We start from the raw sequence: 144,179 nt of genomic DNA, 5'->3' as shown, positions 1-144,179 counted from the left end.
TGAATGTGATGGCTGACATTTTCTAAACCATCTGTCAGATTCAAAGCAGTTGATGCCCTAAACGTGATTTTCCCAGGTAGTCTTAATGTTCACATATGTTGCTGTCATTTTAAAGCAACTTTATATATGTCAGTAGGACAGATGCACGGTTTTATTAAAGCCAGTAAGAAAGCACACGTTTAAGAAGCAAATAGCTATGACTTGTGCTCAGCCCTGGCACACCTATATTATTGAAATAAATGAACAGAAGCATGAACATATACAGGCAGAGTGAGATCTCATTAGACTCCTAAAGAGGGCAAAATGACGTAGTGAGCCAAAATAATATGGCTGACTTATTCTGTGATGTGCAAGTCACAAGTTCAAATTAGGGTAAGGCCTATTCAGTCTTCTGAAGTTTTGAAATTAATTAGCATTACATTGGGTAATAGGAACACCTGGTATTTATAGAGGCTGTATATGGCAGAAGCATGATTTGGAAAGCTATTACAAAAAAGCTCTTAGTATTATCCATGCATGAAGATGCCTTGGGAGTTTAGGGCATTTTCCTCCAACTCAACTTGGGATATGTTAAGGCCAATTGGTGTTTTTTACTGCACCCTTTTTTCTTATAAATTGGCTACAAAACAAATGTATTATGTGCAATTCTGCAGGAGAACTAAAGATTGATTTGGCTGTCTAGGATATTTTGTACTTGAGAGACAGAGGTGATTCGAAAGGAAGAAAGCAGGGACAGGCAGCCTCATCTTCACTTAAAAACTGGTGAACACTTTGCTCGATGTGGTGTGAATGCAGCACCCTCAGCTCAGATGAACATGTTTAAATTTTACTTTAATTGCATAAACTGCAGTTTCCTGTGTAATAAAGGGAGCATTAAAAGATTGTCTGAGAAAACCACTCAGCGTTTAGTTAGTCAGCATTAACACAGATTCGCCCGTGTTCAAACCATACAAAGAGTCCATATGGTCTCCCGATATCCCTTGCAGAATGGAAATTCAAAATAAGAAAACTGCAAATAATATGCTCATATCTAAGAAGGTGCACCGTGAAGAAGGCTCATTTTGTCTTTTGATAATCCTATCTTTCAAAAATGTCTTAAAACCTAGGCAAGCATTGGCATAAGCCTTGGCTTTTTATAACTGAAAGGGCCTCTATCACTCTTCCTTACACTCATTCAGCCATTCATCACCTCCAGCGGCTCATTTTGGCATTCACCCACTCACTCATCCATATTAAAATACAGTCAAACTCAAATGGCATATACAAGATAGGTGGAAAAAAAGAAAAAAAGAAAAAATATGAAAATGCTGCCACCTAAACATGGCAAGCTTATAAAAAATAAGTAAAAAACTTAAAATAGCATGGGCTGCCATCTTGGCTTGGCATTGTGTATAAACGCTGTGCAATAATTATCCAGCCTTAAAGGACTATTGACTTTAAGATATTCTTTTCGCCATAAATATATCAGACCGACTGTCTTTGCTGTAACTTTCTATGAAATCCAAGGCACCTGATATAACCTTTTCCAATTAAGGTCTTTAGCGTTTATTGTTGGCTTATTGGCATAACCAGCTCTGGCCTAAGGCATTGAGCATAAGAATACCCACATGGCAGCCGGCAGGCGTCCAGTCATAAAACTGCAAATATATAAAGAATTACATTTGACAAAGAGGGCAGCAAATCCCAAAACTGTGGTTTACTACAGTAATCTGTGAGGTTACATGCAACAAATTACCTGTGTACACATGTTAACACACTGTAATAACAATCCAACATGAAAGGCCTATTGGGTGCAACTTTCATTTTGTTTCTCAATGTTTAAGTCACACCTATTGCCTTACCTGTAACATTTTATTATGAACAGATCTGCCTTAAGCATTAGCGTATCACTATAAGCAACACAGGACTACTGTATTAAGAATTAAGATTAAGCCTTCACACAATGTAAAAGGTGCAATACATTAACTTGTTTACTGTAGAAACAAGAAACTTTGGTTCAATTTAAAGCTAGCAGAGCGTAATATCAATGGGGGTGTGAAGGTTAATCTCCTGCTGCTAATGATTACACAAGGGCTGGTGACAGGTTATCGGTCGAGTTACATTTAAACAAGAGCACCCTATCTCAATCCTTCTTAGGTGTAGCTCAGCAGATTTCAAATGCAGGTTTCAGATACATGCGAAAAGTCCATTTTAAAAAAAAAAGATTACTAAAAATCATCCTCATTAGGAAACACCCGAACCTGCCACAGGAAGTGACAACTCACATTACTCAACTGTCCATAAAACCTTATTTAATTGCCTCCACACATCCTTTGGGCTGAAACCATGTGATTAGCTTCATCTCACAAGTTAATGAAGGTCTTGGGCACAATGCCTAAATTAAATACCTAGAGTATTGTTGGTATGAAGCTGATATCTACACATGCTAACATTATATATCTCACTAATGTAATCTGTATTTGACCGTCTAAATGTTAGAAAATGTATGTATTGCACCACTTTCATTTTAATACCTACAACAGAAATGTAACTATGTTTTGTTGTTCATTTTTTTTATTTTTTATTTCATTGTACTCAATTCTGCTACATTGTCTTCTACCTTCTCATATGTCCTAATCTTCATGATTAACACCTCCCTAAGTGCTGATTCTTGAATATTCTCCAATGAGCTTGTTAATGTTTTCTGGGGTCTAATTGGTGCATTTTTTTTTCACAAGAGAGAAGACCCCACTAAGTTCCAGGGAACAGGGTACTGTAGACACTTAAAGTCAAGAAAGGATCCCTGGACTACACATGCTTTCCTTCACACTCTAGAATACCATATACACCCACCTATTTGGCACAGCAGACTTTCTGTAAATGTATCACTCCAACACAAATATATGACGTTTACAATCTTATTCTTTTATTTATAGTTGGTTACTGTTGTTAAAATTCAGAACTGTACTGAAGGACATTATTTAAAAACATACATTGTATACAAGCAATTGTTAACATTAAATTCATAAAACATCTCAATTTAAAAAAAAACACACAAATTATAAAAGCATAACAGATTATTCACACCTAAGGTATCAAAACTCCACAAATCATAATAAATCGCAACCTATGACCCCTCTTAACCTGTAGGATCAGAAATTCCTACTACCTTGATTAACTGACCCAATAGCCTCATATATCTAGACCGAAATCACAGTATCCAAACTTATGGTAAATCTGTTATTTCGTAGGGCTTTCATTGGATTCTATTGTTCCATGCGTCGACGCGTTTCGGTGTCATTTCATTGATATAGTAACACCTTCTTCAGGACAGCCACAGTTTCATGGGGTCACTATTTCTATGTTTCTGTATATGTAAAACAACAATATATCAAAATTAATGGGGCACTCCTCGCAGTTTATCTTTTTACATCACACGTTACACTTCAGTTTACATCATTGATCTAAGAAGCAAAACCATTCAACTATTTGTGTTGGCCTTATTCAAACTATCACCATGGGAAGTTTCCCATGTACACAACTTCTATCCCCTCCGTTATATTTTAGTGTTGGGCTTAACTTCATATGTGCTCAAATCATTCGTTACCATCAATCACTCTGGTCCCTATACTTGCCTTCGTTTCAAGAAAGACTGTTGAATGCTGTTATTCATCCCCAGGAAGAGATTCTATTCCATAAAGGATTTCTTCTCTTTTTCTATTCTTCAGGGTATCAGACTATAATAACATGTATCGCCCTGTGGGATCAATAGATGATATTCAAATGATATTTCGGTTTTTTATATTTTTATCCCGTTTCCTAGTTCCAAGATCCTGTGCAATAAGGAGGAATTACCTTTCTTTTTTAAAGTCGATGGGGAATTCAGTGGTATAGGTCAAATTTCTGCACCACCCCTTTTCCTCAGTCTCGTCGTATATGAGTTTATTTACCTAAGGAATTGGAGACATTGTATTGGTGCAGTCAGTGTATAGACATTGGTTGTTTAGCTAATATTTCAAACATTGGAAACTTGTGGATGATTTTCCTATTTTACGTCTTAGCTGGAAAACATTTTAGCTGTCTACTGGCAGATCTATTTTTTTTCCAGTGCATAACATATACTTAAAACGGTATGTTGGTCTATTTCTTGCTCATGAATGAAAGGCGTTGCTATCTATATCAGATGCCTGTTCTTGATTCAATGGCGTTTGTGCCTATTGTTGTGTTTGTTCCACCCAGGAGCATTTCAGTCACACAGTGTTCTTTTTTGATAAGCTGTATCCACATACTACAAACTTGATGGGACTCTAATTTTGTATTCACCACCTTATGAAAATGCATGTATTTCTTTGATCTTTCTCCTTACTTTTTCCCTGCGTGTATTCCTTGCTCTCTTTCGCTGCCTAATGCCCTAGCGTGTTCTCTTTTCACTCCTTTTCTCCCCAACCCCATGATGCACTACACCACACTCTTTGCTCCATTCCCCAACCCACTCCCCAATAAATTACTTTTCATTTTTTTTATTTGTTATGCTTTTTACAAATGCCTCGAAACTATAACGTGCTGCTGACTTGCTCTCATTTGAATTTACAGTTCTAAGATTGCTGTCATCTACACTCAAACAGTAAATAAAAACAGATGTCAGTGTGCATCATGATGCATGCTCATGCAACGCAGATTAGCATGGTATCTTCATACAAAGAGACCACATATGTGGTTGCTTCAATTGGCATGCCCAATCCCGTTAGGTCAGCTACTCCCTAAATCTGCTATTTCACATCCACAGCCAAATAAATAGTAGAGATGATAGCATGCATCCTTTTGATGTTCCTCACCTCGCCTCCAGCAGTCAAGCAGCATGTTCTGCATTTTCACCATTGACATGGTTTCCAAAAGCTCAGACCAAATCTCCATATATTGTACTACTAACATCATATATTTCTGCACAATTTGGGGGCCTCATTTATGAAAAGTGACGCATCACTGTGTGAAAACAGTGATGCGTCACTTTTCATTGCGCCTTCCTTGCGGAATACTGTATGCGTCATATTTACAGCATGACGCATCATGTCGCAAGGGGTTACAGATACGCCAGTATTTCTGACGTATCTGTAGGTGCAAAAATGATGCAGTGCTGGAGTGTGTCACAAAAGTGGCGCAACACCATCAATGTGAAGGTATTGACGCAATGGCGTCCTAAAAATGACACAATGAAATCTCATAGATTTCACTGCTACGAGGCTTAAATGCTTGGGAACGCCCCCCTGCATACATCATTCCTGATGCAGGTATAATGTAGCGCAGGGGTATACAAAGTGACGGATCTGCTTAGGTGCATCACTTTGTAAATAGGACGCAACAGGGGGCATGTTTTACGCCCCCGTTGCATCACAAAACATGATGCAACAGCAGCGCAAACCTGACGCAAGGCCTCATAAATAAGGACCTGGGTCTTTTTCTTTCTTCAGATCTGTTGTGGCCCATGTCAAATCAGCCTGAGAAAAAAGGACTTCTTGCTTTTCATTCTGGTATTTTAGTTTGAATATCGCACAGTAAATGGGTTACTTTCAGTGGTGATTGCTCTCACAGCTTTCTACCTATGTATTTCACTGCTAAGGATGTGTCCTCTGCTGGCTAGCTTGGTTTGCCACAAACTAATCCCGTCTGCTATACATACTGGTACCTGCAGATTAATGTGAGAACAGCCTTTCACCTGGGTGTTGCACCCTTTGTACAGCTGCATGCGCTGCACTCTTAGGGGCTTATTTATAAGCTCCTTGTGCAACCAGTGCATCACTTTTTGTGATTCTACAGTGGCGCAGGAGCCTGCTCCATATATACCAGGCAGCACTAGGCCACTTTTTTGGGCTTAAAACTGCCTTGTAAATATTGTTCCCTTTAACGCAGTTTTCTGAATCAAAGTGATGTGCAATGGTTGTTGCTGGGGATGTTTTGACGCTGCCCCAGAGTTCCGAGAAATTGTAACTCTGACGCAGCACCAAAAATGTACACCTTCCCAGGGGAGGCGTAAGGGAGGCACAACAAGGAGAAATATCTCTAGTTCTCCTCATTTTTCCATTTTGCAGCACACAGAAAAAAAGGAAAAAGCCTCATGCAATTGTTTTTGTGCAGGAAGGTTTTCCTGCACAAAAATAATCATCCCGCAATGCAGGCCCCTTTGATCCATTGTGCAAAGGTGCCTGCATTGGCCCACGGCAGCCCATTGTGCGCCAACACAGATGAAAAGGACAGGAATGCACCATATCTGATAGATATGGGGCATTCCTTCCCTTTTCTTTTGGTAAAGGAAGGCCTGTGACGCTGCCCTTTGGCAAAAACTCATAAATGAGGCCCCTAAAGAGTCTAAATGTGTCTTCATCCTGTGCCAAGTTTGCAGTTGTTGGGGGTGTCTAATTTTCCAATTCATGTCTCTGACTCAGAGCATAGCTGTTCTGAGTATATATATATATATACTTTCACAAAAAAATCTTCACGCTATTTAACAACCCATATATGTGGCCATCGCCCTTACAGGTATGAGACAGTTTAGTGCATCAGAAACAGAATTTCAAGTACCATCTAGATGGTGCATCCCCTGGCATATATCTAGTACACAGCTGAAAATGTCTGTCTATATTCATCTCATACTATGTTATGTACCATCCACTGTATTTACAATTTGTGTTGCTAAATTTAGTTCTTCCAGAAACCCTTCTCAGTTCTTGGGGTGCTGCAAGAAGGATAGCACCATATATTGTATCATGTAGTCATGTGAGCCTCTTTCAATCTGTACTAGAATGGGTGGTATTTCCCTTTTTTGTACCAGCATTCTAATCTACATTCTAATCTACAAAGTAATTTACCTGCATCACTGGTTTTGGTCTCTTTCTACAACTTTCCATACTTCTTTCTTTCACTTGTTCTTATGCAGTACCTATAAAAACAATCAATTCTTCCCAGAGAGCAATCTTTTCAAAATCAATTATTTTGCTCCATCCACCAATAATGCTTGGATTCCCCCCTACTGTTGCCAACCGAGTTCCTCATCGCTCCTAGTTTCATACTATGAAACATCCGTTTAATAATTGACAAACCCACTCCATAGTTATCAATCTCTCATCTAGTGTCTTCAATGAGCAAGAGGCTTCTCTTCATAGCTGAGGTGTTTCACACCAGCTTGATAATACCCAGTTGCAAACTGCAATGATGCAGTTGCCCTCCTCATCAACTCTAAACTGTGGTCAGTTTTTCCTATGTCACCTAACAACAGCTCATAATAGCAGCACCACAGATGTCAGTGCTAAGTTATGTGATCAGAATGGTAATCCTGACTTAAGGAGATACAAAGAGTCATCTACATGTTTCAGCTTTGAGGGTTTGTTTCACTCTCCACAAAGTTCTTCATCAGGTGCTCCTATTGCGTGGGGCCTGGCGAAGCCGTAGACTCTAATGTTCTGTATTTCTGAAACTTCACCCTGTGTATTCTATTTCATGTGCCATGGCCCTTTCCTGCCTGTTCCTAGTGCCTTTCCAGGACCGATGTAATCGTAGATGTTGCAGATCAAGCATTAATAGTGTGTGCCCTGCCTCCTCTTTCAATGCTTACCATTACAGATCGAGACTCACGATCCCTGTCACACCATGGCCTGAGCAATGGGCCTTCCGCCCCATCCCTTTTGTATCCCTTTTTCTCCCTCTGCCGCACAGAGGTTTTTGCAGACTAGCATTCCCGTCACCCCTCCTCTCGGGTACCCAAGGCCCACTGCCTCTACCTTAGCTGTTGACAGGGGAAATGTCCGCTGTTCACTATCTGGCACCAATTGTATGGGGTCCTGTGCCTAGGAACGAGTTGTCTAGTTAAATGTACTGTTTTTGCTGATGTCATGTTCTTCTCCATTGCTGCACACACCTTTCCTTTCCCCCTACGTCCCCCCGACCCTTGTCATCCCCCGTCCATGTATCGATTATGTTGTGCATCAAATCCTTTGCTACATTGTTCTCATGTTACACAACTGTGTCTTGATAACCAATAAAAAATGACGACCAAAAATAATTAATGTTCGTTCCTACTTTGTTTGATCCTCATCATTGCTTTTCACGGCCCCCATTCCGGTCCCATACACACTCATGGTGTTCTAAAAAGTTTAATTTGCCATCATGAATAAACCTTAAAAATGCCTGAAACATCAGCATGTATTCTACATGTAGACTTTTGTGACTGCTTTGAATGAATTGTGCAATTTCTGGACCTGCTAGATATAATATGGAATATTAAAATTGTCTGTCCTTTAAAAAAGTTTGGGCCTAACACTCCAAGGGCCTTATTTTTGAGAAAGTGATTTAATGTGGTGGCACAAGCCATTTTTCTGTGCAGCACAGCCACTTTCAAAGCACAGAGATATGTCATGTCAAAATTATATGACGGATCCTTGTGCACCCGCTTGCACATTGCGTGGAGATTGTTTTTGTGCATGAAAGGAGACCCTCCTGCACAAAAACAAGATGTGTTTTCCATTTTCTATGAGTGCTGCAGAATGCAGCATGCATAGAAAGAGGAAAAATGAGGAGAAATGAAAACAATTCTCTTCCTTGACCCTCCCTAGGCCTCCTGTGGGCGGGCATAGCATTTGGATGCATTCTCAGGTGTCGGGTTCCATTTCTCTTTCTATGTGTGCTGAAGAAATGCAGCACGCATTGAAAGAGAAAAAATGATGAGAAATGAAAATATTTCCCTTTGTTGTGCCTCCCTACGCCTCCCCTGGGGAGGTACAGCATACTGACGCATTCTCCGGTGCCAGGTTCCATGGGTGTTGAATGGTAACACCCACAGCAACACCCATGGAATGCACCTTTCACACACATGGTGGCTTTACATGTCCTTGTAATTAAGGGCGTCACACTGCGCCGCAGCATCACAAAAAGTGACATATCGGAGCGCAAAGGGCTTGAAAGTAAGGCCCCTAGGTTGGAGATAAATCATATCCAAATCTCAAAAGTTGAACAGTCTAGCAATAAAAATCCTAGGTGGTGCACCCTCCTTCATAGGCCACCAGGGGTCTTTTTCCCTTTAAACCCCAATAAAAAGCTTGGACACTAATTTGGGTGTAGGCATTCTTTAGTATAGTTCGGCAGAAAGAATCCAGCTGGCTCGCCCGCTGATTATAAATTGAAACCAGGTCCTTGTGTATAACTCTATTGCAATCTTGCTTCAGCATCCTTCTAGAACAAGCGTGCCTCCTTCACTGATTTCACTGTTGCTTGCAATACATTTACAGCCTTTGTGAATTGTTCCGCTGTGTCTTCTGCTTCATGAACATTCTATTAATTTTTTCTCTGGTATGTGTGTCAAATATACCTGGGTCAAATGTTCAAAATTTACATTTTCAATGCCACATATGTATTTTGAATTGACTAGAGCAGCTCGATTGTGAAGATTCAGTCATGTTACTCTGCATAAACATCCAGGAGTAACCACTGCTGACTTGGTATGTCTCATTACCAAAGCATACAGGTCACATTCGTAATTTATCTAACAAAATAAAAAACTTATAGCATATTGACTCCTCAAATTAAATGTGTATTTATATATGGAAACAATTTAAATATAATAATCTAATGTATCTATATATTTTAAAAAATAATGTTAAAAATAACTACGTTTTTCATTGGTATTTGATTTGGTATAAATGGGGTCCGAAATTATTTATTTCATTAATTTAAATACTTTTTAATACTAGTACTATAGTGCTAAAATAAAGTAAATTATAGATTTTTTAAATCTAATAATACATTTATTGTTAAACTCAGTGGTTCTTAACCTTCGGACCAGGCCCGGACTGGCCATTGCGGGCACCGGGCAATCCCCCGGCGCGCCGCAAGGGTGGGGGCCAGTTTTGGGCCCTGGGGGCCGTTTTTGTTACAGGGCCGTTTTTGCAGCATAGCTGCAAAATCGGCCCTGTAATAAAATCGGTCGAAAACCGGCCCCAGCAAAGAGCTTGGTCGCACCCCCAGGGGGCCGGCCGAGCACTTTGCCAGGGCCGGTTTTGGTTCTCAGTCCGGCCCTGCTTCTGACTTCTGCAGTTCCCACCATAATCATTACTGGAGTAAAGGGACACCTACTATCAAATCACATGATAGGGTCAGGCAGGCCTTCACGCAGTACGCCATGTGCACTGCAGTTCTTCCTGTTAATTTTAATTGAGCCGGAGCAGCGCAACAGAATGGTAGTGGAGCCACAGCAGAACAAGCAGGCAGGACATCGATTTGGCTGGAGGAAGGCAAGTCTCCTGGCCAGCAGGCCTTGCTATGTTGGAGGGGGGTGGGGGGTTTAGCAGCAGAGGAGGGCGAATGGGAGGGGGGTGGGGGTTTAATAAGGGCATCGGGTTTAGCAGGAAGGTTGCGGGATGACGGGGGGCAATGAGTGACTCCGCCAACCACAGAACTGTTTTCTAGTAACTCCTTGAAATTCCGCGGAGTGCTACTATGCAAACTCCACCCAACCTTAGTCAAAATGTACACACCTACATGGACACATATGGAAAAATATTCCCTGCTGTAAGAAACACTGCCGCTGGGCCAGCTGGAACATCGTAGTATTGCAGACGAGAGACCACTGACTGGGCAGTGCACCTGGAATCAGTATGGGGGTAGGACGCCAAACTCGCAATAAGGCCCTTAATCTTTAGCCTCCAATTTCAAATTCCTTCACATTTACAGAATGTTTTCAAATGTTGCATTTTGCCTCTTTAATGATATACACTTTATTAGTTTGTTATTATTAACATATTGAAGCACGGTGGACCCCCAGAGAAGGTGTTCCGGACTCCTAGTAGTCCCCAAACCCAAGCTTAGGACCACTAATCTAACTTATTTTTTCTTTTACTAATGGAAAAGTATTTTAATTAATTAAATATATAACTTCAGACCATGTTTATAACAAGTGAAAAATAAATAAAAAAGTTCTTTTCTAAATTATTTTTAAAATATACATAGAAATTAATATATTTAAATTATTTTATACAAATTTACTTTGAGGAGCTAATGTGCTGTAACTTTTTATTTTGTTAGATTGAGGGTACCATTAATTATTTTAAAAGATTTTACATTTATTTTTACAAATAAACCCATTTTGAATTTACATTAACTCCTATCGTATGTTGGTTTAATTCCCTGCCTCTGCTGCCTCTCATGTTTTCTATGGGTGTGTGTTGCTGAACCAGTGGTTGACTATGTGTGGTGCTTGACATACACCAAGCTGGGATGGAGTACATTCAAGACCAAAACTCTAATTTCAATCGAAATTCAAACTTTACTACTTTTCGATATTCACAAAGGTAAGTTACAACTAGTAACTTTACTACTAGTAAAATTACTACTTGTAACTTTACTACTAGTAACTTTACTATTAGTAGAGTTAGTAGTAGTTACTTACCTTTCTGACTACCGTAAAGTGCTAAAGTTAAACTTTCGGTCTAAGGTAGACTTTTGATCTAACTTTACCTTTGTGAATCGGGCCTTTCAAGTCTAAAGTTAGACTTAAGTCTAAACTTAGACTTCAGGTCTAAACTCATACTTCAGGTGTAAAGTTAGACTTTAGGTCTAAAATTAGACATCAGGTCTAAAGTTAGACTTCAGGTCTACGTTTACCTTTGTGTGAATCGGGCCCATAGTGTCTATGTCCGCTCTCCACCTTTAGTTTCTGGGTTCTTTCAGGAATCCTGCCTTGTTGATTGAGGAGGCCTTTGGCGATCTAGTGATCTATGTACCACCCCCTCCCCCCCTGAGACTGGAAGGGAGCAGACGCTCAAAGGATTTGATTGATAAAATAGGACTAAAATGTGTGTCCCATAAATCAAAACCACAAATGAAAATAAAGGTCATGTTACTTAATTGTCATTCCCTGAACAGGCATGCTGAGGACATTGCACTACTTTTAAGGACAGAGAAATTAGATTCATTATGCCTTACTGAAACTTGCCTGAAGGAAAGGTCAGGTTAGGATCTCCATGCTGCAATCCCCAGAGGGTTTGAGGTGATCCAATGAGGTAAAAAATGGGGCCAGGGCAATGCTGGTGATCTTTTGGTCACATTTGCATTGTGCAAAAGGGACATTAATCAATTATATCCAGGCTGAAAACCTGTTTTTTACAATTAAACTCTTAGATTAAGCAACTGTCACCTGTCTTTTATTATAGTGGCCTCCTACTTACTGCACCACTTTCGAAGCTAGTTTAGTATATATTATTACCCTATATCTATTAAAATCTTTTGTTTGTGATGGAGTATATAGCCAATGACGGTGACACTAAAGACTTGCTTTATTCTATGATGCCATTGACTCGTGAGCATCAAGCACTTTCCCCCACACATGAGAAATGTCACTAGATCTTTTTTTTTTTTAATGTCAGTGCCTCTATGGTAGTTAGAACATCCATTCAGTTTTTATGGTCAGATCACTATAGGGAACCTTTCCAACTGGATAGTAAGTTACAACACAAACCAGGAGATCTGAGAGGAGGCAAGATGGCGGCTGGTGCTTCGGCTGTGTGAGCTGCCTGTTCCTCTACTCCCTGGTCGGAAGAAGGGGGGAAAGCGCCGGCGGTACTCACCTCAGGATTTTTATGCCGTTTGCTGAGTGATCCTAACCCCTGAACCTTGGAGCCTGTTTCAGGTGGAAACTAATCTCGGAGCTGCTTCGTTTTGCACCTTATGGTCTCCCTATTGCTTCTTCCCGGCATTTGGCGTTTGCCAGTTTGGCGCAATCTTCACCTTACATCGGGACTTTGCCCGGTCAGCGCAGTTACTATCAAGACGGACATGCCGCCGAAACCTCCAGCTAAACCCCCAGGTACTCGGAGCGGCAAGACCAAGATGCCCGCCCAGTCCGATGCTATAGAGTCTACAGACGCTGTTCAGGAGGCGGGTGAGTCGAGAGAGCCGACTGAAATGACTAACTTGTTAACCCAGCCGCAGACTCTAGCGAGAAAGGGGGGGAGCGCGACAATAAGTCCCGTAACAATAATCTGGCATTACAAACAGTACCTGCTATGTTTGAAAAACAGCTCACCAAAAAAATTCAGATTTCGTGTACTGACAGCAGATTTAAATGGGGTACAGATGACTAATGTTAGGGAGGAGGATCTCCCGAGTACTGCTGTTCAAAATGAGTCCACTGAAGAAACTTTAACTCATATCCAGGAAAGATTGCCATTACCGAATTCTGATGTTAGACCCGAAGGGAGTGAGCCATCTAAATGCATTCTTGGACTTGGAGTTTGTTCGGCTTTTCAAATAGTCACCGAAAGTCCTAGTGGTTCGACTTGTTTAACTGAGGCTGCTACAGAATCAGTATCGACTGAAAATCTATGTCATGATCCTACTGGCTCTCAAGAAGTTCTGGAAAACAAATTTGTTTGTCAGATCATACGTCTGATGAGAGCATTGACAAAGATTGGGCTGACTATCCTGGTGGTAGCAGCTTTGATGAAGACGATTTGAGAGCTAGCGAAATATCGCCAGGATCTGCTATTACTGTAAAAAAACACAAGGTGAGAAAGACACAAAGCACTAGAAATAAATCTCTTGACACCGGTGAGGCATTATTTGAAACTGCGTCTCAGTCTGGTTGTTTGGAAGAGGGGCAGGTATGCTATGAGCAGTCACATGATCAGGAAGTGACATTAACAATGTCATATCAAACCCTGATGATACACAAGTCGGAAACGAAGACCGAGATTGCCCGCACACAAGCCACGTGCCGCAAAGTGCAGAATGCGGTGCGACGAGTTACGAAAATCTGCACGGATATTTCTTCTAGGGTTTCTGAGGCTGAGACTAGAATTTTTGTGCTGGAGGATGAAGTAGGAACCCAAAGGAGATAGGTCTATGAAAACGTGGTTAAGGCTAGACCCTTATTAATGCATACAACATGAAAATTGCCTCAACCACTGAAATGGTGGTTGAGGCAATTTTTATGTTGTATGCATTAAGGAGGATGTAGTAGCGGCGCAAAAAATTTAACTTAGCTCTGTTAAGGCACAGCAAGATGACATGGGTTTCAAACTTACTGAATTGGAAAACCAATTGTGCAGAAATAATTTGCATATTTTGGGGTTTCCTGAGACTCTGGGGGGGCGTCATATGGGTAAATTGTATGTGAGCTATTTTCCAAAGCATTTCCGGAACTGACACTCTGGGACTGGCCACTTGTTATTGAACGGGCACATCGCTTTCCCTTTACAGTGAACAAGGCCAGACAAATTGAGGCTGATCGTCCAATTTTTTAGCCAGAGAAGATATTTTTGGTTTAGCTAGGCTGGATAAGAACGGAGCTGCTAAAGGGTGTAATTTTTTTGTCCGGACGGATTTTTGTCAAGCCACTGTCTCCAAACGCTGTCATTTACGTCAATTAATTGCTGGCTTTCAGGAAAAGGGGACAGTGGTATATCTGCAAAATCCAGCTAAGTTAAAAGTCACAGTGAAGGGTGAAACAAAGTTCTTTTTTCTGAAATCATGGCAAAAGAATATTTGATGACATTATGATATTATTGCATCACTGTATTTCATTCTGTTTATTTGCTCCAAGGAGAGGGGGGAGGGGCGGTGGGAAGAAAGGGGTGAATATCAAAGCCTAGTTGAAATGATTGTATTTGAATGACGCTATTTTTTCTTCTGACCAAGGAAAGGGTGGGGGGGCGCTCTGTGTTCTCAGGGACTGACAGTCCTTGTGCCTCAGATGAGGGGTTGGGTGGGGTTTTGGTTAAGAAGGTGGGTGGGGGTGGTGGTGGTGTGGGGTTGGTGGTGGGGGGTGTAAGTCAGCAGCAGTTATCACTGAGTTGCAACAAGGGCAGATTTTATTTATGTTGTTCTCAAGGGCAAGATTTTGCCGGTCTAAATTACAAAAGAAAGGTATGTTCGTTTTATCTCTGATGAATAGGAAAGGATAGGAAGTTGAAGGTCTGCTTGGTGAATATTAATGGTCTTAACAACTTTAAGAAAAGGGGGTTTCTATGTAAAAGGGTGCAGTTATTACAAATTGATATTCTGTGTTTACAGGAAACGCATATTCCTTGGGCCAAGAGAGATTGGTTAAAAAATCTTGGTTTAGACTTAATAGTATGTTCCAAGCAGACAGGAATCAAGAACGGGGTTGCTATTCTTATGAAACGTGGCTTAGGTATAAGTCTCAGAACTCTGGCAGACAAATGGGGGAGATGGGGGTTGGCTGAATTAAAGATAGATGAAAATAGGTTCACTAATTGTTCATTGTATGGCCCTAATACAGATGAAGCTGAATTAATGAATTTTGTTAACTTAGAACTTGCCTCATGGATTCAACCTATAATTCTTTGTGGGGATTTTAAGGTTCATATCGATGCAGGGTTTGATATTAGGCAAACCAGGAAATATTCGGGAATGAGCGGAATGAGCGCCTTGCGAATGCAAGTTCGCACAAGTTCGCGAGAGAAATCGCGTGCGAACTTACTTACGCGCACGTGATCGGGCCGCCATCTTGTTTTTCATTCATTCCTATGTGTCTGGGCATGGTGTTTCTATCCTCTATATCTCTGCCATCCTTTGCTTGTTTTAATATTTTTTTTGATCTATTTAACTTTTTTTCTATCCCTCTAGTTTTCTAGGTCTATAATTTTGTGTTTTAGGCTACTTTTGTTTACTTTTCAACTACTTTTTTAAACTTTTATTTTCTTCTTCCCTAGTCTTATTCTTTTTCATTTTGTCTCCTTGTTCCTAACACCTGCCCAGACCATGGTGAAGACAGCTGTGAAGCTGCCCAAGATGGGCCCCGCAGCCCGTGCCCGGCTCCCCTGTGGCCGTTTGAGGGCGGAAATGGTGGTGCCCAGGGAGATCTTCAGCCCTGAGAAGGTGGGCGCACTCGTTTTCTATGTACAGCGCCGCCTCCCCAGGACCATCGCGGCAGGCGGCAGGATCGCTGGTGGCTACACCAACCGCCAGGAGCAACGGAAGCGGTGGGAGCAGGTGTGCCGGGCCCTGTTTGACATCTCGGGGGTCCAGCGCACCTACAACCAGGTGACCCACCGCTGGACCGATATCCTGGACCGGGAGCGCGACCTGCTCGACCTGCTGGGAGTGGAGGTCCCCGGGCTTGGTGAGTAGTAGTAGCAATTTTTTCATCACTCACTACTCTGTTTTTTCTCCTGCTCTGTGTGTTATATTGCAAATGTTTGCTTTAACTTTTTTACAAAGAGCAATAATGCTGCCGATTACATTGATAGGAGAGGTAAATTAATATTTCAAAATCTTCTGTGCATTTCAGGTGCACTGCTCTCCTTCTCTGTGGCGGTGCCACTGCTTATTTGTTTTCTATTTTGTGTTCATTTAATTGGGCTGAGTAATGTATGAGTGTACTTTACAGAACTGCGTAATGCTAGACACAAAGGGGCAGATTTACAAGCCCCTTGCGCCACGTTTACGCTGCCTTACCTGACGCACAGCGACGTAAACGTGGCGCATCCCTGCGAGTCATGTACAACGTGATGCATCTAGGGAGATGCACCACGTTAAGGCCTGGGCCTGCGCCACCATGGGTGCGTTCCCACGCAGGGGGGGTGGGTGGGTGGTGGCGGTCAGGCAGCTGTGCGCCTCGCAAAAGTGCCTGCGTGAAATCTACAAGATTTAACGCAGGCACTTCCGCGACGCTGCTACGTCAATTCTTTATGCCTGCTTGCTTGAAGCAGGCGTAAGGACTGATGCGGTATGTTGAGTATTGGGCAGCCCTGAGCATTGCTAGAGTTGCATCGCGCCTGCGACGCGACTCTAGAGATGCGCCCCTCTTTCGTCACGAGGTGCGTCACGCATCTGCCTACCCTTGCGCCAGGGTTTGCCACATTGTAATTGCGGCGCATCTGCCGTGATGCAAGGTTAGTTTTGCGTTAAGCATTTGTTCTGGTGCACCTCTGGAGGTGTGCAGCCCAGAACTCGTAAGTATGCCCCTAAGTGTTAGATTAGCAATTACCTGCGCATCCCTGCACAGTGTGCGGCACGCCAGCACCACCCATGGTGCGCCGTATTTACAATGCGGCACACCATGGTCCCAAAACGTCACCGAAGCGTTACGCATCGGTGCCGTAAAGGCGGCTCATTGATGGAGTTGCATTGCAACGATGGCGCAGCTCCAGCAATGCTGCGTCAAGCCGTACGTCTGCTTCATGCAGGCGCAGGGTTTCAGTGACGCATCATTGTCCTAAATGACTGATTGAAATTTTATATATTCCCCATAGCCACTTTTAGCATGCGTTCCTGCGCAGGAACGCCCTCCCTTGCGCTGGAACGCTCCCTTATGGCGCAGGGCTTTAGAATGGGATGCATCTCCCATATGCGTCACGTTGTTATTATACGCCACACCATGGCGCCTCTCTTGTTGTGGCGCTGCGTCACAAAAGTGACGCAAGAACGGAGCAAAAGAGCTGCAAGGGGCTTGTAAATCTGCCCCTAGAGTAGAGGCTCAGGTGCAGTCCTTCTTTTGTAGCCCTCTTTTTGGCTGAAATAGTTGGTTCTTGTTCTTTCTAAATGTTTGATTTGGTTGACAAGGACATCGACAAACAGCAATCATCAATGTTTTCTGTTCTTTCTTTCATGTTGTACGTCAGGTCCGCCCAGGGGCAAGCGGACGGAAAAGGAGGATGCTGTGGCTCCAAAGGAGGAGGATGCAGGCCAGGGCGGCGAGTGCTCCTTTGCTGGCCCCAGTAAGTTTTCATTTAAATATAGAGGACCTATTGTTGTCCAAGCGTTCCTAATTTAATTTTTTCGAAATAGTGTTTAGATAGGAGCAAAATCCATAATACTACTGTTGCAGGGACAATTCTCCACAAACCGAACTATGGACACCAAAGACCAGAGTAATAATATTTCAGAGTGCCGTGTTTGGCACACTGTATAAACCTGGTAGTGTCAGCGGCACGGACTCCTCCTTGCAAAAATTGCAAAACCTTTCGCTCAGTCACTCTAGTCTGGAGAACCAAAAACCACAGAGTCTATTCAAGTTTAAAAGCTTTATTAAAAGTTAAAGTAAACACATATATTAAAATAAAGTTAGCTGGAAATGGAAAAGTGCTTGGTGCTGAGTTGATGAGTAATGGAACACATTTCTTGTGGTCGAGCCGAGCTTTCACCTGGTTTGAAGTTGATGTTGCTCTTGTGCTTAGAAGTCCAGTTTCTGTCTGTTCAGAGAAAAATGGTGTGTGTTAAAATTAAGCAAGCATTCATCAATTGTGACAAAAAAGTGCAGCAAGACAACAGCCTTCCCTGGAAGGAGGGACATTTTTACTTCGGACTAGAGTAGACAGTCAATTACTTTTTCTGTTGTTTTCACATTCTTCATTCCTAGACCAAATACTAGTGAGTGGTGTAATCTAACATTCTTAAATCTACTTTGTAGGTGGAACATCTGGTGGCGGGGCCAGCTCGGATGTGGTGGTGGTGATCGACTCCGAGTCCGAGGACCACTCTGGGGAGGAGGCGGCGCAAGAGGAACAAGAACAGACTGTGAGGAAGCAGACAGTGGTGGTGGCGGGTACAGGTAAGCTGGATCATGGTACTATCTGACTCTTAGATAGCATATGATGTGTATCTACAGAGAGTAGACGGTCACTGGATGAACTACGAACATACTATGAAATGTTTCCAGGGGGGGGTGCAACATCATCACCATCTCCTGAGTCCTACTCCTGACATGATTGAGCACAAGTATTAAATACATTTTTTTTAAATCTAACACGACATAGAGCTTAAATAAACAAAGAACCCCATAGGGGGAAGAGAAAAATCTTGTGCGGCACCACAGCAGACGACCTGGCAACTACATTAAAACAGAGGGAAAAATAAAAAAATTGCCAGAAAAAAACAATTTAATCTAAATCAGGAGGATGTGGTTATAGAGCATGGGTCCTCACAAACTTTCTCTCGGGGCCAAATTGACAGTGTGGTTTGTGGCCAAGGGCCGCACCGAAGGGGGCAGGGTCAGTGGGGGAGGGGGGTGGATCTAGAGCAACAAAAAAAACTATGACCATGAGGATAAACTCATGTCCCTCCCTGTGGACGCCCATGATACTGGCTTGAATAGTTTTGTACTGCGCTGGCTAGTTGCTAGTTGTACTGTGACACAACTTCCTGCTGAATCATTTTGTGTTAATCATATTCTTAAAGAGCATTGGTTACAGATTATGTCTTTCTTTCTTCATATAGTTGGTCATACTAGAACATCAAAACCTACAAGGAGTATGCAGGCTGTACTGGCCCAGCAACGGAGGCTGGATGCTACTGTTGCCCAATATCGGCGGCTGGTGGAACTGGAGGGGGACGACACGCAGTCCAGTACATCGAATGGGACATCTGCATCCTTCTCCGTGACCCCACGTTCTGCCGGTCATCGCAGTGCTCCGGCGAAACGGAGCCGTGCTGTCAGACGCCACCGCCGAGCAGCAAAGGCTGCCCCTCATAGTACTGTAAAGGCTCGCTTGCGCCATGCAATCCACCGAGTGTGCGACCTGGAGGCGGAGGTCCGGAAATTGAAAGAGTACCAAAATTTGTTGGAGGGCCTCCGTTTAGATCACGCCACCCTCCGGGAGCAGTATGATGCCCTGGCCCAAAGGCATGATGCCCTGGAGGCCAAAGTCAACACCATGCATCCCTAGAGTGTCCCTTGCCCCTTTTGTAGTGACTTTTGGGGGGTGGGAATTGGGAGTTGGGGTTTTTGGGGACTTAATGAAGGACTATTTATTTGTTGGGGTTAGGGAGGGTCTTGCGGGAGTTTATTTTGTTAGGGATATAAAAATGTACTTTTTCAAACTTTATCTGAGCATACTTGTTTTTTACTACTTTTGAGCCTGGTGGGTGGTGGGTTTGCAGTAAGTTCGTTTTACTGAACACTGTCATCGTGTTGGTTCACGTGTAATTGGCCAAATGTTTTCCAAAGTAAATGCCTTTCACAGAGTTTGTTAATTCAAGAGTCCTAGGACTTTACTACTAGTACCACTGTCACTCTCTCGCCTCTCCTAATACTCCATTATACTACCTCCCATCCAAACGCTTATCTTACCTGTAATTTGTGTTTGAGGGCTGGCTCCACCTGGAATTCACATTGTCCTAAAGCGTTCTGCAGCAGGGCCCCAACTGGAGTTTCCCGGCGTGGATTTTCTGCAAAACAAAAGCAATCAACATTATAAATGTGGCAGCGGTGCTCACAGACCCAAAAAACCTAGAAGCCCCACAGACAGCACCCCTAAGACAGGCAAGCGAGCAATAATAACGCCTAAACGTTCATGAGTAAATGACCAAATGTTTTCCAAAGTAAATGCCTAACCAATTTCATCCCTTAATAGACCTTGCCAGCAATGGCCCAGCCAAGACCCGTAAACCCAAGCGCAAACAAGTTTGACACCCCCCAAACAGCCAAAAAGCAAATCGGGGAAAAAAATTCACACTTAGCAAAATGTATTTAAATGAGGACTCACTACTTCCAGTCCCTCGTCAACGTAAGTTTCTTCATTGTGCAGAATCCAGGCATCAGCATTACGGGAAACAAATGGATAGGGTGAGTCTGGAGGAGGAGGATAGACGACCAGGACTGAGTTGTCAACTAACTGTTGTGAACCTGAGGAATGCTGCGGCATCAAAATCAAGACAGTTCTGCTGATGGGCTTGTTGTTTGATTGGGTGATTACAGTTTTGTTGTGAATGTGATGAAGCACTTGCTAAACAAAGAAAGACAGACACACAGGAATAAAAGTGAATAAGGACGAAAAATAAAATGAATGAATCATTGACTCATTTTCAGAACTCGCTGTCAGGGAAGCAGAGCTCGTCCTCAAACTCTGCAAATTGAGTCGGTAGTACTTCTGGTAACTGATGAAAACTTCCCTCAGGTAGGTCGGTGTCCTCTTCTTCCTGCGTGCATTCTCGTACTTTGTAATCTGGTGGTATGAAGTGCTGGTTCATCTTTATCATGGTGAGCCGCTCCACATTTGCGGGCAAGAGGCGGGACCTTTTGCAAGTCACAATGCCACCAGCAGAACTAAAAACACGTTCTGAAGACACGCTTGCGAGTGGGCAAGACAAGTAATTGATAGCCAGGTTGGTGAGCTCTCGCCATATGTTTCTTTTCCCATGCCAATACGCCAATGGGTCCTCAGTAATATTGACCGCTGTTGAGTCATCCAGATAGGCCTGCACCATTGAAACAATGTTCTCCCGGATTCCTGTACTTTGCACTTCTGTGTCCTTTCTGGGACAAGGAAACCCTAGCTCACTTAGCCAATCCACTTCAGACATATCGCCTGTGACTGGTGCAGATGATACGGTTGCTGGTGTGGTTAACGGCTCAGAGGAAAAGTCACTCACTTCTGCCACAGGCACAGATGCAGAAGTGTTTTTTTGGGACGCCTGATGGCCTGCTGATTCACTAGTAGTACTGTCTTCAAGTTCTCCTACAGTTTCCTTCCGCTCTCTTTCAAAACGAATGGCTGACTGAGCTAGCCAACCTTTGTACTCTGTAACATCTGATGTTTCAAAAGAAATTATTACTTTGCCAAACAATGGCTTTTTGTAACGTGGATCCAGAATAGTAGCACAAATGTAGTGCTGTTGTTTCTTGATATTTACAAGCCGTTTATTGCTAACTAGGCGTTGTAATAATCTCTGCGCCAACTCATATGCTTCATTCTTTCCAGCATCTTTTAATTCTGAAGACACCACATTGACTTGGTGCTCGAGCTTCAGCAACAATGGGATAGCTTTGCTCAAAGAACAGTCCTCCCTGCTGACGTCACGCGTGAAGACCTCAAAAGGACGAAGCATGTCTGTCAGGCTTTTAACTAGCTGCCATTGCTCCACCGCTAGCATCATTTCTGTCGTATCACCACCCAGGTTGTAGAAATACTCATTGACTACTGGAAACATCTCATGCAGACGCTCAAGCATGTAGAAGGTTGAGTTCCAACGTGTTGCCACCTCCTGGATAAGTGCTTTCTCTGGCATTCTACGTACATTTTGCTGGCGCCTCAGCTCCTTCCGGGCCTTAAAAGAATGGTTGAAATGTGTGCATATTCTTCTGCAGATGGTCAGTATTTTGTCGACTGCAAGTTCTTTTTTCAAGAACTTTTGCATGACAAGGTTCATACAGTGCGCCAAACACGCCACTCTGAAATAGTAACCGTTCTCCATGGCCTTAACTACATTGCTGCCATTATCAGTAGAAACATAACCAACCTTGCAATTTCTTGGGGGCAGCCATTGCGAGACCTTTTTGTTAAAGTCATCCAAAATGTTGGCTGCAGTATGAGTTTTCTCCATGCCAAACATGGCTAATGTTGCATGTTTACGAGCACCCTTAAAAATCTCGACCAAGTCACCACCTGCATTTATCTGTTTTGCAACCCCTGAAAAAGAGACCCAGTGTGCAGTGATGCACATGTAATCAAGGGCTTGGCAACTGGTCCACATGTCTGTTGTCAGGTGTATAGTGTGAACAGCACTCTTCTGCAAAGCTGCCCCAACCAACTCAAGCACCTCTTTATGTAATGCTGGAACATCAACCCTGGCAAAATAGAACCGGCTAGGAACCTTCCATTTAGGGGCCAGTGTTGCCACGAGTTCAAGAAAACACACATTTTCGACAAACGAAAAAGGGAGAAGGTCCACCGCTAGCATTTTAGCCAGCTTAGTGTTATACAGGCGTACAATTGGGTGGTTGCGTTGAAATTGCGCATCTGAGGAGAACATTTTTGTAATGGTGCGCTGGACAAATTTACTGGATGATGCTGATGCCTTCTTCGACCCACTTCTGCTCAGTGTTGACATTTTCCGCATTGGTGAGTCTCCCAGACTCTCTGTGTGCCTCCTATGTGTTCCGGAGGGTGTGGTGCTGCCAGGGGTACTGGGTGCAACCGGACAAATGTCTGACGCTTCTTCTACCTCCCCGTCATCTTCAGATGAAACACCTAGTATGGGTATATTTTGGCCACTTGCCCTTTGGGATTGCTTTCCCTTGATGTTTGCTAGGTGCGCAAACCATTCGACAGCGTGCCTTCTTTTAAGATGACCTATCTGGCCTCCGGTTCCATAGTTGGTACCAGTCTTACCACGGCTAACTATAGTCTTACAAATGCAACAAACGGCTATGTTATCATACTTTGCATGGACACTAAAAAAGTTCCAAACTGGGGACTGGAAACTTCTGGTTTTGCCGCACGAGATGATACTGCCAATGCCAGATGAAGCAGGGGTGGATGAGCCTTGCAGACATCTACTGGGTTGTGCAATTATTGCAGCAACCCTACTTGAGGGAGTCGAGCTGGATGGAGTCCCCCTCTGGGGAGAAAATATGGGAGCTGTAGGTTTTGTTGAACTTGTTGTACTACTTGACTGCGTTGGTGGTGCTACCAGTGCCACGTCGCCAGGGTTATGCTCAGCATGACGTCGGGATAGGGTTTAAATGTCTGTCTGCTGCATGGCCGGTGTGGCTGGAATGACGTGTGTGATGACTAGGTCATTGCTGTCATCCTGTTCATCAACATCAGAATGCACCACTTCATCAAGTCCGGCGTTCGGATCCATAAGTATGAGCTTTCCGGGGCCCTTCCTTTTAACATTTGATACCTTTCGCAGCGAATGGTGTGCCTCCCTCTCAGACGTCGGAGATGGTTGCCAATCTAGATCCAGATCATCTGATGAGGCGGGGCTTGAAGAGGAACTTCTACACACACTCCTTGATCTTTTCCTTGCTGGGGAGCTGGGAGAAAATGAATCATCAGGAGGAGTGCCTTCGTCTTCCTGACATGATACCCCGGCTCCAAAGTCAATTTCCTCCTGTGCCCCTACTCCTGGAAGAAGAACCATTGTGGGCACTTGCACCGCTCCATGCGCCGCTACATGGGCCTCTTCACTGACCTCTACTTGCAACTCTCCATGGACCTCTCCTTCTCGACCTTCTCCTTCTCGGCCTTCTCCTTCTCGGCCTTCTCCTTCTCGGCCTTCTCCTTCTCGACCTTCTCCTTCTCGACCTTCTCCTTCTCGACCTTCTCCTTCTCGACCTTCTCCTTCTCGGACAGCTCCTTCTCGGACGGCTCCTTCTCGGACAGCTCCTTCTCGGCCAGCTCCTTGCGCATGTACTTGTGCTTGTACTAGTAGCCCATGCAGTTGTTGTTGCGGCTTTGGTTGTTGAATAGTACTTGTGAGATGAGTTACAACCTGTGTTGATGGTGTGCTGCTACTTTCTTGCGATGAGCCAACATCACTGGTCGTTGGTGATTGAACCACTGAACAGGCTACCTGTGCAGCACTCATGGTGGGCCTTTGTTTTTTCCACAAAAATTTAGTGGTCGAGCCACCAGTCTCCTTGGTAAGTGGTGCCACTTGCTTCTTCTTCTCCTTAGTAGAGACATCTTTCTTGCAAGAGGAGCTACGGGCACCTCTTTTTGGAGCCATCTTCTTCAGATGTCGGAACAGCAGGCCGCAGCAGGACTTCTTCCTGGCACTGATGCTCAACGATGATGCGGAGATATTGACTTTGTGCACCTAAAAGCAAACGAAGACAGAGGAACATCAGTAAATATATGTTGCATATGTAGCGCTTCAATAAATAGTTTGCAAGTAGGCATTTATGAATACACACGTGCACACCACACAATATGGAAATTTCAAAATTAAGAATTGCTAAATTTTTGGGAAACAGGAATTTAACATTGATCCAAGATAGCACACACACAAAGGGTTATAGTTTCATGTACCACTGTCTCCCCCTGGGCACAATGGGTGAAAGCAAGGCAAAATGGGTGCAGGCCTATGGCACAAAGCTCACTGCCTGCCTTCAAAATGGCCGCTTGACCCCCATCCACATGGCCAGGACCATGCCTCAAAATGGCCCCCACCAACATAGCCAGCCCCCAACCCATACTCCAAAAAGTCAAAAAACACAACACCAATCAAATCACCACAATCCAATGCCATCCATCAAGTTTCAGAAGGTTTATGCTGCCTGCTTGTGGTTTTCTGGTGCAGAATTGCAATTTTTGCAATTTCGCGAGTGCGAGGTTGTTGCTTCACGACGCGAACGTGGCGAAAAACCAGCAAAATCCGCGAACAGACCGATTCTGGGCCCCCTGGGCATGATAAAATCACAGCACACTGGGTGCAGGCCTATGGCCTAAAGCACACAAACTGGCTTAAAAATGGCCCCTAGACCCCCACCCACACGGGACCAGGCAATAAAATGGCCCCCACCCACATAGCAAGCCCCCAACACCACGCCAAAAAGTCATAAAACATACAAATATCACCACAATCCAATGCCATCCATGCCCTGGCCAGAATCATGTTAAAATTCAACAAAACAGTTGTATCATGCATGCACCCATAACTAAGCCTGGTAGTTTTCAACTCATGTGCAGAATTGTAATTTTTACAATTTCGCAAGTGCGAGATTGTTGCTGCGCGGGACGCGAGCAGTGCGAACACAGGCAATTTTTTTTTTTTTAAATCCGATTTTCGCCTGGGCATAATGAAAAAAATAAGAGCAGACTGGGTAGCCCTAGGGCACAAAGCACACTGCCTGACTTCAAAATGGCCGCTTGACCCCATCCACATGGCCAGGACCTGCAGGACCATGCCTCAAAATGGCCTCCCACCAACATAGCCAGCCCCCAACCCCACCCCAAAAAGTCGAAAAACACACACAAAAATCACCACAAACAAACAACATCAACTTATCAACTTACTTGTGAAATCAAATTTCGAATCCAAAAGTAATCCAAAAGGCCTCAAAGCCAAATCTCCAGCAGCATCCACAAAAAGTAATCCTTCCCAGTCAAGATCGAATTCAAAGTGGCCATGAAATGGACTAAGCAATGGGAGGAGCTTGCTGGACAGGAACAGGAAGTTGGAGACTGGGCCACTTCCTTCACCCCTCCCCAATTGTAATTTTTGTAATTTCGCGAGTGCGAGATTGTTGATGCCCGCGCCGCGGACCGCGAGCAGTGCGAACACAAGCAAAAAATACGCAGCGCGCGGATTTGCGTATTTTCGCTACATCCGCGAGAGTTCGCGGATTGCGGAATTACCGAAAATCCGAAAAATCCGCGAGCGGAGCGGATTTTACGCCCACGCTTAATTAAGACAGAAGGCAGCATTTGATGATATCTTAAAAATTAACGATTTAAACTGAATTTTGCAGCAATCAAAAATAGAGGTGCTTAAAGCATTTCGTGGTTTTTATCAACCTCTGTATGATGAGTCCTGTGATGGTATAGATGCAGGAAGGAATGAGCTATCGTATCTTGAAAATCTCGATAGTGCTGGACTTGTTGAAGCACATAAGATTTTATTAGCCACCCCTATCTCATGGGAAGAAATTGAATCAGCTATTTTGGGTTTAGCTCTCGGAAAGGCAATGGGGCCTGACAATATACCCCTTGAATTTTAATGCACATTTCGTGGATTGTTAAAAAATGAGTTACTAAAAGTTTTTCATAACGCCTTGTTAGGTTACCCTCCCGAATCATGGTCTTTTGCCACTATAGTAATTTTTTTTTAAAAAGGAAAGGAGTCTACTGAGCTAGGGTGATACAGACCCATCTCACTTATCACTGCTGATAGTAAGATTTTTTATAAAATCCTAGCAAATAGGCTGAACGACTTAATGCCCACTCTTGTCTCCATAAGACAGCATGGATTTATTCGAAACAGAGATACGAAGGACCATGTAAAGAGGGTGATCCCACTTCTGGATTGGGCTCAGGCCACAGGGTCTCCGGTTGCGGTAGCCCTGTTGGATGCTGAAAAAGCATTTGACAGGGTTGCCTGGATGTTTTTGTGGTCTGTATTGATGTGGAAGGGATTTCACAGGGAATTCATAAAGGCAATCAGGCATTATATAACCACCCTAGGGCCACAATTCGAATAGCTGGTGGCGTTTCCGATGATGTCGTAATAACAAAAGGGACGAGACCAGGTTGTCCTTGTTCCCCCTTGTTGTTTGCATTGTATATTGAACCCTTCCTGAAAAGATTGGAAAATGAAGTGAAAGTATGTCCGGTCAGGATTCATCAAATTGATTATAAGGTGTTCGCATACGCAGACGATATCGCTATTACCACTACTAATATTAAGCGATCTTTACCTAAAATTATCGAATTAGCTCACGAGTTTGGGGGGTATTCGGGATATAAACTGAATATCTCTAAAACGCAATCGATTCATTCTGAGAAGGGTCGCCCAAACGATATGGTCTTCACTTCAAATGCTCGGTATTACAATTAGTGATAAAATAGATGATATACCACGTCTCAATATAGATCCTGCATTAAACTCAGCTAATAGAACCCTTGAAAGATTGAATAATCTCCATTTCTCATTATATGGACGTACTAACATATTGAAGATGCTAATTTTTCCAAAATTCCTTTATCTGTTCCGTACAATACCTTTGTTGTTTCAATTGTTCTTTATTAGTAAGATTGAAAAAATGTCTTCCAGGTTTTTATGGAGCTACCGGCGAACTAGAAGAGCTTTGAAGTGGTGCTTTCTCCCCAGAATTAAGGGGGGTTGGAGGGTCCCAAATTTCCAGCTGTATTATTGGGCTACCCTATTAAGACATATGGGCATCCTAATTTTTCATTATATTAGGTTAAGAGATTCGGTTAGACCCTCAATTTATGAAATGCTGTTAGGGATGGAGGCTAGGCAATGCTTAGTAAGAATAATCGAGCCAAGCGCCTACAAAAAAACAAAATTTAAAATTATGATAGCTTCTTTTGAGATATGGAAACATATAAAAAAAAAATTGGTCTTTGTTCTGATTTAAATTATTATACGCCCTTGATAAATAATCCAATGTTACCTGAGATCTTCAGGGACCAAGTTATGAAAAAATGGCATTCTGCAGGTGTTTATGTGTTAGGAGATCTTTACCAGGGTGATCAGATTGCTACATTTTCCACTTTACAACATAGATTTAATCTTCCGAGAACTGATTTTTTCAAATATCTCCAATTACGAAGTTTTCTGGATTCCAAGGGATTGCTAGATCATCCCTCTATGAACAAGATTGATATTCTCAAAGTAATCAGAAAGGGAAATAAAATAGGCATGGTGTATCAGATAATGACTAATCTAAAGCGGCCACTAACTTGCATGACTGCACGACTTTAGTGATGAAATGGATGTGCACCAATACATTGAGTCTTGAGTGGTGACAAGAAGAAGCTGCTGCTGTGTTTTGGCCAACTAACAATCACCCATTTATTGAATTGGTGGCCCTCCGAATTACACAACAAAAATCTTACCATGGATGAGCACACAAATAGGATCTCAGCTTCTTGTTATTTATATTTAAGGATGCTGTTTAAAGTGTTTCCATTGTTACTCAAACAAGCTCACAAGGTTGTCCAAGCCACTCTTGTATCATGGTTAGATTGCTGCAATACTCTAAATTTGTGGCTACCAATAAAGGTTATTGCACGAAGAGAGTCCAAAATTAGGCTGCAAGACTCCTGTGAGGTGCAAAGTGATATGTGTCTGGCATATCAATACTTAAAACTCTGCACTGGCTACCTCTTAACAAAAGAGTAAGAGAACAGTGATCAAAATGACCTCAATGTCACTCTGAGCCTATAACAAGTAGGGTCCTTTAATTCTATCAGAGAAATGTCAGACCTATCTCCCATGCCACCCTGCTAATGCTTTTAAATGTACTGTTCTCAGAATACGCCTTGCTTGAAAAGGCATCAGGACTTTTTCTTTCTACGCTCCACAACTGTGGAATGCTCTCCCCCTTCAGCTAAGGGATGAAACTAACCAGCTAATCATCTAAAGCAGTGATGCTCAGAGTACATGTGATGATGAATAAAAAGAATGCAAAGTGAAATAAAACAAGGTCTTAGGATTATTCACTTAAGTTTTACATTGTGCAGTTCGATGTCATTCCAACTCAATAGCCGAGTTGCTTCCTTTTTGCACTTTGCTCTCCCAAAGACAGCATTAGCAGGATGAGAATTCTTACCCCAAGATGCTTTAGAGAGATAGCTGGTTAGATACAGCATAACACAATATTGTGAAATCTATGACTCTTCCAGAGACTTGGGTCTTAATTAAGAAGACAGCATGGAATTAAACCGTCAAAATCACTTCATCACTCGCTGACCACAAAATGTGAATGCTTCGCTTCCCCTATGCCTATTTTACCCCATCCCACAAAGATCCTCTCCCACACTGCTGGCATCAATGCAGCCCTTGAGCATACCACAGACCACACATTATGGCCTCTGGGAAGATGTTTTTGCAAGAACCCATGATCTAAAGTTTTGTAAAGGCTTGAAGACATGGTTGTTTCAGTATACAGTGTGTGCGAATCAGTCTTGTAGTGCCAGGAGACACTTGATAGGGTAGCAGTTGTGCTTTATAAATGTATCTCATCATCATCATCATCTTTGTACCACTAATAGGGGTATCTCACCACTACCAATAAATATTGAAATTGCCCTAATAATTCAGATGAATGGATCTTGTTAGTTTATGTAGTATAAACAATATAGTTTTTCTCCATATTAATGTTTTGCCATTCAGCTATGCTTGGCCTTACACAAAATATATTTCTTGAACCATGTGTTGGGATGGGTGAATATGATGTCAATGAGTGTCATGATATGTGCATCCACCACTAAGCAGCCATTTCAGTTCACTTACTCACCAGGCAATAGCACCCAACTGCACACCTGACTCCTCACTGGGGGCTGGGCATTCAGCTCTGTTCTCCTCTCCCGCAAAACGATTCTGAAACCTTCTGAGGATGACCCATTGTATCACACCTCGCCAGAAGTGATAGATCCAGAACATCCAGGATCCAGGAGAGAGGGTAGCAGTGGGAGGTAGATGATCTCCACAGGTAAGCTTCTACCCCATGTCTGAGGTACGGGGTGGGCATGTCTACCGTGCCCAGCTGGCCAAAATGACACTCACGTGCCCCAGGAGGCAGGACCCAAAGAAATAGATGGCATGATCACAGCCATGGCTGCGTTCAAGCCACAGGGTTCATTGAACAGGGTCGCAGCGATGGATCCTCAAAGCATGAAAAAGAGCCCAGCTCACAGGCCCCGTTGCCTTGGAAAGTCCCACCAAGTTCATCTACGCCACCTCCATCAGGCCAGACACCTAAAGTCCCAATGGGACTCTTGTCTTGTGCCAAGAAAAGGTCGCTAGCAAACATAGTCCCAGCCATTTGTCCCTCTGCAGATCCCCAACTAGGGTCCACACACGACCTTCCAACCACCTCCAGTATCCTTGTTAGTAGTGGCAATGCCCAAGGAGAAGGAACAGTCCACCAGGACCCACAGAAAAGAGCCCACAGGTTCTCAACTCTTACAGAAGAAGGACAGGACTTGGCTATGTGGCCAGATTAGAGAAACCTTGTTCCATGACATGTGCAAAGACCTAAGTGGCACGCACGCGTCAACAAAGACTTGAAACCTATGAATTAGACATTCTCCTCTCCTCACAATTGCACACAGCCCAGGTAGGTCAAAAGGACACCTCAGAACCTGTTAAAACTACACAGAAAATAATGTCCCTGATGTAGCAAGAAGAGGGGGGAAACCCATAATACGAATCGCATCAATATTTGCTTAAACATCCCAAGTCAGCCCCAAAATTCTAACGCTCACTGAAATTAGTTTAAAAACCTCACCAATACCATTTTAAAGTCTATCACCTCCATAGTACGATCCTGATAGGAAAACTCGCTCCCGAGTAAAACCATATAGCCCCCAGCAAAAGCATATAGCAGGATCATTTTACCGATTGAAACCAGAATGTTCCACTAAATTGCCTAACTAGTTTATTTTTTCCAAGTTAACCTTTGACCCACCGCTCTTACCCTGCAGGTCAGTGATCGAACTGTAAGTGCACCAACATTGCCGCAGCCCGCCATTCCTTTAGACAGGACTCAAAAAAGACTTTCAAGAGACCAGTCACTCAATCAATTCAGAGTTTAATTGACTTTGTACCTTTGTTTTTATGAGAACTTTTTCCTGCACTGCACCAAGACAAAAAACACCCCTGGACAATAAGACAACAGACACCCGACACCAGACAACCCACAACGAACAACAAAAGACAGGCCTGGATGACAGATATCCTCCAAAGGATGATTCTCCATTCTAGAAATGCTTCCTAAGTTATGTTCCCTTATATATTTTTACACGATCTCCTGCTTCGCAGCCCCTCTGGAACCAAAAAAGTACACGATTTTGTAATCTCTGCTTCTACATTCTTGCAACGCATGCACAGAGACCTCCCTCACCTCACATACACCTACACTGAACCAAATGTTAGTATCCCTCACGCACTACACAATGCACTCCTACACAACACCTTGTCCCCAACATATGTCCGAGGTAGTGAAGAAACCAAAATCTTCATTCTCAGGGAATACTCACTAATATAACAAAGAACTTTGCACAGAAGCTGAAATATGAAAAGACATCTTTATTAAATTTAATTAAGTGAGGCTATGTCACCCAGCTGCCTTAGCAACTGACTGAGGCAGTCTCTCTAGTACAGAGAACAGAGGCCTTTTATATGCTCTCAGGGTTACAAACTTCAGCATACAAGTAAGGGGCAGTCCTAGCTTTTGCAAGCATGCAAAAAATCCAACATTCCTTCCTTACAGTTTGACCACTCACATGTTTCCACGACAAAAGCAGGATCATGATGACAAGCCCATTTTTCAGTTTGTCCAGCCCAAAATCAATCATTGGTTAAACTTAACATTTTTCATCAGACAGGTCGATCGGATCCATAATAAAAACGGGCACATCCCCATCGTAAATAGGCCATAAAGAAGGAACAGAGACAGATGAGAGGCGAGCTACAAGGTGTGTGCATGTACCATAAACTCATCAATTTCCTGCTCTTTGATCTCTATCTCTATCAGCTAAAGGGCAAGAACTGGTTTGGCAGGGTCAGCTTCAGGCAGCAGGATCAGTTCACTCAGGTCATCTAGGAGTCAGCTAAAGTCATCAGCCTATGTGAGGGCAACCACAAAATGGCTGCCATGCACAAAATGGAACCCAAGGGTTCAGAACAAAATCTTCAAATACACAGTGAATCCATCGGTGTAACATGTCAAAAACACTCATACTTGCTGAGCTCGCTGTTTATGGTTCGCTGTTACCAAAATCGTAACAGAACCACAACCTTTATGGCCCAGGTTCAGAATTCACGGAACCTCAGACCGTCCTTTTGCCCTTACATAGGCAATAACCTAAACTCCCGTCAATCTGAATCCAGGTCTATATTCATCAGATCATCAAGATGTTGCTGGAGCATAATCCTATTACTTAGCAACTCTCTCGGGACAGGTCTCCTTACACACGTAGTAGCACAAAGGCCATATATGGCAGGACCAAATAGGGAATACCTCTATCTGTAGTATGTGGCATAAGACCACACCCAACAATTAGTGATGTTCACTACTAACTGATGTTGATGTAGAAACTATACAAAAGGAATTATCAGTAAACTCTGACCTCCTAACTAGTCCATGTTCAGATAAAATATGGAAAGAATGCAAAGAAGTAGTAGTAGGAAGAGTCATAGGTTGGGAGGTGGGTACAGATGTCAATTGAGTAGAAAAAAACAATCCCACCCATAAAAGACAACGTCATGTTTAAAAAAACACTAGAAAACACGTTATTAAGAACTTATAGACAACAGGAGAAAGTAGTGACCACTATTACAAACGAAATTATCATTTTTCACAACCTTAAGCAAAAAAAAGGCAAATCCTAAAATTATCTAGTAAAATGTTTAGGGTTTCCTATGCATTTCAGTAATTTATTGTATGTTCAAGTGAAACAGTGGGGACCCTCATTAATGCTCTGAGGTGAAAAGGGGATACTCTTCCACAGAGAATGGACTTTATTCTGCTTTTACTAAACAGAATAGTACTTTAAAACAATGCCAGCAAAACAATCAAAAACTCGTCTCCTAACACCTATTATATGCAATTGTACGGAAACCACTTGTGAACCCAACTATGCCCAGAGTCCGTTCAAAAAGCCTCTCTGGCAGGCTTCTATTGTCCATCAAACCTTCTTTTTGTTGTTGCATGGGCCTCTTCATCCAGGCCTTTCATGATCCGTTGGAGTGCCCTCCTGGCAAACACTCATAGCTCATTCAAAAATCTCAATGTCTCAGTGCAGTGCACCAGTATCTCTCCTCTGCGGCAGACACTACAGATATTGTGCTCTTTATTGGTCATGGGCACAGATCATCTCGTGCAGACCCGGGACCATTCTCAGGCTCCAACACTCATCATTCAGTGTCAGAGGACGCTCAGGCTGCTCTTTCATGGGCACCAGAATGTAGTGCCTTTTGCCAATCTTGGATACTCCGGTGCACTGCACTTCCGTTGGAGCAAAAGGGAAAAAAAAATGTGCGTGGTCATAACTCAGGCCAAGGGGGTCAAGGGACTGCACACTGTCAGAGGTTAACCAGCACATGACAGGCGATCGGTGCGTGGCCAAAACTCAGGCCAAGGGGCTCAAGGGACTGCACACTGTCAGAGGTTAACCAGCACGTGACAGGCGCTCTTTTGCACTGAAATTCTGGTTCTGTGGCAAATCCAGCTCCTCATTCTTTTCTGATGTTGAACGCCTTCTGATGAAGCAAGTGCGATGCTTTAAACAGTTCATTGTATAACAAAAGGACTGAAAACAGGTGGCCTGCCATCTTCAAAGGAGTGGCCATACGCCATGGGACAATTTTGGTCTAGAATACACTGTCATTCTCAAAAAGCAATACAAATATAAAGGCAGTAGGCAAAACAGTGCCTCTAGGCTTTTCAATTGGGTTTCCGTGTGAGAGCATATCCTCCATCATCTAAAGGTAGATAGCGACATGGGAATTCTATCTGAATGGATGTCCTCACACATAGTGGCATCGTCTAATGGAGCAAACACATTTTATCTCAATGATTACATATAGGTGTTCCTAAATTCCTCATATAGAACATCTCAAAAGAAAAATCGTGTAATGCAGATTATCGGGGAAAACAGTCTGGTTATGCAAAAGGGAATTGTACATAAGATGGGGGTCCATGGTACATTACTGCAATCTGAAAGTGTGAACCTGAGCAATACAGTAATAATAATAAAAGCTGACTGGTGAAAGGAATACGGAAAAGAGACATGCGACTAGGACACAGCTAAAATCCCCAATGACTAGGCACGATGCGCTTGGGTGATAGTCCGGCATGTGACACAATACCAAGAGTATGGGTGATACACAAAAAAATCACAATAGTATACAAATTTATCTCTACCGCTGGCCGCTACACCATATACGGTAATCTCATCTAATGTTCCAGTTCCTTCTTTAGGGAAAAATGAAACCTGGTTTCCTTTACGGAACAAAGCCATATACTACTTAGGAAGCAGAATAAAACTGACTAATGTAATATAGAAATTAGGTCACCATGTACAAGAGTCACGAATCTATAATTTATCCTTACGTCCAATCAGGATACATAATTTTAGGGCTGTCTGTTCCTTACAGGAAAGGGGGCAGTAATGTGACTGTAGGTGAAACCTTGTTTCCTGTATATCTTTTTATTTTCCTTCAAATACCATTAAAGCCAAATTTGACATACACTGATGAAGTGTTGTCTGTCTTTCTGTGAAATTTAGTGTGAAAGCAAATCTACCCAACTGTTTGCAGGATACACATGTATATCCCTTGACAACACTGGTAAACTTGTAATAGTATCATAAGCAGCAACATAAAACATAAAACATGCTAAAACGCACAAAACGGACATGTCTAAAATCCTTACCCTCCTTTTTGACAGTAGATCACCAATTAGTGGATATCTGCTGTCAAATACAACTTTCAGACACACAGAACCAGCAAGATAGAACCAAATACACAAACATGAAAAACGCATGGACATTTCTTTCCAAAGGAGTTGCGCAAAGAAAAATCTTATTTCAACCAACCAAACTCACGTGTCTTGTTAGACTTAAAATCCCCCAGAGCAATCCATGAATGATCTGTGAGCAGAAGCGAAAAGAAAAAAAATACACAGCACACAAAAGAGAGACATTTCTCATAATAAACAGACATCAATTATAACTTTTAAGCAGAAGACAAAACATGATACACATTAACAAATACAAAAATAAATTTCCATTACTTAACTGTTACCATCTTGTCAGTCACCTTGCAACATGAAGCCCTTTTAACTTTCCAAAAGTACAATTGTTTCACTGACACTCCATGTTAGCTTTGTGCCACAATTTTCACATTGAAAAATACTTCTCAATTGGCAAATCGTTCTTACTTATTCATGTAGGCTTCAAAATTTTAGTAAAAGGCTGCATCTTATTTTTTGTCTAAGACTTAATGCAACACTTTGTTTTCTGTCAAATAAAAGCGACTAGCAGACATTATTTTTTTTTGGGCAGAAATACAAATGTCATGATGTTGGGACTTTTAAAGAAACCTTTTTTATATTTCCCTTTGGAATTAAGTTCTTTAATTTTATTGATGTTCTTATGGAGAAACCAGAAATCCCACCTTTCAGAGGCTGTTTAGCAAGGTCATTCTGCATTTCAGAGAGACAAGGCTCGAATTTAAAAGGTCACACATGTCAACATGACAGCCTCCTCCATTGTTTACAGGAAAACTAAAGATAGCATCTTAGCGCAACTTGAGCAACCTGTTCTCCTAGCACACAGTTTCTGTTCATTCTGAGGTTGACAAAGACAGAAGGCCTACTGCATTTATTGTGAATGATTCACAGAACCTAATAACACACATACCAGTTTTTAGAACAAATGCTTTTGCAATGGTACTCATTTCAGCAACTTTAATTGGATCTCACAGGGCCATTTAAAAGTAAACCCAAATGGGGACAACCTGCAAATTTGTATTATACCTAAATGTATGCATTTACTGAAGCCTAAAGCACTTTAAAGCTATTGTAAATGGCAAGAATGCTGTTTTAAATGGTCTATTTTACCCAAATTCGACTTTAATATTAGGGGCACTTAAAAATAAATATCCTATAATTGTTTTACATATTAATCATCCTCAGAATGTTCTTTACACATTACAGAGATTAGACATTAGTCATATCTCATGTAAATCCTTAGAAAAAAAAAAGTGAAATTCAATATGCTAATGTTCCCATTATGCGGTATAGCACAACTTAAATTAAATTTTAATGCTAGGATGTGATAGTATGAGCATTAAGCTTCATGAATAGTAAAAAACGAATTTTGTAGCACTTATTTTTAATTATTATTTTTCATAATTGATAAAAAAAAATAATAAACCCAATTTTATTTTGATAATTCCGCATATAAAAGCGAGCTGCATCCCTTGCCTATCATTTTAGACGCATTCATTTATAAGCTTAAGCACAGAAGCCTAACTTGAAACATGACAAAATGTTTGGCCACTTTTTATCTTTTTTTTAAAAAAAGGTCAATTTTATTTAGCAACAGACCCCAGAACATGCTTACAAAAATCCTTAAAGAGAAAAAACCCTTAATTGGAATGCCTTAACCTTAGTTTTGGAACCTTTTGATTCTGAAATGCAAGTATTCACCTGTGTCTAAGTAAATACTCCTGTTTATTTAGCTTGTCTCTCAGCATTGTAACATGAGCACAAATGGCAGTCTTTTTCAAGCGAAAACACATGAATGTATGTTCTATAATATACTTCTGAGTTCAGCAAGACTTTACTTCAGATGAAGAGTGTTTGCTGGTTAATATCTGATGCAATATTTGTAAGCAAAAAATACTATAAGGTTGTTTTCCTACAAAACACACCATTTTCGTTTTTGATGCTTCTTTTATTCCTAGTGTATGTGAATTTTTAATTTTATTATTTTAAACATTTAGACATTTGCGCGCAATGCATTTCGTGAATAGCGCCATCGCTATTCACTTACAAAAGTTGCACTAATGAGAAAACCACATAGACATTTAAACACACATTTAACCCACATATCAATACTTAGGACAAAAACAAAGGACAGCCCACAGACTGTACTTAAACCAAACCATTTGCAAATACTAGTTGTAAGTCATATTTACAAGAAACGCTTCTCAATTGTGTTTCAAAAGACTAAAAAAACAGCCCAACAGACTGATGTATGTCCAAGAAGCGAAAATACACTAAATTCACTAGCTTTGGCTAGCAGAACACCAAAAAATCGTTCTGCATATCTTCATTCACAAAACTGCGCAGAACAAAGGATCCTAGTTTTGTATTATGTCATATTTTAATTCCCTGGGGATACAAAATCACCAAGGAAGAAATATGTTTTTAAATCTAAACCTATTTAGATATTCCCTTTAGGGGAAACCGGCTAATCCAAACGTATACAAAGTTGGCCAACACAAAGCTCCAAATTTGCTAAGATCAGGCATCTTATAGCTCACTAATCTAGCTTCAAACTTAAAGGGGCTATCTCTATCGATACACTCGTAAATATACAAGACCCTCGGTTTTTGAAAATTGCAATCTTCAAATAAAAACTAAGGACAAATCAAACTAAGAACCAGACTAAGGAACCAAAGAACAAAGGACTGGGAGCGACCCACTTGTACTTAACTCTTACTTTTACTAATCAAAAGGTTATCCAAATTCTAACTGTCAAGTTCTACATGACCTAACGGTCTTTTTAGAATACTCACGCCAAAAAGGTTCTCAGTCAGGAGTGACATCATGTGGAGGATCAAAATCAGGAAGATCAGAAATATACTGGGCTGCAGAATCAAAGAATCTCCAGAATCCCTGTGCACAGAGTACCTTCTTAGTAGAATCCTGTTCTGTCCTCCTCAGTAGATTTCAGTCTCCTGACAAGATCCCTCCCATAGAAAACCACTTCTCTGATGAGCCCCACGTTGGGCGCCATTTGAAGAAACCAAAATCTTCATTCTCAGGGAATACTCACTAATATAACAAAGAACTTGCACAGAAGCTGAAATATGAAAAGACATCTTTATTAAACTTAATTAAGTGAGGCTACGTCACCCAGCTGCCTTAGCAACTGAATGAGGCAGTCTCTCTAGTACAGAGAACAGAGGCCTTTTATATGCTCTCAGGGTTACAAACTTCAGCATACAAGTAAGGGGCAGTCCTAGCTTTTGCAAGCATGCAAAAAATCCAACATTCCTTCCTTACAGTTTGACCACTCACATGTTTCCACGACAAAAGCAGGATCATGATGAAAGCCCATTTTTCAGTTTGCCCAGCCCAAAATCAGTCATTGGTTAAACTTAACATTTTTCATCAGTAGGCACACAAATTGCAAACAGATCATGTCATATCTGTTCATTGATACTTCACTCCATAGGCATAGGCAGACTTTATTTAGCACACAAGATAGCCCATGAAAGAGAAAAATGCCTTATGTTCTCTCATGACCATACACACCCCATCCCTGGTCATTCCTCGAACAAATCTGTCAGCGTTCTCTCAACATCAGTACAGTAGAAAACAACTCTATTGCATCAGGCTCGAGGAGAATAACTGATGATTATTTTGGCTGGGCACAGTACAAAGACATTCCAGAAGAATTCAGACTGTTCACAGAAACTCAAGTAAGCACCAGAGGGTCAACACCCTTCTTCACCAGGTAAGCAAAAGCAAATCCTCGCTGGATACTAATAATCCGATGGGAGCTGATGCAAATGATAAACAATACTGAGCTCGGTGTAAACGCTAGTTAGGATGTACTGCAAGCTATTTGCCTTATGGTGATGAAACATCAGTAAGTGTTGGACTTGATGATCATGATGGAGATTGGGGTGTGCACCAAGATTGGTGCTTCACGATGTACTTTTATCCCCGGAAACAATATTAACAATAGGACATTTGTCCGTGCCGTCCAGGATCAGCATAATCTACAAGCCAATATGAAGAAGGAGGGAGGTACCCCAGAGCAGTACTGCAGAGAGCAGTATCTTTTTGTGGATCCTCTTATGTGTGTCCTAGCTACTCACATCCATGATGCCTATTCTCATTGAATTACATCTGTTTTGTGGTTTCCTACAAGTGGGTGTTTCTGGCTGTAAAGAAGCAGACCTCAAATTGGGTAGTAGGCACTCAGCTAGGGAACAAGCAATCAACACTAAACACACACACTTTAAAATAACATACCTGCCATGACATTCTAGGAGGATAGAGTAGTTGATGATTTAACTAGAGGGGGAAATGCTGGGATGGGTGAATGCGATGTTAACGAATGTTATGATGTGTGCAGGCCCGACAACAGCAACATCAGTAAATGCAGTAGGAACTTATGCCACAGCTTTTGCCCACATAACCTTGTCAATGCTCGTAAATGCAATATCAGTGTATACTGTAAGTTGTACCCGCACAACAGCGCTGACACCAGCAGTAATTATACCAATGTTTGTCATAATCCTTGCTTGTAAGATGAAATTATTGTTGCTGATGTAAACAATATCAATGCACGCTCAAACCAAAGCTAACATATCCTTGACAACATCAGTAGGAATGATATCAATATGCAATATGCAAGATGACAACTGTATGTACAATGTTGGTAATGTTGATAAAAATAATACCAGTGGCTGCCGTATTATTATTAGGAATTCCAATTAACTCACATCATTGCTGTTGGATTCACCCCAGGTGACCTCCCCATAAAATCCGAGTCAGAGATACGTGGTTAGGCAGGTCCTTCGAACCATGCCCATGCTAATTGAGCAACAGGTCAAAGGTGGGGTCCACCATAAGCTACAGGCAAACACGCACCTGAGGAAAACTCTGATCGATTCCACAGATAGATAGTTGCACCTCAAACAAGTCTGAGGTAATTGGCCCTAATAAAACTAGTTTTGGTCTAAGGCTTGCATTCCCCAGAAAAATCACAAAGCTAGATACCTCATGTAGATAGGTATGCTCAACCAATCAGGACATGGCATGCACACCACACCTAACGTAGTGATCACACGTTCCTCACACCGGACATCTGGATACACACACACTTACCCACATTAGCGCTCCACGAGAACGAAAACCATCTGTGTTCTCATAAGATACATACATGTGATTGATTTACAGATAATATGCACTTTTGGAATTTAGAGAACACTTTATTGTACCTCACGAACAGTATAAATGGATGGCCAAAATGTGCACATCAAGAGATTTTGAGCAGACGCATTATGTCCAGGCTCTCCCGGCAGCAGAGTTTAATTGAACCAAAATGCTTCTTGTCTTTTCAATTATTTAAGGTAAATTCATATCCAAGCAACACATGCTAATTAGGGTTTGTGTTTTGCCAAAGCAGCATCCCTGTTTTAGACAAATGCTATATTTTATAAAATTTTATTACACTCGTTTGGAACTGAGAATTATTTATTTTACAACTCATTTATTGACATCTTTCTCCAGTCACCACTGAAATAGATCACAAAGTGGATGTAAGCCTGGTGCTGTGCTCTCGTAGCACCATTTTCTATGTCCTGTGTTCCAACGGATAACTGCATACTGACAGCAATATTTCGAGCAAACTTATTTTCGCAATAACGTTTCCAAGTTAACAGCAGCAGAGCATTTGGACTTTATTAAAGGTTACAGTCCAATCCTAAAGGCAATAACCTAGTTCAGATGTTCACAGAATAAGAGATTTGGCAGGAAATTTGGAGGCATTAGAAATCTGTAAATGTTTGCCTGACCTCTAAGCTCAAAGTTTCAACGAACCTAAATGAAGAAACAATACGGCAAGAAGTTGTTTTGTTCCTTTAAGTAATATGACCAGTGAAGAGGCTTGTGGGATTTGACTAATACTGAGTACACAACTTGTTCTTTTCTCTTTTTATACAGAGTGTTTGACAATACGTTTAGCTGCCATCAATTTAAGTTCAACATTTCTATGAAAGGAGTTGGACACATAAACTGCAAAGTAATATCTGTGTACAACTAACAATTTCAGCCTCTTCACTCAGAGAGCAAGTTAGTTAGATCGACAGACATTTCTCCAAAGGCCACGTTTCCCCACGACCATGAAAGCTCTATTTTATGTGCAAAGTAAAAAATTGGACACAATTGCTTTCTTGCGAGCAGTTTTCCACTTTGCTCATGTTACAAAATGAGCTTTAGTAGCGTTCACTTCCAGGCTTTGAACGTGAAACTGCCCCATCCTATCTGGAATGAATTTCAATGGCTAGGCAGTGGAGAAATCATAAGACAATGAGCAAACTATGGGGCAGATGTATCAACCGTTTTGCGGCTCGCAAAGGCCGAAATTCGCAGAATTTCGGCCTTTGCGACTCGCAAATGGTTGTTTTGCATGTTTTTGAATGTATCAAAAAATTACAAATTAAGAAATCGCAAAGATTTGCGATTCCTTAATTTGCCATAGCATTTAAGGAATCGCAAATTTTGCGATTCCTTAAATGCTATGTATGAGGCATTTTTCTTTTGCGAATTTTTGTTAAGGAATCGCAAATTACCACCAACTTGTAGTTGATGGTAATTTGCGAAGTCCTCAACAAATGCACACATTTGCATTTTTTAAGGTGGCATGTGACGCACACACATGCCCATGGGGCATGTATGTGCGCCATATGCACACACATGTACATTTCAGGGGTGCAGCAGGGTGTCTTTCAGACACCCCTGCACCCTTGAAATAATTCTCAAATTGCAATTAGCAAATTGCAAATTCGCAATTTGAGAATTAGTTCAAAATCATTCCTATGGGCCTCCTGGCCCATAGGAATGCATGGGGAATTATTCCTTATTTGCGAATTCGCAAAATGCGAATTCGCAAATAAGGAAGTGTAAGTAATCGCAAAAGAATAGCGATTTTTTTCATACATTCCATTTTGCGATTTCTAAATATCGCTATTTAGGAATCGCAAAATTGAATCTTGATACATCTGCCACAAGGTTTCTTAATTTTTTTTTTATTGTTCTAAATTTAAAACTATGAACGGGCCCAAACCACAATACAATATAATATGCAAATGGCATTTCACCCAAGCACAGGAGACAGGTTCAGGGAGAAAACATCAAACTCGGAGTGAGGGATGAAGCATCGGCACATTTTCATACAGCTTTATATGCAGAAATAATCAACTTACCCAATAAAGCTCTGTCTTGGAATACATATCACTAATGAAGGAAATGCTATCTAAATTGCCTTCCTGTAATCTTTTTTACCCCAATTCTTCTTTCCTTGTCCCAGCACTTACTTTTTGAGTGATTGCCCCTTACATCATCACTCCCTTCCTAAGGTCTTTTGCATATCTATGAAAGAACGTGGGCATTTAAGGAATCGCAATATGCGATTCCTTAAATACAATGCTAGAAGCACTTTTAAATAGCAATTTTGCTAATTCGGACCGCAAATTACAGGCAAATCAAACTTGTCTGTAATTTGCAAAAACTTTGAAAAATGCACTAAAATGCATTTTTTTAAGTTTTAGGTTACACACACACGTGCCCTTAGGGCATGTGTGTGAGCAACATGGGTACACAGCTCAATTTCAGGGATGCAACAGGCTGTCCTTTTGACACCCTTGCACCCTTGCAAATTGCATGCGCAATTTGCGAGTACCTATTGGTACTCGCAAATTGCGCATGCAATCGCCCATTTATTCCTATGGGCCTGTAGGCCCATAGGAATGAATGGGAAGGCATTCCTTAATTGAGAGTCGCAATTTGTGATTCGCAATTAAGGAATGTTTAGGAATCGCTATTTTTATAGCGATTCCTACATGCATAGGCTTTTGCGATTCCTTAATTGCGATTTCTTAATAATTGCAATTAAGGAATCACAAAAGCCTACCTTGATGCATGTGCCAGTAAATGCTCACCAAATGGCGGAATTATCTTTTCTCTTTTTACTGTAAAAACATCAGAAAGAAAATGTCCATACCATATCAAGAAAGAAAACTTTATTTTGAATAGTCAGATATTTATTTTTCCTTTATTATAGAAACTGTAAATCTCCGTAAAGAAACGTCCTCATCTCTTTTTTACAAGCAAAGGAACAGGACAGACTACTTCCTCTTCTTCGTTTTCTAAGACACCTCATATGCATTTAATGAGCTTCATTTTTGTCAGAGGAAAGGTGGAATACAATTACCTAAGGCCATGTTACTCAGAATGGCCCCTAGCAGGGGTTTGACATGGAAAGGGAAGTTGGCCTGTGCACAACCCACACCATGTACAGCCAGCTGAATATTTGAAAATACTGCATTCTCTGAGTTAATGGGGTGGTCTTTAGGCACCATGCCACATATGAGTCACCCAGAAAGAGTGGACTTTTGAATCATTATCCTCTTGGAAGATCTGATGTCAACACTGCTACTATTAGAGTGGGCCCTGTAATCACTCTTGATAAGACAGAAAGAGCACTTTCTAACTACAAAAAAGAACAGTCAGTCACACCCCTTGGACACAAAAAATTGACGTTTGTACTACCTGACATGAAAGAAAAGGAATGGGCCCTCACATTACTCAGGTTTGTCTCATGTAAGTAAATTTAAGGAAAGGAAAAAACAAAAATGCCCAAAATATTTTTTTGTGCTCAAAGGAGCCCAACTAGGATTAGCACAAAACTAAAAACAGGAAGGGGAAGAGTGGGAAAGAGCTCATAAGGGGTGGATTATATAGGTTGAGTTTGAATAGGGAAAAAAGCATGGGAAGTTGGGATGATATAAGTGGGTGGGATCATTCACCTAAACAAAAAGGAATGCCACACTTTAGTAGATGAGAATGAGGTGTTTCTTCACCGTTCATTCTAAAAGAATGACTTCTTGTAGTACCTGGACCACACAAGTATGTGCTTTTCCTAATTTGTCTTAAATTTTAAACAGAATGTTTAGGATTTTGTTTCTCCTCCATGGAACTCATTTTCTCCTCTGTGCAGCACTGCTACAGATATCAGCCTGGGCTCTGAAGACATCATCTTTTAGGATTTTGAGCGGCCAGTACTGAAGACAGCGATTTGAAAATCATGACATTTTTTGCCTTATTTCACATATTACCAGCTGTTCTAGTTAGCGTGACCCATGTTTGGTTTGATGCATTTGAAGTTGTGATGTCCTGCAGACCCCACAAAAGTTCCACAGAAAGCTAGGAAGGCCCTGGGAAGCTTTGTAAAGCTCTGTAATACTAATGATACCAGTTGAATTTTTACCATCTGGGTTCTTTAGTAGGGCATTTAATTGGCCTTTGATAAGTCATACCAGATACTCTTTCTGTACTATTATTGGTGTACAGATGAGTGATTAACCTAAATATCAGGGTTGTATGGTGGCTTAACATTTTTCCTCTGGTCCTTTTTAGGCCCTTGGGTGACTGCTCCTCTAGTTTGTTGCAATTGCTCTCATTTTTTCTTTCATTTTTGCCCTGTCTAAATCTTCTCTATGCCTCTCTTTACATTTTACCTTGTTTTCTCTCCTTTGCATTGTGTTTCAACCAACGGATTGCTATTATTTGGCAGTTCTCATAGACAGCAAGGAGAGAGGAGAATATGCATGGAGCGCTGAGCACTTAATTGACTGACAGTGACTTCTTCAGCATTTTAGTCCATTTCTCTCTAGCCATTGACTTAGTGAAGTGCATGGCATTGGTATTATTATTTCAAACTGTCATCAAGAAAAAACTATTTCTAAAGTCATTTCTGAGGTAGCTGTGCAAAAAGCCAACTTCAATATCCAAGAATTGAATACATTTCTTTACAACCTTTTCCATCATTATTTATCATGCAGAACGGTTGGCAAGGATACACACTTTATAAGTAAGTTATTGCTTGGATGTGATAATGCTATTAAGTTCTCTTACTTGAGGATGCCATCTGTCAATACATGTTATCTTGTCTTAGATGGATTCTTCTGTTGACAAAATAGTGGCAATGCCGCAGTTATAGTCCAATAAGAGATGGTCAATTTTAGGCATCTGATCAAACAGCAAGATGACATTTCATCATGTAGATGCAGAAATTAATTAAGTTGTCTATGTTCTCCTTGGCACAACAATGGATGCTTGCCTCCCCGAGAAAGTGAGGCCAGCAAGTGTTGATATTGCTGCTGTTGATGATATGGTTCTGACAGTTAATGCAACTGTTTGGGAATTGCTAACCTTAGCAGAACCCAAGAAGGCAATTCACCGAAATGTGTCTAATCAAGGCCTGATCACCCTGTGCCAGCTCAAGTTACAGTTTGGTGTTATCATGAACCTTAATGATAAGACACTTAAATGTTATTTAATGCTCACAGTGCATAATCGAGTTAAAGAACCTGATCCTCTGCCTATGGTACTCCCTTTGCATCAGGGGATACATGTAATGTGCCCTATGCTCCCCTGCTTAAATCACTGTGAAATGCAATCTGTATAACCCCTGGAGATGATTATTAAAGACTTGAGAGTGGAAAGAGTGAAGAACTCTGGGTGCTTTCACAGGAACATTCAAGTCTGAATCTGGGCCACTCCTGAAGAAAAGATTAAAAAAAAACATTCTTCTGTAGCTAAAATCAAAGGTGTTTACAAGCTACTCATGCTAATTTAGAAATGTATTAAAGGTTCCCCTTCAAATTACCTATTAGAAACCCTGAGTAGGTCTTTACAATTCATGGCTGTTGGTCCTGGCTATGTCTGCAGGGTCACCCCTAAACCTTTTGCCTTTTACTCTACACTTTTTGCTGAATTCATTTTGTTGGCCTTAGGACTCTGTGCACTTTATTGATAGCCAGTGCTAAGGTGCTTGTGCTCACTTCCCTAAAACATTATTAAATTGGTTTATACCAAATTGTCATATTTAATGTAATTATAAGTACCTCGTAGAGAGGTACACCATATACCCAGGACCTGTAACTTAAATGCTAGTGGGCAGCACTTATTGTGGTACCCACTTACGAAGCACCTTAAAACCTGTCCCAGAACCTGCCGCTATAGACCGAATGCAGTTTTAAACAGCCATGTTGGCTTATCATACACAACCCTCTGGTCAAGTCTAAACTCCCCTTTTATTACATAAACGTCACCCCAAAGGTATGCTCTAGGTGGCACATAAGGCAGGGTGCAGTGTAATTAAAAGGTTGGACATCTACCTTTAGGATTAACTTGTCCTGCTAGTAAAGAAAACTCAATCTGTTTTTCACTACTGTGAGGCCAACCCTTCCCATAGGCTAACTCTGTGGATAGCTTATTATATTTAATATGCTGTAATTTCTAATTGCGAGCAGGTAGCTATGTCATGTTCTGTATCTATGGCATTGCAATGATAATAGCAAAGTGTAGTAGCTCATGCTCTTTTCCGTTAAGAGTGTTCATCGGTGCTGAATCTCACTGCATGAGTGTTCAGTACTGATCGTTGGGGCTTTGACAGTTGGTGGTTGTCAAAGCTGCGGCTGCTTTGCCTGTGATGGTCCAGTCCTGAAATAAAACGTTCAATTCCACTTACCTGCTTCCAGCACCTTCATTACAACATTTGTCCTGGTGACGAGTGCTGGGCCATCAACACGGACTTGCATACCTGTGACTGTCGAGACGTGTTCCAGGCCGATTTATATTCCTGTGTGGTTTGGTGACAGGAGTGAGTCTTTTGTCTCTTTGTGGATCCCGGGGTGGAGAGGAGTGACATCGGACTTTACTACACAAAGGTTAATGGTAATGCTGAATTTTCAATCCAATTTTGAAAATGCCACTTTTAGTTAGCTGTCATTTTCCTGCCCTTTGAGCCAACAGCCTGTCTTGAGTCACATGACTGGTTGTAGCTGACAGTGAAATTTTATGAATTCTTCCCAGACAGTTACACAATAGAGGCATTAGGTTTGCCTCAATGGGCCATCTGCAGGCTGTATGGGGGCAGACCGAAGCACAGCCCTACTTACAACTGAATAACTCTGGAAGGACTCTCAGAGGACTGCCTGCCGCTGTAACCTTCTCTGCGCTCTACAAGACTGATTTGGTGTAACTGGAAGGATGTTTTGCTGCCTGGAACCTGCCTTGAACCCTGAAAGGCCAGCCCTGCTGTTGAGCCTTGCATCTTCACCTGAATCCAAGACTACCAGAAGTGTCTCCAAGAGCTAGTTTGCTGTTAAGAGCCACAGGGACACAAAAGGCTCCTACCATCGTGAACCTGCATCAGGACCCAGCCTGAGTGAGTCCTAAACCCCAGGAGGTGTTTTGCCAGTCCTGGAGCATTAGTTGTTGTACTGAAGGTATCCAGATGGCCACCTCTCAAAACTGCTCTGAGAACCAGGAAGAGACAGAGACCAATCTGCTCACCTATCTGCTCATGGTGCATCGATGATCAAATTAACTTTGCAGCTTCTCTCACTACGTTCTTTTTCACAGAAGCAAATCCTTTTATCATTTTCAGTGGTCCTTTACCAAAGGGGTATTTGACCTTGTGGAACTGTCTTCGGCTACAGCTCTCTGCCCCACCTCGCTGAAGAATTTCAACTTCCATTTCAGTGACTAAGTCCAAAGGTAGAGATCTTCACAGCGGATTTGACCTAGGGTCTTCCGACAATGACACTTCCTCCTCAGATACCTCCTGCATCCTTGCCATGCTGAACTGTACCTTCTCATAACATTTTTCTCAAGAGGCCTGAAGGTAAGCGCTGATGACTTCTTATAAACAAACTTCACTCCATCGCGGTAGGCCATGTTTTTCGACTTCGGTCTTGAGAGACTAAATGTATGAGGTTGGCACATTGTTCTTTTAGGAGCTAGTTTGGTGTGAAATAATTTATAAAAATGTTTTTAAATCAATTTGGGATTTTTCTAGAGTTTACTATGTGGGTCACAAATACTTGACACATTGCCAATAAGGTTAATCCTGAATGCTTTTTGTGCCAAACTACCCAAGGTTAAGCTCAAGTTAATTTCGTGACTTTTTGTGGTTCATCCTGCCAAGGACTGTGGCTGTTGCTTTATAAGGGCTCTCAGTATCGTCAACTAACAAACACATTTCTCACAACGCCTTCAAACAACCACTGCAAAAACCTCATAGCTGCATCAAAAATATGATTCATTTGTCAGATACTTTAAACTGTAACTCTCTTCCTACAGAAAAGTTCTATCCCTGAAATCTCATAAGTCAAACCTGTTTATAAGAAATAATCTTCTACAAGAAAATAATACATTAACTTAACTCTTCACTATTTTGTTCATGTGGTTGTGTAAAAATAATAAATGTGTGTATTGTCATATACTATTCCATATTCACCATCCTTCTTACTCCACCACCTTTTCTTCATACCCACTCAAAACTGCAAACGTCATATACACTGAAATATTGTTACCATAATAGATTTGTTGAGTGGGGATAACAGATGACTCAGAAGCAGTGAGCGAATTTTTTTAAATAGAGGCAAATCCTCTGGTGGGATTTCTAGCATCGTAAATGTAAATTCATAGTAATCTTTCTGAATTTAACAAATGAGTTTCAAAAAGAGTTTCATCTTTGCTATGTTATTTTAAACAATAATCAATCAATTCTACCTGTACCCTATGTCCTGCGTACCCTACGTCCTGGCCTTTGTGATTTCTTGTTCCAATTTTATCATATACTATATTAGTCCACATTTAAAAAATGGGCTTTTTTATGGCTTTGTGCCTGGTATGTATTGTACTTCTACTGACGCATTTTTAAATATTTAAATATTTGACTGTTATTATATTAATTGTGTGTGCTTTAAGTTATGCATGTATTTTACGATCTTCTGAGAAATTATTGAATAAAGATTATTTGAATTTGAGTTTTATTTCGGTGAGACACTATCATTTACCTTGTGGAGGTTAGTTCTTTCATGATTGCTGCATACGCCTTTCACAGAAATGGTAAACTTTCCCAAGAAAGGAAGTCAGGACAGTTAAAAGAGGTTTATGTGAAATCACTACATCCAAAGAGAAAGTTGTACATGTATTGAAGATTTTCAAGCATGATTCTGCATCTCCATCTAGTCCCAGAAAAAAAAGGTTCTAAGACAGAAGGCATATTATGGAACCGTTTTTTGCCATGGGTTAATTAAGGTTGCATTCCAATGAAATACTTTCAAACAGAATCACCTTTTGGTTTATCCAAGCTGATTCTACACTAACTATGGCTTTGAAAAAATTAGTGATGAAGAGAACTAGATCAAGCAGATGACCGTCTAATCAAGTAAGGACATAAATGAATGATTGAATCAGGTTTGCAGCAGTTTGGGGGGTGAGATCATGGGCCAAAATGTTAAAATCACCAAGTAATAGAACATAGCTAGGCTGCAAACAGATAGTACAGAAGCTGTTGAATGAATAGTTAGTGAAGTGAGTATAGGCGTCGGGGGTAGATAGACCAGTGTGAACATAATATTGCATCTAGAACTGACCTGTATGTTAAAAGTCAGGAGTTAAGTTGGAAATTTAGAAACATTTGTAAAGGCAAAACTTGGAATGGTATCTTTGTTAATGCTTGCGCCTCAAGGCTTCTCTAGTCTGTCATTATTTAAAAATGTGTAGCCAGCAAGGACAGTGGAAGAGAGATTCAGTCCAATTCAACTTAAAACCAGCAAACCAGCAAATTAAAATAAATGGATTTTTTAAAATCTAAAATGAAGGCATGGGCTTCGATGCTTTGTCTGACTAAGGAGTTTGTAGTGGAACATCTTATACTGTGTGATATACAATATGGGTTGCATAGTTTGCATAGGGGCATTAGGACTTTAAACAGTGTGTAAAGTTGAACTTACTGAATAATAAATGTACAGAGGCCAAAGGAGGCTGCATTTTGTTTGGCTTTTATGGACCTGTCAATCACTTTTGATTGCATTTTTCTTTTTTTATATTGAGAATTTTCTGGTACAACAGTAACTATAAAATGTTCAATTTCTTACATGATTCCATATGAAGACATTAAAAGAGAATACAATAAATAGACACTCAAATAATCACATATTATTCCACAATCAGGGGGATGATAAAACCACTGTACACTGGAATAAAACTACCTATACATATACTAGCTTCTATTTTGTATATGCCTGTCTCTCCAAATTTTTTATGGTGCCCAGATATTTAATCCTAGCTCGGGCATTTTCTTGCCCCTATGTTCATATAAGGCAGCCTCTATGTTATGTATACCCAAGAGTCTCGTCACCCCCATCTGGAATGAAGCGGGAGCTGTATCCTTCCACCCTGCTGATATAAGAATACGCAACACTGCAACCGAGATGAAAACGAAGTTCTCAATCTCTTTCTTTAGCCCTTGCTTACTCTCACTTCCTAAGATCAGTAGGGTAGAGGATAGACTGATCTTGACGCCTAGCAGCCCCTCCCAGAATGTCCGAATCTCGCCCTTGATTATATCCACCTTTTCACACTGATAGAACATATGTAATAGATCAGCAGGTCCTTTCGAACATCTAGGGCATCTGTTATCTTCCCTTTTACCCAAATCAAATAATTTTGCAGTCTCTCTCCCAGTAGAGAACAGTCAATTCACAAAGTTTATTTGGAGCATATCCATAAGTAAACTTTAATCAATATTATTATATACACAATTTGATTATCACAAAAAAGTAACATTAAGGCAAAAATACACATCCCCACAATAGGTTCATTCAAACACTCAAAAAGCAACACATATTCCACATTCACACAGTCTCATTCGTCCTGATCCTAGGGTATCCAGTCACTCAAGCTTAAATAAAAACATTTTCATACTAAAGGCGACAAACCACATTACTCAATGAACGGCCACAAAAACAAGATGGCGTTCCTGAGACGTAAATAGTTTGGTCCAAAGATTTTCACAAAAGAATGTCATAAGGGTTATTCAATAATGTCAATACATTCACAATTCTCAGATAAAGGATTAAAGGAATAAGTGGGCCAAGACAATCAATTGTAAGGAGTAGCCGTATGTGGTTAACTTCGCCGGGTTCTTTCAGTTGTGGTGCCGACGTACGTTTCGGAGTCTGACCTATTACAGGTCTCACCTTCCTCAGGGCACGAGTCTCCGTAGAGAACAAAGTGGGGAGTATCTGAGAGAACAGATACTGGTTAAGGTCAGAAGGAATATACTGGACACGAAATCCCGATAGCACAAGAATATCTTGAAGGAAAACTAGGCGCGAAAAGCTGCACACTGGAAGGATTTCTAAAGTGGCCAGCAAGTCCTAGGATGCCAGGTGTAAACAGTAATTAGGGGTTTCTCAAGGAGGTAACGAAAGCAAAGGAACCTCTTCAACCAAGTGGTTGGTCACAGGGATCAAGGGTGGATCCAAAATCGACAAAAGGCAGAGTGAAAGGGTCCCACAGGTGAAGCAATGGGATTATCAGGCGATCAGAGGCTCAAGCGGAATCCTCCGGTCGCGGGTGCTCAAGGCATCCAATCGATGATTGCGGTTTCCACGGCACACAGCGTCCCAGCGTGGGCGTAAGGCAATCAAATTGTGTATATAATATTATTGATTAAAGTTTACATATGGATATGCTCCAAATACATTTTGTGCATTGATTGTTCTCTACTGGGAGGGAGACTGTATCCTTGGTGACCTTATCAGCACCCCATTGATTTATTTTGGGTGGAGACATTTTTGTGTATTGTATTGCCTTGCTCCCCTGCGTCTCCACCTTTATACTATTTCATTGGCCCCCTTGTTTTACTGGGTACAACATATCTTTGTTGGATAGCCCCAAAACTCATCATAGTATTCCCCTCTACAACATCACCCACTGTTTGAATTCCCTGCTGCTCCCAACATTTCCACATCCCAGCGAAACTTAGATTTGGGAAGATCCCTGACTTCCACAGTGGTGTATGACAGTTGATCTTCGGTATCACTAATGCTTTTTCTATCAATATCCAGAGCCCCCACACACTACCCATAATGTTGTATCGCGTTTTCTTGAAAAATCGTCGATCTGTTTTTCTTAACAGAATCCCCACAGCCTCCCTCCCTAATAGCAGTTCATAAATGAGGGGAGATTTTGGTTACCATATGGCACATATGACTCATTTGTGGCTGGATCAAATAAAATTGCCATTTGGGTTAACAAGCAAGCTCAATGGTAGAACCTGACATTAGGAACTCCTAGGCCTCCCGAATCTTGCGGAAGGGACATAAATTTTAATGAGCATCTAGTCTTACCATATTGCCATAAAAAGCCCATAAATATTACTTCAATTGACTTTAACAGTCCCTCATCTATTAACAGCGGGATAGCACGGAACAAATACAACATTTTAGGGAGCATCGTCATTTTCAACACGTTAGACCTCCATAAAAATGACAGATGTAATGTATCCATTCTTTTAAGATCTTGTTCTGATTGCATTTTCCATCCCAAGTCTTATGCTTGATTTTGGAGATGAGGGTGGAGAAGTGAATACTAAACTTTTTGTGAGAACTTGCACAGTGATAACAGCAAAAGTTAGATATAGTTTTGATGGAGAATGCTCTGACACGTTCTGCATAGCTGTGGGGGTAAGGCAGAGCTGTGTTCTTCTACCATTCACCTTCACCCTCTATGTTAACGACCTGGAGAGGATGTTGATTGGAAGATCAGGAACTTGCCCCTGATAGGAAATTGCTCCGTTCCAGCGCTCCTGAATGCGGATGACACATTTCTTATGGCCTTCAATTATTACTGAATACTTTCATAGACTTTATGAGCAATTTGGATCTCAGAGTGAACCTAGGCACATCTTTCGTTATGACTTGAGGGTCCCACATAACCAAACTTGGATAATTTATAGTGGAGAATGCCCATCTAAAACAGACTGGCAGGTTTTCCTATCGAGGTGTTCAATTTGATACTTGGGGAACATGTAAACACCAAATCATTACTAGGAAAAGGATGGCAACAGCGGCTTTGTTTAATTTTAAATTTTAACAAGGGACAAAACACCTTAGAGCAAATGGTACGATCTAGCAGGCTAAGTGTATATGGATGGACACTTTCAGGGCAAGTATCTTAGGGATATGCCAACATAACAAAATTACAGATCTCCGAAAATATCTGCTTACATTTTTAGAAGATCTTATAGGGATTCATCTTCTACTTTTGTGACACTGGGTTTGGATGAAGCAGGAAGCCCAGTTTAATGGATAAATATTGCAAGATTGTTTAGCCCGTGACCCAGCTTTACATATCCCTGGCTCATTTCTATTAGTGTATTAACTCTCTTTGTGGTAAGCTAGCGGAACACAGGTTTTTAAGGATCTGGTGTTGTTGACTTAGATAATTGAGGGAAATCTTAAGTCTATGTGCCTACAGTTGCTTGATGAGAAAGTAAACAATATAGAATACCACAAAGCAAGTGTTGCTTTTCAACCTTGCCTGGAGAACATAGCAAACTTCCAGCACAGGTTTATGTTAACTAGATTTACATCCACCGTTCAAGACATTTCAAAGATGGAATGATTGGTTGAGGGTGCTAACTAATTGACACGGAGAGGTAACCTCAAATCAATGTGTGATGCACTTTGACTTTTTTGCCGGTTTTAAAATCTTCCAAGAATAAGATAAATCAAACCTTTATTACAGAAGTACTAGGGCAGACAATGTAGACCAGTAATGGTCTGTTTACAACAATTTCACACTGCAGAGGTATGTACTACAGTTTCCCCCTTCATTTTGCACAATATATGCATACAGAAGAGTCTCAGTGATCTGTGATCACACCACGTCAGATGACTTATTGTTAGAATTGAGTGTGGGGATTTTAACTGTTATACATTTTAAAATTTTGCTCACAGTATTAGGATACATGACATATTTACCTACTTTGTCTGTTTTAATGTTGTTTTTAGTAAATTGATTGTATATTTTAAGTTACATTTTGTATGTGTAATGACATTGACAGATTGTTCTGCACTTTTATGGTTTTAAAGCAAAAGGAAGTAAAGTTTATTGAGTGACTGACTTGAACAGTGCCCATGCAAGATCATAAACTGGAGACTTTAAGATATGGTACTGAACAGCCACAGAATAACTCAAGAAGAGGTATATGAAGGAGGCCAGGAGAAGATTAGAAAAGGGACAACAGCACTGAAGAAGTGGAAACTATTTTGCACAGCTTCTGGTTCTTAGCTTGTTGGTGAGACCCGAGAGAGAATAATTGTTCTTAGCTGAAGATCTGGGATGACCAGGATATTCTGGCAGGATATTGTACTTTGTGAATAGATGATGCACAGGTGGATTGTCTTAAGGCCGGTCTTCAGAGCACCAGTGGTGTGTCTGTGCTGCATATGTCATTTATAACCCTCCATGCAAGATGGAGGTGTTGGTGGGAGCTCTCAGACCAGGAATATCCTGGTTACTTACCTGCAATCTTCATTACTCTGAGTCCTGTTCCCTGAAATAGACCTGGTTCCCGCCCTCCCTCCTGGAGGTGAAATTGATTATTTTCTGTTTTCTGTTGGGTTTTGCTATGCTTGGTATTTTGAAAGGAAGTGATATTCTGGTTCCCTCTTTAAAGAATGGCTGTATAAATGGCGGCTATTTTAGGGGAATTGTTTAATTGGGTAAGGTATATTTTCTGCAGGTTAGAGATAAATATCACATGTAAGGACTGGGTCAGGGAAGATGGATGAGGTTGTGATAGGGCGGGACAAGCCACCTAGCAACCAGGACACTTAGGGGTCCATTACTATGTCGGGCGGATTGCCTCGCCAGGGTGGCGGTGGCCACCGCCACCCTGTGGGAGGCAATCCGCCCGACAAGCACTCTCGTTTTCGCCTCCGCCAGATTAGGATGGCGTAGGGGACAGCGGCGGACGGAAAGACCGTCCGCCGCTTTACCACCGCGGTTGCCTTGCGACCACCGCGGTAATAGATTAATATGGTGGCGGTGTCCAATGGACACCGCCAGCCATATTACCATGGCATAAAGTAGGGGCCTTTCCGCGGCGGCAATGCCGCCACGGAAAGGCAGGCGGAGATTGCTGCGGGGCCCCCAGGTTGCCACCACTGTTGGGGGGCACATGGGGGGTACCTATGGTACCCCCCCCACATGTACATATGCAAAGCGGCAGGCAGCGCGCGGTGCCTGCTGCTTTGCATCTTGAAATGCGTCAACAAATGTTTTGCATTGGGGCGGGCGGTGCAGAGAGCACCGCCCGCCACAATGCAAAACATATAGGATGTGCCCGCCGCTGTGGCGGGCACATCCTAATACCCACAACGGGACCCCCGCCCTTATGGCGGGCGGTCCCGATCTCCGTTAGGGTGGCACATCCTAATGGCCCCCTTAGCAAGGTGCAGGAGACTGGCATGTCACTAGAACCCAAGAGAAAACTAGTACAAAAATCAGACCCCTTTGCCTCACTGCTTGGATACCTGCTACTAGGAAACAAAGTAAAAGTCAATCCAAACCTTGAAATAAATACACAAACGCAAGCTCAAAAAATAAAGCAAATGAGCTACTGAAAATTGAGAAAACAATTTAAAGTAATAAATCAGGAACAGCAGAGGCAGTCTATGCAAAAAAAATAACAAATGGGTGAGGTAACACTTTAAAAGAATTCTGCAGTGTTCAAGCATGGTAACTATCCGTCCTGGCACATTGCAATTATAGGCCTAACTACAAGATGGCAGTGTGGTTGGGAGCCCTAAGGCAAGGAAAGAACTGCAACCAGTTTCATAGCAGCCAAGACACTAAGCATGCTTGAAGAGTTGAGCATTTCAGAGCATTCAATAGAACGTAGCAAAAGAAGCAAAGTACATTGTCCTCTGTGATGGGATATCAACGATTGGAAAACAAAGTAAAAGTCATCACAGCTAAGACAATAAAGAAGAATAGCTGTTGAAAATAGAAAATTATTAATCATAATGGCAACACAACATTGTAATGTACACCACATAATGATCACTTCAAAAAGAGGAACTGCCTCCTGAGCACCACCATGCTTTGCTGGATTTACTGGTTGCTTGATCAAACAAAGCAGTGAGCAATGCTTTTAGCAAGAAGGACATAGACCCTGATAGAAGGGTTAGAAGAGACAATAGACATTTGATTTGATCATACCCCCCGCAACACAATCTGTCTTAAAAATATTGGTCTAAAGATGCCTTCTTGATGATAATGGTGTATGTACTCTATTGTGTGGTAATTCATCCTCAAATGAAAGTGTTATCTGATCCTTTGAATAAGAAGGCATTAGATTAGATTAGATCTGTATGTTATTGTTATTGAGTTGTTAGGAGTGAAATCCTAGAAGCCAAATGTTTGTAACCTTAGAATGTGTGAGTTTACTGGATGAAGATTAGTTAATTAGCACATGTGAACGGTCGGGTGGATTGCTTTGGATGTACAATCGCAAGTACCACAAACAGCTACCTGGCAGTTAAAAAACCCATTGTGATTGAAGACTCTAGCTCAAAATTGTTTGTAGTCTCTTAACCATAGACCTCCACTTCTAAACATGTTACAAATAACAAAGGAGGGATGACTTCTTGGTGCGGAGCAGAAGGCATGATAAGGTAAAGTGGTGTTTTATCAGAGATTGCTGCTGGTAGCAATGAATCAATGACTCCGGCTGCTATTTAATCCAGATAATGATCTGTTGATATGATTACATAGTTAAGCCCGGGTATAAAACGCTGCTCTGTTCATGGAGTTTTCCCAATTCAGCAACCCAGTTACTGTCAAACTCCACACTCCGCAATGGAGTGCAGCTTGTTTATGGTCTGCTTGCTTGAATGGAATTTTGGGTGCACGAGAGTGACTTGCTGTGTGCTCACGATCACCTAGGAAATTTTCATGGCCGTTCGGGGGTACCACATGATTTGCTAGCCGGCCGCATGATCCCACGAGAATTTGCATTCACCAACACATCATTCGGACGTGCCAGCAACTTCCGGTGGATGTTTTCTGCTGTACGTGATCCCAAACATGCAGTTGGCCACAACCGCCAATAGTAGTTCCTCCTGAGGTAGGAGCAGTTTGAGATTGAGCTTCATTCTTCTTCAAGTCCCCCTTCTGGTAATCTTAATGCCATTTGGATTGTGCCTCAGTCTGAGAGTGAGACATGCCACAAGATGACTCAGATTATACTAGGGAAAAGAAAGGTTTCAAAAAGCCTTAGAGTTATGGAGGCAGATGTAGAACAGGAAGATGACCATGAGCCAGTCATCATGGATGTTAGCCCAGCCCCAGTGGAGACCATTGTTACCCCATCTCAACTTCCGAGGGATGTGGTAGTGGCACTACAGATCCAACCACCGCCACCTGTCCTATTTAAAAAGTAATAGCAGTGACCTACATCCACAAGCACTCAGTAGAAGTATGTACTGCAGAGATTCGAAAGTCAAAATGCCGACCTACCCCCAGTTCATCCAACATTGGCAGTGTCACCAGCGTCAGAAAGTTGAGCTCCCCAGTTTGGGATTTATTTTGGGTTAGCCAGAAGGAGACGGACATTGCCATATACTACCCTTGTGGAGCAAGTGTTAGGGTAAGCTTGGTACAAACTATGGTATCGGCGGCCAAACAACCCATTTGAGAAAGCACCATACGATCCATTGGAAGGCACACCTTAGTGGTCAAAAAAGGGCAAGTGTTGTTGGTGAAAGGGGTGAATGCGGGCTGAGCAGGGAACCCGAATCCGATCCGATCATGGTGGAATGTGAAAAGAGGTAGACATCTTCATTATACAAAGCAGTCCTCTCCCCAGTAGTGCAGTGGTATCGCCCACATCAGCTACATCTCAATGGCAGAAGACTCAGGTCAAGACACCAAGGTAACAGAGGACAGTGAATTCCCCACTGAAAGTTACATTGAGCCTACCTCCGCCTGTCCTCAAGAATTCAGCTGTATCAGTTGCATTCAGGCTACTATTCCTGCCATGTTTAGGCCAGAGGGGCAGTATGAACGCAACTGCCCAATGGAACGTTTGTACAACACAAAGCTGGCTAAAATATCAGCGCTGGACCGCCTTTATTTTTCTTTTGTTTTGGTAGCCATCTGCCCCGAAATAGAAAGTTCCCAGTCGGTCCTATTTTGTCAGAATTGCTGATCCAGCGCTACATCACAATGTTCTTGAATTGCTTGGACATGCTTTGCAGCAGAGTGCTTTCCACACTATCCACCTTACAACAGACAGGTGGACAAGTTGCCAAGCGACTGATTATTTGTGTATCACTGAACATTGGATCTTTTTTGTGGGGGCAAGAGAAAAAATATCTGCAGGTGATGACACTGCTGAGATTACTAATGCTGGTCGGAAGCATGCAACAGCATCGATGTTCACAAAGGAAAAATCCCAAACAGCTGCAAAGATTTTGGAAGACTTTAACAACAAGGTATTTGAATGGCTCTGACCAAGAGAACTTAAGATTGTATTTGTTGCCACAGACAATGGCAGTATTCTAGTTAAGGACTTGGCCGATGGTGGTTTTCAGGGTCCTATGTTTGGGGACTGCATCAACATCATTCTACAGGACTTTCCCAAAGAAAATGACCAAATAGAAGCTTACTGTCCATCTGCAGAAGAATCTGCACTCACTTCAGCCATTGATTTAAAGCCCTGAAACAGCAGAGGGTCATTCAGCGTGATAATAGAATGCCTGTTAAAGCACTGATACAGAAAGGTGCCAACACACTGGACCTCTACTTATTACATGTTTTAACACCTGTTTGAGCAGAATTTATTTATTTGAAAAGATTTATAAAGCTGGTATGAGAGCGCTGTACAAAAAGAAGCTAACTGTGACATGAAGAAACAGTATAAGTACAATACATTAAGGCAACATAAAAGGAACCTGAAACATAAAATTCAATGTGGTTGCTATTGGACGACGGGGTAGCACATGATCAAACCAGAAAAGCCCTAATAAGGGGCAGTGCAGTATTAGCAGCACACTTAGTCAACAGAACGCCAAATACATTTCAAAACAAAAAGTAAAAATGATTATCAAGCATACATTTCAACACATAAAGAAAAGTTATTGTCAAGCAAGAGAAGGAAGTGTCTAACAAATGACATAGAGGCTATTGCTTATGAGGTTCATCTAAAAGTAGCCATTTGACCCATTTTTTTAATGAAGCAGTCGAGGGGTTGGCTCTGATCTCCAACGGAAGGGCATTCCAAATTCTTGGAGCCAGCCCTGAGAAGGTGCGATTGTAAGTTCTTTTTTTGTTGAATTTGGTGGGAGTCAGTAGTATGGTATTGGAGCTTCTTAAGTTTCGACAGGAACCGGAAAGCTCGAGTTTTTTTGCCAGGCAAACATGTCTATTGAAGTGGATAGCTTTATGTGTCAGACAGGCTATCTTGAAGCAAATCCTTGCTTCCATGGGAAGCTAGTTAAGTTGAATTAAGTCAGGAGTAATATGATCATGCTTTCTGGAGCCTGTGATTAGTCTGGCAGAGTTGTTCAGAATAGCAGTTAGTGAAGCTAGCCTAGATTTAGGAAGCCAAGCTAGGGTCACCGAACCATATTCCACTTGTGAGATAACTAGGGATTGGACTGTTAGCTGGATGTCCTCGGGAGTTAGGAACGGTTTGATTTTCCTAAGGGTGTTGAGCTAATGATTGTCACTCTTAATGGTGGCACTGATGTGCCCTTGCATGTTTAGGAATGTGTCCAGGGTGACACGTAAAGAACAAGTGGAGTCCACCATATGAGGGGTGCAGTGGAGTGTTGACATTTTTTTGATCCTGTTTTAGATAGTGGCCACATGGTTGTTGGGGGTAATCCAGAGAAATTATGTTTTGAGGGTATTTAGTAACAGATGTTTATGTGTTAGCCATTGTTGAGTACTACATGTTAGAACCATTCAGAATAGCAGTTAGGGGTTCCATGAAGAGATTGAAGAGCGTGGGCGAGAGTGCAGATCCTTGGAGTACCAATAGAGACTGTGGTGCTGGCAGTCAAAGATTGGTTCACTTTGATTCTTTGTGTTCGGTTATGCAGGAAAGAGGTGAACAACTTTAGGGCAGGGCCAGATAACCCCATCCTATATTAAAGTTATCATGTTTGATAGTGTCAAAAGCAGAGGACAAGTTCTGAAGAATAAGGAGACAAGGCGCATCTTGGTCAAGAGCTCTCAAGGCATCATCAACAATGTGAGTTAGAGCTGTTTCTGTAGGTGCAGGGTAGGAATATCGACGTAGAAATATCGTGTGACATAAATATCTCAGCAGAAATATCGAGTGGAACAAATATCGACAACAAAAATATAGTTTGACCAGAATATCGACTGACAGGTACGTAATATCGATAACAATAATATAGTTGTAATAAATATCGTTTACAAAAATATCGTTTACAAAAATATCCATTTATTAATAATGTTATGTATTTTAGTGTTTTTAATGAGAATTGTTTGTTATTTTATTATATGTTTTGGAATATTATTAGTTATTGATGTTTTTTATGTTTAATTTTGTATTATTACTTCCGTAGCGGGTTGTGGGGGGGGAATAGGGTGGGAAGTAATTTAATTATATAAAATTAATTGATTAATTAATGTGTTAATTTATTAATAATAGTTTAATAATTAGTTGTTAATTAATTTCAATTAGTCAATTAATAATTAATTATGTTAATTGTTTAATTAATTTTAGGTGTGTGTTGTGGAGTTGATACGTGTAAATGGTGTGAAGGGTGGTAATTAATTAATTTATTATTGATTAATTATTACTTTTTTTTAAATTAATTAGTAATTATTAATTGTAAATGTGTAATTAATTTTAGGTGTGTGTTGTGTTTTTTTAAGTGTATTTGGTGTGAAAGCTGGAAATTAATTAATTAATTAATAAAATATACATTAATTTTCATTAATTAATTGGTAAATATTAAATGTAAATGTGTAATTAATTTTAGGTGTGTGTGGTGGATATTATAGTTTTAAATAATGTGTAATTAATTAATTTTTATTATTTTTGTTAATAATTATATATTTAAATGTATATATTAATTAAGTTTATATTGGAAATTAAATGTAATAAAAATGTAGTTAGTTTTTTTTTTAAATTGTTTTGGGTTCCAGCGCTTTCTCTACTATTGTACTCACTGGAGTGGGAATAGTTATTTTTACCACTACGCTATCCAACGCTTTCCCTACTGTTGCACTCTCTGGAGTGGGAATAGTAATTTTCACCCCTACGCTATCCAACGCTTTCCCTACTGTTGCACTCTCTGGAGTGGGAATAGTAATTTTTACCCCTACGCTATCCAGCGCTTTCCCTACTGTTGCACTCTCTGGAGTGGGAATAGTAATTTTTACCCCTACGCTGTCCAACACTTTCCCTACTGTTGCACTCTCTGGAGTGGGAATAGTAATTTTTACCCCTACGCTGTCCAACGCTTTCCCTACTGTTGCACTATCTGGAGTGGGAATAGTAATTTTTACCCCTACGCTGTCCAACGCTTTCCCTACTGTTGCACTCTCTGGAGTGGGAATAGTAATTTTTACCCCTACGCTATCCAGCGCTTTCCCTATTGTTGCACCGTCTGTAGTGGGAATAGTAATTTTTACCCCTACGCTATCCAGCGCTTTCCCTACTGTTGCACTCCCTGGAGTGGCAATAGTAATTTTTACCCCTTTGCTCTCAAATCTTTTCACTACTAATGTTTTTATTCTTATGTTATTATAATTTTTTTAATACTTTAATGTGGTAATTAAAATATAGAATGTTTTTATTAATTCAAAATGTTTTATATATGTGTTTATATGTGTTTATTTTATTGTTATATAATTATGAAATTTTATAAATTAACTAAAGATAATAATAAAATGTAATTAAGAAAATATATGTATATGTACACATTTGTGTTTATATTCTTTAAATTAAGTTTATTTGTTATAATTAGTTAAAATATAAATGTAATTTAATTTATTTTGTTAATGATATTAATATTATTTAATTATTTAATTTAAGTTATATTATTTTTTAAAGTCAATATTTTTTACATCGATATTTTTTACATCTATATTTATGAGTCAATATTGTTGTACTTACCTGTTTAAGTACAGGGAGTCGATATTTTTGTAATCAATATTTTTACATCTATATTTTTGTTAACTATATTTTTGTTATCGATATTTAAACATGGAACCGTTTCTGTACTATGACCTAATCTAAAGCCTGGCTGATGTTGGTCTAGGAGCTGAAAGTTCTTGATGTGGCTGCAGAGCTGGGTGTGAATGCATTTCTCGAGCAATTTCGCTAAAGACATGATGCTTGTCATCGGCTGGAAGTTATTGGGATCCATGAAGTCTACATTGGGGTTCTTGGGGATGGGTATGACTTGCCCCATTTTAAGGCAGTCAGGAATCTTCCCTTGTAAGAGAGATTGTTGGATGAAAAAAAGATGCATATGACTTGACGGAGAGCTTAATCCTTCACTTGTCTGCTAATACAAGAGTGCAAAGAGACATTGTGTCCTCCAAAAATTACATCTGTGCCACATTGCTTAATCCACTGTACAAAACATTAGTTTCCACTTTCAATCCTTTTTGAGACGGGATGTTAGAAAATACAAAACATGGATAGCTGAGATAGGCAGTAAGCTAGAGAATGAACGGCAGGGAATTACCGGCCCACTGATCCAGGGCACAAGTCATTTTGGTGCAGCCTTCAAGTTCAGAGCCTGAGGGCAGTGCTACTGGCGCCCAGTGGCCAAAACCAATGACAAGAACAGCATCAACAACACCAAGACTAAGAGCATCAGCCCCCAAATCTGCAACTGAGTGGCTTCTACTGGTAGGGAGTAAGTCCAGCAAAGAGTGGAAGGCAAAAGAGATCGAGCAAAGTGGAGCACCAGCAATGACCATTAAGCGAATGGCCCAGGCCTATCTGGATGATGCAACAGAAGTTTACCTTGATCAAAACATGTTGGTGTATTGGTATGAGAAGAGGGCGCCAATGGCAAGTGCTCAGCAGTCTGGCAATAAACTATTTGGCTTGCCCTGTAGCTAGTGTCTCTGCTGAGCATGTTTTCAGTGCTGCTGGTGCCGGTGTCTTAGTGAGAAGGACCTGTCTCTCACCCCAAAACATGGTGTGATTAACCATGATCAAAATGAATAAGCACTTTATAACACTGGATTACACTATACATGAAGTACCACAGGAAGAAGATGATGGAGACTCAGGTCATGGAACTAGTGTGTTAGATGACCTACTTCTGGGTGAACTTCCAGAGTTTGAGGATGAGCTCTACTTCCTTGACTACTAGGACTTCTGTCTTTGACGACCCAAAAAATATATCTATATATAGCTATCGAACATTTACTTTATTTGTGTGTGTTTGACTTTCTTGTTCAATTCATCCTGATCGACTTACTATTAGACACATTTTTATTGCCAGATTGGATTAACAACTGCATGCAGTCAATGAAGAAGTCTGACTCCTGACTCGCTCTCCAAAGCCATTTCCCTCAAGCCAGTCATTGAAGGGATAATATAAACAAATGTGTGCCTGCCTCCAACCCTGGACTGTGACTATATATGCTTTCCTACCCTGGAGGCACTGCCCCACCCACATGTGACATTTATAATTCTATTTACACTGGCAATTCTCTGCTTCATGAACAAATGGAGGATCTGCGTTCTGCAATATACCACAAATCGATTACAGTGAGCACATCAGAAGAACAGGTAAATTCTGGCATGCATTGCATGCTGAGTATTTGTTGTTTGTTGCGAAGTGAATTTGTTGTGATATATCATCACCATGTGTGTTAAGATTGAGAAGAGAGCTGGAAGGTAGTGTGAAACTGAGTGTGTGTTTGTTACGCTTAATGTGTAAGTGATGAATTTAAGATGCACAATGTACGTGGCCTACCGGAGGTTGCCCAATAACTTTACATGTCCCCGTGAAGGTTATTTTTCTTCCCCTTTGACAGATAGGATAGTGGGATTCCATCTCTGGGTCAAACTCCACTCCACACGGTCCACACTCCAAACTGCTTTGTTTTTTCATTGTTTTATAGCTACAGGTCTATCTATTGCATTTTAAGTCAGAACTCAGGACACTTTTGGTACGGAGTTGGACACCATTCTCGGGGTGAGAATCAGGAGGATCAGAGATGATGGAATGACTCAGATATGGGTGTGAGTGTGACTACTTCAAGTACTGCCACCAGAAGAAGATGGAAGTTTTCAAATTAATTGAAACCAACCGATACAACACTACCAGACCTACACAAGTCTGTGTAGTGGTGATGGTGAGGTGTCTGACTTACAGTGGTGCATTGATTTTCTATTTGATTGGGAAAATGCTATGTTGCTGTGTGAATCTGTGCTCACTGCTCAGTGCTGTCTGGCTCAAATATGTTGTTTAATCTGAAGTTCAGTGGTGGTTGGGTGAGGGCCTGTTGTTAAGGTGACTGCCGGAAACACACAATTTGACATGCTGCCTATGATTCTTCTCTTCTTCTTGCAGTCCTCGTTATTCAGCTTATCTTTTCTCCTTGACTCTTCCATATCATTTTTGCTTTTCAATCTACAGGCCCTGGCCTTTACCCTGCATCATTCTGGAAAAGTAATGTAACATACTCACAATTACCTTACGGAACCGCATCTGCCAGGCACCCAAGATCGACGGACAGTGCAAGAGGAGTGCAGATGCAACTCCCAATTTGGCAATACTGTATCTATTTTTCTCTTTAATCTTCACAATGGGTGTGTTGTTTGGGTTTGTTTATTCGACTCCTACAGATATTTAAATTGTATTTGATATCATGCAAAGCTCAGCACAAAAGTTACAGAGCATAATGTAACTTGGGTTTCTCTGGGGTTAGACGGACAATTTGATTTGGTTTACCTGTACCAGTACTCATCATCATGCATGCATTTAATTTTCCTTCCATTACAGATTCATGATGGTCCGCTGCCAAGATGAATGTTGTCCTTGGGTAGTGTTTTCTTGTCAAACCTATCACCGAAATCCCCCTTCCCATCCATTCATTGAACCACTAACCAGCACTAAAGGTTACCTTTGTCCACTTCATAGATCGAGTCGACTTCAGTTTGTAACTTTTACTAGCTCACCATTCTGAATATTTATTTCACTTTAGCATTGCGTATTGTGTTTTCTTGTTTGACAATTTTTTCTTGTGTACTACAACTATTCATACTCTAGCCTGCCTCTGGGGACTGTCTCAATTTTGTTTGCAAACCCTGCATATAAAATGGTATTAGGTCAGTTTTTGTTTCAAATTAATTATTTCCTTGCAAAGTATATTCCTCATCCTACATTTTGATTTTGGATAGGATGGTGAGGAACCTCACTTCTGGATCTGGTGCTTTCACTAGTATTCTTCAACTAGTCCGCAAGCATGCTGCTACAGTGTCTACTGCACCACCATTGTACCTTGAGACACCATGCAGCTATCGCTTCACCTAATCACATGTAGGAGAAGAACTGTTGGGGATTCACTGTTGAGGTGCAATAATCTAAATACCAGGGACATTTACACCCCCTCCGAATCCTTAAAGGGTAATATAGTTGATGACTGCAGAGACTAGGAGGAGAGAGTAGTAGGACAAGTGATGATACTACATAACTATCTGTTGGTGTGTTACACTATTGGCAGATTTTGAAAACAGGCTGCAGGCCTGCGTGGCAAACGAAAAAGTGCAAAGCAAAAGAGTAACCCTCCAAAAAGACTGAAATCATATGTATAACCATAAAAAAATCCCTAACAAATAAACTACAAAGCCCACAACACCTGGCCCACCCCTCTCCCTAACTTCAACCAATGTCCAAAATAATTGTCTAAACAAATGTCCATAAATAAAAATGCCAACACCCCCATGATTTCCCAAACTCCCACATTGCCACCCTCTCTACAACAAGTCCCACCCACCAAACAAAAGATTAAAAAAGGGGGAAGAGAGACCTAATGGTGGGTTAGGAGCTTCCACTTCAATCAGTCAAACTGCTCCTCTATCCTGGCTTCAAGGTGTGATATCCTCAGGAGTAAGAGGCGCTGAAATGTTCTATAGAGTCTACGAGGTAGCAGCAGTGCTTTATGAATAGCAGTGTGTGGCTGCCTGCCCACTGTGTCATACAACTGGAGGTACGTACTGGGGCCACAGGCATTGGATGCTGCAGCTGCTTCCACCGCCTCCTCCTTCTCCTTGGCCACCAGCTGCTGATTATTTTGCCCTGATGACCTCCAGCTAATTTTGCTGGGTCCTGGCTGCTCTCTCCTGCCTGTCAGATGATGGTGGATTGGTAAGAGTAGCTAGATAAAGAAAGAAAAAAGACATTGTAAGCAAAACAGTAACACATACAATTATATAGTGGCACAGTAGCACTAGCAGTATATAACATTTGCTGGTATCCTCGATTCCTCTGCACATTCGGTTTTGATGTGATTACAGTTTATTTTTTTATTAGTGTGAACTTGACCCGTTAAGGTATCAGAAGGCTTCACACCGAACATAGCAATGTACAAAAAGGCATAGAATCACCAAGTTAAAAAAAAAAACGATAGTAGGGTGCCGGGTATAGGATACATAAGAGATAGATGGACCTCTATGTACACATTACATTTACAGTTACTCAAGATGAGAAATGTATTTACAGATTACATTTACCATTACTCAAGACAAGATCCCAGGTTTCTGGGTGGGGTGACTAGGTAATCCAAGGGGAGGCAATAGACAGACGTAGATCAGGGCCATAGTGGTGGTTGAGGGCAAAGTTTAAACGAGGAATTTACTCATAAGGAAGGTCTTGGCGTCCTTTTTGAAGCAGGCCAAAGAAGGGATTTTTCTGATGTCAGGTGGGAGAGAGTTCTATATTCTTGGAGTGGCTCCAGAGAAAGCCAGATTGTAACTTTTTTTTTTCCCAAAAGGGTGCAGGTTGGAGCAAGAGGGCTCTGGCAGCCCTGGTGTTTCTGATTCCTCTGGAAATCACAAGTTTTCGTGCAAGGTATGCAGGGGAGTTTGAGTATAAAGCCTTGCGTGTGATGCATGCTAGCTTGAGCTGTATTGTTGCTTCAAAGGAAAGCCAGTTCAGAGATTTCAGGTGTGGGGAAATATGGTTGAATTTCCTCGTGCCTGGAAGTGATCTGGCTGCCACATTGAGGCAGGCTTTTAAAGGTGCCAGGGAGATCTTGGGTACACCTGAGAGGGTAGAGCAGCCATATTCCAGTCTAGAGATGACGAGCTCTTGGACAGCCATTTTCAAGTCAGGAGCATCAAGGAAAGGTTTCAGTTTCCTAAGGTAGCTCAGGTGGAATCTGGCTGATTTGGCCATCGAATTGATGTGGTCCCGCATGATCAGGTTGCTGTCAAGGATAATTCCCAGGGATTTGACTGAATCAACGATAGTCAGTGGGCAATTTAAGACTGTGATAGCGTTAATCCATGTTTGAATCTCGTGATTGGTATTAGGAGGGGAAATTAGGAGAAATTCAGTTTTCTTAAAGGTTGAGTTTGAGATGATTGGAGGTGAGCCATTGGACAGTGAGGTTCAGGGCTTCGTTCAGGGAGAGAATGTCTTAGAGAGATGAGGTTTTGATGTAGATCTGGGTGTCATCAGCATACATATTGTAGGAGATATTTGCAGTGTGTACTACTTCGGCAAGCGGTTCTAGGTAAAGGTTGAAGAAGGTGGGGAACAGGGTTGAACCTTGAGGGACTCCAACCGTGACCAGGGAGGGTGTAGATAGGTTGCCTTTGATTAGGAATCGCTGTGATCGGTTCAGGAGGAAGGATCTAAACCATTTTAGAACAGTGCCATCCAATCCCACCCTGAGTTTGAGGTGTTCAAGTAGTTTTTCATGGTTGACTGTGAAAAATAACAACAGGAGGTCTTACTGGGGCCAGCAGAGACATCACCGAGGAGCGTTCTTCCTGCTGGGAGGCACCTTCAGCTTCCTCACCAAACTCGGACCACTTCTTGCCCCTGGAAGCTGATGCATGTAAGACATAATTAAAGAGACAAGAAAAAATTGGTGGTAAATAAATAATACATCCAAAATAATTTTTGGACAGAAAACAGCAATTGCAATAACATTGAACTTTTCGAAATCATATCAACTAGTAGTAGACTAGTATAGTGGACCATCCTATCTATTGCACATTTCCTAAACTTACCTAGAATGCCTATTTCAAAAACTTTGAAATAAACTGCACCTAATGATATTTGCAATCATTTTCAACTACCTTTGACAGGCCAATTCACTGTGGCCCAGATGTAGGTAAAAAATATTTACCGATTCTTAATTACCGAATTTTACCAATTCGGTAATTAAGAATCGGTAAATATGAAGGGTGGACATGTAGGTCCATCCAGATGTGTATTTTACCGATTCGGTAAAAATCGGTATTTACCAAATCGGTAAATACCGACCGGTAATGCTCCATTCATTCCTATGGGCTTTGAAGCCCATAGGAATGAATGGGGCATTACCGGTCGGTATTGACCGAATCGGTAAATACCGATTTTGACAAGGGTGCAGGGGGTGTCACTTTGACACCCTCTAGCACCCCCAAAAAAGGGTCAGGGGCCATATGGCAGGCATACCTGCCCTAAGGGCAGGTCTGCCTGTCATATGGCACAGGTGTGCATGCACACATGTGCATGCACACCTGAATCGGTATTTCACCATCAAATTGAATTTGATGGTAAAATACCGATTTCTTAGGCCTTGTGGGACTCATAAGAGTCCCACCTACATATCAATTTTACCGAATCTGTAAAAATACCGGTCGGTAAATTTTCCGACCGATATATTTACAGATTCGGTAAAATTACCGATCGGTAAATTTACCGAGCGGTAATTTTACCGATTCTGCCCCCTACATCTCAAAATACTTTTACCGGTCGGTAACGGCCGAATTCGGCCGTTACCGACCGGTAAAACCCTACCTACATCTGGCCCTAAGTCTGCAGTTTGTCTTTAAATGCATAAATGGACATATGCATACACTGAATTAGTTGGTTGATTGTCACTGAGCGAGCTACAAAAATGGTTACAAGAACTGAAGTGAGAGGACACACTCCACTAAATTACGATAACTAACTACCCCAATCTTTGGGACAGGACATAGGAAAAGAGTCTCTCTCTAGTCTGCATTACTTAGCTTAAGTTCTTATATAATCAGCCTAAGCGAGCGCAAAGTAGCAAACAAGTACGATTAGGTAGCGCTGAGCACCTGTCTAGAAGAATAACAATCACATAATATAAGACTTGTAAATGTAACTTACCTGCATGTGAGCAGCATGCTTGTTATTTGGGAAAAAAACTATTAGCAATAACATAGAGCACACAAGTGATAATAATATTAGTAATTAGCTACTCACCATGCCCTGTGACCTCAACCCCTAGCGGGTCCAGCAGGTCCTACTCTCAATCAAGGATGTCAGACCACCGATGCATCAGCAAATTATGGGTGTGCCGGACCCCAGAGCAGTGATACACTGCCTGGCGCACTCTCGTCTACCACTGCTGGCACTCCCGGAGCCTGTACTTGGACCCAGGCTTGCCGTCTGCTACAAGGGTGGAGATGAGGTGGCGCAGCACAAAAAACAGTGCTGCCAAAACCACCTCTGAAAACAAGGCCTGGGGCTGGGGCTGCACCCCTGCCTGGTTTTCATAATGTGGCCAGGGGCTGCACCCCTGCCTGGTTTTCATAAAGGGGGGGGGCATAAAAGAAAATATAGAAAGTATGAAAAAATTAAGGGAGAAGAAGGAAGGAAATAAAAAAGGAAGCACGTAATGGAGAAAAACACAAAAAGTATTAAAGAAAAATGAAAAATATACACTTAAGAAGACCAAGGGAAAGATAATAAATAAAAAGGATCAGAAAAAAGTTTGGGAAAGAAGGATTGAAAAGATTTAGGGAGGATTGAAATGAGGCCCCAGCACCATAACAGAGAAGAAAACATGATGGACGTGCCAATGAGCAACCGTGTTCTGCAGTTTGCGTGATATTTTCTTCAGAACGCGCACCGTATGGCATTAACTTGAGGCAAAATACACTGTGAATGACCTAGGATGAGTAGTGATTGATAGGTACCCAGGACATCAAGGAACCCTAAGATATTTTTATTGAAACATGAACAATGATGGAGTTACGAGATTGGTAGCCATGAGAGTGGCAATATCCTATAATATTCAAATATAACCTGAATTGTGTGCACCCAAATAGATTACTCAGTGTTAGAAAGTGGGTTGTTGGTTGACTGAGGTGTGAGTTCTGGTCAAACAACAACCACAATTCCTTGCCGGGAGAACCACAAAAAGTCACAACATTTACTTGTGCTGAATCTTGGGTAGCTTGGCACAAAAAGCAGTAGGCTTAACTTTGGGGCACTATGTAAAGTATTTAGGTAGCACACTCATAGTAATAAAGTGAAAACACAACACAAGAAAATCCCAATCCAACATAGAAAACTAGATTCAATGTAATAAATATTTTGACACCAAAATGACAAAATACAATCAGTAGAACCGAATTTATGACTTTTTAAAGATTTTAGTGACACCTAGGGCCTATAAGTTCAAAGCACCAACAGTGGACATCTAGTCACGTGAGATTGGGTCAAAGTCAAAACTTAAGGATGACCACTAAGGAGCGTGGTTTGGATACAAGAAGTAGATTGGGCCCGGTTACCACTTACCGTTAGACTTAGAAAATCTCTTGAAAAAAATGTTTTCAGGAGGTGAAGTTTAGTGGGGGAAAACTGCAGGAGGTGTCTGGAGAGGGAGCATCATGAACGGATAGCCTCGGGTCCAAGTCGCAGTGAAGATTTCCACTTTCAAACTTAGTTTCTGAATTGGAAGTCAAAAATCTCCAGGGGGACAAAGTAGAGGGATATAGCTGAAGACAGTTCCACAAGGCCGGATATCCTTTTGGTGAAGTACTGCAGAAACTGATTTGCTGCTATGGAGAAGATTGCAGAGGGAGAAGCCACTAAGTCAATCCGACCAGCGAAGCACCCTGCGCGGATATACGAGCAGGTTGGTCCCGGTCTCCTCTTGATTCTCAGAGCAGTTATTGGCTGAAACTCTTCCAGGTCCTCAGTTTTGGGAATTGGCCATCTGGGTACCTTTATAGCCACAACCAAGGATCTAGGACTGGTGGGTCATCTCCTTAGGGTTCAGGACTCACTCGGGCTGGGTCCAGTTGTGAGGTCAGAATTGCAGGAGCCTTTTATGTCCCTGTAGCTCTGAACAGGAGCCCAAAGACATGCCCGTGGAGGCACTTCTGGTAGTCCGGTTGCAGGTACAGAGGTAGGGCTCAACAGCATTGCTGGCCTCTGAGGGGTCACAGCAGGCTCCAGGCCTCAAACAGGCATTCCAGGTACACCAGCAGTCTAGCAGAGTGCACCGCAGGTCAAAGCAGTAAGCAGTCCTCTGAGAGACTTTCCACGGGTTCAGTTGTAGACAGAAGAGTCTAGAAGTAGGTCCTATTTTTATACCCTGGAGCCCTTCTTCTGGAAGATGGGAGAAGCATCTGGAAAGGTTATTTGAAGTTCCTGGAATTTCTTAAATACATGCCCTGGCTCCAAGCTGGCTGCAGTAACAATGCAGGGCCATTAGGCCCTTTGTGTCAAGGCAGAGCACGGGCTAATCAGGGTTAAGTGGGGCTCTGTTCAGCTACGCCCCCCCTCTACCAGCAGATGGCCCATTGAGGCACTCCTAATCGCTCTATTGTGTGACTGTCTGGGAGCAATTTACAACATCTAACTGTCAGCTACAACCAGTCATGTGATCCAAGAAAGGCTGCAGGCATAAAGGGTTAAGGACACAAAAAAGCCAACTTTCTAAAAGTGACTTTTTCAAAATTGTAATAAAAAATCTGACTTTATCATTAAAGAGAGTTTATCATTACAATTTTATAGGTACCAAATATGACATATCTGCCTGCTCCAAATTTAGAATAACAGTGCATTAAATCTAATAAGGAATCCTCTATATTATCCTTGGGTTGGGTAGGCCCGCAGTAGTGAAAAAAAATTCGGGAGTTTTTTGCTGCCATGACATGTAAAACTCAAACATTCATATTGAACCTTTTAATTACAAAGCACATTGCCCTATGGGCTACCTAGGGCCTACCTTAGAGGAGACTTATAGGTAATCAAAGGGGAGCATTAGCTTGGCATGGGGGATTAAGTACCAATTAAAAATGGAAGTTTAAAACTGCATTTATTCTGCAATGTAATGTATTTAATGTGATATAGTGCTACTTAAGTGGGTTTCACAATAAGTCCTGCAGGCCCACGTTTAGCATTTCATTCACAGGTATATGGTATACCACTCTACAAGGGACCTATGAGTAAATTAAATATTCCAATTAGGTATATGCCAATCAAACCATGTTTAAGGGAGTGAGCACCAGCACTTTAGCACTGGTTAGCAGTGATAAAGTGTGCAAAGTTGTCTGTCAAATATAAACAAATTTCAGCAAGAAATTGGGGGCAAGTATGCAAAACATTTAGGGGAAGATCACCCTCAGGCTGACAGGTCTAGCACAGGGTTTCCACAATATTACTACCTTTTGATGCAAAGTACTTCTGCTTAAATATAACAATCAAGAAGTCTTGCCACTGCTAAAACACTGTTCATAGACAAGGGGAACGTCTGCATATTGTACTCTACAAAGTTTCTCCAACATTTCCTAACGTTCCACATATATTAAACAGTGCAGGGACATTGAAACAATTTTAGGTTTGTCTCTGGATTTAGAACTTCCACTGCTATGTATATTCATTGCTTGTATACATCAAAATGAACAACAAAATATATTTATATACATTAACTAATCTTTGAAATCATTTTTAACCCAATTAAGGTAGACACAAATTAAATTCTACTTACAGATAGTGGAGACTGTTTTAAATGTTCTTTATTCTGGCACTGAGAGAATTTCTCTCCCTCTAAAATAACACAAAATCCCTTGCTCCCAAAATATTGGTTGTAGCCGACTTTTGCCCATGTGGGTTCAAGTGTGAGAATGCCCGTTTCTAAATCATGTAACAATTCTGTGGTGAGAGCATTGCAATTCCCAGTGTCAAATCTGTCACAAATCAGTATTGACAGATATATGAAGGCCTAATGTTCTTTACTGTGGGGCTTATTTATGAGAGTATTGTACTGCTGTAACTGCACTTCTTTTGACGCACGATGGCGCAAGCCTTTCAATCATATCTATGAGGCCACGCAAAGGCACTTTGCATGGCTTCGCATGGCCTCGTAGATATGGATTCAGATAAAGCAGTGCAAGTTGCTGCGTTCCCTTATTCTGTGCCAGGGAAGCGTTGCATGGGCGTTGAGGTGGATTTTACCCATGGATTTTGACGCAACCCCATATTTACTTAATAACGTAAACCTGGGGCAGCAATAAAAGCTTACGCCTCCCCAGAGCAGGCTTAATGAGGAGAAATATTTTTATTTCACCTCATTTTTATCTCTGTACATGTGTGCTGCAGAATGAAAAAGAGGAAAACGACACTCAGGATTGTTTTTGTGCAGGAAGAAGCCGCGGCCCGGGCAGTTAATAGTGGTGGGGCCGGGTTGGGGGAGATTTAACAGATGACCATGAGGGAAAATGAAATAAATAATTTTCCCTCGTCGTTGTGTGTCAAAACCACCCCCTCCCCCATCCTGGCCCAATGCCCTACTGCTCTTACCTGCACGGGCCGTGGCTGGCACAAAGGTACTATAAACAAGTTTGGGGAGGGTCAAAGGGGAATAATTTAAAGACCTGTCTACTAACGCCCCTTATATCTAAGCACAAAAACAAGAAAGAAGACCAGGTCTATTGTGGTGTGCTGTGATGTGCGGCAAGCAAAAATATATGGATGCATGTGTGACAATAATTGAGTCGTACTGGGCTATTAAATTTCCCTTCAGACCACCCTCGTGGCAGAGTTACATCATGTGGGAATAAGCATTCGCTCCAAATGCCGCCCAACTGTCTACTGACGGTGCGGAAAAGGAAAGCGACGCATTTAGCCACAGTATTGCTCAATGGGTAATGCTGAATGAGTGCAGTGCTCTAATAATAGTGCTAATTTAAGATTAACTACCCAAACTCAAAATAATGATTATTAATTAATGAAGACAAGTGTGGGTGCCAAGATTAAAAACACGCCTAGTAGTTGAGGAGTAAGACTACATGATGGCGCTGTGCAGAGTGGTCAACTAGTTTCAGCTTGTTGGAAAAATACTCCAGCTTTCGTCAGGACCTAATAACTATTAAGCTACTGCAACAGTTTATACTAAATATATGAGATTACAAAAGAAATAATTTGCATCAAAGTAAGAAACGTGAAGTGTACTTGAAAAGGTCAGTATCTGCCAGGAACTTGGAGCCCCAATGTCCACTGGAGGCAGGAAGGTAATCTTCTACCTGTTAACACAATACAGAAAATACACCCCGTATGGTAAATTGTACACATAAGACCACATAACCTCACTATCACCGCACACACAAAAAACACACCTGTGGGAGCACTTCGCATTCCACAATACACCGAACATACTAGTTCAATCACACGGAGGCATTTCCTCCTAGTGATACTCACCCAGCTTTGTGTGGGTGACGACCTCACCTCACCCGGCAACCGCTCGGGAAATGGAGGCCCCGCTCTGATGTGTAGGAAAAAAGGGCACAGTAAATGCACAGAGCTTCTGTACCCCACCAAATTATGCTACACATCTACCCCAAAAAACTTGTGATAGACAACAAACTACCCCTCTGTAAAATGCCTCAAAAAACACGGACCATACCAGTAGTTTCAAAGTTGACAATTTGTTATAGTCATATAGTAAAGAAGGCCACTTTAGGGTATCTACCTCACACTCTGCAGCAAATTGCAAAGTAAAAATGACCACTTTAGGGTATCTAAATCACACTCTGCAGCAAAATGCAGGGCATAGCATATTTGTGAACATGTGCTGAAACAACATAGCTATGTGAAAAAAGTGGGACTTTAATCTCGCATTTGTATTAAAATAGCTGCAAAAATCAGCACCTAGATATCCTAAACTTATATTTAGATATCTGTGTCAATATCTATGTCAGACTCAAGACGGCGCTTAATTCCTGTGATGGTTAAAGAAGAACAGAGCGTCTGCTGGCTTACCTATCCGTCGGTGCCCCATGCTGGATTCGAGCGGAAGGGAAGGTGCCGACGGGATCACCCACCTGACTTAAATATCCGGAAAATTAAGAACTGCCGCCTATCACGGAGTTGGGGACTAGGGTAAAATCACATGACCCTCCGTAGCTTCCCACGCGCCAAAGGTGCTTGCATGTTTTAAAAATTCCCGTCGCGTCTGAACACGGCGCTGTTCCTTCGCGCATGCGTGTATGCGACCTACTACGAACGGTAGTGTCTGAGCACCTAGCGCATGCTCTGTAACGGCAGTGGCCACTTGTGGAAAGCCAGGGCAACAGAGCTGAGTCTGTAGATGAAACCGAAGGCGGAGTGGATTCAAAGACAAACACCCGTAGTGGACATCTATAGTAGGGGCCAATTTTAAGAGATCACGCGTCATTGTAAAGACGCATAACAACAGTGCTCAAAGAAGCCCCAAAAGGCCTGCAGTCGAGGAGGACGACGATATATTGTCTAATGCACGTATAGTAAGTGCCATCACTATCCAGACTGCATGTGTGAACATTACGCACAGATATGCCGTTTTTTCATGTAACTATGCGGGGTAGTTGAATAAATGACCGCAGCAGCGCTGATCCATAGTAACGTCCACCATGTGAGGTGGAGTTCACAAAACTATCTCACCACATTATGATGGACAATCAATAACCGAAATGAGTGTGGTAACATAGTCCCAGTGACAATGTATCTGTGTCTGTTAGGTCTACAATGCTCCCAATGTCGGAGCACAAAGGTACCCCTTCCTGCATAAAAACAATCCTGCATGTAATGAAGACACCCTCACACCCTGGTGCAAGGGTGCCTGCATTGGCACTCTGCAGCAAATTTTGTGCCAGTGCAGGAGGAAAGGACAGTAATGCAGCATATTTCATGAATACGGAGCAGTTCTTCCATTTAACATTGGCTTAGGGCAGTGCAGCAAGAAGCCTTACGGTGCTGCCCTATGCCAATTCCCCATAAATGAGGGCCTTTGTGTTTAGTAATTTACCTGTATGGTGGTTAAGTGGTAGGTACCTACCACTTGAATATTTATTTTATTTATTTTCTTTTTTGCAGCCACTGTAGCTCCTGTCTCAAAGTAATAGCTCAACCTTCAGTGCTTAGATTATTATTGAATATGTGCACATTTGATATGTTCAAATTATGCTTCATGTGTTTTTAATGTTTTATTAAGTTTTTATTCATTTAACCATTATAATTATGTATTATTTATTAATTATGTATTGTTTATTAGATTTGTTCTTTTGTTATGTGCATTAATTTGTGTATGTGTTGGTTTGCTTGCATATCTCAATAATATGTACATTTACATAATGAAATGTCTGCAACAGCTATTGGGAAATGTGTGTAAGTACTCTGGTAAACTAAAACAGACTAAGCGCCTGATTACGGGTTTGGCGGTCCTGGGACCCAGTCGCAGTGGCATCTGATTCACTGCCCACCAGCCAGGCAGTCCAACAGCCAAATCACCATGTTGGCAGTCCCACAGATGAAAGACTGACCACCTCCTCTAGGATTTCTCTTCCCGTCTCTAGGCGACAGGAGTGAGTACAGCCCCTATTCCTGCCGTCGATATTACAATGTGCCTTATCGCCAAGCCAGACTTGTTTCATGAAAATACACACATATGTAATTGTACTGTGGCAAAAAATCTAAAAATAAGTGAGATTCCTAGCACAAAGGTCCACCTCCGTCAGAAGACTGCCACCGCAAGATCGGCAGCACAATGGTAACATCGTAATACGGCAGGCGGAAGACCGCTGTCTCAGCTGTCTATTTGGGACGGAGGCGGTCCAGAGGTAAGACTGCTGAACTCGTAAATAGCCATTAAGTTAGCTTGGTGGTCTGTAGTTTATCCCAGTTTTTGACAGTTTTTTTTTCTGGGTTCTTATCATAGATTTTGATGCCCCATCCAAAAGACAGCTTCCAGCATGATTTCACGATTGTTCATGGCTGAACGTGTCAGCCTAAGGCAGGTAATGTTCTATCACGCATGTAGCTGCCCAGCTAAAAACTGTAAAACGAATGTGTTGTAAAATAAAAACAACATTTACGCAATGCTGCTATACTGCATACATTCAGCCAGATTCATGAAGTACAAATGCGATCAAAAAAAGTGATTCGCAAAAGATCGCAATTGCCGATAGTGATCCTGCCGCAATCGCAAATTATTCGCAGAATCGGCATTTTCCTATGTTGAAATTGCGATGTCGCAAATAGCGATATCGCTATTTGCGATCTCGCTAACTGCGAGATCGCAAAAACGGGAAGTCGCATTTCGAGCCCACTGATGACATCACAACCAGGAAGTAGACTCACCACACCCACAAACAGAACACAGAACCAGGGAGTGGCAGCAGGAAACTGAGGAGCACCAAAACCAACACTGTGCAGCACCCCAGCCAGAAAAAGTTTGCCAAGATGTCCCAGGATGCAGCAGGGAGCAGTGGGCGGGAGAGAAAGAGGAAAATTAAGTTTTCCGAATTAGAACTCGAGCACCTAATTGAGGGGGTCTGCAAGGATTATGCCCGGCTCTTTGGAAAAGACTCTCGGAGGTTGCCAGAGGCAGAGAAGCGCAGGATCTGGCAGCGCATCCGCGCGAAGGTCAATTCTGTTGGTGTGACCCAGCGCACAATTGACGAACTAAAAAAGTGCTGGTGCGACCTGAGAGGTCGTTCTAAGGAGTGGATTGCTGAGAGGCTTGGGGAGCGACTGGCCACCGGTGGAGGGGATCCTGTAGCCACACCGAACACCCCATTGGAGGACCTAATTGAGGACACCATTGCGCCTGAAGCCTGCGTGGGGGTCCTTCATCTGGACTCATCTCGACCCAGCCAACAACCTGAAGGTAAGTGCCATGCGACTGCGACCCAGTCCCCCAACAATGGCCTTAAGTCCTGAGCTAGCAACATGACATCCCCAACAATGCAGCCCATGCTCACCAAAAAAGCCCCATTGTATTGTGGAAGTTGTAGTGTAATCATGTACCCGCAGTTAGCCCCACACTGCCAGAGCAGTCAATGCAAAGTAAATCCAAAAGCCAGTCAGGGAAAGCAAGGCTGCATGCATGTATCAACATTGCATGCGCAAGATACATGACTTTAATCATGCACCCTTTCACATTACAGGTGCAGGTGAGCAAGCCAGCTCAGACAGCGAGGCGCTGCGCATTGCCGAGAGCCAGGAGGACACTGAGGTTGAGGGCGAGTCCTCCCAACTATCCGGCCCATCACAGCCACCAGCAGTGCTCCCACCACCACCACCCCGTGCAGACAGGGCCACCCCTGCAGCCACAGCCGTGCAGCCAAGACCCCAGCAAACAGCCACAGCAGTGGTACAGGCTCCACCACCACCACCCCGGAGGCAGACGAGGCGCACAGCTGGTGCCAGGTCACACACCAGCGCACTGAGGCGCCAGCACGCCAGGGCCCAGCAGGCACCGGCAGGGCACTTGAAACACCAGATCCAGGCCTGGTCATCGAACGCCGCATGCTGGCGGTGCATCGCACACAGGCGCGTCACATGGCAGCAATGCTCACACAGATGCAGGCGAACGGCCAACACATAGCCCAGATGACCGCTGCAGTCCGTGAAAACAACCAGCTGCTTGTAGCCCAGCAGGACATGACCTGCCGACGCCACCGCCAACTACTGTCCCGCCAATCGGCCTACACTAGGTCCAATCATGTAGTAGGTAATGCTACATCACAGCTGGCACGAAGGTCACTCGCCATGCAGGCCCAGATGGTGCAGTGTTGCCAGGATGTGGCGAGGTCACTAGACCTACTCACCGCAGCAGTGCTCGACCGCCAGGCCACTGCCCATGAAGAAGCAGATGGGGCTGACGACGCAAGTGAGGCTGCGTCAACCAACAGCAGTGCATCCTTGCCAATGATGCCTGCACGTCGCCGCAGCAGCAGGGCAACATCAGCAACTGGGGCCAACACCGTTCCTCTGGATGCAGAGAGACGACTTGGGGCGTCTCGTCGTCACCGACCGTAAGGACTCACACACTCTGAGGGAGGCCATGCAGTCAACCCCTGCTAACCCGCTACCCCAGCATGGGGAGGTATGGAGCAATACTCTCTCCATCAGACAGTTCAATGATTAAAGGCCAATTTATTGTGCATAAACAATAAAGAATAATGGTCAAAGATGATTCACACTCATGTCATTATTACATTAGTCATGCATGGGTGCAGTTTTGTGATAGAGGAATGGGTGCACTAGAAACAGTTAATAGTGATGTGGTTGCGGCGCCTGTGTCCCTCAGCAGGATCTTCTCCGCGTGCATGACGTACATGTGGAGGCGGCCGGTTGTCACTTTCAGACTCACTGCCAGATATCTCCACTGGTATCCTGCGCTTGGTAGCAATGTTGTGGAGTATTGCACACACGGCCACGATGCGGCAGCAGACATCAGGTGTGTATTTGATGGCCCCACCAGTCTTGTGCAGTATGCGGAAACGGCTCTTCAATCGGCCAAATGTCCTCTCTATGCAATTTCTTGTCCGTATGTGTGCAGCATTGTAACGCCGTTGCTGTGGTGTGGCAGGGTTGAGGTATGGGTTGAGGAGGTACTCACGTAGACAGTAGGCACTGTCACCTGTGGGTAATGAGCAGAGGGTGAGTGCCTATTCTGCACAGATACATGCTCAAAGTGTAGTATTTGGGGACATGTGTACTTACCCAGTAGGTGTCCTTCGCCAAAGTCTCCTCTTGCCAGTCGTGTGTGAATGCCGCTGTGCCGGAAGATGAAAGAGTCATGTTTGCTGCCCGGATATTGTGCCACTATGTCCGTGATGTAATTCTTTGCATTGCACACCATCTGGATATTGAGGGAGTGGTAGGACTTGCGGTAGCGGTACATGTATTCCGTTTGTGCTGGTGGGCAGATGTGTATATGGGTACAGTCAATGCATCCAATAACATGTGGAAATTGTGCAATGTTGTAGAATTTGAGCTTGGTGTCATTTAGGTCCAGTTGGGTGGTGGGGAATGAAATGTAGTGCTGTAACCGGGTCAGCATTGCATCCAGGAAACTCCTTAGGCAGCGGGACATGGTGGGCTGGGATATACCCCCAGCGACAGCAACTATCCCCTGGAAGCTTCGGGAGGCCAGTAGGTGCAGGCTGCAGAATACCTGTACATGGGTGGGAACGACATTGGTTCTCCTTGTTGGATGCTGCAGCAGGGGGTCTAAGTCCTGGATCAGCTTGATGATCATTGGGCCACTTAGGCAGTACTTGGCATAGATTTGCTCCCTGGTTTGGCCCAGAAGGGTGACCCGCTGCCGGAATATCCGCTCCTGGATCCTACGCCTGTTCTGTGCTGCTCGCTGCAGCCTACGCCGCCTGACCACCATGTGGAGTCCTGGCATTGTGAGAGTCCTCAGTCTCCAGCTGCATGTCCTTTAGTGTGTTTGCTCAGGCCAGCACCTGTATGCAGTTAACATTGATCAACTTTTTTTTTTTTCCTTACTGGTTGCCACCTGGTTTGGGTTCTCCTTAAATTGCGCGTCGCTATTTGCGATTTTCGTGTTTTTCGCAATATGCGATTTTTCATGAATGACAATAGCGAATATTTAGCGCTTTCGCTGATGATTTCGCAGAATCCTTGGATTCTCGCTATTTCTTGTTCGCAAATGGGCAGGTTTCAGGATTCTGCGAATTTATTCGCGAATTCGCTATTTTATTTTAGCGCTTCCGCACTTTTGCGACTTTCAATTTCATGAATTGCTTTTACTCAATTTGCGGTCGCAATTGCTACTTCCCAGCAATTGCGATAGCAATTTAGCTTCATGAATCTATCTGATTATTCCGACAGGAATGACCTCAATCCATACAATTGAAACTTGATGTACTTCCTTTCATACAGTAAGGTGTGCCTGTCTATTGGTCGAAAGTTATTTTGCACAAAACATAGATATGCCAAAGGAAAGCAAGAAAATTCGAGCCATTTTTGACCACATCTGGCTGTGCAAACAAACCTGTTCTCTCTCTCTCTCTCAAGGATACAGATAGCCCAGTTTAATTGGTAGGAAAATATACCGAAATGTGTCATCTAACACACAGTGTGGCAGCTAGTTACTGAGCACTGTGAGAATCTTCAAGGTTTACAGTGGGCAGGAGGCGAACAAAATGACAGGAGCGTGGACGCAAACAGGCAAAAAATAGGTTACATGCTATCTCTGATCCTGTTTACAGACTGAGATTAGAAAGGGAAAGATTAATAATGCCGGCAGGAAGCAAACAGCTCCGTGGCAAATCCTCTGCGACATCCACTTCAAAGTCCCCTCACAGTGGAGGACCCTTTTAGGTGAAGTCAGAAGTCAAACAATTTAGCTTTGCCTAATTGGAGAGGTGACACAAAACTCCAGATCGCGTTCGATTTAGGTTTGAGCAATTTGCAGCATATCCTTGTTTAGAAAAAACTAAGACAGTAAAAAATATATATATAATTGGGAGAGCGATATTGCACCTTCATTTTTCCGAGTTAAAATATGGCACAATCCATTTAAAAAAGTGTTAGCAACGTTAAATGTATTTTTTAAATGATTTTTTCTTTGCAGTCTTTCGTTAGCAGTTACAAATTTACAAATGTACATGTTGCAAATGTTTGCTGTTTCATAGACAATCCGTAAAATGTCAATATTATATGTATGCATGATTTAACAAATTGCATACGTGCTCTTTATAGCACTAAAGGTATATAATGTGCAGGATAAGTTACCCAATATTACAGGAATATTACATGTCATAGCGGAGCTTCATGACCATATAGATGAATGCGTTTAATGGCTGCGTTTCCTTATAAAGTCATAGAAATTAGTTTTTTTGTAATTTTCTTATTATATCGAGTTGACTTCATTGATTCTTTATACATACTACATTTCTTATATTTTAACCCACAGTGCCTCTTTTAAATCTTTGTTCTATTGCTCCTTTTCTTGACAGAGATACCATGATTGCAGTTATGTAGACTGCATGTGCAATCTGCACTGTGAAACATAAGAGCCAACATGCAACTGGGCATTTGCTGAAGCTATATTTTAAGCATATTATTATGTCACTTTCAAAACCGATGGTAATTTACAAAGAGATGGTCAAATGCAAACATGTCTCTGCTTTTTTTCTCAAATGTACTCCAAACTGACTTCTGTTTTTCTAAATTGTACTCCAAACTGCAGTACATAAACGTACAGCTAAAGAGTTATCTCTATCAGTTCATGACTACCACTTAAGAGAAAATATGAGGTGAAGCTGAAAGTTAGTTGAAAGTAAATACATGTTGGCGCCATTCTGTGTCTATTGCTTTACTATATACATCTGGTAATTGGATAAGTTGGAGTTAAATTAGCAGGTTCGACTACGTGTGCTTGGAAAGTTTTTTGCTTTGAAGTCTGTAATTGAAACTTGGATAAAGAAGTTGCCTTTGTGTAGAAAACGGTTTCACGGTTGTCCAAAACTCATATGAGACAAAAATACATGTCTGAATGATAAATCTATTTAAAGAAAATGCATAATAGTATGCTTTAAGTACATTAAAAGTGTCAAAAATTCAGAAGTAATTTTAAGCCATTTGTTTGCAAAAGTATTTTGTTTTGGGGGGGGAGGGGGGGAGATTTTGCAAAATGTCCAAAAGGTATGGGAACTACATGTTATTTGTCAAAAGTCACCTGCGGGTATCTCAAAATGAAATCGAACTTGAGGTCAAAACCCAAATTCAAAAGTCATGTAAAGTGCCTGCAGGAAACTGGATCAAGGGCAAGATATGTCCTGCAAGAAATTTTCAAAATATTTTGCCACCAAAATCTGCGCTACTTTTGGAAATTCTAATGCAAAATCTGAGGTTTTGCAGTGAGAAAAAAATTTGCTATGGCTTAAATAAAACTAATCAGAAATTTCCGTGCAGAACAAACCTTATTGCAACACGAACATCATGTGAGAGAAATAATGTGGAGTTGAAATTTTACTACTGATGTATACATTTGGACATGTGCAGGGTGATGGAACCACAATAGTGAAAAAGCTCCTTCAAAGTGGGTGTGGCAGGGGGGAAATGAAGACAGGGCACTTAAAGGTTAATGCAAATTTAAGCAGACACTATTGAATGTATACATCAGGCTGCAGGAATACCAATTTTAAGATATAGTCAATGCTACACAAATAGATGTTCAAACCAGGCAGGCTCAAGCCTCGAACCACAAAGCTTTGAAGCAAGTCACACACCAGAAGTGAATCACACACTACCACTACAGATTCTCCACAAAAACAACATGTTTACGCATGAGGATCTCAACAGCATAAATAATAAGTTCTAAAAATTCGACAAAATCCGACATTTCTGCATAGCTACCCTGTGTCTTTTGCCATTTGCTGGACCCTATCTTTTTGCAAGTTTTTTAGCTCTGTCCACCATAACCCTCTTAACCACTGGTAAAATGCATATGCTCTCCATTTAAACGCGACCGAATTTGCATATTCCTAATTGGTATATTTAACTTACATATAAGTCCCTAGTACACAATGCAAAATGTACCTAGGGCCTGTAATTTAAATGTCACTAGTTGACTACACTGCCTACTGTGACATCCACAACAGTGACAGTGTAAAACATGGCTTCAGGTCTACCAATATAGCCTGACTGTGGAATTTTAAATAGTGCAATTGAAACTGTCTAAGAAAATTCTTTTGACAGATGAAAACCTCCTTTTTAAATATCAATGTCACCCATTGGTAGGCCTTGTAGTTCACAAGTCAGTGCCCATGGTATTTAAAAGTCGAATTTGTAAAAATGTAATGTTGCTGTCCTTAGAGTGACTAGCACACAAGGGCTATTTTATATTATGGAAGGCCTATCTGTCCTTTGTAGAAAACAGGAGTACAGATTAAAATCCCAATTCTGTTTCTTTGGAATAGGACTTGATATAAAACTAATTAAACAGCTATTTTTAACAGTTAACAATCCAATTCAATCTTGAAGTTTGATTTTTTTTTAAATAAACTTTATTAAAAACTAACGGTTTGAAAATTACCTTTTCCCTGCCTGAAATTCCTTGAGGCTAGATTTGCATTTGCTCTCCCACTTCTGCTAGCCAGCAATTATAATTGTAAAACGTTTGGAAACGTGTGAAATGCCTCCCTGGTGTAATCAATCGCTTGAGCTGGATGGGCAGAGATGATTCCTCTGAACCTTACAAAATATGCAGGGTACCATGGCTGCTGCCAACTGAATTTTAGTGCTAGATGTGGAAGAACACTAAGATTAACGTAGTACTTTCTCTGAACACTCACCAAGCCCTAAAAGCCCAAGTGTAGTGTAGCCAAAGACTTTTTACTATCCTAAAATGCCTAAAATTGCTAGGGTTGACTCCAGGATAGGGTTGGTTCCTGCAATATTTTTTACCAGGCGTTAGAGTTTGTCCAGGAGTAATTCCTGGCAACTAACTTATTTCAGGAATAAATGTGTCATTTCCAGGCATTCACTTCAGAACACACCTGGACCTAAGGAAGATCAGATGAAGACCAAACCTGTTGTCTGTGACCAGAAAGGATCCCTAATTGACTGGACCTGAAGTGGACTCCAAAGCTCATAAGGCTGATCTCCAGTTCAAGCGACAGGGATACAGCAAGCTACAATAGACTTTTCCTACAACTTCCTAGCTGACCAGTGCAAAATTGACCTGTACTGGACCCAGCTGCTGGCACCAAGTAAGTCTCAAATTGCAACCCCTAAGATCTTGGGGGGCTCAAGAAGTGTACTCCTGTGGTGGATTGGGACTTAAAGGGCTAAAATAAGAAGGTTAAATCTTTGACTGGGATACACCTGATTTGTCTTTTCGGCTTGCTTTCCATTAAGGTCAGCATCAAATTGTCCTGGTCTACTGCAAACATTGAATATTTGGCACTTTAACCTTCCTAACACTATTCCTATTTAAAACTTCAAAAATTCATATCTTCAGTTTCCCCTTATTGGATCTTTTTCATTTTGATACAATTTATCTGTGACTGGGGGTGAATGTTTTGCCATAGTGCAACATTCTGTCCATCATCTTGTGTGTTTTGCTGTTCACCCTATGTGGGAAGGGTATGCCCAGACATGGGTCCCGTGCTCACTACGCCACTGGAGTCAAGCTATACTGGCTGATGAAGATTGATAGCCAGAAACCGGTCCTAGGATGCTTGAATCCGGTCCAGGCAAGAGATGGCTTGGCAGTTCGGTCTGGACTGTTCCCATGAGGCACAGAGTCAAGACTGATTTGCATATGGCCATGTCTGAACTGGGGTGGCTTGGTGACCAAAATAACAATGGATTAAACCCAGATCTATGACTGGGGGTGAATGTGTTGCCATTGTGCAACATTCCGTCCATCATCTTGTGTGTTGTGATATAATTTATTTATCACATTTTAATGTATGTTTCTTATTTAGTTTGCAAGTTTCCTTATTTAGCATTTTGATTTTATTACTCTTTTGGTGCGGCATTCCCTAACTTGGTACTTACTTGGTACTGCATACCATAAGTTAGGCCTGTCTGCTCTGTGCCATAGCTACCAGCATGTTGAGCTTAGGCTAATTTAGTGACTTTGAGGGTTCACCCTGGCAAACGTTTTAAATATTCCCTAGGGTGGGTAGTTACCCACCCTAAATAATATTCCACTTTCTTGAAAAACACAACAAGGGAACCGGAAACATAAGTCCTATAGTAATAATCTTAATAAATCAATATTAATTAGATATAGCTTCTCACATGAATAAAAAAAAGAAAGCTCAATCACACACATGTCAAGATCAAAAATAACTAATTTAACAATGTCAACATCAGTATTTGATGCACTGGCCTTGATCATGTGGAACAAATACTTGAGAAGGGGAGAGAGAATATACAGCAACAGGATCATTGTCTCCACTATGTCAGAGGAAGAGCTATTTAGGAGGATACTGCTTCCTTCCAGAAGTGATGGTGAATAAGGTAGCAGAACAGTTCAGCCTGAACTGCTAGGCCTGTGGCTGAAATTAATTGAATCATCCATTCATCACTTTTTTGTGTACTTCAATATGACATTCTAAAGGTTTCCCAGACGTGAGTCTCATGCTCACTTTGCCACTGGAATCAAACTATACTCGACTGACAATCCTCAACTTGGGTAAAACGGGTCTTTGTTTGTTTGTGTTCCAGTTTAGAGAGAACCTGGCTTGGCAGCAGGCTGGACTTTTCCTAAAGGTTCAGGATCAAGGTTCATTTGTATATGGCTGCAAGTAATCTTTAGCGGCATTGTGTGTAAAAAACAATGGAATGCAGCTACCAGTTGCTGAGACTAATTTAAGCATCCCACCCATCACGTTTTTGTATACTGCAGTGCTAGCGCCTTGATGCCTTTGGGCTTAGTTGCGCTATAAAAATCCCCAATTCATTCATTCATTCTTGTTCTGTGCAGTAAATATACACCGGACATGCATATATATAATATCACAGATTCAGGCACACATCATAACACTCTTCCCTACATATCCATGAAAAAAGCTGTGGATCCATGCAATATTAAAGTGTAAATAAATGGGAATGAAGCTATTGTGTAATCCATTCATCCATTATTGTGTTATTATTTTTGCATGTGAGGGTGTGTAAGGTTTCTCTGTCAATCTCCTACTTCCATCAGATGTCTAGCATATGTAAAATAGCCACCGACACTGACCCAGGCGACAGAGTGCACATTTGACATTCTTGATTCACAATTCAGATGCCTAGATTGCACAAGGATAGTGATAATGTAACCCCTAGATTAGACTTAAATCACCTGTGGCTGTGCACCATTGCATTTACATTAAAAAACATAGTGCATGATGACCGATTGTAGGTGCCTACATTTTACAGGTGCCTAGATGTTAAGGTCTGTGTGTATGCCGCCAAACTTGAGGCCTTACATCTGACCTGTGCAATATTTCTTCTTGTTGCTTTAAAGCGGAAGGACAATGTTGAGTCAGTAGTGAACTGGAGATCATACTTCCATTGTGCATAACACCCTCAGCTGTAAATTGGGAACACAGGATGAAATGGTGAATTTTGACACCACCACATGCCAAGAGGACAGTGAGGAAAGCGGACCCCTTGACCCAAAAGCACCTGTGGTGTCAGGGTGTCCACAAGCAATTCACATTCTGACTATGCTCTTCCCATCACTTCTCCTCCTGCAAGAAGTGATCCATCAACTGAAGAACAGTGCCTGTGTGTATACATGTTGTTCCTAAACCCCCAACGGTCATGTCACAGTTCCCCAACCCAGCCTGTCATCCTCTAGGAATCAGTTCAGAAGTTGGTGGGAGGGATGTTGGCTAGCAGTAGAAATTCCTTTCTCAGGACGTGCTAGGGGCACTTCCCCTGAAATTAAAACTGTACTAGAAGTGGTGTTGTTCACTGTGGTATCAGATTAACAACAAAATGGCTATGAATGAATGTCTCTAAACCAGAACTGCATCCTCTCTGGTTGGAGAGGGTGAATTTTGTTTTGTTACACTTATCTTTCACCTTTGACTTTATTTACTTGTTGGTATGGAACTATAATTCCGATCATTGACATTTTATGAATTATTGTTTTGGACTTGTATGATTTTATTTACATGTTCATATTGCACACACAAAGCCTGAGAGTATCAGAGAGGTTCACAAAGATCATCTAATGTAGCAAGATAAAGGTGAAACAATGCTTCTGAGACAGGTGACAGTGGTTATCTAACACACAGGGCCAATTGTCAAGTTATGTTTTGGACCTGGGTCTGACCTACACTGAGCTCACTTGCGATAAGTACATTTAATTTGGTTCAGATGTTAACAAAACAACAAGTTGTACATAGAAAAGTACTTATCTTTCAATCAGGGCAATTGCCAAGTTGCATATTGGTCCCTAGCCTAAGATGGACCAAAACATCCCTGCGGTAGTTTGATAATATGTTGGGTAGGCAGGTAATCAAGCCTAGAGGAATGTGGAGAATACTTGGCAAGAGTAGTCCTCGGGATTGCTCTAGTAGAGGTTGAAGTCCACAACAAAGTTGTGGTTATTGTTAGATAAGATGAGCTAGGACAGGATTTGTTTCATACATCATTCTACAACAGCATGACCATCATCTGGGAGATTGTAGATTCCCTTCAGTATAACTGTTTTTAGAGGAAAAGAACTAATATTGTCTATGAGCCATTGAAAGGTAAGGAAGCAATAAGATGTCACTTGTGTGCAGAGAATATACGGCCACATGCATCAACATTTCCGTTTGCGATTCCTAAATTGCGAAAATTAAGGAATCGCAATTTAGAAATCGCAAACGGCAATGCATGAAAAATTTGCAACTTTTGTTGCGAATCGGTATTTTTCCTTAATTGCGATTCACAATTTGCAAATCGCAATTAAGGAAAACCCTTCCCATTGATTCCTATGGGCCAAAAGACCCATAGAAATGAATGGGAAGGTATTCACATTTTGCGAATTTCAAATTGCGATTCGCAAAATGTGAATGCAATTTTAAGGGTGCAGGGGGGTGTCCAAAGAACCCCTCCCTGCACCCCTGAAATGTAACTTTAAATGCAATTTACACACACACATGCCCCAAGGGCATGTGTGTGTGTAAATTAAAACTTTCAAAAATGCAATTTGTGCATATTTGAAAGTTTTCGGTAAATTAGCATGAAGTTCAACTTCATGCTAATTTACCTCTTCCAAATTGCGAATTCGCAATTAAAAAATGATTATGCATTGCATTTAAGAAATCTGAAATTGCGATTTCTTAAATGCAATCGCAATTTTAGAAATCGCAACATGGTTGCGATTCCTAAAATTGTGAAATGCATGATGCATTCCAAATTAGTCAAATGCATTTGCAAACGGCCGAAAATTGCGATTCGCACCGTTTGCGAATGCAATTGACTTTGATGCATGTGGGCATAATGTGCCTATGTATAATTGCTTCTCTCTCAAGGTGGATGATGGCACAGTTGTGTGTTATGAGTAATTCCATGCAAGGCTGGAAAGTTTGATTAAGCCACATTTCTGTTACTATCATAAGATTCATATTGAGAATAGCGCCTACAATTTTGGCTAGGGCCTTTACTACAATTCTCAGTTGGGTAGTAAACAGTATAGAAGTACTTGTAGACTCAAAGGAAGGGGATGAATGTGGTACCCCAATGACATTTTGTCATACAGCTGTTCTGGTTGGAAAATTCTTGTGCTGCAGGCCCACTAATGAGGGGATATTTTGAATGACTGATGGGGATTGGCCACGTGGTTTGAGTGCTTCAGCAGGGAAGGGCAGCAGATCATCCATAAAAATTATTTAGGAAATAATAAATGCTCTTGACCTGATATTCAGTTCGTAGTGTGTTTATTTCTGACAAACAGAAAAGAAGATACTGTTCTGTGCGGACGTGGCTGATGACTGTGTTGGGAAAAAAAGCTCTAATGTGATCTGGCTGTTTACTTTAGTGAATGTATTTAATTATTGGAGAATATTTATGGTCCTTTAATAATGGCCAATGACTTTAAATGATATGGTCATATTTTTTGTTAAGGACTTTATTTTGTTCAATAATTTGGGGAGGGTGTTGATTGATGATTACCAATCAACAGATAATTCATATTGTGTTGGAGGAATTCGAGGTATTGGAGGAGTGTAAGTTACAAGAGGTTAGGTTATTTATTTTTGATCACAGAGGGTGACAAAAATCCACTGCAAACAACTGGAGCAGAGATGGATAAAGAATCAACATATTGCAAAAAGACGCATTCAAAGCAGGCCTGAGATGCTACTGCAAACAGATCCGGAATACCAAGGACACCGCACTCAGACAGCACATCGAACTTCGCACCAAGAGCAGTAAAGAGATTTTCACCATCATGAAATAAATGACTTCACAAGCACAACAGCATCTCCAACAACATCACCCCCTCACAAGACTCAAGACTTCTGCAACAACCTTTTCGAATTCTTCTGCATCAAGATAACCTTCATATAAAGCAACTTCTACCCTCAAGTGGACCCCACTGACTTTCCAGCTCGGCTTCTTCCTATGACCAAAAAAGAGAGCATAACATCATGACCCTGCATCACCACAGATGAGACATCCGCCATGAAAGCTATCCTCTCCTGGGTTATATCGGACTCCTGTCCCCATCAAGTCTTCACCAGAGGACTATGATCCATCAGTGAAGCACTCATGCCTATCCTCAATGCCTCCACTTCTTCAGCTACCTTCATGGATACCTGAAAACATTCCACAGTCATCCCACTACACAAGAACCCTTCTGGAGATCCATCTACTCCTGCCAACTAAAGACCAATAACCTCACTACCATTCCTGGGGAAAGTCTTAAAGAATCCCATCAACAGATGTGTCACAAACTATTAGACTTGGCTTTTTCAGAGAGTTTACCCACTGACTTTTTGCCTTTTCACCTCCTGTTGTTGACCTTATCTTTTTGGTTTTAGGACTCTGGACATTTTACGACTGCTATTCATCATCATCATAAAATCTTTATTTCGGTAATGTACCATAAAAGTAAACTAAATAGACATATAAGAGCAATACATATAGATGGCATTATAAATTGATTATAGCAGAAGTAATTTCCATAGCATTTTTTCAAAATAGACACATTTAGACATAGTTCATTAACATAAAACCCTATTAAAAATGAACAATAAATACGTTTCTAAAAAGCACTAAAAATGTTGTACAAGGCAATGTATGTCCAATGGCTGGCTTACCAGTCATCAGCTCAGGTGGTTAGAGTTATGCGCTTATACCACATAGCTGCCAGAAATTGCGAGACGGCAAATGCAATAGGTCCGGTTGTGTCTGACTTTAACACTCTTAGTGCCTGCATGCATTGCCGAAAACCCAAATTTTTGCACAAGGGGACGAGCCAATACTTCCTGGGTTTATGATACGCAGGGCAAAAGAAAAAGACATGAAGCTCCGATTCGGTATCGCAATCGCATGCAGGACGATTTTTCGAGGCAGGAGATGACCACTTACTAGTAAAGGCCCGAAAGAGTAAAACTCCATGCCTCCATTGTACATACAATTTTCTGGCTAGTACTGGATATATGTCATCTAAAAATCGCTCTAAATAGTAAGAATCTTTAACCATAAGAAAAGAAGCAGTTACAGAACCCATTTGGGGATTATATAGTGCCACATTGAGGTTATCTGCACGGAATACTTGCGGGAGCATGGTACGCGAGATCGTTTTACAACCCCTCTCTGGGTCAGCCCATAGAACGGGAACTCCTAACCTTGTGAATTCATTCTTTATAAAAGGAGCCAAGGAATTTTCCATGCACTCAGGAATGTCAGTATTTCTTTGAGCTCCTGTCTATAATTTGTCAGCTCCGATGTTACCCAGAGCCTGCGCCAGAACCTGAGAGGTTTTAGGGCTAGCTCTTCATCAATTGATCTAATCCACAAGTCAAGCCTTAAAGGAAGAAGCGGGGTGCTAGATGGAAGTGCTAGCAGCTGTCTTAAAAATTTATTTTTGACCCTAGTAATTTCGGTCCTGTTACAGTGTCCCCATAGTTTGCCCCCGTAGATGATGGCACACCTAGCTAGTGATTTATAAACCTCCAGCCGGGGTCTAACTGATTTGAGAGTGGACTTATTGGATAGTTTGAGAATTCCGCCCGAAAGTTGGACCAGTTTTTATTGTGACTTAGTTTGCTGGGGGCCCCACGTCAAGTTCTCATTGATGGTGACCCCCACATAGTCAAAGGTGCTTACCCTTTCAAGTCTCGTTGTTCCTAGACTTGGGTTTGGTCTTGTTGTTCTAGGCTGGTTGAAGATCATAAATTTGGTTTTGAGCGAGTTGATCTCCAGTCCCCGAATGGTACAGAATTCTTCAAAATCATCCAATGTTCGCTGTATATCCATTGGGGTTTTGGAGAACAAGAGAGTGTCATCGGTGAACATAATAGCAGGTACCCTGTTGCCAGCTAACTTAGGAGCATCATTGTTCTGTTCTCCATTAAGATGCGCGATTACCCCATTGACATAGAGGCAGAACAGGGTCGGTGCGAGCACGCAGCCCTGTCTTACCCCCCTGCCAACGGGAAATCTAGATGATAGTGCGCCGCTCTTCCCGCATCTAACTTAAGCAAAGTTAGCCTCATGTAGCCTGATCAGGACAGACAGGAGATGGATAGGAATGACCAGCTCAAGAAGAACACTCCAGAGTTTCAACCGGGGAGCAAGATCAAAGGCAGAGCGAAGGTCAACGAATACCATATAGAGGCTGCCACCCTCTATTCTCACCGTTTTCCAATGCAAGAGTATTAAACGAAAAATCTGGTCCACGGTGGAGGCATTCTTCCTAAAGGATGTACGGCATTACGATGCGTACTTTTACAATGCGTGCTGTTACAACGCGTTTTTTTCAACGCAAGTCGTTACCATGACTTGCGTTGGAGGGGGTGCGGACCTTAGGAATTTTTTTATTTACTATTCCAACACCAGCCTACGTACAGTAGGGAAGGTGTTGGATAGTAAATTAAAAAAATCCTTGTCCTGCAGCACCCTCCAGCGCAAGTCATGGTAACGACTTGCGTTAAAAAGACCGCGTTGTAACGGCACGGTGGTGTAACAGCCGCGTCGTAAAGGCTGTTCACCGTCCTAAAACCTGCCTGATAGGGGCTGAGAATTGTGAACTCCTCTATCCAGTCCTGTAACCGGTCCAAGATGAGTCTCGCAAAGATCTTCTGGGGGACATCGATGAGGCTGATGGGTCTGTAGTTGGATGGGTGCAGAGGTGAGCCTTTTTTGAAAATAGGGACAATCCCAGCCAAGTACTGGGAACTACCATGCCTCTCAGGACCGCATTAAAAAGGATCTGGAAATATGGACTCCAGATTTTAGGCTCATGCTTAAAAAGGTCGCCAAGGAGTTAGTCCAGGCCAGATGCTTTACTGGTGGCGAGTTTAGTTTTTGCGTTGCAAACTTCTGCCACCATAACCTGAGTCCCCTCCGACTGCATAATGGATACACTGTGGATTGCTATTTTATCAGAAACATCAGAGAGGCCCTCAGTAGAGTACAAAGCCAGGAAATGGCCTTCCCAGACTTCCACCGCTATATTAGTTTCGATGGCTGCTTTCGGCTCACTGGAGCCGGTGTTGATTATGGACCAAAATTTCCGGGAGTCTTTCGTAGCTAGCGCAAGAGATAGACTAGACCACTTGTCATGATCCCACTCTTCCTTCGCACACTCAGTTAACCATTTATAGTGTGCCCTCCAATCTTTTATTGCAGTTCTATTGTTATCTTTTAAGGCCTGTAGTAATTCAGTTTTGGCCTTCCTGCAAGCTGAGTTATACTAAGAGCAGTGAGGGGCCCTAGTTCCCTTCTTAGACACCCTAAGGTTAAGTACCTCTGCCAAGTTGGATACTAAGCCCACAAGAAGAGCCTCCAACTTAATTAGATAGTCAGAGGACGATGGTTGATCAAGTAGCACTGTAACCTCTAGAAAAGAGGGAATTACCAAACTATACAATTTTTCTATTTGTTCTGGGTGTTCCATTAATTTATGCCACCTTACTCTGCGCCTGTCATTAGACAGGGTAAGTTCGCTATCGATATCCCCGGAAACTGGGACACAGCTCCTACCAGTATTGGGCAAGCCCCCCTCCCGCGGTCAATTCCGGGCACAGAGGTCCCCACCCCCCGGGTCATGGCTAATTATATATTATTATTTTATGGAGGATAACTGCATAGCCCCCTACTGAAGCCACTTCAAGGACCCGGGGACCCCATTCCCCGGGGACGGCCTTTTTTTAATTTATTATGGTTGTCACCGTTGGGGACCATGCGAGGGTCTTCAATTCCCCCACTGTCCCACCAGCTCCCCGCCTCCTGCGGGAGCCGGTGTTCTATCGACATCCGAAGTCCATCTGTGTATGTACCACCTAGGAGTTGCCTTGTGGTAGCGCATCTGTGTCAATATTACGTATGCGCACAATACGTTCCACCGTCTGGCTATGTACCCCTAACGTATTTCATTTTATTTGCGCATGCTCAATTACAACATGCCCAATAACAGCTCTCACACCCAGTGACATCATGCTCAACCAATCATCCTTCTGCAAAGCATTTATAACCTGCCAACCTTCTCGAACTTTTCCTATTCCGCAGTCACAGCCATTGATAGTGTTCATATCCACTTCTTCGTAGGTGAGCACTTTTTTAAAGAATAATTAAATTAATTAATCTGAATGATCTTTAAATACCGCGTAAATGCACATTTTTGTTCAATTTGACAATGTTGTTTTTAAGCACGCATTCCTACTTTTTTATATCGTTAAAGTTGTCTCATCTTGTGTGTGCCACTGGAGTCAAGCTATCCTGGCTGAAGACGGCTGATAGCCAGAAACCGGTCCTAGGATGCTTGATTCCGGTCCAGGAAAATCATGGCTTGGCAGTTCAGTCTGGACTGTTCCCATGAGGCACAGGTTCAAGACTGATTTGCATATGGCCATGTCTGAACTGGGGTGGCTTGGTGAGCAAAATAACGATGGATTAAACCCAGATCTGTGACTGGGGGTGAATGTTTTGCCATTGTGCAACATTCCATCCATCATCTTGTGTGTTTTGACCTCATTTAGTCACATCGATCTAATTTTAAACACTAATTTTCTTTTTTGTTTTGCAGATTAATTACACTACTTCTATTGGAGTCCATATTATATGTTGTTTGTTATATTGTTTTGTTAAAGTTATGGTTCTAGTTATTTATTGTATTGTTATCATTTAGTTATACTTCCAGTTATTTATTGTTTTAATAAAAGTTAATTAAAAAAGTACATACGTCTTTTTTTTGTGGGGGTAGCAGTCCACAATAGAAATGATATTTGTAATTTGAAGTATAATTCTGAGGCTATCTCTTCACCAAATCTTTACCAGAGTCTATAGCTACAACTTACGGTCGCAATTCAAAAGAATAAAAAGTAAAACGCCATTAGCAACATAGTGTGGTGAACTTATAACCTCTGTGCTCACGTAAGTTAGCTGGCTGTACAGTAAGTTACTGGCTGTACAGAAATCATTATTTTTACCCTGGATCCTCTACATGACAGAAAGGAAAACAAAGTAAAACAAAACACTGTGTACCAGATTTACAACCCCCTTGCACCACTTTCGCATCCAACCCCCCCCTACAAAATTACAAGTCTGTGAGCCTCAACAACCCCCCTCAAGCTCCGGGAATCAGCCCCCGGGAATTTGGGTATTACGGGAGGCAGACTGCGTGGCCCTCCGCCTGGTTCCCTCGAGGGCCCTGGAAACTACTATGACCGGCTCCTTCAGTGTCCCTGGGTGCCTACCCCTGCTACACTGCTGTTTGCTTTGACAGAGCGGGACTCTCACGACTCCCGCCCTCCAATAGCAAACATAGTTTGCATTTTGAAAGACAGAGCAGTGAAATCTATTCTCACTTTAAAAATCCAAAGCAGATTGCATTTCCATATACAAATTAGCATCTACCCATGCAAAAAAGCAATACTGGCTCCCGAAGAACGCAAAAGTTCATCACACAATGTTGCTAAAAAAACAGCAAGTGTGCTCGACTTCTCAATATACTACCTTATCCTACGCAGTTTTATTTTCAATCACGTTCTGATAACCAATAAGAATCATGCTTTTAAAAAACAAAAACATGCACCATAGTTTTCTGTGTAGAATGTTGTCAAAAATCAATCCTTTCTTTTCTGTTTTAATTTCACTTCTCCCCCAAACTCCCTTTGTCTATTCTAACATATGCCAAAGGCAGAAATGGAACTACTCCAATCTATTTTGACAACAGATTGAGAAAGCTAGGGAAAAATGTGAATAAATCTGTTTCTACTTTTCTCCGAGACTATAGAATGGTGTCCATATACCACAAAAATCTGCGTTTCAATATGCATGGCATCTATAGGAGAGATGCTGTATATTTTACAGATGAAGGGAACAGAGTCTTTCTCATGAACTTTAGACTCTGCATCGGTACTTACTTGCAAGTACCTAAAATCTCTCGATAAACACAAGGGCTCTTTTTAGAGCCACCCAACATCTATACACATAAGCTTCATGTATATCTCAAAAATACACGCTTCTATTTTTTCGGCGGCAAGATGTGTGGATCCTATGCGCATCCCACGACTTTTTAAAAAAAAGAGAAGTACTATCTATCTTTTTGGGCCCTACGGTCCTTATGTGACGCCCTGAGCAGGCCTAGGGGGTCAGGGTGAGTCTACCCTGCCCCCTTTTCACACATATTTCAATTACTTCCTCAGCCTCACTTCTACCGAGGCACAAAATGGCTGCCAACCTGTTCCTGATTTTGAATGTTTACAACCGCTTGACAGCCAATTAGAATTGAGCACGTGATCAGGACGGTGCGCTTATCCTACAAGGCCAATCCTCGCACAATCCACGGATTCTCTGCGCCCATAGATATATAAATGAAACTAAATGAAACTACTGAACAGATTGACACCAGATATGCGAAAGGCACAAGTCGGAACTGAGGACTACCTCTCTGCCAAATTTGGCGTAATTCCGTTCCACCGTTCGAGCTGTAGCCGTGGCTAAAGGTCGTATGGGAAATTGCATGGGGAAAACATGTTTTGGACCCCCTTTTTTCTCAGCCTGCGCTTCACCAATCACCCCCAAACTTTCAGGTAAGGAGCGTAACTGAGCTGGCCAAAAGTTTGGAAAATTTCAAGAAGATTCATCAATCGACGCTAAAGTTATAGCCAATAGAATTTTGCAGATTTCCTATGGATAATAGGTCCTAACTATAACTACCTACTGGCGACTGCCAGTAGGTTTTATATATATATATATATATATATATATATATATATATATATATATACCGAATCTAAAGGAAAATTTCCAAACTATGGGCCATATGTATGAAGCTGTTTTGCGATCGCAAACACTGCGAATCACAAAAAAATGGTGTTTGTGACAACAAAACAGAGATTCCCTATGCATATGAGTCATCCTGAGCGCAAAATTACTCATTGCAAAATTAGCAATTAGCAATTTTGTGAGGCATAGATTCTGCGAATATTTTTGCAGACTCGAAATCTGTGTCACTCCAATTGCAAAAATTGCAATTAAGGACTTCTCAAAATGCGAATTGGCAAAATGAAATGCATGAAAAAATCGCAATTTGCAATTTCACAAAATTCTCAATTTTGCTAATCGCATTTACCACCAAGTCTGAGCAGGTGGTAACCAGGTGCAACCTATTTAAAGAGGCCCACAATGCCATAGGGCTTTTCCACAGGGGCTGGGCTATATGCGATAGCCAGTAGGCTGTGAATCAGAGCTGCTGCACAGAGGAGACACCAGTAAAGGATCTTCAGAGTGCGCATTACCCTGTTCCAGCGGACTGTGGAGGAGATCCATGTGAACTACAGGCTGGACGAAGACAGCATCCTGGGCCTAATAGCAGGGCTTAAACCCATACTTGAACACCCCAAACACAGGAAACACACCATCCCCACCCATGCACAGGTCTTGTGGTCACTGCACTTACTGGCATCAGGGAGTTTCCAGGGGGTGATAGCCACAGCAGGAGGGGTCTCTCAGAGTGAACTGTTGTGCTTCTTCCATGCTTTTTTTATGCAATGGTACAGAGTCTGCATGAGCACATCCAATTCCCCGGCACACAACAGGCACTAGACCAGACCAAGCAGGAGTTCTACCAGATAGTACAATTCACCCACGTAGTTGGCTGCATAGATGGGACCCATGTCGCTATTTCCCCCTCACAGAATGAGTATGTGTTCATAAATCGCAAGTGCTACCATTCCCTGAACATACAGGTAGAGTTCAATGACAAATATATCATGACTGACATAGTTGCAAAATACCCAGGCAGCACCCACGACTCATTTATCTTTCGCCACAGTTGTATTCACCGACGACTCACAAATGGAAGTCAGGGCTACCTACTAGGTAAATGCATTGGTCACAAGGACACCCAGTAAAGCACAGCAGTGGCAGGACAGTATTTAACCTGATTCTTCTCACCCTGCAGGTGACAGTGCGTATGCTGTCCATGACTTCATCCTGACTCTGTACCTGAATCCAGCCGGAAGCGGAGATACGACAGTGCTCACACAGCCACACGCTGTTCCATTGAGAGGACATTTGGAATACTCAAGAGTCGTTTCAGCTGCCTACATAAGAGTGGAGGAGCACTACAGTACTGCCTGAGACATGTTTTAAAATCGTGGTCGCATGTGCCATGCTACACAACATTGCCACCAGGAAAGACACTACAGTGGAGGTCACAGATTCAGACTTATCAGATGAGAAGGGGCCAGCTCCAAGATGCAGGACAGCCGGTGGTGTTGGAGTGGCTGCCGGCCGCCAGAGGCGAAATGAGATCGCACAAGACCATTTCTAGGTGAGTAATGATGACACAATGCTACAGATTGGTGCAAAATTGTGTTTTTATTTCCTTCAGTGCAGGAAAGTTCCGTCACGCAGCCTGACATGCACACTATGTGAGTCCAAATTTCTCACACATGTTAAACACACAGTGCAAGTCTTTTTCACAAACATGAATCAGTGTGCAATGGGTTACCTCACCCATTGCCATGTGTCACTCGCTGCTCTTCACCGTCTGCGTGCAGTGCTCGCTGCCCCTTGTTCAGGGTGCCCACTGCCCTCCCCTGAGACATCGGTTGCTATACCCTGATGCGCACTATGACATTTGTCCTGTGGGATGGGTTGAGTGATGCTGCTCCTGCTGGATTGCCCATCCTCCTCCAGTGAGCTGAGGGGTCCTGTGCCACCAGTGCCACACATGTGACTTGCACCAAGCCCCTGGCTATATCCTGGCAGCAGTGTGCCATCTCATGCGGCATGCTGACACAGCGACGTGCCAGCACTGATGTGGCAGTGGACAGCCTGTTTACAGCCCTTGTATACATGTCCAGGCAAGTGTGGAGGTGCTGTCTCTCCCTGCGCCTGGCTGCATGGTCTCTCAGCATCTCGGTGCACAGGGCCTTCAGTGCACCCATCATGCCCATGAAGCCCTCCCTAATTTGGCACTGTATTGATTTTATTGTATTTGCTTGCAGGCCCTGTACCTCTAGCATGTTGCCTTCAAGCCCTGCAAAGACTGTGCCTTCGCCAATGGCAGTTGTGCTGGTGGACTGCCGTGCCCTGCTCCTGAATGACATTCTTGGGGTGAGACGGGCAGGGGACTGTGCTGTGTGAAGTGAGGCAGTGCATATTGCACAGTGTGCCTTGGTGTGTTAGTGTATGCTTGAGTGTGTCCCTAGGTGTCTGAGTGTATATAACCTTCTTCTGCAACTCAATCCCCAAATCAAGCCCCCTCGCCTTGGAATTCAGACATTACTTCTTACTCTGTGACCTCAACTTCCATGTCGAAGACCCCTCAGACTCCAACTCGGCCACTTTGCAAGACTCCATAGGCAACCTGAGCCTCAAATAGATAGTCACCAACACCATGCACACCGCCGGCCACACTCTCAACCCCATCTTCACATCCAGCAACAAAATCCAATTCAGCCACACAACTGACCTCACCTGAATGGACCACAGCATCGTCCATTTCGCCATCGCCGTCAACCAACAAACACTGTCACCCCACCCTCACCGCCCAGAACAACTGGCACACCATTACTATTAATGAAAATGCAAACCTCTGGAGAGACGCTTGTGAACCTGAAAAGTCCCAGGCAACAGGATAGCCTTCAAGACAGCCATCAAATCCTACCATCACACCATCAGAGAAGCATAAAAAGCTTCACTGACCACCCATCTCTAGTCCACCAACTGCACCAAAGAACTATTACACATTGTCAGAGACTTCTCCTCCCCAGATGCTGTTGAACACACCATCCAGCCACCCCAGTCCCTCTGCAACTCACTCGCCGACTTCATCAACCCCAAGATTGCCAACATCTACTAGAACTTCAAACCCCAACCGCCACAGCTGGACATCCCTGCTCCTCCCACCATCCTTGTGCCCTATTTCCTGACTGACTGGACACCTCTCTGCACTGAAATAACAACATCCATCATGTTCTCCATCCATTCCGGAGCCCCGACTGACCCATGCTCCCACCACACCTTCAACCTGGGACACAAAGAAATCAGACCCCGCTCACCAGCATCATTAACTCAGCGTTCAGATCCACCACATTTCCAGAAACCTGGAAATACACTGAAGTCAAACCACTTCTGAAAAAACCCACAGCAGACCCACCCGACCTCAAGAAGTACCACCCAATCTTGCTCCTACCCTTCCCGGCCAAGGTACTGAAGAAAGCTTTCAACCGCCAACTCACATACTACGCAGAATGCGACTACCAGCTTTACCCCTCCAAATCTGGTTTCCACTTGAACCACACCACTAAAACCGCCCTTATAGTTGCCACAAAGGATGTCAGAGCCATTCTTGACTGTGGCGAGTCAGCAGCCCTGATCCTCCTTTGACACAGTCTCCCACCACCTACTCCTCCAAAGACTCCTCCACATTGGCATCTACAGCAACGCCCTCCAGCTACTATCCTCTTTTCTCACTGAACACACTCAGATAATCCACCTCCCGCCATACATCTCCGGGCCCAAGAATATCATCTACGTCGTACCCCAAGGCTCCTCACTCAGCCCACACTGTTCAACGTCTACATGACTACCGCTGGCACCCATCGCTCACAGCCACAATCTCAACATGATCACCTATGCCAGCTCATACTTCCTTGTCCAAAGATACAGACACCACTAGAGAGAACTTCCAGAACACCATGACCACTGGTAATTAGTCACCTACATAATTGCAAACAATGGTTCCATTTATCTGTACAAAAAGAGAGAAAACTCAAATATAAGCTAATGTTACATGTTATAAACTTGCACAGTAAAGTTTACGTTTCTGCAACTCAGATGTTTGTTATTAATAAAGCATTACACAGCCGTAGCACCGTAACACTGTAAAGGACTTATACATTTAATTGAAAAATTCAATTTTACTTTTTTTCTGTACTCAGCTTTCATACTTACACAGATGACGTCAGAGCCATCCTTGACTGCGGCGAGTCAGCAGCCCTGATCCTCCTCGAACTGTACACCATGAATGATGTACTGTATAAAGATTCATCCTTGAACAGTGGGGAAAAATCAATAGCATAGATTGCAGAAAAAAAGAAAAACAAAACTGCACATTATATCACTACAAATAAATGATACTATGCATTGCACTCACTACAATTTTCATGAACTGTTTTACCTATAGTTACTGAACTAATCAAAAGAAAGATATGTTAAAAGTAGCTGTTTTATTATTATAATTGGTAAATTACTACTAATAGATATAAAGCACACCAGATTTCGGAGATCCTTTTGAAAACAATTCGAAGTGTGTTATTTCAGTTTCCAATTTGTATCCCTCTGCACTGCATGATTGTAGCATTAATATAAGGTATTGTTTTACACCTTAGTACATGAAATGTAGAAATAACATCTGATCTACAATTGGGGCAGGTCGTGTTTTGGTTAGCATTTTGATCAATCTCTCAAAAGACAAAGAGGCACATTTACAAGGGCATTACGCCACAAGAAAATCACTTTTAATGATCCATCTTTGGCGCAATGCCCTGCACCATATGTACAAAGTGACGTTAAGCCGCTTCATAATATGCAACCCTTTCAAGCAGGTATCTGTTTGAAAGGGGCATGCAATTTGTGTTGCTGTGGGTGTTCCACCACAACACTCATTGCTTTTTGAAATTGCCCCAGATAGACAAGGAGATGTAAATCTGTGGCAGCACCATAAACTAACACCATGCAATGTAGTACTGAAAATTCTGGACCCGTGTTATAAACATCATCATAGCATGACGATTTTGATATCAGAAGACCGAGAATGGCTAGTACACTATGCACAAGCATTTTCGTCATATTCGAGTGACGATTTCACCCTGAAATCGTCATTTGCGTCCTGAACCCTTGGGTTCCATTTTGTGTACGGCAGCCATTTTGTGATTTGCCCTCACATAGGCCAATGATTAAGGCCAAACATGATTCTGAAGGACACGTACACCTTTGCTGACTTCTCTGCGACCTGGGCAAGCTGATTCCACTGCCCAGGGCAGAACCTGTTTGGGCAGTTCCTCTCCCAGTGGCCGGTCGAGATAGCATCAAGGCACAACATGCCATAACCCTTTCATCGCACACAAGCCATGCCTAATCTCGCACACACCTGTCCCTGTTTCCTACTTTATGACTTGCTTTACGAGGAGGAGGTGCCCGTTTTTATTGGGGGTCCGTCGATATCTGATGAAAATACTGGGCCTTGCCGGGTAATTGATTGTGGGCTGAACAAACTGAAATGTGGGCTTGTCATCATGACTCTGCTTTTTCTTTGTAGTGAAAATATGTGAATGGTCAAGCTGTAAAAATAGGAATGTTTGCCTGAAGCATAATATTTTGTATAAAAAGAGAAGGCTGGCTTTGTAAGATTGAGCAGTCTCCTGAGAATATACACCATGTTGTACTTCTAGGATACCTCTTACGTGGTTACAGTCCAAAAACTCGATCTTTGAATTCACCTAGAAGACTCTGAGTTTCTGTAGTCTGAAACAGGAAGAACCCGAAGTCTTAGGGTGTTGTCCCTGTACTTCAGTTGGCGCCCAACATGGTGCGATATCAGCGGTACCGGTCCAAGCCAGAGGTTCGTGAGGAGCTTCGTGTGAAAATTCTGGAGGAAGGCCGCCACTTCATCGACCCCTGCATGTCGACATAGTCCGAAAGTCTTTGCTGCGAGGTTCCCCGCTTCCCGACGGCTACGAAGGACTGCTGCCCTGACTATCGCCCTGTTTTGGACCCTTGATGTTTGGTAGAGCGAAACGATAGACGAAGTCATCGATACCTCAGTTAAGTATAAGTGGAGCGTCTCCCAGTCCTTAGTTTGGTTCTTAGTTTGGGTATCCCTTCGGGATCTTTGATTTGGAACTTGCAAGTACCAAAGCCGAAGGACTCGTGTATTCACGAGAATATCGTATTCGATAATCCTTTGAAGTTTGAAGCTAGACTAGAGAGCAAAGATGCCTGGTCTTAGCAGACTTGGAAATGTGTTTTGTCTTGGTTGTAATAATAGGGATTCCCAATTGGAGGACTCGTGTCCGGTTCCTCCGATTGGAACTCCAACCTATGAATTGTATGTGAAACATGGAGTAGGCCCCATTACGTACAATGAAGTATGGATCCGATACACCAGAAAGGATGGTATTTTAAAATGGCCACAATACGGTAGTTTTGACACAGAGATATTAGATAATCTAGAGGTTAAACTGTTTAAAAAGAAAGCCCGGCCGGCGATCTTTGACTCTTTCCGCCTATGGCGAAAGGAGGCCAAACAGAAGGAAATTAAATCAGAGAAGAAAAATAAAAGAGAAAAGGGTATCTCGATAATGCAAGCTGCTATGCAGTTTAAAGATAACGAAGAAGAACAGATGAGCGAGCAGTTGCACAGGCAAAGTAAAATGGTAATCGATAAATGTTATCCAGCTTTGCCGCCTCTTCAGCAAGATGCAGCAAAAGAACTTGAAAAGGATCCCCTAATGTGGCATTTATTGAGTTCGCCACCCCCCTATGCGCAGAGAGCTACTGCACCTCCGCAACCTTTAGTCGTGCAACCCCCGATTGCTGTGCCTCAAGTTCTTCCACAGTCACCAGCTCCTCTTCAGTTGGCTTCTACTCTTCCGGTGCAGCCTCCTCAAAGGCCACCGGCTTTGACATCTGCTTTGCCTTTACTTCCTACAACTTTAACTACTATATCGACTCCCACTCCTGGTATTCCTTCTGACACTGCCTCTGCATCTGCCTTGCCTCCCCCTGCTTTTCCGCTTGTCTTTTCATCGAATTCTCCCTCTGTTCGACAGAGAGTGACTAGCATGGTCACTAGTCTTCTATATCCCTTCTTTGGGTCATCTAGTACGACCCCTACCTCAGAGCGTACACAGTTGCGTAGTCAACTGCCTGATTCTAGGGAGAAGGAAACGTTGAATTATTTGGCACATACATGGGTTACCGAACCGACGAGATATGAGCTAGAGTCTGTTATGGATGTCTTCCATCAGTGGGAAGCACCAAAACAGAGATACGTTTTTGATAAAAATGTGTACTCCTGAGTGAGGATTTAGAGGAGAATGATTTGGAGCCCAATCCACCTGAGTTATGTCACATACGGTTCGAGTTTGGGGAAGGCGCAATTGTGGGTTCAGATGTTAAGAAAGCAGTTGCAACATTGTTGTCGTTTAGGAGTGAGGGTCTTTCTCTGTCGTTGTTTGAGTCTGATTCTTCTGCTAAAAGAAAAGCAAGGCAATATCCAATGAGAGAAGTTCCTCCGGTGTGGAAGGAAGCAGTGCAGGCTGATGCGGGCCGTAATATTGACGCTGTACCAGCACATTTTCAGCGTGTTTAGGTACATGTTCCTTGGAAGCGAGCTGAAGTTTTGGCCCTTAAGCAGACATTGCCTGATCCCCGTAAAAATCCTGCAGGGTATTACAAGGAATTGTCACAGACTGCAGGCTCTTGCATTATGAATTTAGCAGATATAGACATGTTGTTTGGAAATGTTGTTCCACAGCCTTTATGGGGAAAGATTCGTCATGCAGATCATGATCAAGAGTTAGGTGACACATGGGCTAATATTACTGCTGCAGATGGCCGACAAGTTGGTGGTGCTAAACCTGAGCCTTTAGTAGCAGAACTCCCTGGTAGGATCATTAATTACATGAAAACTCTAATGCCTGCGATGCGTGTAAATTGGGATAAATTGTCTGCGTGTAAGCAGAAGAAAGATGAAACGGTGTCGGATTTATTCACCAGATTTGAAGAGACGTTTGTCGACTACAGTGGTCAAGATATGAGTACAGAAGGTGGTCAGCGGTTGTTCGTTGACAAGTTTGTGCATAATTTGCTTCCCGAGTTATGTAAGAAGTTAAAGGATTCAGAGAGTTCTTGGGCCGTTTCCTCTTCAGCACAGATATTGGCTATCGCACAGTATTATGAAAATAGAGATAAAGATGAGAAAGATAGAGCAGACAAGAAAACTAAAGAATTAAAAACGAAGATTCTTTTGCAACAGGCGTATCCACCACATGGTGGTCAGAGTAACTATCAGCAACCTCAACAGTTTCAGAGGATCTCGCAAAGGTTCGAGTATCCCCAACAGCGTGTTCCTGTAGGCCCTAATCAGTGTTCATATTGTAAAGAAGAGGGTCATTTTAAGTATAGTTGTCCTATTTTGTTACAGCGCATGAATAGTGCTTCTGGTGCAAGAGGTCGAGTTGTTCCACAGGCGCCTAGAGGTAGAGGACGTGGAAATTTTCCCCAGAACATGCGCCCATTTCCACCCCAAAATTCAATGAATAGGTTTGATCAACAGAATAACGCGTCTAGTAGAACAGCTCAGTACTATGCTGATGACTACTATGCAGAAGATGAGAATATGGAAGGTAATGATTGCTAGGACAGCCATAGACAAAGAGAGGGAGTCGTTTCAGTTCCAGTAGATCAGAGTGGACCTTACATTGAGGTGATTACATCAGGTGTGTCAGAAACTTTTCTGTTGGATACTGGTGCTACAAAGAGTTCTATTATGCACTCTAAACTCCCTGGCGCACCTTTGTCTGGCAAAATGAATGTTTCAGTAGGTTTTTCTGGCGCCCCGGTTAGGAACCCGATTTCTAGTCCTATGTCCCTTTCTGTTGGACCTTGTGAATTAGAAGCACCCCTTATTCTGACAACAGGTTGTGGTGAAAACTTGTTAGGATTGGATCTGTTGAAAAGATTGTATGCAACTTTGTACTGCTCCCCTTCAGGAGTACAACTTACACTAGGTAAGAAAGTAGTCTCCCCAATGTATTTGTCGAAGGATAAACTCCCGACAGAATTGTCGTCTCTTCCTGATGTTCTTTGGGCTACTGGTCCTAATGATGTAGGTCTTCTGGAAATACCGCCATATGTTGTGACATTGAAAGCCAATGTAAAAATGCCACGTATTCCCCAATACAAAATCTCTAGTGAAGGTGAAAAAGCGTTGCTAGCGATCATTTATGATTTAATTGAAAAGGATGTAATTGAAGAGATAAGAGGCAACGTTTGCAATAGCCCTGTTCTGCCTGTTTTTGAAGTGTACGGATCCTTCTCAACCACCTGTTTACAGATTCGTGATTGCTCTTAGGGAGGTCAATAAAATAGTTGTGCCACAATTTCCAGTTGTCCCTGATATCACTGCCCTATTGACTATGATTCCAGCTTCTGCGACTTGGTTCTCGGTGATTGACTTGAAGAATGCATTCTTCAGCATCCCGATTGCCGAGGAAAGCAGGGATATTTTCGGCTTCAGTTTAGGAGGTCGCAGCTTCCGCTTCAAACGCGCTCCCCAGGGCTAGTGTGAAAGTCCATCGATATATAGTCAAGCTTTAAAAGCACAGCTTGACACAATTGTTTTGCCTGATGGCGCTACCCTTATTCAGTACGTTGATGATCTGCTTGTTGCTGCAGATACTGAGAAAATCTGTAAAGAAGCCACGTTGTCGTTGTTGCATCACTTGTCTGATTTGCATCACAAAGTGTCCCTTTCGAAATTGCAATATTGTCGACAAGAAGTGACCTACTTAGGTCATCTCTTATCGAAGGAGGGAAGGAAACTGACCCCAGAAAAAATTCAGGCAATTGCAAAACTGAGTGTGCCTAGGACACAGAGAGAAGTGCGTGCTTTCTTGGGCATTACATCTTACTGCAGACAATGGATACCAAATTTTTCCTTGTTGGCCAAACCTTTGGTGGCATTAACTTGTAAAGATACACCGAATCCCCTCCCGTGGTCTGAAGAGTGTCAGAAAAGTTTTTCCGAATTGCGCAATGCATTATGTTCGGCTCCTGTGTTGGGTACCCCCGACTACAGTAAGCCCTTTACATTATATGTACATGAGAAAGAAGGTTGTGCATTGTCAGTGTTGACACAGTTGTTTGGGAACCGGCAGCGTCCATGCGCGTATTTTTCATCGACCTTAGATCCGGTAGCTAAAGCGTTGCCGAGTTGCTTAAGAGCCACAGCAGCAGCAGCTGTTTCTATTCGACAGTCTGATGGTTTAGTCATGAATAATACATTGATTGTGATGGTTCCACATGCAGTGGACACGTTGTTAAACAGAACCAAGACACAGCACTTAACTAGTGCTCGGTTGTCAGGTTATGAGTTGACACTGTTAGCGAGTCATGTGCACATAAAAAGATGCAACACGCTTAACCCAGCCACGTTGTTGCCGATTGAAACAGAGTTAGATACTTCTGAACAACATGATTGTTTTCTCAGAACAGAAGAAGAAACAAAAGGGAGAATAGATCTTAGTGACACTCCCCTTTCAAAGTGTGATGGTACCTTATGGGTGGATGGTTCATGCTTCAAGCTTCCGAATGGTGATACGACTGCGGCTTATGCTGTTACGACTTTGCATACGATTGTTGAAGCTGCACGTATCCCACATAATTCAGCTCAAGCAGCAGAATTGATTGCACTTACGAGAGCGTGTGTGTTGTCGAAATGAATGAAAGTGGACATATATACCGACAGCCAGTATGCATTTGGTGTGGCCCACAGCTTTGGACGATTGTGGAAAGAACGTGGGTTCCTGACTTCGCATGGAACTAAGATTCAGCATGGTCAATTGGTGAATGAGCTCCTTGAATCACTTACGTTGCCATTGCAAGTCGCGATTGTAAAATGCAGTGCACACAAGAAAGTGACTGATGTTGTTGGTCGTGGAAAAGCATTTGCTTACGAAGTCGCAAAAGAAACAGCGAGGGATGTGATGAGTCGAATGTATGTTGCAGGCCCAGCAAGATGGATTGGTGACATTGGAATGTGTGAAGACACGATAGAGAGTGTGAAATCCATTCAAGCTGAAGCTACAGAGAAAGAATTGAATGTGTGGAGAGAAAGTACGGGTAAATTGGATGCGAATGGTTGTTGGGTTGAACTGTCAGAGCATCAGCGATGGTTGTTACCCGATGCGTATGTGCTTGCAGTGGTTACAATGGCTCATGGAATGGCTCACATCAGTGTGAAAGGGATTTGTAAGTTGTTGGCTCCAGTATGGCAAAATGCTGGAATTCCTAAGTGTGCAGAGAATGTGGTCAAGAATTGCATGGTTTGTCTGAAATACAATTCCGGTAGGGGAACCCCCAACTCCAGCTGGTCATTTTGCGCCTCCAACGTATCCGTTCGAGGTTTTGCAGCTAGATTTCATCCACATGGAAAGGTGCAACAATCTAAAATACGTACTCGTTGTTGTTTGTGCCTTTTCGAGATGGATAGAAGCATATCCCTTAAAGGACAACACTGCCTTATCCGCAGCTAAAGCCCTTGTGAAAGAGTTTTTCCCTAGGTTTGGAATGCCGAGAATGGTCTGGAGTGACAATGGGAGTGAATTTGTGGGTCGAGTGATGAAGAAAGTATGCGAAGGGCTAGGCATCCAGCAGAAGTTCCACGCTGCAAATCACCCCAATCAGCTGGACTAGTAGAGTGCTACAATGGCACATTAAAATTGATATTGGCCAAAATCCAAGCGAGCTCTGGTCTTAAATGGCCTGACGCTCTGCCTTTAGCACTCCTATCAACCAGAATGACTGTGCACTCGCGAGTGGGGCTTAGCCCGTACGAAATCGTGTTCGGCCGCCCGGCCAACATATGGGGAGTGCCAAGGCCTACCAAATGTAGTGAAATCGAACACCCTGTACTGCTTGACTATTTGTACGAATTGACGGCTAAATTGCATGTTTTACACCAACAGGTTCACGATACTCTGCCTGAGGTCTCTGAAGCTCCAGGACACCCAATCAATCCTGGATCCTGGGTGCTGGTAAAAAGTTTTCAGCGAACGAAGAACAACCAGCCCCGGTGGACCGGCCCTCACCTCGTCCTTCTGTCAACGAGATCGGCTGTTCGAGTGGAAGGAAAGAAGCACTGGATCCACGGCGTACATTGCAAGAGGGTTCCTTTGCCTCTGCTGTACGACCGGTGGGTCCAGGAGGGTGTCTCTGACTCAGAGACTGAAACTGTGCCGTGATTTCTGCCTTTCAGTGATGCACGTGTGAAAGGAACAATTACTGAAAAAGAAAGTGGCAATCTCTTGCAAGAAACTGTGCCACCATCAAATCGATTGGACACTACGGAGCCTGAACTCCTTTTCCAAGATCAGACAATACCTGGAAAGAAGAAATATAATCTGAGGCCGAGAAATATGGACAAATAAAAAGATACTTTCCTTTGCTAATTTTTGAAAGTGCAGCTCTCCCATCTGAGAAACTTTTTTATTTTTGTTTTTCGAACCACCATCCGGGTTCCACTGTAGGGTCGCGGTTGCCCAAAGTCTTTGGGGTGCAGCTGAAGACGTTAGGTCAACAGTTCTGGTTGGTCTAAGGGAGTTGCCCTGGACTAACAGAAGCATTCCTTAGCATAGAACACCCTACCATCGCGAGCAGCATTTTAGAGAGGATGGAGTTTTTCGAGATGGAGAGACCTGCCAAACAAATGAACTTTGAGACTACAATTTGCAGAATGATGACAAAGAAACATTTTTTGATACTATGCATTTTTATGTTGTTCAGTGTTATGATGTTTTTAGTAGGATATGTTTTATTCTCTTTTCGAGTGACATTTACACCCACTTCATCGCCCATACCTCCTCCTACCACTATTTCCTCACATTCTTTTCAACCTGTTCCTGAACATGAATCCGCTAGAAGATTAGAGTTTATTAATAACTCCTTCGTTCAGCTTTTGCACCAACACCAACTAGTAATAAACACGACTAACTGTTGGGTGTGCGGTCTTATGCCTCACACAACGGATAAAGGTATCCCTTACCTGGTTCTGCCTTTCAGCCACAATGGTTCTGTGTGGGCATACAGAACAATGTTCATCTAGGCACATGAGACCTACCCCTACGTTCAGTGGAAGATAATCCGAAGAATAGTGCTCTAGTGAAGGGTATAGTAGACATGATTAAAGAAGATATCTACTATGAGACTATCCCGAGAGATGAGACACTAGTATATATAGGATGGAACGTGACCGGATATGGAGTTACTCTGAGTGAGAAACAGCAAGCTAAGAGATCTTCCCCGATTTGGATTGTACCCCATCAGGGTCACTTATGTCTGCAAGGTATTGGCACGAATCCCAGAGCTCAGTTAGGAAAGAGTATCTGCACTGAGACATATGTCTTTGCGTCTCAGACTTCCCCTCCGTTCTTAGCAGCTAAGGGTACCTATTTCATCTGCCATGATAGAGCCTATACATGGTTGCCCCCTGACTTTTCGGGCACATGCTTTGTTTCGTTCCTGTTGCCTCCCACCTACACAGCAGCGGCAGATTACCATAAGACAAGGATAGTTAGAGGTGTCTTCAGTGAAGAGGACACTGCAGAACAAGAGTTTGGAGACTTCGTGAGGGGTTTTCTGCCGTTCTGGGGACCCATGGTTAACAGCAGGAACATAAGGCAATTGACAAGGGTGGTTGAATCCACCGTGGTTGAAACTGCCGGTACCCTTAGTAACTTGACTGCTGAGCTCCAGTCGGATCGTCTTATGACCCTTCAGAACAGGGTCGCGTTAGACGTCATACTTGCAGACCGAGGTGGGGTATGTAGAGTGATCCAATCGAGTTGCTGTGTTTTCATTCCAGATAACGCTCCAACAGTGTACCAGGCCATCTCCAAACTGCATAAGATTTCTGAATCTATTCATGTAGACAAAGGAGATTGGTCGTTAATGGGATGGTTCTGGGAACTGGTATCCGGCTGGGGATGGAAAATTCTGATGGTCATTGGGATGGTCTTAGCCATCCTTTTCCTGTTCTGTCTGTGCGTGCAGTGCGCCCCTGCTATATGTGGCCTCTGTGCTACATCGTGTATAAGGAAGCCTGTATCGAGGGACGAGCTAAGTAATGGGATGATGCTACAGCAACATCTCAATGACTTTAGGAATATAGACCTGGACTCAGATTAGCATGAGTATAGGTTATTGCCTATGTAAGGGCAAAAGGAGGGACTGTAGTACTGAAAATTCTGGACCCGTGTTATAAACATCATCGTAGCATGACGATTTTGATATCAGAAGACCGAGAATAGCTAGTACACTATGCACGAGCATTTTCGTCACATTCGAGTGACGATTTCACCCTGAAATCGTCATTTGCGTCCTGAACCCTTGGGTTCCATTTTGTGTACGGCAGCCATTTTGTGAGTTGCCCTCACATAGGCCAATGATTAAGGCTAAACATGATTCTGAAGGACAAGTACACCTTTGCTGACTTCTCTCGACCTGGGCAAGCTGATTCCACTGCCCAGGGCAGAACCTGTTTGGGCAGTTCCTCTCCCAGTGGCCGGTCGAGATAGCATCAAGGCACAACATGCCATAACCCTTTCATCGCACACAAACCATGCCTAATCTCGCACACACCTGTCCTTGTTTCCTACTTTATGACTTGCTTCCGTCGATATCTGATGAAAATACTAGTCCTTGCCGGGTAATTGATTGTGGGCTGAACAAACTGAAATGTGGGCTTGTCATCATGACTCTGCTTTTTCTTTGTAGTGAAAATATGTGAATGGTCAAGCTGTAAAAATAGGAATGTTTGCCTGAAGTATAATATTTTGTATAAAAAGAGAAGGCTGGCTTTGTAAGATTGAGCAGTCTCCTGAGAATATACACCGTGTTGTACTTCTAGGATACCTGTTACGTGGTTGCAGCCAAAAAACTCGATCTTTGAATTCACCTAGAAGACTCTGAGTTTCTGTAGTCTGAAACAGGAAGAATCCGAAGTCTTAGGGTGTTGTCCCTGGCACCGCTGGGTTACCGGATCAGTACCGGTTCTGAAAAACCCAGTACTTCAGCAGGAGTTAGAATGGTGCATAAGGAGAACTGCTTTTATTTCGACTTGTTTTTGCTTTTTCTATGTGTGCTGCATGTTGCAACACATATGAAAACAGCAAAAAGCCATTAATGACTTTTTATGTGCAGGAAGGTATCCCTTCCTGCACATAAACAATCATTGAATAATGATGATTTGCTCCTTCTGTGTGTGCTGCACAATGCAGCACATATAGAAGTAACAAATAGCCATTATGGTTTGTTTATGTGCAGGAAGGGAAACCTTCCTGCACATAAACAATAATTTCCTGCAACGCAGGCATCCTTGCACTATAGCCCAAGGGTGCCTGAGCTAGCGCTAGGCAGCTAAATTTAGCACCAGAACTAGCAAAAATGCAGAGGTGCTCTGTATTGTAGTAAATACTGTGCATTCCTGTGTTTTCAAAATGTAGGACTGCAGCGGTGCCAAATTTGGCGCAGCTCCGCGCTCAAACATTTGCTGGTAATTAAGCCCCACAGTGTTGGAATCTAGTAGCCTTAAGTACAGAAATTGCTCAGAATTTATTTATGTGGTAGCTGTTTTCACACTCTTGGCTCCATGTATACCTGAGTCCAAATAACACATCAAGATTCATTTGTTCTTCCTCTAATACTCTAAGGATGACAATTATAAACTCCTGTGCATCTTGTTGAGTATTCTGAGTAAATAGTACTGATCCACTACATAAATCAACTGTATCTTGAATAGCTGGAGCTGAAGCACAATGTATTACAGTCCTATCACTATGTAAATATTGCATTAAACCACAGGAAACAATGTTTACATCGCATGCGATACATCACATGCCATTACAACGCACTTGTTACAACTATCACATCCAACTACTGCATATTTTCCTTCTTCTATTTTTTCTGTTATATTGCTTTCATATCTGTAGTGTTGAAGTACTTTATAAAGGCATAGTCTTCTAGATACGTGCCCAACATATTTGTTTTCACAGTGTCTGTACTTTCTGCGCCAAACTCTAGGTACTAAATTTCTGTAAAAGACTTTAACACTCTGTTTCATGAGATTGCAAGGCCTAGACTTACCCACACAACTCCCCTTGACTTTGAGAATAAACGGGCCTCCCTGGATTGGTCACAATACTCATAGGAGCCCCATCTCTCTATTACAAAGCATTTTCAAGCTGAAGCTGTACAATTTTTTGGTTAGAGTCTTTTCCGCAGAAATCTCCTCCCACATCTCCTTCATCTCTGTCTTCTCTGATTTTGTATTATATGAAGTGACATACAAGCAACAGCGATGGCATTGTCTGCATCAAATTGTATATCCATATTTGCATTTCGCATTTTGAGAATCAGTTTTATAGTCATTAATATACTTGATGGCCTCTGTTTTTCTCAGGTTGTATGTGTTTTCTGGTGATTTTTTTGTCAGTGTATGTCTTCCTGCAGATAAAAAGCTGTTTCTTGGGAAATGAGAGGTCGTGGAAATCCGAACCAACATCTTGTGTCAAATTTCCCTTTGCTTCGGTATCTTCGATGGCAGTGCTTGCCAAATCTATATGTATGGTTGCACAAAACTTGTTGTCTGATGCCTGTTTCATCATTGTCTTTCGGGATGGCACATGTCACATTACGTTCTATAAAAAACAGAGCAGACTCATCACTGTCTTTTCCAAATTTCAGTTCATCTTTCATCCATACCAGCATGTGAATTTGCAAAGCACCTCTTGTTTAAGACAGTATGGCTTAAAACCTGTGGTTGAATTATCTAAAAATATTTAGCAGGATCCAAAGAGAAGAGTTATCCTGCTATCTTCATTTTGATGTCCTTAAAGTTTGCGTTTGCTTCTATCAAAAATTCGATCAAGTCATCCCACGCGTACTCAGCACAACCGAGTATCCAAAACCAAGTAGGTGTACCTAGGTTTCTCAACATATATTTTAGTTCTCCATGATCACAATACCAATACTCGTTGGTGCCACGTTGGTACTCCCTCAAATTAATCAAATTGTATCCTAAGTTGTTGTGCTTTACATGAACTTTGTCATCAAATTCCTTTTCAGCAAGATTTTGAAGATTAACTCTTGTCTTCAGTATGTGGTTTACAGTATATGAAAGTCCAGACAAGTCACTGTCAAACAGTGGTATATGTAGGGAATATACTGCACAATCTTGGATCCTCTGAATATAATCTGATATTGGTATTCAGCTGCTGGTATCTGTACTGGGTGGTCATCATAGTGACCACATTCTCCAGTGGGAAATAGTTTTGGAAAACAGCGAGACTCTAAACTTTTCTCCCACACGCTTCTTTCATTAAAAAGAGATCAATAGCATCAGAAAAACCTTCTTTAGAATGCAGTGGATTGAAGCTGAAGTGTTCATAAATTTCTTCTGATATGGATCCATCCACTTTTTCAATCTGTCCACTTGATGGTAATGTTTCATCCTCCATACAACATCAACATCTTTATAAAAAATATTGTTTTGTAGCAGGTATAATGTTGCTTTTTTACTTTATTTACATCCATTAACTCTCAGATGTTGTTATTCTTGGTAGGTGAACCACTTACCCGGATGATAAAGGGTTTGCCAATATTCTCTCTACCCCCTACAGTTTCAATATTCCATTTAAAATCCAAAGGTAAGAAGACAACTCTTTGTTTAAGGCCTTTATGAAGCCCAGTTGGTGACAGCTTCCCTGTCTATGGCTCCATATAACTACAGCCAAAAATGAGTGTATACATTACATAAGAATTGATTCATAAACATTTACATCTTGTGGTTCTTGTGGAATAGATGCTAATTCTAACTTGCAATGTACTGCTCTAGCTGGCATTTTTTATCTTCAAACTTATCTTCTAACGTATCATAGCAGTACTTATATATAATTTGCTCTATGGACAACTGAAAGTGTTCCTCTACAAATAAATATACACCACATTATTGCCACTTATCTCTGTTTTGTTGTTCAGATTTTGAGAAAACAGCTACTTTACAAGTTTGTTTTTTGTAGTGAGATCATTGACAACAAATTAAAACACTGTTTTTTTCCCTGAAGACAGTGTGTTAAACATTGCAATCTCTTGTGCAAATGTATTAGTGCTAATGCCTGTGTCCTGTTCCTCTACACCTACACTAACTGACTCTACATTTCCCCGATACTCCTGTTCAGGACCAATTAAATTAAACTGAACATCTTCACAAACCTTTTCTTCCTCTGCTAGTGTACCATGCTATGGAACTCAATTCATCTCTCCTGAACATAAGGCAGGCATTTTCACATAGTTTCCTAACCAGATTTTGCAATTTAGAAGGATGCACGGCTAATATCATGAAGTAATGAAAGGTGCTTGTCCACAATTTCTTTGACAGACATGCCGGTGAAAGTCCCTGTAAATGACCCTAATTTCCTAATTTGCATGGGCCTAATCCTTACAAAATTACAAGTTTCTACTTGACACTTCTATCTGGTAATTGACATAAAAATATCTAAATATATTAATTGATTGCTGCCGAATACTGCAAATACTACTACAGTTCCGTTTGTATAGAAAGGCCTGTCTATGTCTTCTTTGTAGCTCATCATCTATCACTTTCCCTACATTCCTAGCAACCATTCTCTCTTGTACAATAGGACTACCATCTTTCACGTCATAAGATCGACCATTTGTTTCACTCATTAAAAAAGAGTATTGGATGTATGCTTTCATTCACCTCTGAAGATTTTACAAAGATTAGTTCTAATCACAAGTCTTTTCTTTGGCTTCTTTTCTTCATACACAACACTATTTTATCCAGTGTTCCCATCCTGTTCAGTATCAAAATAAATCACTTCTTCTTCAGGTAAATGCCTTATTAACTATACCCTCAATATGTTGTTCTTGTTTGATTGCTTCTCTTCTCCTTTCAAACTACCTCATAGTTTGTACCAAATTCTTACTTACTCTACTACAAAACATTCTGACTCTAATTTACTTAAATTGCTTTTCACTTCCTGTTAAACTATTTGCTTTCTTATAAGATGTTTTACTCTTAATGTTACTTGTTTCTTTCCTTTCTTAGCTGATTTAAAACCTTGATTTTTATTTTCATGGTTATTCCCACTTTGCATTTTTCCACATACTAATTTAAGAATCTTCTTTGTTTTCTTACCAGCAACTCTTTTCTCTTTAACCACAGTCGTATTTCCCTTTTTTTCTCTCCGTTGTAATGAGATAGTATGCTTTCCTTTGTTTCTTTCTTGTCTCTGTTTTTGAGGCATTAAAACTCTCTATTTTTAAGTAAAAATAGATGTCTGGAAAGATAAAATAAATCAATGCATTTAGCTTTTAAATATCTAGTAATAAATTACATAAGTATCTTCATAAACAGTTATGTCACTATGTTATAACCACAACTACTTTGTTACTTTTCATGTTTAAATCAGCGTGTGCTTGGCTCTGTCACCATATGCATCACTGTGTGCCTCAGAGTGTCACTGTATACATTAGTGAGTGTCTGGGTGTGTCACTGTATGCATCAGTGTGTGCCTGGAGGTGTCAGTGTGTGGATCGGTGTGTGCATGGGTGCTGTAGTGTTTGCTTCATTGTGTGCCTGGTTGTACCAGTGTATGCTTAGTGTATTTATGGGTATGTCACTAAATGCTTCCGTGTGTGCCTGAGTGTGTTACTGTATGCATAATTATATGTTTGGGAGCTGCACTGTATTTACCAGTGTGTGTCTGAGTCTGTCAGTGTATGGATACGTGTGTTTCTGGGTGCATTACTGTATTTATCAGTGCATGACTGGATGTGTTAGTGAACACATACGTGTGTACTTGAGTGTGTTAGTGCATGCATCAGTGTGTGCCTGGTTGTACTTCTGTATGAATTTGTGTGTGTGTGGGTGAGGCAGCGTACATATAATTGTATAACTGCCTACGTCCTACTCTATGGGTCACTTATTTGTGTTTAATGGTTTGGCAAGGGATTTGAAATGCCAATTTGGCCTGGTAATAAAACTGTATACACAGGCTATGCAGGCCCAAAGCATGTTTAAAGCTTTTCTTGTCTGGTTGGGAGACTACGAGTGTCACTAGTTGAGCACATATCAAAATAGGTATATCAGTTCCTCTGTGGGTGTGTTACTGGATGTGTAATTAACTATGTTGCTATATGACTAGATGTTTTAGTATCTATATGAGTCCCTACATGTGTACATAACTGGCTGTGTAGATTACTTACTGGCTCTATTAATGAGTGTTGGCGTATGTAACTGTGTGTACCACTGGATCTCTTACTGCTGGTTACATAAGTGCTGTGGGGAATTATGAGGGGATGTTTAAGTGCCTCTGTCACTGTGTGACTGGGTGTGTTAGTGGCTCCATCCTTTTTTACATAGGTATGAGAGTTGCAGTATGGGTGGGTGCCTGGATGTGTAACTGGGGCTATGATTCTGTAATTGCACATGTAACTCACTGCATCTTCAAAGTACATGTCTTACCTTTAAAGCACATTAATACCTGCACTATGGGCTACCTACGACCCACCTTACAGGTGATTTATATGTGGTAGAAGGGTAGCTTAAGAGTTGGAAGGAATTTTAAATGCCAAGTCGACCTTGCAGTAAAACTAATCATAAAGGGTCTGCAGTAGAAGGCTCAGGACTTGTTTAAAGGGCAACTTGTCTGGATGGGTGACTTGGTAGTGTTAGTTCTTCAGTACATATCTGAATGAGTGTATTAGTCCCTCTCTGTGTGTTTCAATGGATATGTAAGTAACTTTGTCAGCTTATGAGTGGTTCTCTAAGTATCCCTATGGGTCTGTAGATGTGTATGTCAGAGGCGTAATGGATTGCTTACTTGTCATTTGTGTGTTTTGGGGTACGTTACTGTGTGTGCAATTGGCTAAGTTACTGCTGGATGCATAAGTGCTGTGTGTTACTGGATGTGTAATTAACTATGTTGCTATATGACTAGATGTTTTAGTATCTATATGAGTCCCTACATGTGTACATAACTGGCTGTGTAGATTACTTACTGGCTCTATTAATGAGTGTTGGCGTATGTAACTGTGTGTACCACTGGATCTCTTACTGCTGGTTACATAAGTGCTGTGGGGAATTATGAGGGGATGTTTAAGTGCCTCTGTCACTGTGTGACTGGGTGTGTTAGTGGCTCCATCCTTTTTTACATAGGTATGAGAGTTGCAGTATGGGTGGGTGCCTGGATGTGTAACTGGGGCTATGATTCTGTAATTGCACATGTAACTCACTGCATCTTCAAAGTACATGTCTTACCTTTAAAGCACATTAATACCTGCACTATGGGCTACCTACGACCCACCTTACAGGTGATTTATATGTGGTAGAAGGGTAGCTTAAGAGTTGGAAGGAATTTTAAATGCCAAGTCGACCTTGCAGTAAAACTAATCATAAAGGGTCTGCAGTAGAAGGCTCAGGACTTGTTTAAAGGGCGACTTGTCTGGATGGGTGACTTGGTAGTGTTAGTTCTTCAGTACATATCTGAATGAGTGTATTAGTCCCTCTCTGTGTGTTTCAATGGATATGTAAGTAACTTTGTCAGCTTATGAGTGGTTCTCTAAGTATCCCTATGGGTCTGTAGATGTGTATGTCAGAGGCGTAATGGATTGCTTACTTGTCATTTGAGTGTTTTGGGGTACGTTACTGTGTGTGCAATTGGCTAAGTTACTGCTGGATGCATAAGTGCTGTGTGTGTGTGTGTGAAAGAGAGAGTGAAGGTGTAAGTGCCTTTGCCACTGTCTGACTGTGTGTGTTAGTGGCTCTATGCGTTTGTACATAGGTATGTGAGTTGCAGTATATATGGAAGACTGGATGTATAACTGGGTGTATAGGTCTCTAAGTGCGCATGTAACTCACTGAAACATCAAAGCACATGTCTTACATTGTAGGTACATAGCACTTTCCCCATGACTTACCTGCAGCCTAGCTTAGACACAGGTTGTGGAGTAGTACATGTAACACATATTTGAAAGCCTACTTTTCTTGGTTACACAATCAGAACTCCAATGCGTCTCCTAATATTTACTTTACTGATCATGGGCACAGCTATAGGAGTATAGCCTTACGAATAAATTAAATGTAGCCAATTGTGGATAAGTCAAGGAAACCATATTTAGGGGTCAGAAATATTCATTTCAACACTATATACCACTAATAAACCTTCTAGTCACTTAATTCCAACTGAATGACTCAGTATGTAATTAGATGTGTTGGGGCAGATTTACAAGACCCCTGAACCACCAGTATGTCACTTTTTGTGACGTTCTGGCGGCGTACATCACTGCTCCATATTTACAAGGACAGGAAAAGCCACCCGGCGTGGCTTTTCCTGCCTTGTAAATTTGACCCCTTTACATGCAGCACTTTGCGTGAAAGGGGCGTTCAATGGGTGTTGCTGTGGGTGTTCCCACGCAACACCCATGGAACAAGACACATTTACAGATTTACGAGGAATGGTAAATCTGGAAATGCGTCTGAATGCTACGCTACCCTAGGGGGGGGGTGTAGCGAGGCGCAACGAGGAGAAATGTTTTCAATTCTCCTCGATTTTTCCTCTTTCAATGCATGCTGCATTGTACAGCACGCATTGAAAGAGGAAATTGTCTGTCGTGATTGTTTTTGTGCAGGAAGGTGCCCCTTGCCCTGTGCAGGTGCATGACAACAGTCTGTGCGCCAGCGCAGGGGAGAGCACAGGAATGTGACATATTATTGTAAATATGTTGCATTCCTTTGTTTTGGAAGTGCTGCAGCGTGGCACATCCAAAGGGCTTGTGTTGCCACTCTGCGGCACTTCCTTTTAAATCTGCCCCTTTATGTTTTAGTGTGTACATGGCTATGTCAGTGCATGCATTAGTGTTAGCTTGTGCCTAGGTGAGTTATTGTATGCATGAACGTGTGCCTGTGTGTGTCGGTGTAAGTATCTGTGTGTGCCTGGGTGTGTCAGTGAACACTTCATTGTACACCTGAATGTATTATTGAATGTATTAGTGCTTGAGTGGATGTGTGAGTGTATAGTTTGGTGTATGCCTGGGTGTTGTTGTTCTCTGCAAATTGTTAATCCTCCTTCGGTGATCACTGTACTTTTCCTTACTTTCATCACATACACTTCATTTATATTTTCTGTTCCTTGTTGTAAACATACTACTCACTTTCATCCACCTTATATATCCTCACGCCTTCTCTAACTTTTTTTAACTAGACCTTAATTCACATCCCTGTTAAATATGTTTGTTGGTCATTATTTTGCTCTCAGTATCAGTTAGAATCTCTTCTCACTGAAAAGGTGCAAAAAACAAGCACAAGAAGGGTACACCACTCCATTAATGGAAAATCTTTCAACTTTGCTTTCAAGGTTACTCAGTCAGAAAACAAATCATAGCATCCCTTGCATATTTAACATACAAACGCTGTCACATGATGCACACTTTATAGTATAAACGGGAGAGTGGTGTTCTAGCTGAGGTGGGGTCAAGTTGGATACAGGGAAGCATCTAAAGCACTATGCGATTTCACTAAAATGGTAATGTATCCATATATACAGGCAAACAATGCCCGCCTATGTTCTAAAACAGACATACACGAAGGCACTGCTATGAGTGGGTACTGGGTCGTGGGGCAAAGGAAATTATGATTTTGTTTTTCACCAACATCCCTAAAGTTCAAAAAGTGATTTTAACACAATTTTACTTTCTCTATGTCATTTGGCCTGGAGGGCTTCTACGCGGTATGGAAAAAGGAAGTGGTCTTAAAGATGTTGTTGCTTATGAAGCAGAATCATGTTCCCTTTGTGAGAGATGTAGTCTGTGTTATTGAGGTCGATACCTAATACATTTGGTTGACAGGTTCATAAATGGAGTCCTACTTTACAAAGAGAGCACCTGCATGCAGTGCATACGGACACCATAAAAGGAATGTGCACATCCTAGTGATAGACATATGCACTGCATATGTTCACCCTTGTGGAATGTCCTAGAAGGGCCCACTTACATCACAGAGATATGGACATAGAAGGTATAAGTGTATCCATTTGGTGGTCAATAACTGTATAAACACATTTTATTGATGTCACTGAAGAATACATACAGGTTCCTTTGTAATATAAATTTACACTGCATAAGTGCATGCTAGTCACCTGTAAGTACTAGGCATGATGACGTCACAGTGACATGCCAGAAGAAGGCTCTGGTGCAAGCTATGGGTGTAGAAAGAGGTTGCATAAGTGCATCGTGGGGCTGACATGCCTGTTGGTGGAAGATGTACATATGGTCTTCAGCCCATCTTTTCAGAGGTCACTTGCCAGGGATTGATGCACCCCTTCTTCTGTGTGATGGTAAATTCGTTGGTGATATGGTATACTCATTCTTCTGTATACAATGCTCTGAGGCCTCTGGGTCAGAATGTAGCTCCAGTACTAATGACAGCATGTAGACAGGCCTGCAGAATGTACATGCCGACTGTAGTGATCTGTCTTCCCAATGCTTGAGTATAGAATCGTCACTGGCCTTTAGAGTGCACGTGCACATCCTTCACATAGGCTGCTTATAGAATGTATATGCACTTCACAGTGACACACCCACAGAATGCACAAGAACATGCTAGTGGCATGCAATTAGACTGCATTAAGTGTGAGCAGCAGTGCACTGGTAAACTCCACACACCAAGTGGAGCATCAAAACTCTATAAACTGTACCTGTTGAGTGGAGTCCACTGCTCACCCTACTGTAAGAGTGTCTTTATGGGTGTGAGAGTGGGTGTGAGAGTGTCTGTGTATGTCATTGGGTATGAGAGTATTTGTATTGGCATCAGAGTGGAAGTGAGAGCGTCTGTATGTGTATGTGTGTGGGTGTGACCGTGTCTGTATGGGCATCAGAATGGATATAGGAGTGCCTGTGTGTGTGAGTGGGTGTGGCAGTGTCTGTATGGGCATTACAGTGGTTGTGAGTGTGTCTGTATGAGTGTGTCACTGGGTGTGAGAGTATTTGGATGGGTATCAGAATGGATGTGTATGTCTGTCAAGCTGTGCCCATCCAATCAGCTCCTTGTTGTGGCACGTGGAGCCACGGAGCCACCGTGGGTGGATTCGCAGAGGGTTCGCACACCTAGTTATGCAAACTTGGTTTTCTTTTAATATTTCTAAAACTAATGAACAGGTTTAGACCAAATAAAAAAAGGGTTCATTCTGGACCAAGGGATAGCTTTCTGCCAAATGTGGTGTAATTGTGTCCAGGGGTTGTGGTTGTGGTTGTGTTCAAAATCCCTATGGGAATTAACATAGATACAAAAGTGTTTTTAGGTCCCCCTTTGTCTCGCCCCCGCTTGACATATAACCCTAAAACTTTCAAACAGCAGATGAAGTGAGTGGCAAACTAGTTTTAAAAATGTTCGGAGGATTTGTCAAACGGCACCAAAGTTATTGACAAAAACAAAAACGCTTTTCCTGTGGAAACTAGGTCCAACTATAACTACCGACTTGCAACCGTCAGCAGGTTATATATTTATACAATGTTGGACTCTGGAGAGGTGAAATTTACTACTCCCACTCCAGTCTACACAACAGTCGGAAAAGTGTGTACTTTGGAGGGGTTAAACGTCCTATTTCCATTCCAAACAATGCAACAGTATGAAAAGTGTTGGATTTCGTAGGGGCAAAATTTACTATTCCTACTCCAGTCAGCGCAACAGTAGGGGAAGTGTTGCAATTTGGAAGGGTAAAATTTACTATTCCCACTCCACTCTGTGAAACAGTATGGAAAGAGTTGGATTTTGTGGAGTTAAAATTAATATTCACTCCAAAAAGGGCAAATGTAGGAAAAGTATTGCGTTTCGGAGGGGTAAAATGTACTATTCCCACTCCAAATAGCACAGCAATTGAAAGTGTTAGACTTTGGAAGGGTAAAATGTACTATTTCCACTCCAGTCTGTGCAAAAGTAGGGAATGTGTTGCAATTCATAGGAATAAAATGTACTATTCCCTCTCTAGTCAGGGCAACAGTAAAGAAAGTGCTGGACTTTAGAGGGGTAAAATGTATTATCCCCATTCCCGTATCTGTAGCAGTAAGAAAAGTGTTAGAATTCGGAGAAGTGAAATTTATTCTTTCAACTCCAACCAGCACAACAGTAGGGAAAGCTTTGGATTTCGGAAGGGGGGGGGGTGACATTTACTATTCTCATTCAGTCAGTGCAACAGTAGGGAAAGTGTTTGACTTTGGAGTAGGAAAAATACATCACCTCAGACTGATTGCAAATATGTGTAACCCCATGAATGTAGAAAATATATTATACTGTTAATAAAAAAAAATAACAAAAGGATATATAGATGTCTTTAAAAAAATGGATCAATTTAAATAGTTACAATTGAAACAATAAACTATCAATTAATGCATATTTGTTATTCAATTATTAATAATGAACTTACCACCCTGAACACCTACCAACCAAACAGCCTGCACCTAAACTATATCTTGAAGAAAAAGTATTCCATAACTTACATATTTAAAATGAATTAAATCATTAATTATTAATTATTCCTTAATTAATTATACCTTAATTAACTTCCCACCCTTGACCTCAACAAAACTAGCATCCCGTAACTAACATATAAGTAAAAAAAACAAGTATTGCCTATTTCACATAATTTAAAAGCAATTCAATTAACAAGTAATACTATATTGTTCATTCGTTGTTGCCTAATGATCTTTCCACCCTATACCCCTACAAACCTAGCAGTCCACAACTAAAACTAAAACTAAAAGTAAATTACATAAATTACATAATTAAAATTCAATTAAATAATTAATTAACATTTAATAATTAACTGTTTATTAATTATTACTCAATTAACTTTCTACCCTATACCCCTACAACCCAAAAGCCCACATATAACATATGACAATAAATTAGTATTACATAAAATGCATAATAACACGAATAATACCATTTAATGGAATTTATTACATAATTCATAATTATTTGTTATCTAATTAACTTCCCACACTATCCTCCTAAAAACTTAACAACCCACTACACGGCATAAATTACAATAAAAAATTAATAAAAAATGTGTAATCACTTAAAATTACAAGCTATACTTTAAAAACATCTAATAACATTCATATAACCAATAGTAACACATAACATGAATATATCAACTAAAACACATACAATAATTCAAAAAACAATATTACTATATTAGTGAAAATTATATTAATAAGATCAATATTATTTGCAACAATATTATTCAAAAAACTATGGCCTGATAGCGATACAGCAGAAAGAGTCCCCCGGGCACATTTTTGGTGGTCCTCCCGCCCACTTACCTGTCAGTCTGACTGCCCAGTCAGGAAGTGAGTAGGAACACCACCTCAGAATCGCTGCCTCCGCCAACATTTCTGCTCCCACAGAGGCACAAATGACCCATGGAGTGGGTCTGGTGCAGCCCACTACCAGCCCAATCAGGACCTGCTTTCTGCTGACCTGTTACTGGTGGCTCATTTTAAGGGCTGAAGCGTGCCGCCTTCATGAATCTGCCAACCATACACCCCAGCCCTGCAGGACACTCATTACACAGCGGGTGTGATGCTGCCGGATGGGGGGGGTGTTTGGCCACCACCACTGCAGGCTGGTAGTAAAGTCGCCAAAGTCATAATCAGGCCCAATATTATTGGCAAGGATGTTTGTGCAGCAGGAAATTTATGTGCCACAATATTTATTTTCAGATTTTTACTGTCTCCCGAACTATATTTTGCCCAAACACCTATACAAACCTTCAAAAACACACAGAGAGATCTGAAAAAAATATGGAGGCTCTCCGTGGTGGCACTTAGAATCCCTCCTTCCGAGTTCAGTAAAGCGATTGAAGACGATTCTGTTTGGATACGAACAGGATCACAAATGTGTATTTCAACTGCATATGTGTCAGATGCACACATATGCATTATATATATGTGGGAAAATACCATATACCCATTACCAGGGCTCAGTCCATATGTGGACTATCCTGGCAATTAGGCCTGGGCGGTAAATGACGGTCCGCTTGCGGAATTTGCCGAATTTGGGTAATTTTGCGCTCCGCGGAGAATGCGGATACGCCAATACTTCCGCAATCCGCGGCTTCACAGAATTTTTTGCTTGTTCGTGCTTTCAAAATGCCTGTTCGCAGGATATTTCTCCCCGAGTACGCAAACAGCATTTGCAAACAGGAAAAAGCATCGCGAAGGGTCGAGCAATTCCGCATTCTCACGGAACTTTTGCGTGCTCGCGGAGATTTTTTTCCATTTCGCGGAGCTTTGCTTAGTGCAACTACGCAAATTCCGCCCCCCCCCATTCTGACAATTGTCATGTGGTTTGAAAAAGAATCACCTGAAGATCTTCGCAAACTGGGTAATGATACTCGGGTTAAAGATCCTGTTGTGATGGGGGGATATGGAGAAAGGGATCCACATCGGAATCTGCCTGGAAGAAGAAGAGAGGCAGAGTACGCACTCCAAATACTTAGTCACCACCCAAAAGCAGACAGTTAGACCACTGCGTTCCACTTGTGGATCAGGCAACTCGTAATACACATGGCAGTGCAGCTCCCTGGTACCGTCCTATGGTGGCTGCCTTTCCCCGACCATGAACCTGGTATTTGGTTGTCTGCTGGCCATTTCAAAGGTCCAGCAGCGGTCTTCACAAAGACGATCTGCCCAACTCATACTATGGCAGTCGGACCGCCAAGCTCACCATGCTCGGAATGCCGCTGCCAGTATGGCAGTCCTCAGGAGCACCAAACTAATGATAAGACCCTTAGAATAAGTAGGTTTAAAAATGAGCTATGGCTTTTTTTCTTTTTCTGTCACATTTTCTCATGGGAGTGCAAAATGGGACTTTAACATAGTGCATGTCTCTATGAAATAAATATTTAACTAGTAGAACTTCATTAATTAAATAATTTTACAGATCATGAGTGTTATGTTTCAAATGCAACCTCAAATCTGAAATATTTCAATTGAATAACAGAAAAAAAAATATTCATGTAAGAGAACTTAATGAAATAACTCCATTTACAGATGCTTAGGTTTATATATAGCAGATGCAATACCCAAATCTAAAATATGTAAATTATGAGAATCTGCTTATATACATTTTGGTTAACTTTTTTCAAAGCATAATTTTTACAAATCCCTTCTTCATATTTACCATTCATAAATGAAGTGTACAGAAGAACATTTAGCAACATATCAAAAAATATGTTATGAATTAGATTTTTACTACACATCATTTTTGATTCTATTATTTTAAGACATACATGCATGCAACTGCTCTAGACAGTATTTTATATCATACTGTCTGAAAAGTATTGTGGTACTTAAAATACGTATCAAGCAGGATTTAAAAATCATATTTTCTAATGTGGACATATTTTGTAAGCGATCCTAATATATAGTTCTGAAGACAGAGAGAGCGACATAGCGCATCAATGCGATGCTGGGTAGTCCGACCGCCGGGTGCTATTGCACAGGTCGGGAGAGCGCTCGGCCAGCATGCAGCAGTCTTTCTGTCGAATTTGGGTTAGACCGCTGGGCTGATGATTGAAAAGTCATCAGAATCACAGCAGGGGCATGCTGCAACCCTGGAACAGGGCTGCAACACATGCCACCGCTGTACAGTGCCTCCTGCCACGTCAATGCTTCATGTGTCACACAGTGCATGGAGGTAAGTGGGGGCACTTTGCATTGGCCTATATTGGCCAGGAGCCCTGTTTGGGGACCACTGATCCCTTTCCAACAACCTTTTCATGGCGGGGTTTCTGCCTTTACCAATTCGTTGACTCCCTTTTAGACTTTCCTCAACACCTTGTTGTTTAACCAAGATAATGGGAGTAGTAGCTTCCTAGGGGTGTCTGAATGATTGTTTATCTAGACGACATCCTAGTCATGTTCTAGATCCAGTCACATGTTTAGAATAGCTTGGACACAGTCAGTCTCTTTTGGAAAGTTTGGGTTTCGTAATAAACAAGGAAAAGTCAATTCTCACACCATCTGGCTCACTAGAATCTGTAGGCTTCACGATAGATAAGATCAATATGGCTCTACTCCTCCCACTTAAGGATATAACCAAGATTCAGAGGGAGATAAGGCACATTCTCAAGAAAGACTCTTTTACACTGAGGAAACCAGTGAAACTTTTAGGGCTCTTGTCTTCTTTTATTCAGGCAACATTTCGAGGCCCTTTACATTACTGTGCCCCACAGACAATAAAAGCAAGAGCTCTTTAATGCGGTTTATGGTACGAGGGCAAAGTATCTTTGGATCAAGATGCAAGGATAGAACTGGCTTGGTGGTTAAAGAACTTCCCACCTTTCCCATCTTTGGTTGTTCCCCAGATTTCATTTTGGAGTCGGATGTGAGTCTAACTGGCTGAGCTGCATGTTTGGGTGTATGGGAAACTGCTGGATTGTGGTCAAACACAGAGAGGTTGCATCATATAAGCTGTTTAGAATTGCCATCAGGTATTTATGCTTCATAAGTTTCAGCCAATGCTCACAAGGCAGGGCAGTTCTATTGGAAATGGACACTGTTTCTGCAGTAGTTTATAGAAATCTGGCCAGCTTAGCCAAGAAGCTTTGGCTTTTTTCTTTAGAGCACAAAATCATCTTGAGGGCAGGGTATTTGCCTGGGAAGGCAAATGTTTTTGTGGACTGAAACTCAAGATTTTCTGAGGGACTATAGCGATTGGAAGTTGAATGTGTTGTACTTCAGGAGACTAGCCCACACCTAGGGTTCACTGGAAATAGATTTATTTGCCAGCAGACTGACGTCTCAACTGAAGAAGTACTACAATTGGGTGCCAGGCCCTTTAGTGGTGAATGCTTTTCTTCACAGCTGGAAAAGGACAAATGCATATCGGTTACCTCCTTTTGCAATGATACAGAGGGTCCTTTTGAAAGTGAGGGAAGAGAGATACCCCCTTCTTCTGGTAACTCCATTTTGGACCTCACAGGCATGGTTTCCTGATGACCTTGAAACTAACCTGCAACATTCCATTTGTTCTTCCTGCTTTGGTAGGCTAACTGAAGAACGTGGATGGAGAGGAACATCCTCTGGTTCAGACATGGACCTTGATCCTTCTTGCATGGAAAGTGTGAGGCGATCTTCAGAGATGCCAGGCCTTTTGGGAAGAGCTGAAGAACTCCTCCAGGAATCTCCAGGAATCTTGGGCCTGGCACGGTATATGGAGGGATATGGAAATCCTGGGTATATTGGTGGGTGGAAAGGAACTTGTATCTTGTGGAGGCCCTTGTAGTTAAGACTGCTAATTTCCTAGTAGAACAGTTTGATAAGGGTTTAAGTTATAGAAATATTAACTGCTACAGACCCGCAATATCTGCCGGTCATTGTTTGATTAAAGAAGTGTTGGAAAAATGTGAAAGTATGTCGAGTGGTTAGGAGCATTAGGTTAAGAAGACCACCTAGACCAAGATATCAGACCCTGTGGGAATGCTAATTTACTTCTGTTTTCTGCTTGACCAGGTAATAGGTATTTGGAAATAAAAAGACTTACTATGAAGCTTGCTTCACTACTTTGTCTGATCTCTTGTCGCAGAGTTTTTGATGTTATGTCATTAGAGGTAAGTTAAAGACTTTACGATCGGAAAACATGGCGGCGGCGAGCTGAGCTGCCGCGATGCTCCGAGCCCTCACTCCTACTGATGCGATTTTCGACCGCTAGAGCGATGAAAGCCTACACGCCGTAAAAACACCTTTAAATACCTTGAAAACATCCGGAGTTTTCTTTGACTCGGAGAGGCATTCAGCCTAATTTTTTATTCTGCTTAGGGGACGCGTTTTTTGTGTGGATTGGCTGGTACCCCCTCGGCGTCTTTTCTTTTTTTTATTCCAGCTCCATGTGTCAGGAGGTGTGCCCTGGTTCTCTGCAGTGGTCGGGGGAGAGTCTCTCGCTGCTTTCACAGAGTCCGTCTGTGCTGCCACTGGCCCGTTCGGGTCTGCGGCTTTGGTTTCAGGCCGCACTGGAGCTCAGGAGGGAGAGGAGGCTTCGGAGTCTACTGCGAGCTCCCTGTGTTTCGTTTGGCAAGCCTGACAGCGCTGGGCTGGGGGTTGTCTCTGAAGTTGTTCTGGATGAATCGGAGACACCGGTGCCCGAAAATTGAGGGCTCTTCGAGGAGATTCAGCTGACAGATCTGGTAACGCCGAGCACGGTGAGGCTGCTGTTTCTCTCCCTCCTGCCCCCACTTCCCCACCGTCAAACGCGAGGAAAGGAGGTAAGCGTAGGAAAAAAAAGAAGCTTATTGGGGGGGTCAGCAAAAGATCACAAGCACAAGCACTGGTAAAAACAACTCGGACCTCAACTAAGACCCACCTCTAAATTCTGTTTCTTCTGGTCCAAATGCAATAGAGGGCCCTGTCTCTGGTACCATAAAAAAAATACCTCCACATTTCTCTGTGCAGAGGTCAAAGCTAAGCGCACAAAAAATTATAAATCGTAAGGCACCTACATTTTGCTACCAGTATTGGCTCCAAGATTACACCTTCTCTCCATTCATATTTTAATGTAACACCGCAGATATTACACTTATCTGACTAACTGGCTCCAATGCAGTCTGTTAGTGCGGGAAGTGTTTCTCTCATCTCTACTAGGGTTAGCGCCATGGATGTTCCTTTCCCTCCTCCTTCTTCTCAGTTAGATGGAGCAGTAGCTGCAGTGGGTTGTTCACCCTCAGAAAATTTGCCGGCTGACATGGAATCTCTGCCGTTGGTACCATTGGAAAGAACTCTCACTGAACCAGAGGGGGAGGTAGAGAGAACACAGGCTGCAGAAGGTGAACGAGAAGCTACACATGAAGTGCCCTTGCAGGCTGATACGTCTGATATGTCTGGGCAAAATATAACTACCTCCTTACAGTCTATGTTTGCTGCCCTGTCCGCTGACACTAATGCTAATCGACTAGAGATCAGAAACGTCTGTGAATCGCTAGATAAAAAGATCAAAGGCCTTAGCTCTCGAACTGCTGTACTTGAAGAGACAGTTGCAGGCCTCTTCCTGCACCTAGAGCAAGCCAGGGGGGATATTAGTAAGCTTAAGAGTGAAGACCTCATGTTGTCCGACAGGATGGAGACATTGGAAAATAACGCAAGGCTCAGTAATATTCGCATCCTAAACGTCCCAGAGGGAAGTGAGGGGACAGATATTAAACAATATGTGATTACCCTACTAAGGGAATCACTGAGTTTGGTGGAGTCACCTGAGGAATTGGCCAGTGATATTCAACGTATCCATAGGGACCCCTTTAGGAAGAACCCTCAGAGATCTAAGCCAAGAAAGATTCTTGTAAACTTCCACACTTACACACTCAAGGAGTCCATTCTTAATTCTGCCTTGAGGCAGAAGTCACTGGACAGGAAAGGGTTCAATTTCCATATTAGATCAGACATATCAAGGGTTACTCTCGAGAAACAGTGGGAGCTTGGGAGGTGCTTAGAGGCATTTAGAAGTTTGGTTGCTACTGCACAACTTAAGTTCCCTGCCACATTGAGAATAATGCACAATAATAAGATGTTTAATGTCAGGTCAGTGCAGGCTGCGGATGAGTTATTGCTTGCCTTAGGGGGTAATAAGGGCTCCTCTGCTTAAATACAAAATTACGCCTTTATTCCTCTTAGCGCGCTTTTTGTACTGTAATATTCTCTTTTTTTTTACTTTCGCATAGGCTAAATTGGTTAAGCTGGTGGGATTAGAGGTGGAATAGCATGGAAGGAAAGATAAGGGAAAAAGGGGGAAAAAAGGGAAAAGAGAAGGAGGGAGATGAAACTGAAATAAAAGAAAAAAATAAGGGGAAAAATGAAAAAAAATAAAGCGTTGAAACATATATAAGAATATAATAAATGTAATCCTCCTTTTCTTCGATTTTGTAATGTGAAAGAGGAGTTATATACATTTTTATGTCAATCAATCAATCAATCATGGCATTTGTATAGCGCACTACTCACCCGGATGCGTCTCAAGGCGCTGGGGGAGGGGGGGCCGTCAATGCTCGAAGAGCCAGGTCTTGAGTTGCTTCCTGAAGGAGAGATGGTCCTGGGTTAGCCGGAGGTGGATGGGGAGGGAGTTCCATGTCTTGGCTGCCAGGTAGGAGAATGATTTTCCACCGGTGGTGGCTCGGCGGATGCGTGGAACGGCGGCGAGGGCGTGGTTGGTCGACCGTAGCTGACGGGTGGGCGTGTAGAAGGTCAGGCGGTCGTTGAGGTACTTGGGGCCCAGGTCGTGGAGGGCCTTGTGTGCATGGGTGAGGAGTCTGAATGTGATCCTCTTGCTGACGGGGAGCCAGTGCAGGTCTCTCAGGTGGCCGGAGATGTGGCTGTGTCGGGGGATGTCCAGGATGAGTCGGGTGGAGGCGTTCTGGATGCGTTGGAGTCTTTTTTGCAGTTTGGCTGTGGTGCCGGCGTAGAGGGTGTTCCCGTAGTCCAGCCGGCTGGTGACGAGTGCCTGGGTGACCGTCTTCCTGGTTTCAGTGGGGATCCATCGGAAGATCTTTCGGAGCATGCGCAGGGTGTTGAAGCATGATGACGATACGGTGTTAACTTGTCTGGTCATCGAGAGAGAGGAGTCCAGGATGAAGCCCAGGTTACGTGCGTGGTCCGTTGGCTTGGGAGTGGAGCCCAGTGCAGGGGACCACCAGGAGTCGTCCCAGGCGGAGGGAGATGGTCCCAGCATGAGGACTTCCGTCTTATCTGAGTTCAGTTTTAGGCGGCTGTTCCTCATCCACTCGGCGACGTCTTTCATCCCTTCGTTATGTTATGTTATGTTATGTTATGTTATGTTAAAATGGTTTTTGTAGAGCGCACGGCTACTCAAAAAGAGTGTCCCGGCGCTTTTAATTGAAGAAGGATGCAGAAAACTAACATAACACATTAAAAAGGAAAGTATCACAGGGAAAAAAAACAACAAACAAAGGAGGCCTACTGAGTGAACAACCAGGTTTTAAGGTCCTTTCTGAAAGCTAGTAGGCAAGTGGCTCCCCGAAGTGAAAGAGGCAGAGAGTTCCACAATTGGGGCGCCAGCAATCCAAAGGAGCGACCTCCCAAGCGCGCTCTCTTCACTCGTGGGACAGTCGCCAAAAATAGGGATTCTGACCTCAGAGAGCGAGCCGGTTGGTAAAAGGCAAGTCTCCTTTGGAGGTACTTAGCTCCTGTCGCATGGAGGGCCTTGTATGTCAGGGTCAGAGCCTTAAAGACGATCCGCTTACGGATTGGTAGCCAGTGCAAGGTCTGGAGCAAACCCACAGCACTCGCGCGTCTATTCAGTCCATAGATCGCTCTCGCCGCAGCATTCTGCACAACTTGGAGCCGCTGTAATAGGTACTCTGGCAGGCCCAGGTATAGAACGTTTGAATAATCCAACCTGGAGCCTATCAGGGCCTGCACAGTCAGCTTCCTGTGCTCCTCCGATAATAGGGGAAGAAACCTCCGTAACATCCTGAGGATGCCGAAACACATGCCCGACACCCCCAGGATCTGGGCCTTCATTGTCAGCCCCGTGTCCATCTTAACACCCAAGTTCTTAGCCATTTGGGATGAAGACGTTGGGGGGAACATGTTGATAGGCCACCAGGCCTGCCAGTCTGGCTCCGTGTCGCACCCGAAGAAGAGTACCTCGGACTTATCGGAATTGCACTTGAGGCTGTGCAGTTGGAACCATTGGAACACAGCCCCAAGGCAATCCCGGATACTCTCCCCCTCAAAATCTCCTCCTCTCTTACACGAGAAGAGGAGCTGGGTGTCGTCGGCATAGGATACGATCCGGGCCCCAAACGACTCCGCCAGCGCCGCCAAAGGGGTCATGAAGATATTAAAGAGGGTCGGGCTCAAAATAGAGCCCTGAGGGACCCCGACTCCCAAAGGCGGCATCACGGCGGAGTCTGGCGAGGCCCAGACCGTTTGCCGGCGGCCAGCTAGAAAGGAGGAAAACCAGCTGAACACCGTCCCCCGAAGTCCTATCTCATAGAGTCTTGTGAGAAGACCATCATGGGGGACGGTGTCAAAAGCCGCCGACAAATCCAACATCACCAGCATGGCTTTGCCCCCTGAATCCAAAATCCCCTTGATTGTTTCGGAGACCTCGAGGAGCGCAGTCTCCGTGCTAAGGTTAGGGCGGAAACCCAACTGGGTGGCGTGTCGGCTTCGTGTAGGCTGGTTCTGGCGGAGGCTGGGTCGTTGGTGAGGGAGAGGATGAGCTGGGTGTCATCGGCGTAGGAGATGATGTTGAGGTTGTGTTGCCGTGCGATGGCTGCAAGGAGGCTCATGTATACGGTGAAGAGGGTGGGGCTGAGGGAGGATCCTTGTGGTACGCCGCAGATGACTTCGGTGGCCTCGGATCTGAACGGGGGGAGGCGGACTCTCTGGGTTCTTCCGGCGAGGCGGACTCTCTGGGTTCTTCCGGCGAGGAACGAGATGATCCACTCCAGAGCCTTCTCTTGGATACCGGTGTTGCTGAGGCGCTGCACTAGGGTGCGGTGGCAGACGGTGTCGAATGCCGCGGAGAGGTCCAGGAGGATGAGGGCCGCTGTTTCTCCGTTGTCGAGCAGGGATCTGATGTCGTCAGTGACTGCGATGAGGGCGGTCTCGGTGCTGTAGTTGGGTCGGAAGCCAGACTGCGAGTGGTCGAGGGAACTGTTCGTCTCGAGGAAGGCGGCAAGCTGTCTGTTGACGGTCTTCTCGATGACTTTGGCAGGAAAGGGGAGGAGCGAGATGGGGCGAAAGTTCTTGAGGTCGGTGGGGTCCGCTGTCGGTTTCTTCAGGAGGACGCTGAGCTCGGCGTGCTTCCAGATTTCCTGGAAGGTGGCGGTTTTGAAGGAGGCGTTGATGATGTCTCTGAGTTGGGGTGCTATGATGGAGTCGGACTTGTTGAAGACGTGGTGGGGGCAGGGGTTGGTTGACGATCCGGAGTGGATGCTGTTCATCGTGCGGGTGGTGTCTTCGGTGCCGACTGGGGTCCAGGCGCTGAGGGTGGTCGTGGGGGGCGATGGTATGGTGGTGGAGTATGTGGTTGGAGCGCCAAAGCTGTTGTGTATTTCGGCGATCTTGCGGTGGAAGAATGAAGCGAGTGAGTCGCAGAGGTCTTGCGAGGGAGTGATGTCGTTGTTTCCGGCGCTGGGTTTGGAGAGCTCTTTGACGATGCTGAAGAGTTCCTTGCTGTTGTGGGCGTTGTTGTCGAGTCGTTCTTTGAATGCTGTCTTCTTGGTGGTGTTGATCAGCTGGTGGTGTTTGCGGGTGGCGTGCTTGAGGGCGATCCAGTTGTCTGTGGTCTGGTCGTTGCGCCAGGCTTTCTCGAGGGTGCGGCAGTTCTTCTTGGAGTTCTTGAGTTCGTCGGTGAACCAGGGGGCTTTCTTGCTGCTGTGTCTGCTGGGGGGGTCTTCAGTGGTGCGAGATCGTTTGCGCAGTTGGTGATCCATTGCGTGAGGTTGATGGCTGCTTCGCTGGGGTCCATGGTACTGGCGGGCGGGTTCTGGCTGAGGGAGGTGGTGAGCTGGTCGGCGGTGATCTTGTTCCAGTTCCTGCGAGGGAGCTGTTGTGGGCGGTGGTGGGTCGCGGTTCTTTTGAAACTGAAGTGGACGCAGCTGTGGTCAGTCCAGTGAAGTCCGGTGGAGTGGCTGAAGGAGATGTGCTTGCTGGAAGAGAAGACTGGGTCGAGCGTGTGTTCAGCATAGTGGGTGGGGGTGTTCACCAGTTGTTTGAGGCCGAGGTTTGCGAGGTTGTCCAGCAGGGTGGTGGTGTTGCTGTCCTTGTTATTCTCCAGGTGGAAGTTGAGGTCCCCTAGGAGGATGTAGTCAGCGGAGGAGAGGGCGTGCGGGCTGATGAAGTCTGTGATGTCTTCGCTGAATCGTGTGCGTGGTCCCGGGGGTCTGTAGATGAGGGTGCCTCTGAGTGTGGTCTTGGGGAAGGTGTGTATCTGGAAGTGGAGATGTTCGGCGGCGGTGAAGGTGTCGTCGGGGCTGGTCGTGATGCGGATGGTTTTCTTGTGTACGATGGCGATGCCTCCTCCAGTCTGGTTGACGCGGTCCTTCCGGGTGATCTTGTATCCCTCCGGGATGGCGATGGCGATGTCGGGAGCAGAGGGGGCGTTCATCCAGGTTTCCGTGAGGAAGGCGACGTCTGGTGATGTTGTGTCGAGCAGGTTCCAGAGTTCGACGGCGTGTCTGTGGACGTAGCGGGTGTTGAGCAGGATGCATTTGAGGTGGTTGCTGTTGGTGTTCGGCTTGGCGGGTGAGGTGCAGGTCCGGAGGCAGGTGAATTTGCAGGCTTGGCAGGTGAAGGGTCCGTGGGTGTGTTTCGGGGTAGCACGGTAGCATGCTGGTGATCGGCCGGTGTTGAGTGCGTTAAGGGTGGCGGCGTTGTAGGTCCGTCGTGAGGTCTGGCGATGGTGGGGGCCAGGGGTCCAGGCGCTGGGCGCGGGCCAGGCGCAGACGGGCGAAGACGGGCGTAGACGGGCATAGAAGGGCGTAGATGGGCTTGCCTTTGGTGCACCCACTGCGCGTGAACGCTGCGCGTACGCGCGGACTCTGCCATAAATGGAGAGTGGGGAGGCGGAGCGAGGGAGGAGCAGCTGGTAGGCGGGAGCGGGGTGGCGAGTGGGGAGGGGAGCGGAACGGTGATGCTGGAGGGAGCGGGGGTGGGGCCGCGGGGGAGCAGCGGCACGGAGCGGGGAGCGGGGTGGAGGGGCACAACAGTTGGTGAGAACGCAACCAAATACAAATTACTGGGACAACATACAATGCGGGCAAAATGAGATCAGGGGCACAACAGGGGCAGATACAATACGGTCTAAGCAGACAAATTACTGGCACAACATGCAAAAACGGGCAAAACAAGATCAGGGGCACAACAGGGCAGATACAATATGGTTTAAGGCGATATCAGGGGCCTTCTGTGTCACAAACACCACAAATAGGTCAAGTGTAGGATTGCTAATCTAGTTTCCACATAAGTTTTTTTCTAGCTTTTTTTTTTTTTTTTCTTTCTTAGATAGCACAGTGGGAGTATTGGGTAGGGGGTACCATCATCTGGATCTGTTCCGGATAGATAGGGCAAGGGTTTCCCGGGGGGGTGTAAGTTAGGGCAAAGAGGGAAGGGGGGGTGGAGTTAGGGTCAGGTATAAATTTCAAAAATCTCCTCATTTTTTGCTCAACGCAGGATCATGAACATGCTTGGGTTAAGGTCTCTGTCTGCAATAGAGTAATATCATTATTATGGCAGGGCATGGTTAATACAGCTTTTGAGAGAGGTCTGGGGGCGGTCGATTTGGGTCCCTATGAGTAATTTGAAAATTCTCTCCTGGAATGTGAATGGCCTCCGCACCAGACCTAGGGCTGATAAAATTATGCAGTATTTGAGAGACTCTGATGCGCAGGTTATCATTCTCCAGGAGACACATTTAATTGAGAATGAAATGCTCTCCTTAGTTAAGAAAAATAGATGGACCGATTTTTCCATATCAACCTTGCAACTCACAAATACCAGAGGTGTGACAATTATTTTTAAAAGACCTCTCAAAGCTAGATTAGTCTCAAAATTGGTAGATCCAAGGGGTAGATGGGTCATCGCCACAGTAGTAATAGCTGGTACACAAGCCACAATAGTGGGTTATTATGGACCCAACGTAGACGATCCATCTGCTTTGCAATCTATTTTCTCACATTTACTCTCTTTTCCGGAAATGACTATCCTGGCAGGGGATTTTAACATAGTTTTGGACCCTGTTCTTGATAAAAAAAACAATAGTCGGCCTTTAGTTCTATCCAGGACTAGGGTCTTCTTGCTTAGCTGTATGAAGCAATATGGGTACATGGATATTTGGAGGGATAGGTCAGGCCAGAAGCGGGGTGTGTCTTTTCATAACCATAAATACCATCACCAGTCGAGAATCGACTTTATGTTAATCAGTCATAGATTGGTGGATTTGGTTAAGGACATTAGCTACCTCCCTTCTTACCTATCTGACCACTCGGCTGTATTTATGGAACTAACTGGGTTTCTCAAAGTCTCCCCTAGATCTTGGACGTTTGATCGTTCATTGCTAGCGGTAGCAGATGATATTTCTTTTCTTAATACTGAAGCCCAGTACTTCATGCAAAATAATTTGGGTTCGACCACCCCAGGGATTGTGTGAGACTCGTTTATGGCCTTTTTAAGAGGTCTTATTACCAATAAAGTCGCATTCCGGAGGAGAAAATATAAGGAAGAAATAGCCTCTATAGAGCTGAGATTCTCGCAACACAAGTTGAGATCGAAACTGCTAGAGCTTCATCCGGTAATGTCACCAAGGGCTCTGTAATAAGCTCCTTTCCCTAAAAGGTCAACTGTGCTCAGTCTTAAATCTGCGTCTTCTTGAGAAATGGGAAGCTAGTAAAATAGCCCATTTTCAATTTGGTGAAGGAGCTGGGAAACTCTTGGCCTGGAAGGGTAAAACCGACCAGGTCCGTAACAATATCGAGTCCATAACGTGTAAAAACGTGTCTTTTACCTCAGATGGTGACATCAGAAGAACTTTTAGAGAGTTCTTTCAATCCATTTATCAGGAAGATAAAAATTTGGATCAGGATCATATTGAGAATTGGTTGAGAAAGGTGTCTCTGCCCTCTCTATCCTCGGAGCAATGGTTTTCCCTGGATAGCATTATTACGGAAGAGGAGGTCAGAGCAGCGATCCATAATAGTAAGAAAGGGAAGGCAGCCGGTCAGGACGGCATCCCGGCTGAGATCTATAGGGCCCTGGAACATGCAATTACACCATTTTTAACTATGTTATTTAATCACATATTGCAAGAAGGTCTATCTCCTTCAGTATCCTGGGATAGTGCTTCAATTGCTTTAATTTTAAAGCCAGGGAAACCAGCGACTAGCTGTGGGTCATATAGACCTATTTCCATACTGAACGTGGACTATAAGATCTTTGCCACGATTCTGGCAAAGCGGCTGAGTATGGTTGCGCAGGACATTATACACCAGGATCGGAAAGGATTTGTGAAGAGCCACCAATTATATGAACTAACCTATGATCTGATAGGAGCCATTGATATGGCAACATCTGACTCCCTCCCATTGGCAGGGCTGACGCTGGACCCGACCAAGGCCTTCCACAGGGTGAACTGGGCATACCTGTCGGGGGTCTTGGCTAAGGTCAACATCGGTGATAGTTTTCGCCGAGCTGTTACACTCCTGTACTCGAACCCGTCAGCTAGAATTCTGGTGAATGGTGATTTATCTGATCCTTTTCCCAACACAAGGGGAACGCGGCAGGGTTGTCCCCTTTCCCCTTTATTATTCGATTTGTACATAGAACCCTTTGCCCAGCTTTTGAGGGAGGAAGAGTCCAGCAAGTCATTTGTATATCAGGGTTGGGAAAGGAAGGTGGCTCTGTACCCCGACGACATTCTGATATTTTCCTCTGACATATGTTCAGCTTTTCCAACAGCTATTAAGTTGGCTTTAGAGTTCGGGGAGATATCTGGTTATGAGGTCAGTGCCTCAAAGACCGAGGTAATGGTGTGGAATGATGGAGGGTGTGGTACGGAGATATGCCCGGTGGAAAGCCTACGTTATTTGGGACTTACTATAGTCAAAGATATTAATAGAATTGCAACAAATAATTTCACTGCTGTCGCAAGGGATTGCCGCAGACTTATGCAATCATTGTCGCAACTCCCTTTGTCTTTGTTAGGGAGAGTAAATTTAGTCAAGATGACTATTTTGCCTAAGGTCTCGTTTCTATTTAATACCATTCCTCTTTTTTTTGACCCAGTAGCCATATCTAAGTTGCAGGGAGATATCACTTCTTTCATCTGAGGTAAACATATTCCAAGGATTGCTTGGAAGAAACTCAGGCGCCGTAGGGAGAAGGGTGGCTGGCAGCACCTGATTTGTAAATCTATGTGTGGGCGTTTCAACTCTCCCATGCTCTCATGTTGCTAAAGATGCCCACAGATTTTGGCCTTGGTAGCATGTTCTCAGCTTTGCTTAGAGGTGAAGGAGTAGCCCAGTCAGCCTTTTTGTTTAAATTCGGGGATCCGAAGTTCTTTAAAAAAGTAAAACTAAAGGTTTTACTGGGGATGGCAAAAACATGGTTTAAGGTGAGGAGTTTAATCAAGCTTGGTTATCACTCTAGTAGAGCCCCGCTGTGGGAATCACCTGGGAATCCTGGGTGGTTGGAAGATAGTCTGGCGGTCCCCCTTTGGGATGCAGGGCTGGAGGTTTGGGGTGACCTATTTGTGGAGGGGTGTTTGCTCCCATGGGAAGATCTAATAACAAAGATAGGATCAAACTTTTCAAAATTTAAATATATTCAGATTACCAGTTGGTCACACTCTTATGTGTCACAAGCCTCATCTCGGAATAAAGCTCCAGAAGGGGGTGGAAACCAGCTGGAGTCTCTCCTTCTAGATAAACCATCGGGCAAAAAGGAGATATCTCTGTGGTATAATCTGATACAAGAGGAATCTGACAGAGAATTTCACCTACCTGATCTCTTGTGGACTCCTTCCCTTGCCTGTCATAACCTTCAAGATCTGTGGATTACATCATTTAAGGTTTTGTGGGATATTGTAAAACCCGCATGGTTGCGAAGGAACCATCTTTTTACTCTTCATAGAGCATACTATTCCCCACAGAGATTGGCAAAATTTGCATAGGGATCTACGGTAGCGTGTGCCAGGTGTGGTTTAATAGCTGCCTCTGATGTTCACATATTCTTTGAATGTCCTCGTGTAACACCTTTTTGGGACTCTATTAGCAACCTACTTACATCTTCTTTGGGTCTTCAAATTTCGATTGATCTCCCTCTTGCAATCTTTGGGGTAATGGATGGAGCTCGAAGTCCGGCCAAAAATCTTCTTTTTTACTCCATATTATTGGCTAGAAGGGAGATCTGTAAAAGATGCAAAGAGAAACTTCCACCCTCACTTACTGACTGGCGAGCTTCGGTCTTGCAAGTGTCAAAGCTCGACCTTGCAAGGTCTGGGAACCGAAACAAAAGATAATTCTGGCATCTGTTGAAATGGAACTAAAAGACCGGGGTTTTTTTTCTTTTTTTTTTTCCCCGGGTCCAATGATTACGCTGCTGTGGCTACATTCTCCCTATGTCGCTTATAGTCTGGGTGGTTTCCTGAGTACGATGGCAGTATTGTTCACTTTTCATTTGGCTTCTATGTGAGGGTCTTGGAAGAATGCGCTTTCTTGCTGAAGGGAATTTAGAACAGTAAAACTTAAAACCCTTGCCAGTTACATACTGAGACAGCAAGTCGCTTCTGCTCGACCCTACACTCGAATCCATGGTGGAAAATGAGGACCAAAAAAAAAGACTTTACGATCCCTTTGGGATTACCTTTGAAAATTCTAAAAGAACTAAGACTTTGTGTATTACCTTCCTTTAGCCTAGATATAACTCATGCGACAAATTGTGTGTACTGGATTGCATGGGAGAATATAATTCCCATATGAATGAATTTCAAGCTGATGGTGTAAAACAGTAATTAATTTCTTTTGTAAAGCCTTTTCAAGCATTGAAAACAGCTTTAGGAGAGTACAATATCATAATATGATTAAAACGTCTCTGTAAAATCTGCGCTTGTTCCTGTTAGGGAATTGAGAGATGACTGTTGATTTACTGTAACAAAAGAATCGAGCAAGATTTCCTTGAAGCAACAGGCTGGTGCTCACATGAAGGCCGCAAGAAGAACTCAAAGGTGGTTGAAATGTAATATGCAGGAAACAGGCGTTCATCTAAATAAATTTGGGGCACATTCCTTGAGATATGCCATGGCTAGTCAAGTGCTCTGGAAAGGTGGCAGATTAGAAGATATTATGAAAGCAGCTGATTGGTCTAATGCTTCCAAGTTTGCTAAACATTATTGTAAACCTATTGAACGCATGTCTGATCCAGTCCTGGAGGGCTACCAACATGCATAGTGGTAGCCTTCTGTCTTGTAATGAAATAATGATACTCAAAATACTATGTTAAGAGAATCTGAATTTCAATAAAGACACAGAGGCTATTATGATCCCTCCCTCATCCCCCTTAGTGGTTGGTTTAAATTCAAGCTTAAAAACAAAGTAAGAGGAAAATAATGTGTTTTTCATGTCAATGATTTTATTACAATTGTGGAAGGACTATCTATTGCATATGATAATCCTCTGTCACCTGTATCTTTTGTAAGCCTGGGCGGATTTCCCTGAGTACTGCTAAGCGGAACTCCATGAAGTGCAAAAAAACTCTACCTTGCTACGCGGAGCTCGTCAAGCAGTGGAGTGCATTGGATAAATGCTGTTTGTAGTGCTTTTTAGTGTCAGGTGCTTGTCTGCACTGTGCAATCATCGCGAACGGCACCATGCACAGTATAAGTGGGCCCTGCTTCCTTTCTGCCAAGTAGATTTTTATTCAAGCGGCAGCTTTCCCAACATGAACGTACGGTTTCTCAATGCGAGCGATCGCGAACATAAGCAACCACTCGCAATGAGAAATCTGTCTGCCTGCGTTGAGAAATCTCGCTGGGAGGTTGATTTACCTCGCTCCCACTCGGCATCTTCACTTTGACGAATACGAGCGAGTAAAAAAACTCTGCAAACTCCACATAACGCGGAATGCAGAAATCTCTGCAAACTTCGTGGGCGGAGCAGAGTTCACCGCCCAGACTAAGGGGCCGATTAGGATGGCGGTTTTTCCGCATCCTCCGGGCCGGCGGAAGTGTCCGCCGGCCTGGAGGATGCGGAAAAACCGCTGCGGAGCCTCCAAAGACCCACCGCCAAATTAGGATGGCTGGTGGGTCTGGAATTCCGTCCGCCGCTTTTCCGCCGCGGTCGGCTTCCGACCGTGGCGGAAAAGCTATAACATGGCAGGCGGTGTCTATGAGACACCGTCCGCCATATTAGGATGTTCGTAAATACATGCTTTTCCACGGCGGCTTTTCCGCCATGGAAAAGCATACGGACATTCACTTTGGGGGCCCGTTGCGGGCCCCCTGGGTGAATGGGGGGTGGGGGGTGCACATGGGGGGTACCTATGGTACCCCCCTGCATTTGCGTGCACAAAGCAGCAGGCACCGTGCGGTGCCGGCCGCTTTGTGCATGTAAATGTAAAACATGCTTTTTTAACATTGCGGCGGGTGCAGCTTGAAGCTGCACCCGCCGCAATGTTAAATATAGAGGATGTGACCGCCACCCTGGCGGTCACATCCTAATCAGCACGGAGGGAACGCCGCAGCCCCTGCGGACGTTCCCTCCTCCTCAAGGGTGGCGGACGGACGCAAGTCCGTCCGCCATCCTAATCGGCCCCTTAATCTTTTGTTATTTCTCACTGTGGAAACTTTAAGAATATTTTTCTTTTCAGATAATACACAGTGATTCCATCTTCTATAATGGTTATCGTTGTGGTTTTTATCTACTCCTCATCCATCTAAAGGAAGGAGAGCAAGTGTGATTCAACAAGTTGCGCTTTCAAGAGCATGATTGTTCTTTGCATAGACTGGTTAAGTGTTCCCAATCTTCTGTTCGGGATTGTTTGTTTAGGATGTCACATACTTTCAAGTGCTGCTGCGGAGTGGTATTAAAAGACAATGCATAACGTTAGCCTCAGTGACCTGCAGCCTGATTCATGAAAACCGGAATCTGCGATTTTCCAATTACGATTAACTGCGTATCGCAATTTAGAAATCGCAGATCGGTATTCATGATTTTTTCCGATAAAAAAATGCGAATCGCACGCGGCCGCAAAAAGCGTTAGCGATTTTCGAAAATCGCAGAATAATCGCTATTTTCGGCAACATCCGTGTAGGATTTGCGATATCGCAAATAGCGATATCGCTAATTGCGAGATCGCAAATACGCGGGATCGGGAAAATGGGAAGTCGCATTTTGAGCACAGTGATGACATCACAACCAGGAAGCAGCCAGTTCCCACCCCCATTCACCACAGTGAGGCAGACCTCGAGGCAGCAACTGAGTCAGCTCCTGCAAGGACACCTGCAAACTTGGAATACCACACCCAATCTCACTGCAGCAATGGCAGAGGAGGCTGTGCCAGGGCCCAGCAACACCGGGCGCAAGAGAAAACTGAAGTTCTCCGAACAGGAGTTGGAGCACCTCATCGAAGGGGTGGTAGAGAACCACTCTAAACTGTTTGGGAAAGAGTCAAGGAGGGTGCCTGAGCAGGAGCAGCGGAGAATCTGGCTTGGGATAGCGGCCACAGTGAACTCCGTGGGCGTGGCAGACAGGTCACTTGATGAACTAAAGAAGAGGTGGTACGACCTCCGAGGTCGTGCCAAGGAGAAGGTTGCCGAGAGGCTGGAGAGTCCCTGGCCACTGGAGGGGGAGGACCTACAGTCCCTCCAAACACCACCATGGAGGACCGCGTCGAGGACACGTTGGAGTCCGAGGCATGCATTGGAGTCATCAGATTGGACTCATCCCGCCCCACCCAAGAGAGCCAAGGTAAGTGGCATGCGACTGCGACCCTGTCCCCTATGAATGGCCATTACCCTATAGCCTCCCATAATGTTCCAAAGTCATGCCATCGGTGCACATTAGGTAATGCCCTAAAGCATTGTGGGACATGTAGTGTGGCCACAATGTACAAGTACCCCAATGCAGCCAGACAGGTTCCAAAGTACGCAATGCCACAGCCAGTCAGGGAATGTCATCCAGCATGCATGTAGCAACTGCCCGTGTGACAGATACATGCAACTAATGGACGTCCACTTCCCCTCACAGGTGGCGCAGACAGCAGCGACAGTGACAGGCTGCTCATCGATGAGCAACCACAGGATGCGGAGGAGGTGCCGTCACAAACACATCCAGCACCAACAGGCGCTGCACCTACCCCTGCAGCCAGGCCCACAGCATCAGCGCCAGCACCAACAGGCGCTGCACCAACCCCTGCAGCCAGGCCCACAGCATCAGCGCCAGCACCAACAGGCGCTGCACCAACCCCTGCAGCCAGGCCCACAGCATCAGCGCCAGCACCAACAGGCGCTGCACCAACCCCTGCAGCCAGGCCCACAGCATCAGCGCCAGCACCAACAGGTGCTGCACCAACCCCTGCAGCCAGGCCCACAGCATCAGCGC

The sequence above is a fragment of the Lissotriton helveticus genome, chromosome 8 (assembly GCF_964261635.1).
Source record: "Lissotriton helveticus chromosome 8, aLisHel1.1, whole genome shotgun sequence".
In the NCBI taxonomy this organism is placed as follows: domain Eukaryota; kingdom Metazoa; phylum Chordata; class Amphibia; order Caudata; family Salamandridae; genus Lissotriton; species Lissotriton helveticus.
Note: the sequence above shows the minus strand (reverse complement) of the source record.